We start from the raw sequence: 144,179 nt of genomic DNA, 5'->3' as shown, positions 1-144,179 counted from the left end.
TGTGTGGTTTTCATAAAATGTTAGTAGGCATGTTATATACAGTAGAAACCTGGTAGCCTAAGTTTGTGCCTTATAAGCAAAGGACAGGGTTTTGCTTTTCCTCTTAGGGAAACAGGATCTATTCTCCAAATTTTGTTATTACAAAGCAGCTTCACTCAAACATTTTATAAACATTTACAAAAACCAAATTCACTGAGGCAAAAATCAACACAATGAGAATACAAACTGAAATGTAATTCTAAACAGATCTGAGGGACCAATTTAGATATCCACTGCCTGGCCCCCCTTTTTTCCCTGGTAATATAATTTGTTAAGTACTGCAGAAACTAAGTATTTTAAGTCTGCTTGGTTAGCTGTTACCTAGGAAAATGCAAATTAATAAATTTCCTTTCACTACCACAGTTTTGAGTTTGGACTTGACATTAAAATTCAAAAACACCGCCACATAGATTTAACCAAGAACACATACTCTGACAACAGTAGGGAAACACATTTATTTCACAACTTTTGTTTTCAATCACTTATTATATCAACCACAACTGAAACAAATCAAGAAGCTTCCTAGCTACATCTCCTCTTGCCTACCTGGTATGCTTAGTGAGACTTAACTCCAAGTGTAAGAGAGGAAAGAGAAAATGTCACTTGAGGAGGTTGTAAATCACAAAGCAGTATTAAGAAAAGCCTTAACCCTTTAGGCAATATAAATGGTCATAATTTTTCAATATCAGATATATAAAAACTACCATCCAGGATGAGAACAAAGGTCATTTAACCTCCTGCTTCCCTGTCATGGTAGAACTAAGAGTGACTTTATGAAGAGTATAGACTTTGTCCTTCACATCAGCCTCAAAAGGTTCAAGATTGACTCCCACTATGTGCTTCATTCCTATATATTCCATTTGAGATCTGTAAGGTTTACCCTCATTTTCTTCTACTTCTCAGTTCCATTATGTAATATCGCTTTTCATAACACTGCTCAAAGTAGTACCTATTTATAATTTTCCTAGCTTGGCTGCTTTCAAAGATATTTTTAATCTGTTGCCATCTGAACCATACACACTTCACCATTTTATAGTTTTCAATTATATTGTCCGAAGACTTTTCTGATACCTTTTTGTCTTACAAACTTATGTCTACCTTCATGTAAACACAATGTAAACTTTAGGGAACCACTCATTAGTATTTGTGTGTGTATGTGTGTGTGTGTGCCAACACCACAGGTTTTAAAATACGCTTTTATACTACAGTAAAATAATGTTTGATTCCAGTGACTTTCCTGAGCACGTCTTTTCTAAGAGCAGGCATTGAATTATGGTCCTCAGAGAACAGTCTACAAATATTGATTCCCTAGGACACACAATAATGAAAGGCCAAAGTTCATTATCCTATACTTACAATAGAAATCATTTTCTCCCTAAATATCCAACCTATAATTTTTTCCTTTGCCACTTACTCTTCCTGCAGTTTACCTTTCTTAGTGTGTCATTTCAGCATGTTGATTAGTTCTAGTCTCAAGCACTCAAGTGCCTGCTTTATATACAGTACTGCAAAAGGCAATCTACATATAATGAGAACGGTAAGATGATGTTCCATCCCTATAGAACTTACAAAGGCAGAATCTCATATTTTCCAGTGGACACAGTGCAAGTATGTTGAACGTTAAAGAAAAAAATCTGACATAAGGTAAGATAAAGTTGTTTAAAAAATAACTGGCATGTACTAAAATAGAAACCATATTAATGGTTGTGAGAAGGAAGAGACTCAAATTAGAAAAAATGCATTTACTTCTGTAAATGTGATTTCTTTCTTCCAGTTATTTCTAAAGAAGGAAAGTAGTTCCAGTAACAGAGAATATGACTGACTACTACAAAGCCATTAAAAATAATATTGTTGAGGGCCTCCCCTGGTGGTGCAGGCATTGAGCGCAGTGCCTGTGAAGCTGTCCGCAGCCTCTGCAGTGCTGGTTCAATTCTGGCCTACCTGCGAGGATCCCACATGGCGCAGCAGACCTCTCCTGCCACACCTACTGCTCCCCTCAGCAGTGTATTTCGTCAGTCTGCCTGTTCTGTTCCCCGCTCTGTCTCTGGTGAATCCTATCATCCTCCCACACATCTAGCCTGTACCCCAGTTCTTGTATAAATAAATAAATCTTTTAAAAAATAATATTGTTGAATTCTGTTATAAAAGCAAGGGAAATAGGCCTCCCTTGGTGGCAGAGCAGTTGAGTGCTGGGCTGTAAGGCTGCCCGCAGCCTCTGCAGCGCCGGTTCATTCCCTGGCCACCAGTGAGGGTCCCACAAAAAAAAAAAAAAAGGCAAGGAAAATATTTATGATTTGCTGCTAAGTAAAAAAAGGTTCCTAGGATCAGAATATATCACTTTAAATATGTAAGCATAGTTAGCTCAAAAAAAGAGTAGTAAGAATTAAATATAATAGTAATTTCTAGGAGATGGACTTACAAGTTGTTTTATTTTATAACAGACTATATATAACAACTAATACCATCTCAGTTTCATTGAAGAGCTCTTAAAAATCAAGGAACTATTTTATCTTTGAGAATTCTCCAAGTTGAAATGCTTGACTGGGACCAGAAGACATGAGCAGCATTCAACACCACCTGACCAATTAATTTGAATTTGAAGGGCAAAATAAAAAAAAATCTCATATAAAATGTGTGTGTGTTATACCATTTTGCAATTTCATTTTCAATGAATTAAGCTCATCATTCTGTAGTCATGTTTCTTCTGATAATGGTTTCAATTCCTCTTGTGGGATGTCACCTAAATTTTGCATTCACTTGCAATTCTTTGACAAGCAAGTTTCACATGGTTTCCCTGTTGCCCATGCTATAAGCTTTCCATTGGAAAGACTAGGAAGACACTTTTCTTATATACAACTCTAAAAACATACATAGCCTAGTTTACCAGTTCTACAACAAACATTCTCTCATGTTTTAACAATTCTGGAATTGGATATTATATAATCAATGGCATCACAATTCTCAGCAGCACTTTTCTTTGATACACAAAATGATGATGTATCCAATAGTCTGTGGTGTCTTATGCCTGAGAAATTTAGTATATAAATTGCTACTTGTTTCAGTCAAAGCAATAAAGTGGGCTGGTGAATATAATGTGCAAATAATGGCAATAGAAAGAAATTCTTGAATTAACATTTTCATCACTCAATGTGGTTTAATTTTGAATAGTATTTTGTTGGTCATGCAAAACTTGCTGTAAAGGTAATGAAAACTAAAAGACTGTGAATACAAGAAAAGCTCAATGGTTAAACATCCTAAAACTGACCTTGTCCAAAGTAAACTTCATTATTCAAAGTTTATAATTCAGTGAGCTATGAAGAGAATGTGACCAGTTAATAGTTTACCTGGACCAGAAAGAACATATTCATTCCATTCATCTAATAGTTTGATTTAGTCATTAATGGAATTTTTTATGATTATTTCTTCAGAACTAACCTTAAATGCAGCTTCTAAACCATTACAGTTAAAGAAACCTTCACAAAGGATTGTCCCAAGTCTTCTGTCAAAATCCAAAATTTTGGATTTAAACACGACATAATCACTTTCAAATTCCTGCCAAATGCAAAACAAAATATTAATAGGAAAGAATCCAATAGTGAAAGTAGTAATCACAGGAGCATGATGACTCCCCCCTTCTTTGAATTAATCTATTTTTTAATAACAGGAGTCCAGAGAACCTCAGGATGGAGCTATTTCTGAGTAATAGTTCACCGTGGGGGCTTACAGGGACCATTGTATGTTTAAGTTTATCAGTTCAGACCACATATCAGTACTTTGTCAATCAGTCCTTCTTCCTCACAAACCACTTTACCAATAAAACAGCAGAGCTTTACAAAAAATTTAAAAAAACACCTACTCTCATCATAACTTTAATATATCTTCAAGCTTAGAGATTTTTAAATTTTGTGTTCATGGAGCAAAAAAATACCTATCAGGAAATACTCTTGCTTTAAGTGAAAATTAAAATCCACTGGTCTATAAGAAAGTATCATCAAAGCAACAGCAAGACAGAATTCTCCTCTTACATTTTTCAGTTTCCTATTAATGTGCAGTTAATAACCCTGGTTTCCTAATCCATAACCACCTACTCCCATAATTAAGAAGAAACTGAAAATAACTAGCATCCTAATAGCATTGTAATTCACAGTCTTCTATGAAGTCATCCCAGAAATTCAGAAATAATAATAATTTGTAGTGCACGCCTCTGGAGTGCACTACACATTTGAGTCCTATGCTACCTCCATAAACAATAATAGTAACGACAACATGTATTCAACTCTGTTTTAAATACTTCATATTATCAACTCAATTCTTATAACACATGACATAGGAAATACCTCCCCTCCCCCATTTTATAGATAACAAAACAGAAATTAAGTAGCTTGCACACTGTCATAGAGTTGGTATATGACAAGGTCAGAATTTCAAGCCAGATAATCTCACTCCAAAGCCCACATTCCAACAATGACATTTCTATGCTTTTGTAAAGGAATGAGCCTTATGCTGAATTTAACATGCACTGAAAAATATTATAACAAAGTTCTAGCACACTATGACAAATACTGCAATACTATATTTAGCATCAAGAGAAATCTCTGTTTCTCTGAAATTGGAGCCAACAGCTCTTCTTTCAAGGATCACTGACTTTTAAAAGTAAACACAACTTTCCAGCAAGTTGTAACAAGCCTAACTTACCCTTTTTCAGTATGACAACAAAGAACAGGCAACTTAAGATCCTCAAACATATTTGAACACTGACTAAATAACATTTCAGGGAAGTGAAAAAATGCTAATCTCTATCCAGGAGATCTTTCTTTTTCAACCTTTGTTTTTTTAAATCATGCATTCAAACAAATTCTGAACCACTGATGGGAACTTTCCCATAAGAAGTCCCACAAGCTTAACCAAGGAAGTAAAGGACCTGTACAATTAAAAGTATGACATTGTTGAAACTGCAGATGATATAAAGAAATGGAAGATGTTCCCTGTTCATGAATTGGAAGAATTCATATTGTTAAAATGGCCACCTTACCCAAGTGATATACAGAGTCAATGCAACCCTATCAAAGTTCCAAAGGCATTCTCCAAAGAAATAGAACAAATATTGATGAAATTCATATGGAACCACATAAAACCTCAAATAACCAAAGCTCTCCTGACTAAAAAGGAGGAGAAAGGAGTTGTCATACTCCCAGACTTCAAAACACATAATAATTAAAATAGTATAGTACTGGAACAAAAACAGACACACAGACCAATGGAATTGAATAGAAAACTCAGAAATAAAGCCACACACATATGGACAACTAATCTTTGACAAAAGAGCAAAGAATATGCAAAGGATAGTTTGTGCAACAAATGGTGCTAGGAAATGGGACTGCCACATGTAAAAGAATGAAACTAGATACTACCTCATACCATGTACAAAAAAACAACTCAAAATGGGTAAAAGAATTGCACATAAGACCTGAAACCATAAAATATATAGAAAAAATAAATAGGTAAAACACTGCATGACACACATCTCAATAACACCTTTAAAGATTCATCCCCCAAAGGGGCCTCCCTGGTGGCGCATGGGTTGAGGACAGCACTATCAGCTGTAACCAGCCACTGTGGCACAAGTTCAATCCCCAGCCAGCCAGGGAGCAGCCCACATGGTGCAGGAGACCTCTCCTATCTCACCTGCTGCTCCCCTCAGCAGTGTATTTCAGTAGATCTGCCTGTTCTGTTCCCCACTCTGTGGTGAATACTCTCACCCCCCTGTACTTGTGGTCTACACCCCAGTTCTTGTATGCATGAAATAAATATTTTTTTAAAGATTTATTTATTTATTTATTTATTTATTTATACAAGCATTGGGTACAGTCAGAAGTGCAGGAGGGTGAGAGAATTCACCAGAGCCAGAGTGGGGAGCAGAACAGGCAGACTGATGAAATACACTGCTGAGGGGAGCAGCGGGCATTGCAGGAGAGGTCTGCGCACCATGTGGGACCCTCACAGGCGGCCGGGGATCTAATTGGTGCTGCAGAGGCCGCGGGCAGCTTCGCAGCCCAGCGCTCAACTGCTGCACCATGGGGGAGGCCCAGTAAATAAATCTTTTAAAAAACAAAATACTCATCCCTAAAGCAAAGAAAGTGAAGGAAAAGATAAACAGTTGGGATTACATCAAACTAAAAAGCTTCTGTACATGTAGAATCTTCTATGGTGAAAAAAATAAAAAGCTTCAGTATAGCAAAAGAGACATTAACCAAAATAAAGAGACACTCTACTGATTGGGAGAAAGTTTTTGCACTGCATACAAATGATAATCAGGGACTGTTCACAAAGATCTACAAAGAACTCACACAACTCAACAAAAACAAAGTAAACAATTCAGTCAGAAAAATGGGCAGAAGAGCTAAAAAGATGCTTCTCCAAAGAGGAAATGCAAATGGCCAACAGGTACATGAAAAAATGTTCAACATCACTTATAATCAGTGTAATGCAAATCAAAACTACAATGAGATACCACCTTACATCAGTGAAAATGGCACATATTAAAAAACTAACAACAATGAATGTTGGCAAGGATATGGAGAAAAAGGAACTCTCCTACACTGCTGGTGGGAGTGCAAACTGATTCAAACATTATGGAGAGCTGTGTAGAAGTTCCTCAAACAGAAGTAAGCAAAAATGTGAGTTAAGGTTTGGCACAGTGCCCAGTACCTAGCACTTGCTCAGTAAATATTAATTAGCTGATAAACAGAGACTAAGTGGAACCAAGGGGTGTCCCTCAAGAGTAGCCATGCTTAGTTCCTCACCATCTGGGGAAATTTAATCAAGTAGCACCTCAGGGTGTCAGCCAAACAAAATTGCCAAGTCTACAATTAGTTGTTAAACATGAACAATTAAGGAAGCAAGTCTCTCCCTGCTATTGTCTGTATCTCAAACAGTCCCACAGGATGAAGTCAAAGAAAATACCTAAAGTGAACTCTCCATTTAATAGTAATAACTAAGAAACCCAAAAACACATCTATAAACCTGGGAGAGTCCCATGTCCAGTAAATGACCCACAGTGGCAGACCTTTGCCACACCAACAGCTCAAAGCCTAATTAATAGGTTTGAGATTGATGAAGAGAGAAAAGTAAATAGTACTCCCAAAATTACCAGTGATTATTTCTTTGATTTACTAGAAAATATTTAAATAATTTCTACACCAAGCTACAGGAAGGCTGATTATGATATACTCAACTGTTATGTTATTAGCATTAGAATATATTCAGTGGGGACTGAGGTATACAGGGGGTGTATGCAGTAGGAGGGGAAGGGTATGTGGGTGGGTGTGTGCCATGTGAATACACTTGCATGAATATACTAAATTGCTTGCTAAATTAATGTCTCAAAGATTACTGATTTCACCATATGATCAGAGTACAATGAATTCAGCTAAAGAGCACCAAAATCACAGCTTATTAAGCAAAAATATGTAATCGTTGCAATATTCTGAAGAAACACTGAAAACCAGGACACATTCATAAAAAGCAAAGGTCTTCTTCAACACAAGTATATTGATTAAATAAACTTTTAGTTAAATCACCTTTTGATTTCAAAGAATGTGCAAGTCAAGGAGTTTCTAGATGCTATTCTAAGGCAAGATAATCAGGAGGATGAAGAGGAACCTCAAGGGCAGGTTATCTATACTCTCAACCCAGACCTGGAGACCAGAGGTAAACACTGTCCATGTTATTGGCAAAATAAAATAGGGGTCTAAAACCAACATACAGGGGTCTGAATACCAAAATACAAATACTGAGCAGAAAAACATGTCAAGAACAAATGAATTTTCTATTCTTACATGTGACTGTGCAGGCTTTGTGCAGACAGGGGCATAAAAAGCAGAAACTTTGGCATTGCTGAGGTAGTCATCAGTTAAACCTGGCCAACTCTGGCTCTTTACAATACAGCCAGGTTTTGTAATTATGAAGAAATCAAGACTCTGCTGCTATTTGAATGCACCCTTGGGTCCTGAGCACACTAGGTCTCACCCTCTGCTGCTTGGCTGCTCAGGAGAGCTGAGCTGAGTCTCTCTTAAGAGTCCCATTACATCGTGAGCACGGAGTGCCTGCCAAGTGCCAGAAGCTTGCCCGGCTCTGGGGAAGCACTCAGGCTACCCATCACCACAGTGCTAGGCTCCTGCCTCTCCACAAATTAGCAGGGACACACAATGGCATTACCATTGAGTCCATTTCTCAAAAACTGACCACAGTTCAGAGGTTTAAGGCTGCCCATCACATTCTTCCAGAGCTGACATATTGCCCATAACCATTTAAAAGAACTGATTATTGGTTAAAAAAAAATACAACAGTGAATAAATTCACATTTTACAGAGAACAGTGAGGATGGAAACTAAATCATATATTTTTTTTTTGTACCCAGACTTCAACTGTTCTTGCAAACACTAAAATGAAGCTATTTTTATCCTGGAGCTGCAGGGATGCTCACAGGTTACTCCCTGGCTACTAACATGCTGGGATGCTGGGAGGGACAGAAAACAGAAGCAGTTTAAATCTGAAAGCTTCCCCCTACTCCCTGAGGCAGAAATGTGAACTTGCAAATACCTCTAGTGAATAAGAATAAATGAGACATCAGATATGTTAATAATATATGGAGTAAATGTGGTGAAACTAATTGTCCAACTAGAACCTGAAAAATTATCTAGTGACTCAGGAAAAGGTTAAAATAAAAATACTAGGTACATGGACATTGTATTATCAGATAAAAATAAGCTATGTGGAAAGTTCCCTTTCAATAGACATGAACAACAAACAAGTCCAGACCACAGTCACTAGAAACAGTTGCAAATGGAAATCTCAAAGGCCTCAGTTCTGGCCTCTGATCTACCACTAAAAGGCTGAGCTTTGAGGCAAGTCATTTAACCTCTCTTCTTCCACAGAGCCTGGACTGGATGGTACCTATTATCACTGCGACCTATCACCCTTTCCAGCTTTAAAATTATAGGACTCTATGAAATGAAAATGCAAAGATACAGTATTACCATGTTATTGCAATCAGATGGGTCATAAGTGCTCTGTTTAAAAACTTTACAGAGTTCTGTAAATTCTTCACACATCTCATGGATTTGTTCATTTAAAATTGCTCCCTTGGTACCACCAAATTCAAGTCTTTCCAGCTTTTCAAATTCCAATATGGTGACAAATATATCCTTCATAAAAACATAGTACAGTAAATCTCTTTCCACCATTTTGTGCAACAAAATAACAGTTTACATTCAAAACTGGAGAGTCAATGGACACTTACATAACACAAAATAAATATTAATGACTTGAACAAAGTTAACAAGGATGTAAAACAATGGTACATCATTAAAAAAAAATCAAAGTAACTGCTAATTTTTAAATTCAAATTCCCATTTTCACATTTGCTGATAATTATCCAACAATACAGGCACTGCCTAACTGACCATAGCTAAACATGACTCCCTAATTTTATGTCCTTCTAATCATGTCAGATTGCCAGGTAATATCCAAAACTTATTTTCAGCCTCCCACACCTTGCAATGAATCAGTTCCCTTATTGGAAGGGAGCTTAGGAAACTGTTAGAAAAGGGTAATGTGAATTGTTTGTAGTTATTCATTTAGTGCTCAGACTTTAAAAGGCATCCAGGCTGATTTTAGTGATAACGAAAATTTTCAAAACATGAGGCTCTAATTTTGAGCATAGTCAACAAATTTCATAACAAAAAAATGTCCAAGCTTAAGACAAAGAGTTACAATACTTTACAAAGAAAATAAGGCAGAACCATTACTGCAAACTTTATAAACTCTCTTAGCCAGTTGGCATGTGGATGCTAATACATGTGGGTTTCCATTCAATATTTAGTGTTAGGTATTTAAAATGATAGAGTCATGTGTTCATGCTCTATATTAATAAAGGGTTTTAATGGTTTTGTAGAATATACTAAAAGACTGCAACATTTTAGGCTATCAAATGGGTAGCATTATGGAATCCCAATAATAATCACTAAACACAGAGGAAAAAGGAGATCAGTTTATAGATTCCTGATTTACAACTGCATTCCAGGAACTTAGGTTAAGTCGAATCACTGGTTACATGGAGATTCACTTAAGCTCAGTATAATAAAAGGATCAAAGTGAATTTTTAAAAAGTCAAACTATCTTCAAAGCACTGGCTTTTTGATGGTCTCTTAAGAAGCAAAAAGAAAGGAGACCTCCCTCTTCCACCCAAATAAAATAAAATGTTCCCTGAATCATATAAACGCTAGGATTTTTGAGTCTACCTACAAAATGAATAAACTACAAATCAATAAATGAATACCTCTATTTTCATGAAACGGTCAAGAAATGTGTCAAATCTTTGAAACACCAGATGAGACTGGAAATCCCATGGTTTCAACTTCTTATTTCCAATAAAACAGCTTGGCAATCCTTTTCTATAGTTGAAAAAAGAATTTCTGAAAGTCTTTAAGATGTTAATGGCCACCTGCACCTTTTCCAGGGAGTCTTCAATTTCTCCTTTCAAAAGGTCTTCAGGAGAAAGGTAAGCTATTGCCTAGGATTTAATGAAGGGAAACAATGATCAAAAATATGTAAAATATGTTTAGTGTTTTTTGACTAAAAACACGTTTCAAAAACTATTATTTACTTTCTTTTTTAAAAAAGATTTATTTATTTTTGCATACAAGAGCTGGGGTACAGGCCAGAGGTGCGGGGTGGGGGTAGAGGGTGAGAGGATTCACCAGAGATAGAGTTGGGAGCAGAACAGGAGGACTGACTGAAATACACTGCTGAGGGGTGCAGCAGGTGAGTCAGGAGAGGTTTGCTGCGCCATGTGGATTGCTCCATGGTCGGCCCCGGGATTGAAATTGTGCTGCAGTAGTTGTGGACAGCTTCACAGTGCTGATGCTTAACCCCTTGCACCACCAGGGAGGCCCTATTATTTTTTTTAATCAATCATTTTTAAATGAAAATATATAGAACTGGGTCAGCAATGTGGTGAAACAGCACAAATTCCAGAAATTCAGGCATTTGGTTTCAATGACATATACATTAAAAAAAACCTACAGGAGACATACAATTCCTGGATTTACACATATTAGCAATGACTAAAGTTTTGCTAAGATTCACAGATATGAAGACTACCATGTCATCAGAATATGTATAGATATTTCTGCCAACATATATTTTGCACAATTTTTTTTCATATAAATTAATCCATTCAATCCATGGTTTTTTGGTCACTTTACTTAGTAGCAAGGGTCACTTGCCCAGGTGAGAAATGGACAAAATAGGTGGGCATGCCACTGATAATTCTTTTAGGTTGCAAGCTTTCTTTTAAACATCATTGTAGACCTTGAAATTTAGCTGAAATATGCCTCATGAACTAGTTTTGAACAGAGGAAAGGGAAAGGAGAGAGGATTAAGACGACCAGCAGATCCATGTAACACTGATCTAAATCTCATAGAACCATCATCAAGTTTCCTTCCAGTTCTTCACTCCCCATTTTTATCATGAACATTTAGAATTTCCCTCTCTGGAGACCTCAATTCTAAAGGCTCTTTTGCATGCCATTTTTTTCCTGATGCATTTTAACTTCATTTAAATTACAAGTCTGATCCTGTGTTTTTAATTATGTGGTTGCTTAGGAAGTTGTTAGAGATCTCAATAGAGAATGTAAAAAAGCCAAAACTGAGCATAACACAGCAGATGAAAGGATTTCTCCCCCATAGAACTATTACCCTCATTCTCCTGTTAATGGATAAGTTTTACATGCAATATATATTCGATCATAATGTATAAAGTAAAAAGGAAGCCATTTAGTGTCTAAAAACCTTCCTGATTAGAATCCTTCAAGTTCTAGGTTTAGATTGCCAGTACATGCTCTTAATTTTCACTCAGGATGGGTGGAAAATTAACTCTACATGAAGCCGCTGACATTTCCACACAGAACAGGGAAGAGAATTACCAGTAATCCCTCAGCAAATGTGAGTTTTAGAACAATTTACGCTTTGGTATGGACAGTGGATTCCACATACTGTTATCTACATATATTCTTTATAGTAAGAGCGTCCTCGTCCTTTTAAGTAACTAAAAAATCTATAGGTGTGACTCAGTTGCTTCCTGTTTCAGCAGCCCCTTGTAACCTCATTATCTACATCTAAAATAACTTCTCTTGGGTAAGTCATCTGTATACACATGACTGTTCTTCTTAGCTGACAGTCATAGCAAGTAACATCCTGCGTATACAACCCACTGTTGAAAAAAACTTCCAAAGTCAAAGGTACAGTACTATATATCCTAGAGTGGAAAATCCAGTCTATACTTTTCATTGAGCAGCACTGTATGGGAAAGAAGACTGACACAATACAATGAACTACTGAGGGGGCCACTAACTACTTTTATGACATTAGTTGTTTCAAAGGACCTCAGCTGCCTTATCTGCAAACAAATAGAGATGTATTCAGTGAACCTCAAAATCTCTTCTAGCTTTGGGCCTCCCCTGGTGGTGCAGCGGTTGAGCGCTGGGTTGTGAGGCTGCCTGCAGCCTCTGAAGCGCCAGTTCGATCCCTGGCCACCAGCGAGGATCCCACAAAAAAAAAAAAAAAAGTCTTCTAGCTTTTAAGTTCTGAATTCTTTGATTTCTACCACAGTAGCTCTTTAGAATACACCCAAACTGGGCCTCCTGGTTGTGCAGGGGTTAAAGTCACAGCACTATGAAGCTATCACCAGCCACTGCAGCTCAAGTTCAATCCCTGGCCAGGGAGATAACCCACATGGGGCAGCAGACCTCTCCTATATTGCCCCCTGCTTCCCCAGCAATGTATTTCAGTGGATCTGCCTGTTCTGCTCCCCACTCTGCTTCTGGTGAGTCCTCTCACTCCCTGTACATTTGGCCTACAACCCAGTTCTTATATGCATAAATAAAATCAATAAAAAAAAAAAGGACACCCAAACCACATCAGCTCTATTATCTCAGTGGTATCAACACAAACAGTCTCTGGATTTAGAATGATGTCCCACTTCAGAAGTGTTATGAACTAAAATACTGCTAACCAATTTATCCACAACCCAATTAATTATCAGTTAACCAATTTGTCAATAATATGTTAGTTTGACACCCGTCTCCCAGATTCCTCCTCTTTTCTTTTTTATGTGCTCTTACAGAGTCTTACTTTTGCTTCTTTACCTCTCAGTCTTGAACTCATCCTCACCTAGGTTCTCATGCATGACAACATCTACAACAGAGATACCAAGTCATGGACTAGACAGGACAGTGGGTCTAGAGTGATACTGACATACAATGACCAAGAAATACATTCAGATTATCAGAGAAAAGAAGGAATTAAAAAAGACTCCATTAGCAAAATTCAAGTATACCATCAAAGAAAGTGACCAGATGATGCCTTTTATGTGTCTGACCATGCTGATGGTCACTATTAGAAAACAAGTGAACACATGTGTTTCTAAAGGCACAAGAGGTTTCTGACTGACTGAAATGCTTATAAGGATCAGGCAGATAATAAAAATGAATGAAGCAGATAAGAACAGCAGCAAATTGTGGAGACCATGGTCACCTGGACAGCATGTGGTACAACTAAAGGGGCACTGACAGTTCTAGCAACTGACTGTGCCAGTGGGGATGGTGAAGCCAGGGTACTGTGAACTAAATTTTCAATAAAGGCTGCAATGCTGGAATTTTATTAAACAAGACCTCCTCGATTTAGGCATTGTCAACAATTATAAATTTTAAAACACTATGCAAAACAACAACCTACAGGCCAAATGCTGCTGAGAGAATGCCACTTCATAGCCTCTGATATCTAATCTAACACAGCCACGTACCTGAAAATCTTGTAAAAATAGAAGTTCACAGATTCATGAAAGTGTGCATGAAGCAACAATTATAAAAAAATACAAATCATTCAAGGTAGTAAAAGACTTCCTATATATCACTATACATTCAATAAACTGTATCAAAAATTTAAAAGATGGTAATGCTTGAAATTGGCAAGTTAAAATAAAATTATTTACACAGTGATAATAGCAATGTATTTGATAGCATCTTTTAGAAATTATAAATATTAACTAGTGCTCATGAAAAGAACATTTGATCAACATTAGCATTTACCATAAGCCAATTACACAAGTTAAAGAAAAAGGATTTTTATATAGTTTTCTGCATGTTGGTTGTACAGAGAAAGCTGTAAACAACCTAAATTTTCAAAACTAACAATTATTTTTTAAGAAGCTAGTAAAAAATTATATGTATGTGGAGGGGAACTGGTGGGGAATAAGTCAGAAGGAGAAAAATACTGGATGATTTCACTCATGGAATACAGAGAAACAAATAGAAATATGACAAGAATTGAGGCCACTGGAGGGAGAGGTGGATGGCGTGGGGACAATGGGAAAGGGACCCAATGGCCAAGAATAAAGGGCCATTGGTGCTTTGATAGTGGGGGTGGTGTGGTCACATACATCTAAGGAGGTGGAACCTATTCCCCTATCATATATAGTGTTGTAAACCAATGTTACTTCAGTAAAAACAATTATACATATAATGAAATGAGTAAATGAGAGTAAGCTCTGGGGGAAGGAAAAATAAAAAAATGAATTTTAGGGTGAAAGGACTGGAGAACTATTCCCATTGTTGTAAATTTTACATCATGAAAACATTTTACAGTTATCATTAGTATACCACATGTTATAATCAGAAATAAACTGTTATTTTAAAACATGAAGCAGAGTACAATGGGTAGGTACAATGGGTGAACGTGGGAAAGCTATTCCTCTTCTCTGATAAATGAATCTACTGATAGTACCCATGTTAGTGTTCCTGTGAGGATTACACTTGTGGGTTTTATAAAGAGTTTATAGAAGTTCCTGGCAAATAGGCACTATACAATGTTCATTAAAATATCAGCAAAAAAAACTGGTAAGGAAGAGAACAGCTCTTCAGAGGAACAACCTGCCAGGTATGAAAGTTGGTTTACTGGTGATTTTTGATTGTTAACATGTTAGGGCAGATTTACTGTAAGCCCACTGGGAGAATCAAGGAAATCAGATCAATGGACTCTTTGGATAGAAGCCAGGCAGAGTAACCAAGCAACTAGGCAAACTCTGGCTACCAACACAGATTAGGAGCCAGGGTTAATAGGTTTATAGGCTTATAGGTAAACAAGGCTTCTGAAGAACCACCTACAACCATGAGTGACTACTGCTGGGGTTTATACACTGAAGTGTTTTTTTGCAGTAGCATAGTGGAGATTCTTAAAATGAAATAAACATCTGCCAAGGTAGGGTGGGGAGAAGTGGTCATCACAGACCCGGAAGCAGGGATCCCATACAGAGCTTTCATATGCCAATCAAGTCATTAGGACCCAGCCCACGTGCTAAACAGAGCAAATCTGAGTCTGCAGAACAGAGTGACAGAAATAGAATGTAGCCGAGATGATACAATACAGCAAGCACTCAACCTGTCAGATCCTATCAATAGCTACAACTAGCTTGTAAGTTATCAGTTTGGAATTAACTTTTATTGAGCCTCAATTAAATGCCAGTCTGGCCATTTCACTTAGGTTATCCCTTTTGATCCTCACAATAGTCTATGGACTAGGTATGATTGTACTTAGATGTAGAAACTGAGGCTCAGAGAAGTAATTGCGTTTCCCGTAAGAGGTTCAATTAGATTTGACTCCAAATTGTTCTCAGTACAAATTTCTTTCCACACACACTCCACTTCTTTGGAAGAAAAAAAAGTAGTAGCCCAGAAACTCTAAATTGCAAGTCTGTATATATGCATTTCATTCTCAAATATCAGGAAAATTGAGCAATGATGTCATCATTCAAGTCTCAGTTAATTTATCTGAAAACCAGCTAGGACCGGATTGGATCAGTTTCCCAGCCCAGCCATCACACAATGTTGTTCTCTATGTTGCTCAGAACAGCAAGTTTCTGGAGACTAGGGCAATGAGAACTCCAAGCTATTTGCCTTGACTATCAGCAGACTTTCAGGGATCCAAATCCCCTCCAATTTACTTTACAGGAGGAGGAGAACATCTCTTATTCTTCACCAAGAGAAGACTCAGAAAGAAGGCAGTTGTTTGCACAGCAGGACAAGCGTTCTCACAGGCCGCCATGTTGGTGGCTTGATCTGGGTACCCATCACCAAAACTGTAAGAAAGCAATTTTGGAAAATAAAGCTACCCAATCCACAGAATTTTGTAATGGCAGTTCAAGGAAGCTAAGACACACCCCAAATGAGAACCACTGGATTATGTGCCCTTCGAGTATCATTTAGCACTCAAATTACATAATCTCTGATATTATTCTCTGACACAGAATAAATGAAAGTTCACAGGATAAAGGATAAAGCAGTCCACTTTGAACATTTTGCAAATTAAGAGAATCATAAAGACGAGGTATTTATAAAGATCAACAATGAATCAGAATTTTTGCAATGTAATTCCACTATTTTTTGAGCATTTTTTTTTTCAGAGTCTCTTAATTTACTTTGCTTTTCAAAAGTCTTCACCACCATTGCTCCTGTGGAAATCACAGAGAAGGATACAAAGAAAATACAAGCATGTCTGCCTGTTATTAGGAGATGTATTAAATCTCTCTGAAGGTTGGATATTAAACAAATTCCAATAACCACCTCTCCCTTGAATACATCAGGCTTATTTTAGAACTCCTTTCCCATTTAGTATAAAAAGTCACCTCCCATTGTTATCACAAAAGTTCTTTCTGGAAAAAAAGGAAAATGGTGTTTTGACTACATATTGGATTTATTTTTCATTGATCGAGAAAAACTTTCTGCAATGGTTTATATTCTTGCTATTTTTTAAATGCTACATACCTGGTCAATGAAGAGATTACAAAACTCTTGCAATAAAACTATAACTCGAACAGGAGTATTATAAAACTTGGAATGACTCCAGATCAGACAGACAGTATGAAATAATGGCGCGATTAATTTACGAGTCTGTGGGAATTCCATCTCCTGGAGACACTGAATGTGTTTCCTCAGTGGTCTTAGATAAAGTTCCACATCTTGGGCTTCAAGGAGAGCTGAAGGAAACCAAACCACCATGAAAGTGATGGAGTCTCTTCTTTCTAAATACATACTTTACAAGTTCAAGAGAACACTGCAAAGGACCATGGCTCCACTTAAACGCTGTCCTGTTTCTTTTTTATATCACTTCTGCCACTGGCACATTTCCTTTGGAAGTATTCCTAACACCCTTTGGGAGAGATACCCTTAGAGTCTAAAGACTAGTCAATGCATGAAAACTGTGAGAGTAAAACAATTCTGCGAGGTTGTTGTCACTTTATGGTTTGGACCATAAATTTCATCACTGGGATGTTAATTTCTCCCTGGTCCTTGTTAGCAGCACAATTTAATCTTTTATTGCCTCATTCCAGTGTCCTATGAGAGCAACTCATGCAATGACTGGGAAATTCCTACCATGTATGTAATCAAAATGTAACAAAATCATTAAGCCTGGGAGATGAAACTATATGTGGATGAAGGTTTTATGACACTGTACTAATTAATGCCCTTCCCCCATTTAGTAAGTGAATGAAATGCTGTACTTGATGTCTTCTAATGACACCTTCAACCTGATCATGTGTACTTTATTCTCCAGCTTTATGAAACTCTTCAGGTTCTATAGTAGCTACCGACCAAAGAGCCTCCAAATTGAAGTTCTAATGAGAATGTGTGTGGTCATCATTGATGTTTTGGTTAAGATCATGAGGGACATAGAAACCAAGCCAAGGAATAAGAGTCTTACCATTTTTCACAGCCATGAAAATGTCCTTTAAAGTTGGAAAATAGCTGCTTTGTTTAGTTTTCAAGAGCTTGACCATTTTGAGGACAATAGGAGCCTGAAGCTAATTGAAAATCAAAATAAATATAAGCTAGATTAATTACTATGCAAATGTATACTGTAATACTGAAATTACATTCCACTCACATATAATACACAGAGTATTAAACACTCAAAGACATAAAGCAACATTTTTCCCTAAGCATTTTATTTTGCACTTAGTTTACTTAATTTGACTTTTAAAAAAATCTGTTAATTTTCATATTACTATGTATGAAAAATATTTAAACTTCCAATAAAACATTTTCTTGCTGTTTCAGAAAATCTCTAAGGGATATGCGAATGAGTGAATGAATATCTTAGTTTTTAGAACATTAAATTGAGTAACTTATATGGGAAATACCCAGCAAAAGAACCGAGGTTAGAGCTTCCACAGCTCTAACCATAGCCTCTAATCTCTCCAAGATTCTACTCCTTCCCAAACCAATCGACTAGATTCATCAAATCTTACATGCTTCAACATTTCCCTGGGGAGTGAATTTTTCAATGCCACAAATTGTTTCCAATTTCCCCAAATGCTATCAAAATATTCTCAAAAAGGTATAATTACTTTTGGAACAACAGAGGAGACAGATAAGTAATCCAAAGAAAGCATGTTAAAACTTTAAGGCTACTGAAAATAACTGCTCTGGAGACTAATTCCACAATGGACTTTGCTAATTCAATTTACAAGCAACTTACAGGGCGAGCTACTTACTTGATCATAAATACATGACAGATTCTCTCGCCTCATTGTCCAGAAATCTAATTCAGTTTGAGGATTTGAGTGAAGACCATATAGCAGAGGCTGCACTGAATCTTTTTCTACAACTTCTTGGATTTGATGTGACCATTTAATAACCACTGACTCAATTTCATGGAGTATTGTCCTCTCATTCAGCTCTAGCCTATAAATATTGAAATGACTGGTAAGATAATTCAAGAGCAAACAATCAAGACTTGGCTTTTAATAATTTTCTAAATGATCTTCTAAAATAATTAAAATTTTCTAAACTATTTTGTACATAGAAATACTTCAAAATCAGATCCATTAGTTTTATGGCATCTATTTGAGTTGTGGCACTGTTATTGTCATTGGTGTGTCTCTAACATTAAAAAATATAGATAAGCAAAAAATTATCATATCCTTAAAATCATTTCACCAAAATCATCATCAATATTGGCATAATAGCAATTCTTACAGCTCGCTTGTCTTTTTCAAAAGTACACTTTAAAAAAATATATATATATATGGAGTTTTTCAGCATAACATTTAAAAATACAGTTATAATTCTCTAACTGCCAGCAGTTTGCTGGCAGTAGAATATTAAATGGGTATTCTGGTTCTCGATTTTAATATACTATGCTGCATATACTATATCATTACATACTTGGTCTCTGAACACCTCTGATCCAGGCCAATGTTTCCTGCAACAGTGGGAATTGGTAGAAGAGTTCTTCTCAACATTTTGCCCCTAAAAATATGCATTTTATTTTTCATGACTTCTACGTGACGTTCCATATCTTTCGAAATAAAACAGGACCAGGATTTATGGTTGTTCCTATTAGAAAGAATTGGCACTAAAATCTAGAGCAGAGAAACATTTCAAAAAATTAATTAACAGACAACATGCTCCTTCAAAGACTTTTTTTGTCATACAATATTAGCAACAAAACCATTCAATTTCATATTCTCCTATGATATAAAATCTACAGAGAGGACAAAGTCAGTGATCTATTTTCAAAGTAGAAACACTATAATTTACTTATTATCAAACATTTGTGGAGGTTCCCAATTATTCAAACACTACATTGAAATAAGCAAAATCATGTCAAGTAAACTGCTTTTTAAAATTCACTTTTTTTTAAAAAAAAAGTAATTTTGGACAGTATATGATTTCTCACCTCAGGTGTGGTCACTATAACTCTCCCACCACCAAAGTGACCATAGTTCATCACCATAGTCCCCTGTGCTCCTCCCTCACAGTTTTCACCCCACCCCTCATGGATGCCTGTTATCTATGATCAGCTTTCATGGTTTGCCTTTCACACTTCGTTTTTTCTATATTCCACATATAAGTGAAGTCATCTGACATTTATCTTTTTCCTTCTGACTTATTTTGGCTAGCATCAATCCTCTGGCTTCATCCATGTTGCACAAATGACCTGAGTATCTTTTTTGATCACTGAGTAGTATTCCATTATGTATGTATTCTACATCTTCTCGAGCCATTCATCCATTTTGAGGCATTTAGGTTGTTTTCATATCTTGGCTATTATAAACAGCGCTGTACTAAACTTTCAAATTAGTGGGGTTTTTTTTTTTGGCAGGAGGGTAGATTCTCAGGCCTGAAATAGCTGGTTAATATGGCAGATCCATTTCTAGTGTTTTGAGGAACCTCTACACAACTTTTCTTAGTGGCTAAACTAGTTCACATTCCCACCAACACTAACTACTTACATAATGCAAACTGAACACACTGTCAAATATATTAATAAAAAAAAGTTTTTGAGTTACATAGAGGTAAGAATAAAATTAATCTCAAGTCCTGGGTAGCTTCCCAGTGGGTTAAAGTTTGATAGAAAGATGTTTATTATTACATAAACCTTTTCCATTGATGTTTCAGGAATATCAATGAAATTATGTATGTGAAAACTCTCAAAAATGATTTTTTTAGTCCCGGAGTCTAGCACATGTTAATAGGAATTTGCTGAGTTAATGAAATTGTGATCTCTTCTTGCTTTCCTACTTTTTTCCAATATCTACTAATTTTAAACATTTTTCATTTCTTGTTACTCTATCCAGTTTCATCAGCATTATACAAAATTATAATTATGAAATTATAAAAATATAATTATAGATTATATAGAACAAACTTATATAATGCATATTAATTATAATTATGAACTTATAGAATTTCAATTAGCTAAAATGCTCAGAAAAATTATTCTACCTTTTTATTCTGACAATACAGTCTCCTAAATTGTTTTCTAATAGAGCTGAAACACATCTTTCCAAATTATGTTAATATTATGTTTTCCTGCTTAGCACCAACAATATATCAAGCTGAGAATACAGAGATACAAAACAGTTTCTGCCTTCAGAGAGCTCAGTGGGTTAGGATCCTTGATGTAAGAGCTGCCACACAGGAGAAACACCTGTTTCTACAAAGAAATATGAGGGAAGACTTGCCAAGAAAGTTGCTACTTGGTATAAATTTTTAAGGTGAAAGACTGGGCAGACATTCCAGAAAACTAAACAGTGATACAGAGAATCACTGAGGACTGTGGAGTACCGCACAAGTGGGACACTGCCAGTCTGGCCTAGAGAGCCAGCACCCAAGAAGGGTGCTGGGGCAGTTCATGAGGAGATTTGGAAATCAGACTGGAGAATTTTGGTTTACTGGGCTGAACATCCACTGACCCCCTGGAAACTATTAGCTAGATTAAATCCCCAATATTAATAGCTTTTTCTATAAGTCAGGTGCAAGGAAATTTCTGGTTATTCAACATTACTGATTTAACTGGGTATTGATTCAAACAGGTACTATTTCAAAACTACTATGCTTTGAGGAAGCCAACTTTAAAATTAAATGCTTGTGTCAGAAATTAGTTAAAACTTATGAAATTCTGAGTCACATTTTGCAGAGCATTTAGACACAAAGCTAAACTATATAAATAGAGCCTTTTAATTATAATAAATCTTACTATCAAAAAGTATATACAAAGTAACTCAATTTGGAGTTCAGTTTTGTATTGGGAATTTTTATCTACATTTTTTTTAAAGAAATCAGACTTCATAATTTTTATTTTAGATTTATTTATTTATACAAGCACTGGGTATAGTCAGAAGCACAGGAGGGTGAGAGAATTCACCAGAGCCAGAGCGGGGAGCAGAGCAGGCAGAAGGACCGAAGTACACTGCTGAGGGGAGCAGCGGGCAGCAGGAGAGGTCTGCGCGCCATGTGGGACCCTCCTCCGGTGGCCGGGGAGCAGCCGGGGATCGAACTGGCATTGGCAGAGGCTGCGGGCAGCTTTGCAACCCAGCGCTCAACCGCTGCGCCACTGGGGAGGCCCCTTTATCTCATTTTATAAGAAAAATATCCACGAGGTAAAATACATATAAAATAAAAAATTAAGTAGAAATAACTTACATAAATAAGAGAATATATGCTCTCTGTATAGCGAATATAAAAAAAAAAGAAAAATATACAATTATAGACAAAGGAGTTACGGTGTCTTTACTATATGGTTTTCTTACCTCTTTTAAGCTGAAAATATTTTTTATGAGGTTCTTCAATCAACAGAGATTATTACCTGGGTAATGCTCAAAACACAGGCACCTAGACCTCTCCCAGACTTCTTACATGGGATGGAAACTAGAGAGGACTATAAGAACCAACTTTTGTTTCCATTCTGGCTTAGTGAGCATTCATAATCATTGTTTCTATCAACATTTGAATCAACATAATGCATAATGAAATAAACAACTAGAGGACACATCAAATACTTTTGCTAAGTAAAATTATACACAACAATACAGTTACAAGTAACATACGGGGGTGGGGGACACAAAGCTGAGCAGCAGAAGGAAGTTAAATTTTGGGCATATTAGGTTTGAGATGTCAATTACACATTAGGTGGCCATGTCCAGAAAGAAGGTGGAAGGAATTCCTCTGGGAATTCATGAAGGAGACTGAGGCTAGAGGGAGAAATCTGGGAGGCATCAGCACATCAGTACAAATTATGAGTAATCAGTGCATAACTGAGTCAAACTCGATGACAAGTGAGTGTTTTTAGATCACTTAAATGAGGAAAAAAAAAAGCCATAAATGACTTTCTCCACCTACAGTTCAAACACTTGGTTCATCCCTTCCTTATTCTATTCCATTTAAGAACCCAAACATTGGAAAACTCCAATACTTTTAAAATCCAATCACTACCCCCCAACATATTCCCTCCTTTATTCAATTCAGTCAACAATTCACCAATATTTGCATGAAATGGCTCTCTTCTTAAGTCACCCAAAAAGGTAGAGGTTGATTAGCCTGAAATGCACGTTAGGTGTGCCCTAATATATATATTTATATTTATTTATATCACACACACAAAACTTGTTTAGGATATGCATTACCACTGCTGCCTTCTAGTAAATCAGTTAGTGCATGAATTTGGATCTTACAATGTTGCTTTGCTGGCACCTACCAATGGAAAAATTAGATGACTTTATTTTTTAATCAGCCTCACCAGCCTTATTTTTCACCATCTCCAGCTCTTATTCCCCAATTATTTACACTATTTTAAAAAACAAAACTGCATTTCATCATCTCTGTGCCTTTGCAGTGCTTCCTCTTGGCTCAAAATGCCCTTCCTTCATCTTCTACCTCTAGTTAATGCCTTAGATTTTAACATTATAATGACCGAATAATTTACCATACAAGTCTGGATAATTTTGAAAGTAAAAGAAAGCACTAAAAATTATTTGAAGATGTTAAGTGATCTGTACTGGTGGAATCTGGAACTGCCCCAGGCAAACAGACCTGTGATCATCCTATTCCAGACTCCCCACCTTCCCTGCCAACCACCTAGATGTGGTAGGGTGCCACTAAGCTCCCACAGTATGCTAAAACCCCTAGGGTGGCCCTGCTTACCATGTGGCATCACTGATGGCTTAGATGTCAGCTGCCCTAATTAGACTACTTGCTTTCTGAGGGTAGAACTGCAACCCAAATTTTTGCATTTATGTTCAGTCACTAGAACCAAGTAAGTATTTAATAAACATTAATTAAATAACTGGAGTTTATTAGCATGAAATTCCTCAAGTGTCCTTTCCAGATAAATGCCCCCCCCCCAAAAAAAAAAAATTAACATGGAGCTAGCAGAGATCCTACACCACAGGCTTCTGCCCTAAAACAGTATGTTGACACTTTAGTGTCACTTGCTGTTTTGTATCCTATCAAAACGAGGTATCAATTAACCCTTACTTAACCTTATTTACTTAACAAGTATTTACTGAGCTCCTATGTTTCAGACAATGTCTTTGGTGTGTTTCAGACCTAAGGATTTGGTGCTGGGCTTAAGGTAAGGTAGGTGAGCCATTTACCTTGGGCACCCAAAACACAGTAATAGAAATGAAATTTTTTTTAAAGATTTATTCATGCAAACAAGAAATGGGGTGTAAGCCAGAGGTGCGGGGTATGAGAGGATTCATCAGAGAGAATGGGGAGCAGTACAGGCAGATCTACTGAAATACACTGCTGAGGGGAGCAGCGGGCGAGACAGGAGAGGTCTGTTGCGCCATGTGGGTCAGCTCCCTGACCGGCCAGGGATCAAACTCTTGCTGCAGTGGTTGTGGATTGCTTCATAGTGCTGTGCTTAACTTCATGCACCACCAGGGAGGCCCCCGAGATGAATATTTTTAAAATCAAAAATTATTGCAAAAAATTTCATGATAAAACATTTTTTCAATAGACAAGATCAGTATCACTGACTTTTCCTTTTGCCTCTGGCTCCAATATTACTGGGCATGCCACTGTTAGTGATTCCAGTTTTTACTTTAAAGAGTTTTGTTGTTGTTATTTTTGATTTTATTAAAATGTTATCTGAGGGCCTCACTGGTGGTGCAAGGGGTTAAGATGCAACCTATGAAGCAATCCGCAGCCACTGCAGCATGAATTCGATCCCCAGCCAAGGAGCAACCCACATGGTACAGGAGACCTCTCCTGACTCGCTGCTCACTGCTCCCCTCACCAGTGTATTTCAGTTGATCTGCCTATTCTGTTCCCCACTCTGTGTCTGGTGGATCCTCCCACCCCCCACACCTCCAGCCTGCACCCCAGTTCTTATATGCATAAATAATCTTTAAAAAAATGTTATCCGATTACTGAGGGTCTTTTTTTTTTTTGGTCCCTCCATGTTCTAAAAGGGGTGCTACCTGCTTTACTCCAGCATTTACAAAGATCCCTGCTCTCCAGAGAGCAGATTCACTGGAAAAGTTCAAAAAAGTTTTTGAACAAAAAGATTTAAAGGATATGAAGGGATTGGCTGAGTAGATTCTAGAAACAATGAAAAAATAAGTGCAAAGGCACAGAGCATGGGTGTGCTGAGGTGACTGAGGAAGGGTAAGGCAGCACCAGTTGTTGCAAAATGAGATGTTTAGAGAGGTCATGGGGAGGTCAGAACAGAGAAATTTTGGTCCTGTGCTTTCTTCCTCTAACAAACTTTAAGAATCACCTACTTGCTGATCCTGATTCAGCAGCTCTAAATCTGGGGCAGGGCCTGAGATGCCAGTTATAACAATTCACTAGATGGTGCTAATATTGCTGATTCACAGTGAGTTGAGTGATTACACCAAGTCTGTGCCACTACAAGCACTGGAGACCCATTCAGAGTAAAGGGAGAATCAGTATAGCATGAGCACAAAGCAAAATATTCTGACTTGTTTCAAGGATCACTTCTAGCTGCTGAGCTAGGGATCTGTCATAGATTGGAGCCACAACAGGAGGAGTCCAACCAGAGGCTAGTGCAGTAACACGGGTAAGAGGTTATGGTAAACTGGACCAGGCTGGTAGCTCTGGAGGGGTGAAGGGTATTGTTCTGGTAGTAAGCTTCTCTATCAATTTGGGAAGACAGATAAAGGAGAGGCCTGGAGCCCTCAGTGGCTTTGGGGGGCTTAATGCTCTTTCTCTGCCAATTATTGTGGGGCAAGCCCAGAGGCTGGAAAGGCAGGAAGGCTAGGGGGCCAGGAAGCTGGCAGAACCCCCAGCCTCCAGCAAACCCTTTCTCTTTGGGCTTTCTGGCATTCTCATGGTCGCTTTCTCTCACAGCTGTAGCTTGTACTCTTGTAGCCATTCTGTCTTTGAGTGACACCGCCCTTACAGCCTCAGCCTCCAGGCCCAGGTGTGCACACTTATGCATGCCCACTAGACTCCAGGTGTCCACCATCAGGCGCAAGTGCCCTACACCCACGCTCCCAAGCGCCCTCTTTATTCAAGGCCATAGATGATAGCCACAGAGGCCAATGGCGTAAAAAAGTCTGACCATCTTCATTTACCCTACAGGTACTGATTCTGAAAGTGGAACTTGCAGCATTTCCTCACAGATTACATACAAAGTGTGAGACAGAAACAGGAGTAAGGGCTGACTTCTAGGTTTTCTGGCTTGAGCACGTGCAGGAGGGAGTTGGTAGCCTCCTGGCCCCCAAGCACCCCTGCCGTGTACCTGGTAAATCCCAATAAAAGCCTGAAAAGCCACCAAGGGCTCCGGGACTCTCCTCCTTTACCCCGTCTGCTCTGATCATAGAGATCCTGCTCCGTGTCCTGTCCTGCCACTACACAGTTAAAAGTACATTCAATAATAGGAGAGGGAAACCTGTCAGGTACTAAAGTTGTGGATGAGGACTTCAGCTAGCCCAGCTAGAGCAAGAAAATACCTCTCTTCAAATGAGGAAAAGAGACTCAAAGTAGAAGTGACTCAATTCCTACCTTAGGTGTTGTCTTGGACAAGACTGCACTGATTACGAGACACATTACAATCACCTGGAATCTTTAGTAAAGACTGCTGCCTGCCTGCCTCCCACTCCCATTGATTTAATTGGAACCAGGTATGAATTGGACAATGGTAGGCCAGAAAGCTCCCCCAGGTGATTCTACTTTGGCAAAGTTTGCTGATCACTGCTCTGGATCTAGGAAATCTGGTCATTTGATGTTCCTTAAAGCTGGCCAATAAACAACTTAGAAATGCAGAATCTCAGCCCACCCAAAACCTACTGAATCAGCTTGCCTTAACAAAAGGGGTCTAGTGAGCATAAAAATGCCAAGTAATGTGGGTTCACACAGCATTTCTGATTTAAAGCAAATGTTTCTAACACTTGTTCCCACTACCTATTCTCATGATCTGTGATGAGTGACACATAGATACTAACAGAACTCTGAAAATTTGGTAATTCCCTTTTCCTACATTTAAGTTTGTCCCTACTCCAAATGTAAAGTTTAGTGATGCTGCTTTAAATTTACTCTCCTTTAGAAACAAGGAAAGAAACAAGGGAAAAGAGGAGCCTAAAAGTTGCCACCTGTTGAATATTAACATCAGTATCAGCTCATTTCAGATACAACCTAAATGCTATCATTTGCCACCCACCTGGCTAATATAACAGGCTTCTACACATTCTCTTGTTTTTAAATAGCCAAAGTTGTCCTGAATAATCCCAAGTATCACAGAGATAAATGGAAGATTCAAATATTAAAGACTAGTACCTCATCTATGAAAGCAGTTATGTGTCCAAGAGATGAAGCAGGTAACTCTCCAAATAAAACCTTTTGAGAGAAATCATTTACTTCAGTGATTTCAGTAGTCTTCTTGGCAACATAAAGAAGTTTATGTTTTGTATCTCTTGGAATCTGAAACAAGAGCAAGATAATTAGTTTAAGTCCACAATGTAGCTTTCATGTTAACAAGAAGGAATTGCTGTATCTAACTTGTAGCTAAACTGTTAGAACAAACAAAACCTGGCATCTTGCCTACCTTTACAAATAAGGTTGTTCCACTGCTTTTCCCTACTCTTCAAAGTGCACAGTTTTCTTTGTTCTTTTATAATGCTAATTTCACAGCATTGTTTGTGTGGAAATATCACCTTTAAAAGCCATGTCAATTATACCAGATTACAGACCACAACATCTCATAATTAAAAACAAATAAGGAGCGTGGTAGAATGTTGCCATTTTTGCAAAAGTTATTTTTTATATTCTTTTGTTTGGAAATAAGCCAAACTGAAATAAACACCAGATACAAAAAGTTACTTTGTGTTTCTATTCAGGCAAAGGATATCTTTAATCAAAATATTCTAGCATTTCTACAACTAGTTATTTTTTCAAATATAAAGACTGTTTAACTTGGGAAATAACTACAGTTAAGTAATACTAGAATTGTTTTACCACCTTGTCTACTGACAATTTTTAGAAAAAAATCAGTTACAACGAAGAGCAGCGGAAAAAAAAAATCAAAATCACAAAACCCTAAAGCAAATAACCTAGGAATTCTATTTCCCAACTAAAGACCACATCTAGAGATGATAATGTCACTTTGCAATATTTAACTGACGCCACACGGCTTCAAGTTTGCAAATATTGCTCCAAACTCCCCACAATTGAAAACTTATATACCAATGCTCTACGTGGAGCTAATTCCTTATCCTTCAAGTGAAGGCGCAATCTAATTTTAAGAAGGAAGCTTGGTAAATACCAAGTGGGCGTAGACTGGCCCGCAACTCCTTTTTAAAACCCTCAATATTTCCCGCAAGAGGTGATGTTGTGGACAGGCCGTCAGCCTGAGTACATGGCAAATTTGGGGTCTGCTAAACACTACCTTTTTAAAGGAAGGCTATGGCTCCGGAGTAGCCCCCGAACGACTGAAAAGAAGTTGTGGCCCAGAGAACCCACCTTGCGCCTAACGCCCAGGCAGCTGAACCGAGCGCTGTTCTCCCCGCTTTGTCCGGGTGGAGCAGCTCAGAGGCGGCTCCAGAAAGCAAACTAATCAACAAGAGTCCTGACAGCCGAGTGGGCGCACGTGGGGGCTCCGCGGACTCCAGCGACTGCCGCAGGCCAAGTTTCTAAAACGCCGCAGCGCGGCCCTGGCGGGGACCCCAAGAGGCGCGACGGGCCCGTCCTCGCGCGGGAGCCCGCGATGCTGGTGGTGCGGCCGGGGCCCCTCGCCCCTTACCTCTCCGGAGACCGTGAGCCGCTTCGCCGCGGCGACGCCGATCACAAGGAACGCGGGGCTGGGGCTCTCCAGAAACCCCCCCAGGACCTGCCGGTTGTCCTCGCTCTCCAAATACTGGCTCCATTTCTCCTCCGGGAGCCCCAGCAGCTGCTCCAGGCGGCCTCCGAGGAAGCGCACCCGCGCGTCCAGGGCGAAACTCCGAGCCCTCCTGGCCGCCGCCGCCTCTTCGTCCTCCTCCTCCAGCCCCATCTCGCCCGCCGCCTCCAGGCTGGAGCCCGAGGTTAAGCAAAGGGTCGGGACTTCCCGGAAACCTAGTGCCTCTCTGGCTGCCACACGGGCTGCCATCCGCACGAGTGGACTCGGGGTGGCCGGCTCCTCTGGCACCCCACGCGGTGGTCGGCGCGGACACCCTTCGGCACGCGAGCCTGGGGAAGCGCCCACCTCCTCCCGGAATCCCCGCGCGTCCAGCAGCACGTCCCCCAGCTGTTGCTGCTCCGCCGCCAGCGCCTGCGCGCTCTGCGAGCCAGGTGGGCCACCGGGACCGACCGCGCGTCCGGTTTCCCGGGGGACGGTGGCCCCGCCCCGGCCCGGCCCGCTGGGGGCGGAGTGAGCCACCGAGCTGAGAGGCCTTGGTGCTCTGGCCCCAAAGCCGAGGGGAAGAGACTTGCCTGAAGGTGGTCGGTGCAGTGCTCTAGCTTGGCACCCTCCAGGACCCCCAAACCCTGGCTCTTGACCTGTGGCAATCCCTGTGGAGATCTCTGACACGGAGAATAATAGCCCAGAACTAATTAACAGCTGTAGTTGAAGCAGTGCTGCCTTGTGCCGAATGCTGTGCTAAATTCTTTACCTTGATTATTGCATGTAATCCCTAGAACAGCAGGGCGTCGACTGGTCAGTTTATGGGCCAGGAAAGTAAGTCACTCACGGTGACTAAGTAACCAGGAGATGGTGCGACCGGCATTCAGCTCCCTTGCTGAAAGCTATGCCCAAATATTACCAGAAAAGAGCCAAACTGCAATTCAGTTTTCCTAGTTGTGTATGTCCAAGATCTGTATTCCAAGTCCTGTGTAGTATTCGGAGTCCTGATTGAGATAGGCACTTACCACTATGCTAGTATGTTAATGTGCTGTAGGGTAAGTAAAGTATCAGGCTTTTCTGCCCTCCAGCCATTAGAATTGATGATGGAACCCTGTGGTTCTGAATGCATGCCTGATGGCTAGCACCTGGAGTAGGTTGTGGGCATGCGTAGGTGGGTACACCTGGGCTGAAAGACTGGGTTTATAAGGGCCGGGTCACTAGGATCCCAGGGAAGAGCAGAGAGCGACAGCACGGAAAAGTGAAAGACAGCAGAACAGTTACGAGAAACAGAACCAGCAGATAAGCACAGGCCAAGAGAGAAGCCGGAAAGAGTGAAGAATCGCTGGGGGATGGGAGGCCTGCCAGCCTGCTCACCCCCACACAACCCCCACCCCCGCGATGCCATGTACCTGGTAAATCCCACGAAAAGCCTGCAAAAGCCACCTAGGGCCCCAGGACTCCTCCTTCACCCGTCTGCTCTAGTCATGGATATCCTGCTCCGTCCCCTCCTGCCCCTACACACGCCCAGTAAGAGAATGCACAGCCTTTTTGTAGATTCCACAGTGTACTAAAACTACCTGGAATTTATTATTCAACCCAAGAGTGAAAGATCAAAAGTTCCACACTAAAAACAGGCTTCATGACATTGAAACGGGATTTTGGTAGGCCATATTATTGGCACTTGTGAGAGTATTAAGGAAATTCTGATTAGTAAGGTAGCCAAAATTTGGGGGAGGGGGGTGTCTTCAAACTAAAGTTTTTAGTTGGTCCCCTTTAATTTTTCATTTCAAAATAAAACTATACATCCATTTCTCCCATAAGAGCTATGAAACTGTTTTGTCCTCAATAATCCATTATAGTAACTGATATTGATAAACAGGTATTCCAGCAATATTGGGAGTTTCAATAATTTTTTCTTTACAGATGTCTCTGATCATTGTGCATAATCTTTCCTAATTGTATGATCATCATCCTGAATTAACACAGGCTCCTGGAAAGTCTTTATAATGAATGTCTGTCCTGATCGCTGTGTGGTCCCTGGAAATCACTGGGGCTCTAGGGGATAGTATCAAGTATGTAGATCACTGCATCCTATATATAAAGCATTTTTAATCTCCCTTTTCACCCCTGCATTCCAGCTTTGTTACTCTCTACCCCAAAGAAAAAGGAACCGTGTAAATAAAAGTTTAATTAATTTGAAAGGGGGACACTTTCAAATTCAGCAGGAAAAAATTCAAATAATAATGCTTTTCAGGAAGTGCCATGTGTGATTCAAATGTGGAATGAAAATATGTCAAAGACTTACTCAACTCCCTATTAAAGAAACCAACAACATGATGAATTCTAATTCTCCAAGGGGAATTAGAGAAAGAGATGCATAGGTAGCGGAGAAAGTCTGTAGGGAAAAGATTGAGAGGTTAATATAATCTTTTGGGTTTTTTTGGGGGGGGGTGTGGAGAGGGATGGGACTAATTTAATATTTCAAAAATAATTTACATCTGTAATGAACAAAAATCTATAAATAAAAATATAGCTTTGTTAGGGGGAAAAGGATGTCCCAAAGCAAATTCCATATAGGCTTTGTGGACTCCACCCCCACCCCAGGCCAAAGCCAAAGACACTGGGAACTCCAAATCCCATCACCACCAAAGGGAAGGTGGCTGGGACCTGAGGGTGGGGTTAAGCAGCCAGGTGGATACAAAAGGCAGACACGTGGGCTTTGGGGGGCTCGCTCTCCATTTTGGGCTCTCGGCCAGCTTGCAGCGTCTGGTCAGCTCTGAGAGTGACTTTGGGTTTCCAGGTCGTGGGATCGGGTAGGACGCATTAAAGACTTTATTTCCCTATTTTCTCCCTGAGTTGTACCTTTTCCTTATTTTCTTTTTCTCTTGTAAATAAACCTTTTATTAACCCTTTTGTGTGTGTCTGTAGTAGAGTATTCATAAGTCTCTTTAAAGCGCGCAGGTGAGGACCCACAGCCAGGAACCCGTTTAATATCGGGGCTGCTCTATAACAGCTTCACAGAGTTTGGGCCTGTAATCAACAGTAAATAGTCAGGAAAGGTACATTTTCCTAGGTCTTATTTTTTTTTAAGATTTTATTTATTTATTTGTTTATTTATTTATGCAAGAACCTGGGTACAGGCCAGATGCGCTGGAGGGTGAGAGAATTCACCAGAGACAGAGCAGGGAACAGAACAGGCAGACTGACGAAATACACTGCTGAGGGGAGCAGTGGGCGAGACAGGAGAGGTCTGTCGTGCCATGTGGGACCCTCGCTGGCCAGCTGGGATCAAACCAGCGCTGTAGAGACTGCAGACAGCCTCACAGTGCCGTGCTCAACCATCTGCACCACCTGGGGAGGCCCTTCCTAGGTCTTATTAAACAATCCTTTGTTGGGCCAAAGATGTTCCAATGGGACACTGAAAAGATATGCTACTTTTCTTATATTTTATTCCCATGTTTTGAGTAATTTATCTTAATAGTAATGAAACAGTGATAAAAGGCTCTCTTTTCACCCCAGCAGATAAGCATTCCCATCACTTTTATTTACCCTCTATATTTAACAACCTTTTTTGTTTTTTGTTTTTAATATTGGGAAAAGAGCGTCATAACATTGTGAATTTCTGACCACCAGGTGATGGTGAAAGCAAGCTGGCATCAACTGGTTGCGAGGATAAACATGCTGACCCTTGCGCACTCCCCCTTCTACTCCCTTGTAATTCTGGATAAGTACCCCTGCCCTCTACCAAAGAGAAGGACAGTAGTCTTTTAGACACAAGTCTACCACCCTCCTCAGTTTGTTGACAAATTAAACTACTTTCCTTCTCCTCAAACCCTGTTTCCTTTTATTGGCTAAGTGAAACTGACCAGCATTTGGTAAGAGTATTAACTAACATTTACCAAGTACCAACTAAAAGGTCCATGCAGGAAGCCAGAATGCAGGAGCCAACCAGGAAGCCCACCTGGGGGGCAGGAATGCGGATACCTGCCTGGAGGACTCAGACAATGAGCCTCCCCCCTCCCCCTATGAGTCTCATCTCAGACAAAGAAACTCTACCTGCCCTACAAACTTTTCCCCCCATAGGAGCCCAACTACCCACCTGACCTCTCCTCGCCCTATAAAACCCTGCTTCCCCCTAACAACGTGCGCGACTCCACTGACCCCCGCCTTGGGTCTGTGAGGTCCGCTCGGGGCGCAATAAACTTTCCCTCCCTTTGAGAAATGTAGCCTGGCTCTCCTTTTCTTTACTGCGCCGAACCTTTCATCTTGGTGCTGCAAACCCGGGAAGGCCGTGTCCCCTGGCGCCGGGGCCGCCTTCTCGTCCCTGGGACCTCTCCTCTCCATTGCAGACATCTCACACCCACCACCGGCCTTAATCCTTGGGGTAAGGCACTGCGTGACCCTCCTTCCTGGGAGGCCCTCACCTCTGGCTATTCGGCTCCTCTCCTGCCCCCCTACCTTGGTTGGCTGTGCCGTAAACCGTGGGCCCACGTCAGCCAACTCCCGTATACCTAGACCCTGGATCTGGGGACGCCCTTCCAGACTAGGTGCCCGAATCCTAGGCGCAACCGAGCGGTGGAGACGTCCCCCTCGTTTGTCTGCCTCTGTTCCGAAGGCCAGGACCGAATAGGGGGACGCTGCGATTCGGGGCCTGTGCTCCCGACGGCCAGTTCAGGTTCGTGGGAGGCTGCGTCCTGACTCTGTGCTCCCGTTAGTTGGGAAAGGAGCCGACTTAGTCATGGGGTCTGCAAATTCCAAGCCAAATTCTGGCCACTCCACTGGGATGCCTTCTCTCAAACCTCGGTCCGTTGGGACTAAGGCCACATAACGCCCTAAGCGTCTCGTCTTTTACTGCAACAGATAATGCCCTAAGCGTCTGGTCTTTCACTGCAACACTACGTGGCCTCAGTATCAATTGGACAATGGCTCCCACTGGCCCAAACATGGCACTTTTGACTTCTCGGTCCTTACAGACCTAAACAATTCTGTCACGGCAATGGAACATGGTCAGAGATCCTTAGGGCCAGGCTGTCTTTCTCTTGCGCTCCGCCCCTTCCCTCCCTCCTGAAAACCTGCTGTACTTTCTAAGTCTCGAGACTCCTCTCTCTCTTTGCCCTCTGCAGACCCCTCTTCTGCATTCTCTAATCCTCTAAATTCTCAGTCTTCACCTCCTCCAGCTCCCCAATCCAGCCCCTCCCCCCTTTCTTTTCACCTCCCAGCTGCCACACCCTCTCCCTGCTAATCCTCTTCTCCCTCCCCACAGGTAAGTGGGTGGGACTGAAGGAGGAGTTAGAGTCCATGTTCCTTTCTCTGTCTGATCTCTCCCAACTTGAAAAGCATCTTGGCTCTTTCACAAACTATCCCACTACCTACACCTAAATTTCATTATCTTACCTTAGCTTATGACCTTACATGTCATAATTACATGTTATCTTCTCTTCCACCCTGACCTCTGACCTGTCCCCTAGCTGGTCTCCAACCAGCAGCGCCTAAACCTATAAACTTTCATAAGTTCTGAAAAATTACCCAGTCTTCCTCAAAAAAACAAAACAAAACAAAACAAAACAAAAAAAACCCTCCTGACTTCCAAAGGCTGAGGATGGTCCTCAAACCCCTATCTAGGATCTGCTGAAAATGGCCTTTAAATTATTTAACAACCGGGAGGAACAGGACAGGGCAGAGAGGAAACTCCGCAGTCACCAGAAGGCTGAGCTTCAAGCTCAGTCCCCAGTAGCTGCCTTGAGACCGCCAGGCCCTGCTCCTCCAACGACCGCAGCACCTGCTGCCCGACAGAGGACGACAATGGGCCCCATGGGCCCCAACCAACCGACCGCCGCCGAAGCCTGCTTCAAATGTGGCCAAGAACACTGTTCCAGACAATGCCCCAACCCCCGCCCTCCACCAGGACTGTGCCTCATCTGCAACGTCCAGGGTCACTGGAAAAGTGACTGTCCCTGCACGCCTGGCTGTGGTGGGCCAGTCCTTCCAGTCCCTGCAACTCTTGCCACCGGCGGTCTTGGGTTTGGCGGCTGAGGACTGAAGAGGCCCAGACTTATCAACTCCGATAACCTTTGAGGAGCCCAGGGTAACGGTCAAGGTAGCAGGTAAGTCCATCTCCTTTCTGGTTGACACGGGGGCTACCTTCTCTGTCCTCCCCTCCTATTCCGGTCAAGTTTATCCTTCTCAGGTCTTGGTTACGGGAGTTGACGGCCTTCCTTCTCGGCTCAGGACCACTGGTCCGCTCTTTCCTAGTCATGCCTTCTTGCCCAACACCATTCCTGGGTCGCGACCTCCTGACTAAACTCAGGGCTACTCTCTCATGGTTCCAACACCCTAGTGCTGCTCTCATCCTCCCACGACTCCAAACATCTCCTAATCCTTCTCAGGACTACCCGCTGTCTCCTTCCACTGTCAACCCCATGTTCTGGAATATCTCTATCCTGATTGTTGCCACCCATCATACCCCAGTCCTCATTCGCCTTAAGGATCCCTCTTCTTTTCCCTCTCACCCCCAGTTTCCAATTTCCCTCATACACCGTCAGGGTCTCAAACCCATCAGCCAACGACTCCTGGGAAAGGGACTCCTTACTCCTATCAACTCGCCCTGTAATACTCCCATTCTCTCCATTAAAAAGCCTGATGGTTCTTACCCCTTAGTTCAAGACTTCGCCTTATTAACGAAGTGGTGGTGCCTAGCCATCCTGTAGTGCCAAACCCCTACATCCTTCTATTTCATATACCGTCTCCTACCACACACTTCTCTGTACTTCACCTCAAAGGTATTATTTTTTTACCATCCCTCTGGATCCTCAATGTTACTTACTATTCGCTTTTACTTGGGACAATCCGGACACACACCTCCCAGCAACTGGCCTGGACAGTCCTGCCTTAGGGTTCCCGGGACAGCTCTCATCTGTTTGGTCAGGCATTAGCCAGTAATCTCTCGACATGTCATACTCCACCCAGCACTCTCCTCCAGTGTGTTGCTGACCTCCTCCTCTGCCGTCCTTCTCTGCCACTGTCTCAGCAACACACTGCACAACTCCTCAGCTTCCTGTGCTCCAAAGAATACTGTCTCCCCATCCAAAGCTCAACTTTCAGTTCCCATAGTCATCTATCTGGGTCTTTGACTAACTCCTTCCTCCAAACAGCTGACAGTGGACCACAAACAGGCCATCCGGGACCTTCCCTCCTCTGAATCGACAAAACAAATCCTTTCTTTCCTAGGTTTGGTTGGATTCTTCTGACACTGTATCCCTAATTTTGCTTCCTTAGCCAAGCCACTGTATGATACAGCAAAAGCCTCCCTGAAGGACCTCTCCAATCCCCCGGAGAGTCCGCAGGGTCACACATATCCTTCTCAAGACACCTGTCCTTACCCTTCCTGATCCAGAAAAGCCTTTGCTCCTGTTCACAGCCGAACGTCGGGGTATGGCGGCAGGTGTCCTTTCCCAGCCTCTGAGCCCAGCTCTGCGTCCTGTCGCTTATCTCTCCAAGCAGATGGATTCCACTGTCAGGGGCTGGCAACCCTGCCCTAGAGCCCTGGCAGTGGCAGCCCAACTCACCCGAAAATCCCTCAAACTTACTCTAAAAAGACCCACCCAAGTACATTCCCCTCACCGCCTTCAGGACCTCCTGTCTCGCCGCTCGCTCTCCACTCTTACTCCTTCCTGCTTACAAAATTTCCATATATTCTTTATCGAAAACCCTCTAGTGAGTCTCACTCAGTCTAATTCTCTCAACCCAGCCACTCTCCTGCCTGTCTCTGGTTCCCTTTCTGCCGCCCATTTCTGTCCTGAAATCCTGGAAGATACGCAAACTCTCCTTTGTCAGATGCCTCCTGTGTTTGTAGACTGGCAGCTCTTGTGAAGATGCACGCGGTCAGCGGAGGGCCACCTAGGCCACTGTTACCATCGATCAGGTAATCGACACAGAAAAACTGCCTGGAAGAACCACCTCCCAAAAGACAAAACTCATAACACTTAACCAGGGACCTTACCCTCAGCAAACATAAGAAAGTCAACATCTATATAAATTCAAAATATGCCTTCCTTATTGCTCACAGTCATGCTGCGAATTGGCAGGAAAGGGGGTTCCTTTCCACCAAGGGGTCCCCCATCATAAACGCTAAACTTATCCTTAAGCTTTCAATAGCCTTGCAGCTTCCAACTGAAGTCGCCACTATCCACTGAAAAGACACCAACTGACAATTCTTACCGTTACCACAGGGAAAAACAAGGCGGATGCAAGGGCTTTTGCTCTCACAACTGACTGCTGCAGACCCTTCCCCTATTCTCTATCAGTCCCCTCCATCACTCTGACTTAGGAGCCTAATGAGCGCCAATTCCTGAGTCTTCTCTTCTTCCACCCCTCCTTGAGTGCAAAAGTCTGACAAATATGTTCCTGTCGTCAAACCTGTGCTTGCATGTCACCTCAAAGGGGAGTTCGCCTACCCTCTTTTGCAGCTCACCAACTGTGTGGACACCTACCCGGACAGGATTGGCCTCTCCCTACTCAGCCAATTGCTCCGGGAACACACAGACCGGTACTTACCCAGTCCTGCCTCGGATCTCGACCCCCTCAACCAACCTTCCCTACCACTACATCCAGGAGACCAAGTCCTGCTCAAATCACTTCAGCCAAAGCCACTGCAGCCTCGGTGGACCGGCCCATGCACGGTTATTCTCACCACGCCTACAGCGGTAACACTTCTGGGACACCCCTCCTGGCACCATCTATCACGGGTCAAACATGCCCCTGAAGACAAACAGTATGTATGTTATAACGTGGCTCCTACTAGAATGTACATTTCTTGTCAAAATCTCCCCTAGTTCAGTGTCCTGTGTATGGAAATTCAAAGTTATGGAGACCTTTGTCTCAGGATCCACTGAGACCACCCACTAGGTGGGTACTGCGGAGTGCCCACAGGCCAGATGCACAGCACTTATCACTCTCACCCTAACTCTTTCATCGATTACTAACCCTATAAACACCTTGTTTTGTTTCTTTACCATCAAACCTTAGATCACTGCAAAAATACCTATAGAGAATATGGGGGGGGTGCCCTTACCAGTCATGCACAGTGCACCTTCCAGACAAAGGCCAAATGTTCTCTCTGGTCCATCATAATACAGGCTTCAATATGAATCAAGTTAGCTATGCTATTTCAGATCCTTGGGACCAACGTTGGGTACAGGGAGTCCAAGCCGCAGTGTGCACTGGCTGGCATTCCTATCCAGTGGCAACACTGTCCATCTCAAGAGAATATGTCCCGACACAAAATGCCACAGTCCAAGTCTCCCAGGACATCCTCCATTCAGAACAAATCCTATAAAATTAGCTAACATCATCAGAAAAGACCGAGACACCCTCAACCTGGATTCATATAATCCAAAACGCTATAACCTTCCTAAATGATTTTTTTGAAACTAACACCTCCTCTTGTTTCCTCTGTGCTTCCCTTTGGAGGCCTCTACTGGCAGCAGGTCCAATCAATCTCAATACCACTACGACCAAGATAACGGACGCTGCTTGCCAGACTCCCCAACTCTCAGTCACCCTATGGGACTCCAATCACAGCTACCCCTGCTATCAAAATGATGCCCTTGTCAGCTTTCATTCCTGTGCTTCTAACATTTCGGTTACTTCTGTACTCCGAACAATAGCAAAGAGAAGCTTTTTCTGGTGCAAAGGCTCTCTCTCTCAGTGTATTAATTCTGCTACTCCAGGCCCACGTATCCAAGTCCTCGCGGTCCCACAGTTAGCTCTGTACAGACGGTCTGAGCTAGGTTAGTTATTCTCACCACATTGGACTAAGCGGGCAGCCTTTCTTCCAATCATGGTTCGAATCAGCCTGGCATCATCGATAGCAGCTGCAAGTACGGCAGGTGGGGCCCTGGGACACAGCCAGATTTCTGCCCAGGAATTTTATGAACAAATTGATACCTCCTTAGAAAAAACCTATGTGTCTTCAACATCATTAAAAAGACAGCTCACCTCCCTGGCACAGGTCACTCTCCAAAACCGGCGGGTTCTGGACTTGTTAACAGCTAATAAAGGGGGTACCTGCCTGTTCCTCAGGGAAGAATGTTATTACTAGTAAAACCGGGGACTCCAACTCTCCGCTGCCATGGTTTCAAAATCCTATAGTGTCATGGCTCCTCCCACTCTTGGGGCCAATACGAATGATAACCTTATTTTTTTCTTTTCGCTCCTTGCCTCCTAAAATTCATACAGGCTCGCATTCGGGAAATGTCTCCTACCACCTTTAACCAACTCCTTCTCCACCCATATTCTCACATCCCTGCAGAAGACCCTCATAACCAGGCCTGAGCCACCCCCTTGATCTTCGCCCCTTTTCAGCAGGAAGTAGCCAAAGAAAGAACCATTGCCCCTTTTCCTATCAACAAAAGGCTGGTATGAAAGGTCCATGCAGGAAGCCAGAATGCAGGAGCCAACCAGGAAGCCCACCTGGGGGGCAGGAATGTGGATACCTGCCTGGAGGACTCAGACAATGAGCCTCCCCCCTCCCCCTATGAGTCTCATCTCAGACAAAGAAACTCTACCTGCCCTACAAACTTTTCCCCCCATAGGAGCCCAACTACCCACCTGACCTCTCCTCGCCCTATAAAACCCTGCTTCCCCCTAACAACGTGCGCGACTCCACTGACCCCCGCCTTGGGTCTGTGAGGTCCGCCCGGGGTGCAATAAACTTTCCCTCCCTTTGAGAAATGTAGCCTGGCTATCCTTTTCTTTACCGCGCCAAACCTTTCACCAACCAATCAAGGACCATGTACTGTATTGAGTACATTTATTTGCTCCACAAATATATACTGAATACCAAAGCAGTGCCCTGCTCTTTTCTAGGTGCTGGGAATAAACAGGAAGTAACAGACTAAGTTCCTATTCTCATATTGCTAGACTATGCTAGATTTATATTGGCTAGACCAGACTCTACCAAGTGGCTTTGTACCACACTTGTGCCAGCTACTTACCTTCTAGGTGCTTTGGTTTCCTCATCTGAAATAAGAATAACAAAAGGGCAGACTACCTTTCAGTACATACTCCCTCTATCCCACATTCATAAGAGCACACTTTCCTGTTTCCTTGAAGTTGTGCTTGGCCATATAACTTCTTCCATCAATGGGGTGTTAGCACACATGACAAACAGAGGCTTGAAATGTTTATGCATGTCAGGGCTTGCCCTCTTGGGCCTGTCATTGTTGTGAAAATAACATCCCTACCTAACTTACTGGTGTCAAGAACCAATCTGGGGAGGGCAGAGCAACATGCCCTGTTGGAGAGGAGACGCTGCGAGGAAGATCTCCCATTAAAAAAAGTTAATAGGCAGGTCCAAGTGAGAACTGGGACACGGAAGATAAACGGACGACTCCAGCAAACTACCCGAAGAAAAAAGTGGCCATAAAAGAGGACTAGAAGGGAGGAAAGCGCAGAAACCTGCTCCCCTCCCCCGCCCACAGAGTCGGCACTCTCGGACCCAGGAGGAAAACAACAAACTAAAACGACCAACAAGAACAAACTACGCAGCAAGCAGGACTGTGAGTGGAAAGGAACTATTGCAGCCACCACACCCCGTGAACGGGAGCTGCGGAGAACCCTGCAGGATTCGCTGTGGAGGTGAGCTCCGGCGCCATTAAAGAGAGACCCCGCCCCCCAGGAGGAGGCCAGGACCAGCACACAGCCCCGGGCCACCCTGTAAGCTTGCATTGAAAAGCGGTGCGCTGGAAAAGCAAACGCGGATCGGGCTGGAAAAGCAAACGCGGATCGGGATCGGGATAGCGCGGAAAAGCAGCGCGGTTGAAAAGCAAACGCAGATTGGGATCGCGGCTGCCCAGGTCTCCGCGCCTGCGACCTAAGCTTGCAGGGAGACGCGCGCGAAGACCCTCACTGAGGTGAAAGTCCCTCACTGAGTATCCAGGAACCAGGCACCCAGGCACGGGAGCGGGGTGCAAAAGACGCCATTCTGTGGACACTGAACTGGGCTACAGCCCGCGTCCTGGACCTGAGGGTTTTGGAACTGAGATCCGGGGCACAAAATTCGGGGCGTGGGTTCTCCACGACGGTGGGGCACAAGGCAAACACAGCACCCCAAAGCCGTTGAGGTTTACCCTACCATTCCCGCTCAATTTCCTGTCCCACGGGGTAAAAAAAAAAAAAAAAAAAAACAGCTCCCCAAGGGGCTCTAGGAGAGATCTCTGGCGCCACCTAGCGACTTGAAACCAGCAGAGGCTCCTGGAGGAGCCAGTGGCCAGCTGGGAAGTTAGCCCACGCCGGGCCTCTGCTGACCAGTAGTCTGAGCCCACAGGGGGAGCGAGTACCCAAAGCCAGGGCAGACCAGGCACGCAGAAGAGTGTGCCTGAGACTGGACACGCAGGGAGTGTGTCCCGCATCGCCATTTTAGAACAGGGACATTTCTTCAGTAAAGACTGCCTGCAGAAGGCTCCCTCAGGAGCCAGAGGTGAGCCGGGGAAGTTCACCCACACTGGAACACCTCTGGCCTGCAGTCCAAGCCCAGAGCGGGAGAGGGAACCCACCGCCAGGGCAGACCAGGAGCACAGGGGAGTGTGTCCCCACATCGGCATTTTAGAACAGGGACCTTTCTTCAGGAAAGACTGCTTGAAACTGACAGATGGCTCCCGGAGGAGCCAGAGGGGAGCAGAGAAGCTCACCCAAGATGCCGGCCAGTCCCAGCAACAGAGTGTCCCAATGCATACGGCAAATTAGAAAACAGACAGTAGGGAGTAGAAGAACCACACGCAACCTAGCAACTCCTCAGGGAAGAAGCACACCACAAAAAGAAAACCAGCCCCCAGATTGCAACGACAGTAACTTGGAAAAACTTCTGAGCCTCCCAGAAAGAGAATTTAAAATTGTCATGATTAAAAAAATGACAGAACTCATAAAGGAAAACAATGATAAGGGAAAAATAATCAACGATCAGAAGAATGAAATTGAGTCCCTAAATAGGGAAGTAAAAGAAATGCAGGAGATCAAAGAATTAATGGAAGAACTAAATAATTCTGGGAAAAGCAATGAAAGCAGAATAGATGAAATGGAAGAACGAATAAGTTTTCCTGAAGACACAGAAATAAAAAGAACCAAAACAGAAAAGGAAAGAGAAGTACAAAGGAAAAAGAACGAAGAAAGACTTCGGGAACTATCTGACACCATGAGGAAAGGAAATATAAGAGTTATAGGAATACCAGAAGGAGAGGAGAGAGATGTAGGAACAGAGAAAATATTCAAAGAGATAACTGAAGAGAACTTCCCAAATGTGAAGAAGGAGCTGAAAATTGATATACAAGAAGCAAGAAGAACACCAAACTTCCATGACGAAAGGAAAAATACAGCAAGACACATAATAGTGAAGCTCCCAAGAATCCAGGACAAGGAAAAAATAATGAAGCTGACAAGAGGGAAGAAACAAATAACATTCAAAGGAAAACCAATCAGGCTGACATCAGACTTCTCTGAAGAAACACTACGGGCAAGGAGAGAGTGGAAGGACATAGTCAACAGTCTCCAAGAAAACAGATGTCAACCAAGAATTCTCTATCCCGCAAAGCTTTCCTTCCTCTATGAAGAAAGAATAAGGACCTTCCCAGAAAAACAGAAACTATGCAACTTCATGACCAATAAACCCCCATTCCAAAAAATATTACAAGGAATCCTAAAGCCAGAACCTCGGAGGGACAAATAACAACGAAAGAAGGCAAGGAAAAAAAAAAGATATTAAAAGAATAAATAAAATCAAAGGAAAGACAAACACAATGGCAAATACAGATGCTAACATATCAATATTAACCCTAAATGTAAATGGACTAAACTCTTCAATAAAAAGACACAGAGTTGCAGCCTGGATTAAGAAACAAAACCCAAACTTTTGCTGTCTCCAGGAAACACATTTAGCTACAAAAGATAAAAATAGACTCAAAGTTAAAGGATGGAAAACAATCCTACAAGCAAATGGACCAAAAAAGAAAGCAGGAACAGCTATACTTATATCAGATAAAACAGATTTCAAACTCAAAAAAATAAAAAGGGATCCCAACGGTCACTACATTATGATCAAAGGGACAATACTTCAAGAAGAAATAACACTCATTAACATATACTCACCAAACGAAGGAGCACCAAAATATATCAGACAACTGTTGTCCTCTCTGAAAACAGACATCAGAGAAAACACATATGTAGTGGGAGACTTCAATACACCACTATCAACAATGGATAGATCAACAAGACAAAAAGTAAGTAAAGAAACTAAAGCTCTAAATAAGGACCTAGAGCATTTGGGCTTAACAGACCTCTATAGAACACTAAACCCCCAAAAAAAGGAGTACACATTTTTCTCAAGTGCACACGGATCATTCTCCAGGATCGATCACATACTGGGGCACAAGACAAACATCAACAGATACACCAAGATTGAAATCATACCAACCATCTTTTCTGACCATGAAGGCATCAAGCTAGAAATAAACCATAAAAAGAAGGCAAGGAACTTTCCTACCTAAAGGGGGACTAAAAACCACACTACTGGAAGACCACTGGACTAATGAGAAGATCAAAGAGGAAATTAAAAAATTCTTTGAATTGAATGATAAGGAGGACACCAATATCCTAAATGTATGGGACGCAGCAAAAGCAGTAATAAGAGGAAAATATATAGCAATAGAAGCTCACATCAAGAAACAAGAAAGAACTCAAAGAATCAACCTAATCTCGAAGCTCAAAGATCTAGAAAAAGAACAACAAAAAACCCCAAAACAAGTAGAAGAAAAGAAATAATAAAAACCAAAGCAGAAATAAATGAAATTGAAACTAAAAAAACAATCCAAAAGATTAATGAAACCAAGAGCTGGTTCTTCGAAAAAATCAATAAAATAGACAAACCCCTAGCCAGGCTCACAAAGGAAAAAAGGGAGAAAGCACAAATAAACAGGATCAAAAATGAAAGAGGAGAAATCACAATGGACACAGAAGAAATAAAAAGAATAATCAGTAACTACTATGAAGAGTTGTATGGAAACAAGTTCAACAATCTACAGGAGATGGACAAATTCCTACAACTCTACAATCACCCAAAGCTAGATAAAGAAGAAATAGAACACCTAAACAGACCAATTACAAGCAGCGAAATTGAAATGGTAATCAAAAACCTCCCCAAAAACAAAAGCCCAGGACCTGATGGATTTACAAACGAATTCTACCAAACATTCAGAGATGAATTGGTGCCTATCCTTCACAAACTCTTCCAAAAAATTGAGAAGGAAGAGACAATACCAAACACGTTCTATGAAGCCAACATCACACTAATACCAAAACCGAATAAGGACAACACAAAAAAGTAAAACTACAGGCCAATCTCCCTAATGAACACTGATGCAAAAATCCTCAACAAAATTTTAGCTATCAGAATCCAACAATGTATCCATAAGATAATTCACCACGACCAAGTAGGATTCATTGCAGGGACACAAGGATGGTTCAACATCCGAAAATCAATCAACGTTATCCAACACATCAACAAAAAGAAATATAAAAACCATATGATAATATCAATAGATGCTGAGAAAGCTTTTGACAAAGTGCAACACCCATTCATGATAAAAGCCCTTGAAATTCTTGGGATACAAGGAACATACCTCAATATCATAAAGGCCATCTATGACAAGCCAACAGCCAGTATCATTCTCAATGGTGAAAAGCTGAAAGCAATTCCATTAAGATCTGGAACAAGACAAGGATGCCCACTCTCACCACTGCTTTTCCATATAATACTGGAAGTCCTAGCCAGAACAATAAGACAAGAGAAAGACATCCAAGGAATCCAAATAGGAAAAGAAGTCAAACTATCACTATTTGCAGATGATATGATAATATACATAGAGAACCCCAAAAACTCCACAGAAAAACTAATTCAACTCATCAATCAGTTCAGTAAAGTGGCAGGATACAAAATCAACACACAAAAGTCAGTAACCTTCCTATACACAAACAATAAATCTGAAGAAGAAGAAATAAAAAAAAACGTCCCTTTTATTGAAACAAAAAAAATCAAATATTTGGGAATAAATCTAACAAAAGAGGTAAAGGACCTATACAAAGAAAACTATAAAACACTGTTAAAAGAAATAGAAGAAGACACAAAGAAATGGAAAGACATCCCCTGCTCATGGATTGGAAGAATAAACATTATTAAAATGGCTATCCTACCAAAAGCAATATATAGATTCAATGCTATTCCAATCAAAATTTCAAGGTCATTCTTCAAAGAAATAGAACAATTATTGATGAAATTCATATGGAATCACAAAAAACCCCGAATTGCCAAAGCTCTCCTGAAAAAGAAAGAAGGGAATGAAGGCATCACACTCCCAGACTTCAAACTATACTACAAAGCCATAATCATCAAAACTGCATGGTATTGGAAGAAGAACAGACATACAGACCAATGGAATCGAATAGAAAATCCAGAAATAAACCCACAGATTTATGGTCAACTAATCTTTGACAAAGGAGCAAAGACTATGCATTGGAGCAAAGAAAGTCTGTTCAATAAATGGTGCTGGGAAAACTGGGTTGCTACATGCAAAAGAATGAAGCTTGACTATTACCTCACACCATACACAAAAATCAACTCAAAATGGATTAAAGAACTAGACATAAGACCTGAAACCATAAAATATATAGAAGGAAATATAGGCGAAACCCTACGTGATTTGCACATCAAAGACATCTTTACAGATACATCACCCAAAGCAGTGATAGTGAAGGCAAAGATAAACAGCTGGGACTACATCAAATTAAAGAGCTTCTGCACAGCAAAAGAGACAATAACAAAAACAAAGAGAAACCCCACTGACTGGGAGAACATTTTTGCACCCAACACTAATGATAAAGGACTGATCACAAAAATCTGCAAAGAGCTGATGAGACTCAACAACAACAAAGAAAATAACCCAGTCAAAAAATGGGCAGAAGAGCTAAAAAGAAACTTCTCTGAAGAGGAAATGCAAATGGCCAACAGGCATATGAAAAAAATGTTCAACATCACTTGTAATCAGGGAAATGCAAATCAAAACTACCATGAGATACCATCTTACACCAGTGAGAATGGCACATATTAAAAAAGCTAGCAACAACAAATGTTGGCGAGGTTGTGGAGAAAAAGGAACTCTCCTGCACTCTTGGTGGGAGTGCAAACTGGTCCAACCACTATGGAGAGCTGTGTGGAGATTTCTTGACCTACTAAACATAGAGCTTCCATATGATCCAGCAATTCCACTCCTAGGTATTTACCCAAAGGACACAGAAACATCAATTCCAAAGAGCACCTGCACCCCTATGTTTATAGCAGCACTGTTTACAATAGCTAAGCTTGGAAACAACCCAAATGCCCAAAAATAGATGACTGGATCAAGAAGATGTGGTACAAATATACCATGGAATATTACTCAGCATTCAAAAAAGATAAACACATGCAATTTGTAGCAACATGGATGGCACTGGAAGGGATCATGCTCAGTGAAATAAGCCAAAAAGAAAAAGAAAAATACCGGATGGTCTCACTCATAGCAGGAATCTAGAAAACTTAAATAAGGGACCAGGAAAATGAATAACTATAAGAAAGTGAAAATCAAAATCAACAAAAAACTATGAACCAGAGACACTTTTTGAGGGGTGCGGGGCGGGAGGGGAGGGATTGGGGTCAGAATGGGGGGGGGTTGCAATTGTATGGGGAATATAAAAATAAAATTTATTATTAAAAAAAAAAAAAAGAACCAATCTGGATGCTACTTGTAGCTCAAAGGCAAGTTTGGCTAAGCCTAGTCTAAATCAGTCTATCTTTAGTTAATCCACAGATGCAGGGACAAGAATAAAAGGATTACTGTAATAAGATACATAGTTGTGGGGAGGTTTGTTATGCAGCATTAACATAGTAATAGTCAATCAGAGGGTTGTTGTGTGGTAACTATTCAGTTTAAATATTTAGAGTGCACACACACTCAGTGCCTGGCACATTTACTATTAAAACATTATTAGGAAGTCGAAAACATAAGAAAATAAACAATAAAATGTGTTTATTATGTCAGATGATGATATGTTCTAAAAAGAAAAACAAAGGCGAGTAAAAAGGTGGGGAGAAGGGATATTAATCAGTATCACTGGTCAACAAAGCCTTACTTTTGTAGAAATCTAAGTGAGAGAGAAAGTCATGGCTTCTAGGAGAATATTCCAGTCAAAGGCAATAACAAGTGGACCCATAAAGAGGATGCTTGGTCTTTGGAGAACAGCAAGACCAGTGAGGGAAAGAATAGTAAAAGATAAAGGCAAAGAAGAAACATGGGGACAAATCCTGTAGGGATGTGGTCATGGCTGGGTTTTTCTTAAAACAAAAGCATGTGGCAGAAATTGCTGTTTCCTGTGTCCCATCCACCCTTCATTCCTCCATATAATAAAACACTTACCCCCCCATTCCAAGTTTCAATGGGACTCCTAGTCACCCCACTGTAAATTTCATTCCCTAGTTTCTCTTGTAAATAATGGAAAGTGAAGGAATGAGATACAACTTGTGTGTCATGTTCTTAAAAACAACCTGCCAGTACTTCTTTCCTTCTTGTCTAACTTGCTGGTTAGCATATGACCATAGTATGGTCAATCATGCTAATGGCCCTTAAGTACATGAAAAGATGCTCAACCTCACAAAAGAATAATATAAATCCAAACTATAGTACAATTTTTTACTTACTGGCTTTATGATTGACATCATGTTCATGGTATGTTGGGGAAACAGACACGCATGTAAATCATTGCTGGCAATTCAAAATGATATGACCCAAAAAGAATTTGTCAATTTCTAGAAAAATTACCTACACATTTGCCCTTTGACCAAGCAATATTTCTTTAGGAATCTATAGTCTAGGCTAGGCATTACAGCATCATTGTAAGAGCAAAATTACTAAGTTTAAGACTGGAAACAACCAAATGCCCAGCTCTAAAGACTGTTTGAATACACTAACAATATCCAAACAATGGAGTAATATAAAGCTACAAAAAAAGAAATGTTTTAGTGGAGTAATTTCCAAGGTATATTTTCAAGTGATAAAAGAGAGAGAAATAAGTGTATTTTGCTACCATTCATCTACAAAAGCAGAAGAGTGTACCCCCCACACATGTGCACACACAGAGTATTTGTTTAATTAATGTATAAATGCCACAATAAAAGAATAAGTCAAAAAATTTAAAATGTTTACACATGAGACAGCAGGAATAGAAGCTAGACTTCTGAAAATATATATCATTTTCTATAGGAAGCAGGTGCATATATAATAAATAAGCTGACAATGATGGACAACAATGTTACCCCAATAAAAAAAGAAAGAAGCTTAAACTTCTAAGAAAATTTCTGAAAATCAAAACCAAAATGAACTTACACTGAACACTGAGTCATATAGAGAGGAGCTATTTCAAGTGATTTTCAGACAGTAATGACAGCTGTCCCTAAAGAGATATAACCTAGGAACAAAACGAACTAGACAGAATTAAAAAAAAAAAATTAACACATCATTTTAAATTATTTGCAGTAGCTACACTGTGAATAATAGCATCAGTAGTATTATTGTAAGACTGTAAAGTGAGAATAAAACTGACATAGGTTGGATTCTCAGATAAGTAGTCAAGCTCTTTTGTGGGATTAGCCTGCGAGTCATTTGTTAGGGAGTTCCGTCAGGGAAAAAATATCTGAATGGGACTAAAGGAAGCAGGACAGAGCAGAGGATGAAGCTGAATTGTCAGGCAGTTGCAGGAGAAGCCATGGTTGATCCCATGGAGAGGTCTTAGGTTGTGATGGCCTCTACAGATGTCCCAGATTGACACCTGTATTGTACTATATGAACCAGTCTTTGAATGTGAATCGCACCAGGACAGGAAGTGTAACTTTGGCTAAGGCTATATCCTTTGACTGTGGATAATTCCTGGTGAAGGACTTGGTGGGAGGCATCAGCAGGTAACATTTCCAGTGGAGGAAGGAACGATTAGCTGTTTCTGAAGAGAAGACCTGGGAAGCTTGGAAAAGCAAATGAATAACACTGCTGGCATTACTGGAAACCAGGAGCACTGGCATAGGAGAAATGAGAAACAGACAAGATAGAGGAGTTTTGAATAAAACCCTTTAGTCCTGATTTTGAAATAAAAGTTTCAATATAAGTTCACAATCTATTTTGTCTTTAACAAAATAGTCATTTCTTAGTTGTGCTCACTGAAAGAGTTTGAAATCAGCTATGGAAGTTCAAGTTGGTCTTGGAACATTTTATAATGTAAGAAAGCAAAGAAGCTATTAAACACTGGTGAGAGTGTATCCAGAATTTTCAGGGGATGCAAGTTAAAGGTGCTTCAACTACCTTAAACTTGAGCTTACATAGGAATCGTTATCTATAATAACTTCAAATACTTCAAGTCCGAGTGTATAATGAAATCATGCTTCTGACTTCCGCTTATGATATAGAAATTTGAGAAGAGCTTCCCTCCCACACTTTCAACAATAACAAAATACTCAGACAGCTGTAAATTCATAAATTTACTTGAACCCATTGTTACAGGACAGGGAGAGGGGCACCCTAGACCCTGCAAACCTGCCTGCTCTAAATAGGTTCTGCCATCCCCGCATTAACACAAAACATGAGACTTTAATGGGAAGGAACTTTAATACAATTAGGAAACAATACAGGAGAGGCAAAGAATCTAGTTTCTAATCAAGCACTCAAAGTTACCCGTCCCCTCATGGGTAAAACTCCATCCAAATGGGATTGGCCCAGAACAAGGCCTCAAAGCCTGCCACAAGTCTAAAGCATCTTCCAGTGGGAACCCACAGAAAAGGGTCAGAAACAACCAGACAAGCCCAGAAGGAAAAGAGCAAAATCAAAATCAAGATAAAAGCTGCCATTGTCTCCTCTCCACGGGTCTCACCCACATCTGTGTCACCCCGTCCAAGACCAAAAGACAAGCGCAGTTTCTTCACGTGTCTCTAGGCTCCATGCGCCTCCTCCAGGTCTCCTTCTGGCTCCATCCTGCTTCCTTCCTAACTCAGTCTCCTCTGCAGCTTCTTCCCTCCCTGCTCAGCTCCACCCTCCCTTGGGTGGGGCAGGGAAGCTGGAACCTCCCCCTTTCCTGGGGACCACCGTTACACGATGAGGAAGCTGAGACCGCGGGGCAATGAACAGGTCAGACGCCTTGAAGAAATAGGACACGAGCACTTAATTAGCTGGACTAGATACCACTACACACTGCTAAGAGACATTCAGCTAAAAATTTTCACAAATTGCTATCAATACTGAAGTCTATTTAGACAATACAGAGACTGGGGGCCTCCCTGGTGGCGCAAGAGGTTAAGTCTCAGCACTATGAAGCTATTGCCAGCTACTGTAGCACCAGTTCCATTCCTAGCCAGGGAGGTGACCCAAATGGTGCAGCAGACCTCTCCTGTCTCGCCTGCTGCTCCCCTCAGCAGTGTATTTCAGTTAATCCACCTGTTTTACTTCCCACTCTGTCTCTGGTGAATCCTCTCACCTCCCCACACCTCTGGCCTGTACGCCAGTTCTTGTATGCATAAATAAATATATCTTTAAAAAAAAAGATTTAAACAATAGAGAGACTGTTGGGGCCACAGATAAAGAAGGATTTTCTCCTACAGGCTCTTCTCCATGGACATCAAAGAGTCTTAGTTTAAAAAGTTTGAGAGAGTCCTAAGAAAGTCTCCTTGGTGGTTTAGACCTGTGGAAATGGAACAAGACTCCACTTTCATCCCTTTCTCTGATCCCTCCTGTGGCAGTTTTCATCAATACTCCTCTACAAAGAGATTCATATTGCAATATATAAATGTATCAAACCAACATATTATATACCTTAAACTTAAACAATATTATATGTCAATTATACCTCAAAAAAGGTACAAATACTTTTGACCCCAAAATAAATGGAAAAAAAAAAGAAAATAAATAAATTCATCAACACTCCTTCCCTTAAAAGAAGGAGCCTAATTCCTTTCGCTTTGAAGGTAAGACTAGATTTAGTGATTCTCAGAAAGACTAGAATATAGGGCCTCCCCGGTGGCGCAGCGGTTGAGCGCTGGGTTGCGAAACTGCGCGCGGCCTCTGCGGCGCTGGTTCGATCCCCGGCTGCTCCCCGGCCACCAGAGGAGGGTCCCACATGGCGCGCAGACCTCTCCTGCCGCCCGCTGCTCCCCTCAGCAGTGTACTTCGGTCCCTCTGCCTGCTCTGCTCCCCGCTCTGGCTCTGGTGAATTCTCTCACCCTCCCGCGCTTCTGACTGTACCCAGTGCATGTATAAACAAAACAAACAAACAAACCAGCAAACAAATAAATAAAGCATGCCTCTATTAAAAAAAAAAAAAAAAAAAAGACTAGAATATAGCAGAAGTGACAATGAGTGACTAGGTCATAAAAGGCACAACAGCTTCCTGCTCTTACTTGGACCCCTCACAATAGGGTAATTTAGCTGCTATCTCATGAGAATCTTCAATAGCCTATAGAAAGGCCCTCCTTCCATTGGTCATGATCCATCCTGAAGGCAAATCCTGCAGCCCCCATCAAACTTAGTGATGACTTCATTCAGCCCCTGCCAACATCCTATAACCACCTGAACCACTTGAGCCAGAACCACCCAATTAAGGTGCTCCAAAATTAGTGACCCATGGAACTGTGAAGTCGATCATCAGTGTTTGCTGTTTTAAACCAATGGCCTTTAGAGCAATTTGTTATGTAGATTGTAGTGAAGAGCAGATGTTGTCATGGCAAATACCTAAGAGGCAGTGGGAGGAAACAGCAAAGACCTTTCGAAAAGTGTTGGCAAAATCTTAGACTTATATAAACCACTGTAGAAGACAGAAGGAGGCTGTAGGTGAAGATTTAAGGAAAGGTAAAAAATATCTTATTGGAAACTGGAAGGGAGACCCAGTTAATTGCTCAGCAGCACCAACACCTGCAGTAGTGCAGAAAGAGAATAACCTCATGTACTGAGTGACTTAGCTGAGTTGCTTTCCAGGTAGAATGTTGAAGGTACTGTTTGGTTTCTTCCCACTTAACAGTAATATGTAAAAGATGAGAAACAGACTAAAGACTGTTCAATAAAATCAAATCAGGACTTACTAGTTTTGAAAATTCAGTGCCTCTCCAGATGGCAAACAATGCTAAAAATTAAGAAATGGCAATATCAAAGGCCCTACCAGAATACAGTCTAAAGATGAAGTTGAGATTATAAGTGTAAAATCCTTTGTGAAGACCTTAGTAAGATCAAATTTAATTTTCTCAGTCAAACCAAAGGAAAGGCCCTCTAAAATGTGAAGAGTGTTGCTTAGAGTGTCTCAGTCAAATAACATCCTTCTTAAAAGTTTTCTAAGAGTATGTACTATAAAAGCCCAAGGAAGAAGTAGGTTTACCTCAATGAGTTTTTTAGACATAGCTTTTATTCAATGTATCAAGTCCTAATAAAATATACAGGCTATTCCTTCCCAAAAGCCTTAAATCACTAGTGGAGGGCAACGAATATCACTGCCCTTTAGCCTTTGGTGAAAATCAGTCGCAGCTGGGGTAAGAGAACAGAAAAGAAAATGTTCATTTCCAGGGAAGAGAATGAATACATGCTGACCCAGGCTTATGGCTGGTTACTGCACCTACCGGAGACTGAGGCCTAATTAGAACATTTTTAGTTTTATATTCTTTTTCGAGTGAAGAAAACTTTCTGAAGTCTTCCAGAAGTCTTCCCTTTACATCTACTGGCCAGAATTATATCTCCATTTCTAAATCTTTCTTTTGTCAAGGGAAATGAACTTCATTAGTTTAACAAATCAATATCCATCTCCAGTCTTGTTTTAAGGATGTGGCCACTAGGAGGAGCCTGAGCAAAATCTGCGTTGTTAGGGAAGAGAAAAAAAAATAACAACTGCACTTGATAATCAAGAAATGTATGGAGATTTTTTTACCTCACATGGTCCTAATACATATATCACCATGGAAATTATTATCTACATTAACACAATTTCCCATGAATCACAAAGACTTTGTTACTGTGTCTTTTTTGTAAGTGTGGTTAAACATGAAAGGAACTTTATTTTTAGAGAGGATCGTGATTGAGATCAATGTAAGATTTTGGAAAGAGACGGAGAAACAGTGATTTGAGGAATTTCGACATCAGGATTTTTTAGAGCTATCAAGAGATAGAAACAAGTGGGTGAAGGAAAAATAGAACAGAGTTGGTTTTCAGACATGCAATATGTGACGTGGTCAAGGGTGGTGGACAGAGAAAGGTGAATCAAAAGCCAGTCAAAAAAAGGTAAATCACAAGCAGGAATGACACTCCTAAGGTCAAAACCAATCAAATAAGATATAAAATAATAATTATACCTGCTGGTTTTAATTAAAAAAAAATACCTTTGCAGTATATAAGCATGAATTTAACAGTTAAAGGTGAAAGGATAGTAGAAAACCTGAGAAGTTTCAGGAAACTACTGAGGTATCCTGGAAATGATTTACAGAAAGCAAACAAACACAAAAAAGAACCACAAGGCTCTTAGAAATCCTTACCCAGTGTACTTACTATCATGTCTTCCCATACCCAGTATAAAATTCATCTGCTTTGCATTCTAGTTTATTTTTGTAGCTTCTTATATTTCCTTATTAATAGCTAAACCCATTCTAGGCAGGCATTATCATTTATTTACTTTTTAGTTGCTGTAGCATCTAGCATAGATCCTCTAGCAATTCTATATTCAAATATTTTTATAGATTTTTATTTATTTATGCATACAAGAACTGGTTGGCGATAGCTTGATAGAGCTGAGACTTTAACCCTGTGCCATCAGGGAGGCCCTTCCAATATTTTTTGAATTGAAACAAGTCATTCAAAAAATGCCAGCACAGGAAGGACTTCTGTGACCCAAGAAATTTTAGTCAGGGAAGGAGAACATTGTAAGGAAAGAGGGAAAATAAATTTGCAAAAAGTTTAATTAAATTATAGGTGATCAGGACAGGAAAATAGTTTTATTTTCAGAATGTTACTTCTAGAGAAGAAGCTTTACAGAGTAAATAAAGTCATCAAAAGAATATGAACGGGAGTTAAGTTGTAGGAGGTAAAAGCACAATTATTACTGAATATCTCCTAAATTGTATTAAATATTATTTCTATTCCTGTTTGCTAAACCTTTCCTTGAAATTAGAAATAAGGAGAAAGCCCAGAGAAAGCACTTGAGCTGGCACAGGTGGGAATTAAGTGAGGATTAGTTATCCTTCCCAGCATGGAGGCAAAACACATATGTAATTAAGCCTTACATTTGTCTAGTGCTCAAGAGTTTACCAGGCTCTTTTGTGTGTGATATCTTTTTTAGTGAAGAGAGATTTAAAGAGAAGAATAGTGTAGTTAGGTCAAGTAAATCTCTCCTTTTCTTCTGTACTTACAAAAGAAAAGCGTACCCTTGTAAGATTTCTCTCTAGACCAATGAGCATTGTTTGCATTTCTGCTTTTCTCCCTAAATATACATGCTTATATTCCTAATATGCTGGTAGAGAATTGTTCCATGGTATAGAATATCACATATAACTGGAATATTCCCAAATCTCCAAGGATTAGCATCCCGTCTTTAATATCCAAATTCTGTCTGCACCAAGAAACCCCCACCACTTTCCCAGCAATCCCAGTCCCTTACAGAGAGGGTACTTTTCCTTATGACACAAAGAGAGGCTTGCTTGGGCTGGGAAAGGTTACTAAAGCACTCTTTGAGTTCACTCCAACAGTTCTTCCCTAGTCACACAAGCCCCTTTACTCCATATAAAACAGAGGATGCAAAGAGAGTAATCCTCTACTAAACTCCGTAATCTTGTCCTGAAGTGGTCAAGTGATCAATGTCTTGGAGGAGGTTGATGAAAGCAGACAGAAATAATAAACATAGTTTAAAGCGTGTTCCATTTATTCTATTATGCATATTTTAACATCTCTGCAATGGGGGTGTGTCTTACATTATTGTCTGCCTAGAAGCATGTCTGCTATAGTTATTGCTGTACATGCATCTACGGCAAAATCTGCAAATGGAATATTACCGGTATAGAAATTGCTGGGATAATAGTGAAGCATTCTTTTAAGAAATGCTGTATCTTCAAGGCTCTTAATAGCATAGATGATGATATTGGTTGAAATTATGACTTAAGTCCTCTACTGGATCATACCACATAACTCCCACAATATCACATTTTGAAACAACAAATCTAGTAACTCACAGCTTCTGTTGATCAAGAATCTGAGAGGGGCTGTGCAGGGTGTCTGGCCAAGCATCTCTGGTGAGGTTGTAGTCCAGACCACAGTTGGTGCTGCAATACTGGAACACTTTACTGAGCTGGAAGATCCACTTCAGTACAGTAGCAACTGTCCACAGGTCTCAGTTCCTTATTTATTCCTTAATAGAAAGGGAGAAGCAGCAACTACAAAACTAGTGATTTATAGGTTTAATTCTGATTTATAAACTCTAATTTCAAAAGTATATAAATCTTCATCATACACACTCATGTACACATACACATTTTATATAGGCATATATGAATTTGACAAGAATAAGCTAACAAAAGCAGCTTCAAATACATGAAGTTGTAACCATTTACAGTATTCCTGAATTGAGTTGGGATGAATTTTTCAGTGAGTTTGTTAGCCTTTATTTCTCTCAACATTGTTTTCAAGCTTGTTAGGGAGAGTAAACACTTGGCAATGTCCTTCACACAGCATCATGAACTATTGATGTATTTAATTCCATCATAAAATTATGCAAGCTTGGAATGTTACCTTAAGAAAATATACTTTATTATGGCTTTCACGCCTCAAAAATAATACAATCAATAAAATACTTATTAAACCAATTTCATAGCAGGATAACAATTTCAACCATGCCAGCCATCTAGACTGGCATGATTCAAAGACAAATTGGTGTTTGAGACAACTGCTCAAGTAAAACTTCCCATTTCCTGTAGATTGCTCTTTTTGATCTTAGCTCCCAACTCTGACTTCTTCGCCCTCTAACTTGAAACCTGTTCATCTAAACTTGGGCCTCCCTGTAGATGCTGGCTTATTGCACTGCAGTCTCTGCAAGTGCTGGTCAGCCCATCTTAGGAATCAGTGAAAGGAGCTCAAGGTTTTCCAGAAATCTAGCAGCAGTCAGGATGCAAGGTAAGTGCAAAAAAGAGAGGATCCCCTGTAACTGAAACCTAGCTGACAAATAAAAAGGTGCTTGATAAATGTAACTGACCAATAGAAAAAAGCATCTCGAAAGAAAGTGAGCTTGGGAACAAAGGGGGCATGTCAGAATCAAAAGTGGGACCTTAAATCAAGGTTACATAATTAACTGGACAAGAAGACTGTAAACAGAGAATAGGATCTAGCCAGGTGCCTCTGAGCCTTCAGGGCATTGTCAGTTTGAATAATTTTTTTGTTTATATCCTAACTCCACAAAAAGTATAAAAATCTAAGTCAAAGTAGCTTTGAGTTCATACATATATAAAGGATCCTATTCTTTTCTGAACCAAATCTGAAAGGAAGCTGTTTGGATTAAAAAAAAAAAAAACTTTGGACAGCAAGTTGCACACTTTTTGTATGGCTGCAATTTCATAAGGTGCTGAAAACACAGGAGTACATTTGCTCTGAAATATCTCATTCATTTCATTCATCTAATAAACATCTCTCTAAACATAAGGAATAATTTTAAATATAGAAAATTGCCCACAAACATATCCATAAAAAAGTTATTGAACAGCACATGAGCAGCTGTTTCTCAATAACTGATTTCTTTGTGTTCACTTGTTGGGAGGCAAGCATAGTCTGCTATTACTATAAGTTAGAAAAAAACTAAGATTTGAAACTTTAATTTTGCTTAAAGAATTGGAAAAGATGACCATCGTGTAATTCTGAGGTAAAACATCCGAAACTAGCTCATTGGCAGGCAGTTTGAGGAAAACAGATGCTTGAATCAGAATTCCTATGGAACTATCTCCCTCTTTTTCTTAAATGGAGTAAACCTTTCACTCTGTTGCACATGTTCAAAGTATTTGAGCATTGACCTCAATGCTGTCCATACATCTATGGCAAAACTTGCAAATGGAATATTACTGGTACAGAAATTGCTGGGATAATAGTGAAGCATTCTTTTAAGAAATGCTATAGTTGGGAAATATTCAATTACACCACCAACACCTTTTGGATTAATTTATAATTAATATATTATTATATTAAGGACTTGATATTTATCTTATTTGATTCTCTCAAGAGACCTATGGCCTTATTTTGCCCAAAAAAAAAAAAAAAAAAGGCAGAGAAAAGTTAGATCATTTGCCCAAAGTTGTGTGGCTGAACCAGGAATCAAGTTCAAGTTCACACCCCTCTGCCTCCCAGTTGGTGATCTCAACTGCCACAGAGCTTTGCTATTACCAGGGAGGTCAACATACCCCATTATAAGTAGTCCTTTACATATCAGTGGCAAAAATCACAGACTGTACAGGATAATAGTCTCACCTCTTTCTCGCTGTCCTTTCTAGTCCTTCTAGGTGGCTGTGCTTACACTGTGTGCGTCACTGGATCCCTCTTCCTGCAACTTCCTTCAGATATAATGTGCAAGGCTTACTTCCTTGCTTCAGGTTTTGCTGACATCACTTCAGGGACGCTTCCTGTCTACCTTAATTACTACTGCAGCTCCAGCTCTCCTTATTACTTGTCCTATTGTCCTCTCTTGCCCTTACCACTTTTTAATATGGGTAAACTCTATGAAGACTGGGATAGTGCTTTTTGTCTTATTCTTGATCTCTCCGACACCTGGAATAGTACCTTGAACAAGCAGACACTCAATATTTGTTCAATACTCAAAATACAAACCTATTACTCATTACTAAGTTCTATAGCAAAGTAATGTCCGGAAATAGGGCTAGATAAGTGGCAGACTGTGTGAGGGGTGTGAGAACCAAGGGGTTAGGGGGCCCAATGGACTATGGCAGATTACTGGAGCTTTGGCAATGGGCGTGATGTGGTAACATACATTTATAGAGGTGTGAACCTATACACCTAAATAAATGTTTTAACTCAATGTTACTTCAACAAAAAGAAATAGCACTAGGTAAAAATGTAGTTATGGAAATTATTGGTACAAATCTTTATATGGAATTTATTAAAGGCCATATGTATACAATCACGCCTATGTGCAACTGTGTTTTTTCCTTCTTCTAGTGGCTTTAAAAACTAGATTTATTTTGAAGTCTGAACTTCCTTATCCAACACAAATGTATTGATATATATCTAAAATGTTAAACATACCATATATATTCATTAATTACATAAGCACAACTTTATTAAAAGGAACAAAAGCCTAGTGGATTGCTTCCAGGGAGCACAATTTTTTTTAATGGTACCAGTTGTGCAGAGATCATTAACTGCTTTCTTGAATAAAAAATTTAATATGGTAATATATTTTGTTTTTATGGGACTTTTTAAATATAAGCTCATTTGGAATTTTTGCTCAAGCATCACCCAGTTTTCCTGGTTGACTTTACTAGAAAATGCACCCTGTACTTAAGGAATGAGTATCCTATCGATCTGTGGGCAGAATACACGATTTAACATGAAAATACTATTCCTGTTAAAGAGAATATATTTTAGGTCAGTACTGCCTCATACCATTAAGCATCACTGATCCAAATCATTACTGTAAGGAGTTGCTATATATGTATGTGCATATATAAATTACTTTTCTGGGTCAAGGTATTACAAATAGCATATTGATTTTCTTTTTATACATGAAAACATGAGTATAATTAGAATTCTGTAATCTAGTAACTTTTTTATAATCAGAACATATTTTTTTCCAGGAGAAATTATCCTTGCATTTGCCAAACTATTATCTTAGACAAAAATAAAGGTTTACAAGATTTATTCTCCTTACTCCTAACTGCCTCCTTCCTTCCTTTTTTCTTAAATGATCTGCACTTGAGGTTACTCTCAGATATCCAATAATTTCATTGCCACCTGCTACTAAGAGGAACACAGCCTAAAGCCTTGGCTAATTAGTAAATCTTAAAAGAATAGTAATAAAGTCCTTAAAAATCCAGCAACACAATTACAAGTTGGTTGTGTGTATATCTAACAGAGTTACTGCTGGGGCAGTAAATATGATAATGTATGATTCAGAGGTATTGAGGGATAAAATATTTCACCTTCCCTGCATCTACTTTGCACCCTTTTTACTAAGCATCTGAACTTTCAAATAAAAATTAACATGATTTATCTTTTACCCCTCATTTCTTATCATTAGGAAAAACAATGTAAACCATACCACATAATACAGGGTAGTTCTTAGCACTGCTTCAAATTTCCTAACTTATTACAACAATAAGCTTTATGTCAACAGTCTATGAAAAAAGTAAAAAACATTACTTTGACGGTATTTTCTTTGATTCAGTCTTGTTCATGGCTAGGTAGCTGAAGTTCTAGAAGTCCAAGAATCAAACTAGCACTACCACACTAAAAATTAAAAAACACAAAATTTTAATTTTCTAGTTACATCATCCCCCCCTTTAATGCAATATACCCAACTGCGATTTTCCAAGCAACTGACATTTTTGACACACACCTTTTCAAAATTGTATTCCTTGTCTTGTTTGCCAAGTAGCATAAATTCAACTATGATTCAATCATTGTATAAACACATATTATCACCACAGCGTTTTAACATAACCAGGTCTTTACCTTCCAGCTTTGCTGAAGATCTATCCATCCAAACACTACATAGTTACCCTCTACCCACTACTACAGATTTCAAAAGACTCTCAGTGGGTCAGTGTACTTCCCCCGGTGCTTAACATTCCCCACCTGCCCCAACCCCTTGTTATATCTAATCTTGCCTGCAGAAATCTTATAACCGAAGTTGTTACAATAATGTATTTGTTATGTCTTCATGAGATTTGCATGGCTCTCCCAGGAACTATACATTGCTTAAGCGTTTCTGAAAGCCTAAATAGTATTTATAATGTTTTCATCTTTAGCCTTCCCTATAATTTTCTAACATCTATTGCTCAAAAATATTTAAGTAAAGTCTCTAAATTTTAATTTCCATAAGTGTCTAAAGCAATGGCTACAAATTAACATGAAATTTGAATTGGTGTTCTTTGGAAGTATATTCACAGAAAATGGTGACCAGATCTTAATACCAGGAATTACAAAGAGTTGCCAATACATTTTCTAGTGAGAAACATTTACTTTCCAGTGTTTGTGATAAGAAGGTTGAAGGTTCAAACAATTTATTGCTGCTTTATAGTATACATAATTAAATGAAGAAACATGTTAAACTCAAGGGAATTTTTAATAGGTTACTTGCAATTGTTATTGCAGGCAACAACTTGTACATGATTTTATTTCCAAATCCACAAAAAACAAATTTTATACAAATCAGCACTGTAAAAATGTCAATTACAGCCCCAGAGGCTTTGCTGGCAGAATAATTGTCTAAACTCTAGGATGTGGGAAACAGGTTTTTTTCTGGATTCATCTTTTTTTTTTTTTCATTTTCTTAGTTTTTTTTTTTTTACAAAAGAATTTACAAGTGAAATGTTACTACAAAACTTTTTATAAGGAATTTCTGCAAAACATTTACATTTTACCATCAACTATTTCTGTTTTAAAATCATTATGTAGATTTAATACCCTATGCTGCACATCAATTTATGTGGGATGACAACTTAGTGACATGCATAAAAAAACACCACAAGGCATTAAAATGAAGACTTAAATACAAATATTGTTGCAATAAAACAGTTATAAAATTGAAAAATAGGACCTAAACATCATGCTTATCTAAGTTTGACAAATTAACTTTTTCTCCTAGATTACACACTTTTATTACTGCTCTCATGAGAGTGTGATAAATAATGACTTAACATCAAGTTCTAATGTAATCAGCAACACATACACAAACCTAACCAAAGAAAGTATACTGTAAGAAAAAACTATTCTAACACTGGAGTTCTACCATGATAAATACATAGCTTTGCACTGATAATTACAATAAAGAAAAGTTCCATAATGGTGGCAAAGGGAATGAACAGTGAAATGCCATTAAACAAGACTCTACTGCACATCTGTGCCCTATTACTTATAACAGCTATCTCCCACTGAGTCAAATAAAGGACATTGAAATTTACGATTCTTGTAAGACGGAAAAGTGGATTCAGAATGGTATGCAGAACAGACTGTCAAAATATTTCTATTTTGTGGTGAAATGTGCACCTGCTAACACAAATAATATATTTTTATATCCTATAAAGCTATCCAGATTCAGTTTGTTAAATTTATAATAGGCCTCATTGTTGATTTAAAAAATATCTTCCATTTCTGATTAACATACATATAGGTATGCATGAAAACTGGTTCATGGTTATTTAAATTCCACAAATGAGTGAAACCAACCAGTAACTGGTTCATGGAATAAAGGTGCAGAGAGCTCATACTTGGTGTTAACAACAACAGAAAGTGTCAGTCTGAGGAAACATGATTCAAACATTAGGAAAAATTCTTTGCATAAAAAAATTTATAGCACTGATTGTGTAGCATAATGATAGATAAAATATATATTTGATGTTTCAGTTCCTATATAATAAAATTATAATTAACACTACCAAATGCTCCTCTGTACCAAACAAAACAACAAACTGAGTCTGATGTTTTAAAGCCAGATACATCAGTTGTTAAGAGTACATTAAATAAAATATACAAAACAATTTACAAAATCCAACTAAAATTTAAAGACTTTGTTACAAGTCTACAAAAGCTTTAAGAAACTTGAAATTTATAACCACAGTGTAAAAATTTTTTCCTTTAATCTCAAAGCTTTTTTATACAAACTGAAAGCACAAAAGACCTTCAGTTTTATATAACGCTACAAAGGGCTGGCCTAAAGTGTACATAGTGTAAACAGTGATCATTACAGTATTTCTCCTTCATCAAAAATACAAGAAACATCACAATTTTGGAAGAGAATTCACATGAGTGGTATTTTTTCCTGAAATAATAGAGAATGCACAAGAAAACATGTATCTATATTCAAACAGTCCCCAAACTAATGATGTTAATAATAAACTGAGCAGTTAAAAACCTTAAGTTTTCAAATGGTCAATTCCATTATGATTCTCTATAAATGCCTTTTTAAAACATGAACTATCTAATATTTAAGCTATTGGTATAAATAATCCAATTTTTTCATATGAAACTTTTAGCCATCTTTCCCTATAAGACCCTTGCATACACAATGCAGTATATTCTTTCTTTAGTTACTTGACTGAAAATTATTCTGATTTTTAAAAATAACTTTTGTTTCATAATATCAATCTATTATATATTTGTTAGAATGTCTTTTTAGGGAAAATTCAGTACTGACATAACAAAGACATTACTGCTTTATAAATTCTTAATCAGTCCTCTAACACAGTATTAAAATGGGGTTGGCTAATTTTTAGTAGAGAGAAAAATGTAAATTATAATGTAGTTAAAAGATCATTTTCTGCTGGCCTTAAATAAAAGTGTGATAATTCTTTGGCTACCAAGTCAAAGCATAAAGAATTCTGCATATTGTCAACATAACTCATATTTACAGAATATGAAACTACAGAGTGATTTATACTCTATGCAAATATTTCCAATATAAATATTTGAAATGAATTTTGTGGTTCAACCTAGGGTTAGGAATACAATCAATCCTACCTTTAAAACCTTACATATTAAGTTGCCTCATTTAATTTTTCTGAAGCTATTAGGAATTTTGTTTTAACCATTTTTTCCCCCAAGCACTTTCCTAAGGTTTCCATCTAAATTTTAATCTAAGGTTTAGTTCTAAGTTCCTCTTGTGGTCTCCAAATGGAGAAAGTAATTGGACTTCACTGATTGTCTGCATACACACTACTATAATGTAGTGGTAATAAAGATCTGAGATGTATCTCAGAGTATTTTTTTGGAACTTACCTAATTCAACTGTTGAAGAATTTCTAACATTTCAAAAAAGACGGCCAAAACTATTTTCAGTTGATTTTCCAAAACTCAAGCTAACGTACCTCTATCTTTAGTTAACTGTTTTCTGTGCTATAGGGAAAAAAAAAATTCACGTAAGTTAGTACTGACTGAGTTTATAACAAAGTACTTTCAAAGAAAATAAGTCCTTAAGGTCCAGCCTGCCAACTACTGAAATCTGTCTTTTTAAAAATGTTTATACATGATGTTAAGAGAGGGGAAGATTCAGTTTAAGATTATGTGATATATTTCCAAGTAACTACAACTTATATTAGGGAGGAAATACTTTTCTGTTTCCAGTACATCAGTTTACTTTTTGTGTATTTAAAATTTCAACCTTTGACTTGTTGACTCAAAGCCTTGGAATAATTAAAGATGTCAAGAATGAAAACATGATTTCCTACTCTGTGATCCACCTGACCAGCCCATTTCCAGATTTTCAAAGGTGTGTAAACTTAAGTGCAGCACTAGAGGTCTCTGTTATAAATAACTTTTCAGAATTCTTCCATATTGGTTGAAACATTAGGAGTTGCTGGATTTGAATCTTGAGAAATGGCTGCAACTGTGACAATTCTTGGGGAGCCAAGCACCTCTGTAACAGATGAGTCCAGTTCTCCCGAGGTAACAATGGCAAGAGCTGTCCCACCACCTTTCTTATTCTGGTGCGTTTTGACATGTTTGGAGAGATGATCACTCCGCATAAACCTTTTAGAACATTCTGGGCATTCAAATCTCTTTTCACCTAAACAGAAAAATAGTAAATAAAGTTATACACATTTTATTTAAATGAAAATGTAATTTTAAATAACACCCCTTCTGGTCATATCACATTTTTCACTTTTGACTAATGGCAAAATAGTCCTGTTTTCAGTTTTAGTGCTATCAAACAAGAACTGCAGAAGAGGAAAAGGAGCAATGTGACTGGGACTAAAAGTCCTGAGTTAAAGTTCTGCTTCTGCTACAAACTGGGAATAAAAGCTGTAATAGGTAAAATAACCACTCTTGGTTTCAGTTTTCCCACCTATGAAATAAGAGAGTTTCTAACAGATGATCAGAAAAATCTCTTGCAGGTATACAATATACAACCTATGTTCAAGGTTCATGTCTACTCTCCCTTACTACCTGAGTTTTGGTTATGTTTATTTATTTATTTATTTATTTTAAAGAGGCATGTATTTTATTCATTCATTCATTTGTTTGTTTATACAAGCACTGGGTACAGTCAGAAGCGCGGGAGGGTGAGAGAATTCACCAGAGCCAGAGCGGGGAGCAGAGCAGGCAGAAGGACCGAAGTACACTGCTGAGGGGAGCAGCGGGCAGTAGGAGAGGTCTGCGCGCCATGTGGGACCCTCCTCTTTTGGCCGGGGAGCAGCCGGGGATCAGCCAGGGATCAGCCAGGGATCAAACTGGTGCCGCAGAGGCCGCGGGCAGCTTTGCAACCCAGCGCTCAACCGCTGCGCCACCAGGGAGGCCCAGTTTTGGTTATGTTTAGAGGCATGAAATATCTTAGAACTGTTTCTAATAAAGTAAGTTAATAAATCTGATAGAGCATTAAGCTTCTTCGCAAAGCAAGAGTCAGGCAAATATTGGGGTGGGGGGGAAAGAATCAGACAAACACTACATTTCATATTTGGATAGAGTTTTTTTAGTCCTCACCAAGTAAGACTTAAGTATTTCAATACATCCTTTAACCTTACAATGGGCCTATTAGAATGAAGTATTTCTATGCTTTAGAATAAAAACTAACTGATAATTAAGAAGAAAAAAGCCATTTTATTTCTGTATGTAATGTATGGGCAACATGGAAGTTTAGTTAATTGGTGCAGCATGATACTCATAATGAATCAACTATCAGCTTCAGTTCTTCCCTCCACAATTGTTACTTAAGGGAATGAAATGATGTTTCCCAGGCTAGTAGTAAAACTTGGAAATAAGAATTTAATTCAGCTGACTTCCTCACTGGGCCCTGCTTTTGACTTATCAATAGAAAATCTATAGGCTCAAGTTTGTCCATGTCAGATATTTTCCCCTCTTCTTTATGTGTTTGCTTTAATATTTATAAAAAATTGCATTTGCAGTATCTCATTGAACTTTTCTTTCTCTTTCAGTCTTGAAAAATTAAATGAAATGATAAATGGTTTAGATAAAACTCTCAAAGACATTAAAAATACAGGCAATTAAGTTTTAAGGTAAAATGACTTGAATTTTATGAATGCTGACACCTAGACAAGGATGAAAAAAGATTTACATTTTTAATCAATTTTATAATAAATACCTTTATGTTTCAAGTTTCCCATGTTACCTCAAAATAAAAATTTACAGTTTTACAAATGTTAAAGCTGGAAAAAAATCTTGAAATTTTACATTTTTGTTTTATAGATAGGTAAGCTGAGTTCAGAAACTATGTGCTTCAGAGTAATACAACTTGATATCAAAGCAGAACTCAAGGCACCCAATTTCTAGTTTGAGCTTTTTTATGTTACATAACTAGATGCAACTGGAAACCTCAGTTATTTTACAGCAACAATAGTCAAGAATAATCAAAAAGACATCAGGGGACATGGCCTGAGTACAAGATCATTCAGTAAATACCAAATCAACCAGATGATCAACCTGTTCACACACAGTGGCTATTTAATAAAGTAAATACTTGATAACTGTGATGCTCATGAACTCAATACTTTTCAGCAAATATTTGTAAAATACATACAAATATCTACTGGTAATACAAAACTGAACAAGAGACTCTGACTTTAAGAAGTGTCCATTCCTTTATTTTTTTTTTTAAAGATTTATTTATTTATTTATTTATACAAGGTTGATTGATTGATTGATTTATACAAGCACTGGGTACAGTCAGAAGTGCGGGAGGGTGAGAGAATTCACCAGAGCCTGAGCGGGGAGCAGAGCAGGCAGAAGGACCGAAGTACACTGCTGAGGGGAGCAGCGGGCGGCAGGAGAGGTCTGCGCGCCATGTGGGACCCTCCTCTGGTGGCCAGGGAGCAGCCGGGGATCGAACCGGCGCTGCAGAGGCAGCGGGCAGCTTCACAACCCAGTGCTCAACCGCTGCGCCACCGGGGTGGCCCATTCCTTTAGATAGTTATTTGCAACCACGTGAAGCTATCAGTACCAATTATGAAGGAAATTCTAGTCTTTGGTTATTCACTGACAAACTAAGATACAGGAAAATGTTGGTGGCTTGGTTTTAATGGGCTTTCTAGTCTGTTCACTCCTAAATGGTATGGGTGGCCAATTACTCTCAAGCAATGAAAATTGACTAGAATGTCAAAATAAGTATACTTTGATGTACAATTATAAACTATCATTAGGTGAACAGCATTTCCTTTTATTGTTCCTTTTTTCTATTTTCTGTGGTGTCCAACAATTTCTGAATTCCTAATCCTTAGTAAACATTAGCATTTTACTTTATTTCAGGCGGTAGAGAGCCTGGACTCTTTTTTACATTTTAATTTTTTACATTTTAATCTTTTTTACAACTTTTTATTGTATTTATTCTAGGTAGGTTAACTAAAATTAATACAACTAACCAAAATTGTTGATATTTACTATGTATGGTATGCAGAATGATCCTCCAAAGACGTCCATGCCCTAATATTTGGAACAAATGAATATATCTTATTACATAGCCAAAGGAAATCTACGGGTTTTACTAAGGTCACAGAAGTTAATATAGGGAGATTATTTTGAATTATCTGGGTGGACTCAATTTAATCATACACACTCTTAAAAGAAGAGTTAGCTGCAGTTGGCTAGATGCAGTAGAAGGAGCAAACAGAGAGACCAGAAGTCTGAGAAGGACTTGACCTTTCTCCTCCTGTGAATGCAGGGAGCTACAAAGAATATGGGTAATTCCAGCAACAAACACCAACCTCCAGCTCACAGCCAGCAAGGAAACAGTATGTCCTACAATAGCAAAATCTGAATTTGGTTGCTAATGTGTATGAGTTTGTAAACAAATTTTTCTCCAGAATCTTCAGTAAGAAACTAGCCCAGCTGACACCTTGATTTTGACTTTGTGAGACTATAAGCAGAGGACCCAGGACAAGTCCAGTTATATTTTTGACTTAAAGAAACCCTGACAGTATGTTGTTTTAAGCTCCTAATTTGTGGTAGTCTGTTATGGCAGCAATAGAAAACTAAAGGATAATCTTGAAAAAATTAAAGCCTAATCGGAAGAAGATAGTATAGCTTATTGTATGGTTCAAGATCTGTGAAATGTCTTTATTATAGGTATGTAAATAATGCCAAGGACAAATTCCAAATTTTATTTCTCTAAAAAAATAAAATCTCAAGAATGTAATCCTGACACCTTTGGCTTGGTAAACTGAGCAAAGACAAAGGTCTCTTCTTTGGTCTAGTTATCTAAGAGAATGACATGCTATAATACATGATTACTAAAAGGATTTAAATATAAGATTCATATTTAGAAACTATTATTAGTCTACTTGTTAGCTTCAATTTTCTTAAAATTAATTTCTTTCAAAAAATTGCTGAGATTTTCAGATGGACTCACAGATTTCAAAGGCTGGACATAATAAATCAGATCATGTAAGTTTTGTTTATCTTAAGTACCATCAAGAGCCAGTTATTGGGCCTCCCTGGTGACGCAGCGGTTGAGCACTGGGTTGCAAAGCTGCCTGCAGCCTCTGCAGCACCAGTTCGATCCCCGGCCACTGGGTGATTGTCCCACATGGCGCGCAGACCTCTCCTGCCACCCACTGCTCCCCTCAGCAGTGTACTTCATCAGTCTGCCTGCTCTGCTCTCTGCTCTGACTCTGGTGAATTCTCTCACCCTCCCGTGCTTCTGACTGTACCCAGTGCTTGTATAAATAAATAAATAAATCTTAAAAAAAAAAAAAAAAAAAGAGCCAGTTATCTAGTTGTCATTCTGTATTACATTCTGGTTTTCAAAATTTACCCTCGCACTTCAGTTATCACAATATACAAAACATAGGTTAGTATGAACTAAGGGACTGTTTTAGTTTCCTAGGGCTCCTGTAAGAAAATACCACAAACTGGGTAACTTAAACAATAAATAGGACTCCCCCGATGGCACAAGGGGTTAAGTCTCAGCACTATCAACAGCCACTGCAGTACAAGTTCGATTCCCAGCCAGGGAGCTGAGACCCAGATGGTGTAGCAGACCTCTCTCTTGTCTTACTGGCTGCTCCCCTCAGCAGGTATTTCAGTCAATCTGCATCTTCTCTCCCTAATACGTCTCTAGTGAATTCTCTCACCTGCCCTCACCTCTGGCCTACACTCCAGCTCTTGTATGCCTTAATAAATAAATCTTTAAAAAAACAAAAAACAAATTCCCAAATAATTATTCTCTCACAGTTCCAAAGGCTAAACATCCAAAATAAAGATGCTAGTATAGCAATGCTTCCACTAAACACTGTAAACAAGTATTCTTTCTTGCCTCACCCTCACTTCTGGTGACTGTTGGCAATCCTTGATTTGTAGCGTCATCTCTCCAACCTCTGCCTCTGCCTTTGCATAGCATTTTCCCACTTGTGTCTTCTCCCCTACTTACGAGGACATCAGTCATTGGCTGTAGGGCCCAGTAGGTTCTAAATCGTAGGCAGTAAGTAACACTGGTACAACCTCATCCTACTTATGATTCATCTGCAAAGAAACTATTTCTGAAGAAAGTCACATGCAGGAATATCAGGAATTAGCACTTGACCATTTTATCCTTCTGGGAGAAGATTTAACTCACTCCAAAAAAAATTTTTTTAGAGTCCGGCCATTTGTTATAGCTCAGTAAAAAACACACCCTTTGCTCAATGAATAACTTCCACCAATGTTCCACAATGGACATTAAACATACATATAAAACCTCACATTATAGAAATCAATTTTTGATTTGTTCTAAGATCCTAAGTTATTAAAACTGAGACACTAGTTCCTGGATCACTCCAGCCCTTCCCTACAACATTGTCAACCTATCATTACCTCCTGGACATTCTTTCTTACCTACCCAGACTAGAATATCTAAACTAATCTTTACATGAGTATCACCAATTCTACTCTATCATTACTTGTAGACAAAAGTAAATTATAAAAGGAAAAGGGATGGTAACTTTAAAGAAGTCATGTGCTTAAGTTTTCTTGAAGTAGATGACTGGGAGTAAGAAGCTGAGTGGGAGTGAAAATGTACTCAGAACACTTAAAAAAGTTTAGGTAGTTATTAAGGTACTGAGGAACCTGACAACAAAAAACAGAATTGATAGGCTGTTCTGAGAAGCTGGATGAGATTAGAGACCATGAATTTACAGGGACATCAATCTGTATAAAATGTAGTTTTTCATTTTCTCCTTTAGCAATAATCTACTTAAATATAGAAGCTCTTTGGTCATTTCATTACACATGCTTTTTTGTTAGGCAATCTTATCTACTCTAACTGTTTGAATTATCATCCATTTATAGCATGCTTTGTGGTGTTTTTACTTTGTCTAGTTCCACTCCCCAGGAGCCTGGAAGCCATCATTGGGAGCAGAACAAAGTGGGAGTTCTTCAAAATCTAATCCCCATTAATTATTATTTGTTCTGTCTAGTGGTTCCTTGGAAGACCCCACTTAAAAGACTGTTGTATTTAATCTGACTCATAGGTAAACCAAAGGGAAAATCTTATCATGGGGGAAGAGAAGGGTGTATGTTTAGCTAAAACAATTACAGGCTGAATGTTTTAATTTCATGGATACCTGATACAATGGATAATACTTGAAATAAACAATAAGTAAACTAAGCCGAAAGCTTCCATAGAGGCTTTGAAAAACTCTGACACACTATTTGGAATCTAAAAGGTCACACAAATGCTTTGGGGTGTGCGTTACTTAGGAAAGACCTGAAAATGCCCAACTCTCATTTGTGCCTAACCCTTGAGGCTCTGCACAAACAGTAAGTGAAAGTTAAGGCTAAAGTTGTCAACTATGTAGCTCAGTGCTAGGGTGTATAAACACCCTCCGGTATGCACAAACTCCTGATCCCAGGTGTTTAGAGAAAGTATATTTTGAGAAATAATGGCTGAAATTTCCTAAATTTGATGAAAACCTTCCTATAGACCCAAGAAATATGATAAACCCCAAGTGGCAAAATATAAAGAGATTTAGTGAGACACATTCTCAAAAACAGAGAATCTACAAAGTAGTAAAAGTGACTCATAACCTACAAGAGATCATTAATAACAATAATAGCTGATTTTTTTCATCAGAGATCACAAAAGCCAGAAAGCAGTGGGATGACATCCTTAAAGAGATAGAAAAAAAAGTTCATTCTTTCTCTTCAATGAGAACACTGAGGAGGGGTCAGGAGTAGTGACCTTATGGCAGACAAAGAACTACAAATCTTTGTAAAGACCATCACCCTCAAGGTCAAGTACAAAATCCAAGTCAGGCATCCTGTCTGACTAGCAACATCTTATTTTTGTGGGCAAATGCAGTTGGAGGAAGGCGACACTCTCTCGTTACAATATTCAACAAGAGTGCCCACCTTGCACTTGGTGCTTTGCCTACAGGGTGGCACTGCAGAGGTATCCTTCTACCATCTTGCTCAGAAATACAACCCCAACAAGATGATCTGCTGCAAGGGTTATTTATGCTCACCTGCACCTCTGTGCTGACAACTGCTACAAGCTGTACAGCCACATCGAGAATCTGTGCCCCAAGGAGGAGAACAACAGACTACTAGCTCATCCTCTACCCATGCCACATGGCCCTGACAGCATAATGAAGCTTCATTTTCACTGACTAGGGAAGAAGAAACTCGCAATCAAAAACTTTACTGGGTAAAATTGTCTTTCAAATATAAGGATAAAGATGGTATAAATCTTCTATACAAAAGAAAGACTAATAATTGAACAGGTAATGAAGGAATTAGAAAATAAACTTTAGAACACCACAATAATAATTGTTACAGGCAAAAGACAATGAAGTGAATTTTTTTCTTTAAAAAGAAACAGATTACTTGCATAGACTTAACTAATCTCCCTACAAATGTTTAATAACTGCTATAGTTGTTTTAAATTATGCCCTTGATATTCCAACCTTTAGGTGGTAATTTGAGTTGAGTGTGGATCAGACTTAGTGACTTGTTTCTAAAAAACAGTATGAAAAGAAAAAAATAACTTCACAGTGGTAATGCCAGACACATATCTTAACAAATTCATCAAGGCTAATATCCCCAATAATAAAACATAATGGCATCATTTACTTCCTGATATAAGAAAGAGAATAACATCTGTGATAGTCTCCTCAATAACAATTCATTAACCTTAGTCAAATCACAAGAAAATATGAGACAAATTCAAACCTTCCAAAGTAAAACCACGATTTCACTTACAAGTAGACAATAAAGAGACAATGCAAATGAACAAAGCTAAACAAAAATAAATGCTTAGATATAAAGAACAGACAGGTGGTGAGCAGAGGGGAAGAGAGTTGAGAGAGGTAGATGAAAAAGAGGGTCAACTTTTGTGGATATGTAGTGTATACTGATGCCAGATCATAATGCTATTATATAATGTTATAAACCAATGTTGCCTTAACAAACCTTTTTTTTTTTTAGATTTATTTATTTATTTATTTATACAAGCATTGGGTACAGTCAGAAGCGCGGGAGGGTGAGAGAATTCACCAGAGCCAGAGTGGGGAACAGAAGAGGCAGACTGATGAAATACACTGCTGAGGGGAGCAGCAGGCGCAGCAGGAGAGGTCTGCGTGCCATGTGGGACCCTTGCCGGCGACCGGGGATCGAACCGGTACTGCAGAGGCTGCAGGCAGTTTCGCAGCCTAGCGCTCTACGGCTGCGCCACCAGGGGAGGCCCAACAAACATTTATTTTTTAAAAAATGAAGAAACTCCAAAGATAGCAGGAGACTGAAGACCATGGCAAAAAAATACAATTTATATTGTGGACTGAGTGTTAGAACAGAAAAAATACATTTGTGGAAAAGTTTACAGTTTATTTAGTAGTACTGCACCCATATTAATGTCCTAAGTTTTCATAAACTATTGTGGTTATGGGTGAGGCTAGCATTACAGGAAACTGGTGAAAGGTAATATGCAACATTCGGGTAAATGTTAAGTTTGTTTCAAAGTAAAAAGTTATAAATAAATAGGCTCTTACAGGTTGAAGGGGAAAAATTAGGTCACCTATTTAAAAAAAAAAAATCAAAAAAAGAACAATGGATTTATTAGAAAACCAGATGCAAGACAGAGAGCAGTGCCATTAATGCTTTGAGTGAATACAATTTTCAACCTACAATTATGGATTACACAAACCCATTATGTGGAAAAGCAAAAGAGACATTTTCAGACAAGTTTATTTCCCTATGCTTCTTTATAGGAAATAGCTCAGAATATCGTCCAGCAACCAAAGGAAAAAACTTAGAAAAATAAAGACATAAGGCTTTCAGAACACTTTCAGAATACATCATGGAAGAAATGTCTTGAGATTAGAGTTGTACAGTAGACCAAAAGATAAATTAGTCTGTATTTGATCAGAAACCTGGAACCCTCCAAAACAAGAAACAAGTGGATGGAATTGATAATATTCTCAAGAAGAAAAAACAGCCAACTGAGGTTAAAGTTAGCCCATACAAAAGAAAAAAGGTGATTAGAAACTTTAAGAAGAAACAAAAAACACACAGGAAGGATTATGCGGGCATAGACATTACACAGTCATAATATAATTATATACTAATTTTCAACTTTAAGACCTAAACTATATTTAAAAAGGAGACAGTATTAATTGAAGAAAATATAAACATTATAGCATTGAGAGAAAGTAAGATATAAAAGATGGGAAAAAATATGCAGTGAAAGGGATGGAAAATAAAGGAGAGGCATGGTAATATCCTTATCACAGAATGGTGAATCAAGATATAATATCTCAATTATGTACAGTATAAAGAACTGGAATGTTGTCAGATGGTGCAAAGTGAAGTAAATTCTAAATGCTGAATGCAAGAACAGTCTAATAATAATAATAATAATAATAATAATATAAGCATATTATTTAGATATATAGCAGACATCACAGGAAGAAAAAAATGTAAAAGTAGTTAAAAGAATAAATGTAGTTTTCTCTAGGGAGAAAATATGGTTTACTCTGGGGTGGGGTAAAGTATGTAAAGTATGTCCTTTAAAGTATGTAAAGTATGTCCTTAACATTATAAATTCTTCTATATAATGTAAAAATTTTTCACAAAGCAAAAACAAAAAACCCGACTACAGGGCCTCCCTGGTAGCGCAAGGGGTTAAGACACAACCTCTGTCCACAGCCTCTGCAGTACAGAGTTAGATCCCTGGCCTGCCAGGGAGCAACCCACATGGCGCACGCAGCAAACCTCTCCTGACTCACCCGCTGCTCCCCTCAGCAGTGTACTTTGGCCAATCTGCCTCTTCTGTTCCCCACTCTGTCTCTGGTGAATCCCTCAACCCCCACACCTCTGGCCTGTACCCCAGCTCTTGCATGCATGCATAAATAAATATTTTTTTAAAAACCCCACTAGAGTCAGCAGTAAATAATTTTTTTAAAGATTTATTTTTATTTATTTATGCATACAAGAACTGGGGTGTGGGCCAGAGGTGAAGGAGTGAGAGGATTCACCAGAGTGGGGAGCAGAATAGGCAGATCTAATCTTCTCAGGGGAGCAGCGGGCAAGACAGGAGAAAGGAGAAGTCTGCTGCACCATATGTAGGTTATCTTCCTGGCCAGGGATTGAACTCATGACGCAGTGGCTGGCTGGCAATAGCTTGATAGCACTGTGTCTTTAACCCCTGAGCCACCAGGGAGGCCCCATAAATAAAAATTACTTATTTATTCATAGTAAGGTACTGAGTTTATACTTAGTGTAGTGATTGGGCATTAAATAAAACATGTTTCTTGCCATGAATGTTTAAGGCTTTCAATTTAAGCATATTTAAACTTAGTAATTAATATCTATTTCAAAATATTTCGTTTTTTAAACAATTACAATAAACACTTAGAAGTTACTATATCAAATCTTGAAAAGTAACATAAGTATACTGATATTAAGCTTAAAATATTTCTGTGTAACATATTTAATTGAACAATTTTGCAGATGACATAGTCAAGATATTTGAAACACAAAGTAAATGCACAGTAATTTGATCCTCAATTATTCAAATCAGTAAAAGATCATAATGGTGCAGAGCTATAAAAACAGTAAAAGAAAACATGTCTTCCAACAATTAATATTGTTTTTAAAGGATACATGCATATAAATTCCTGGATAAATTTGTTTATCTATATGATTGTGAATGTGTGATAGAGATGTACATTAGAAACTGATCATTTCTCAAAGAAATAAAACCACAACACAAGGTTCCAAATCAAAGAAAGTGGCAATTTCTCTTGACTTCCTAACCTGTCCCAATGCTAATCTGGTTTGCAACATTGCATCCTCTCATACTAACATAAATAGCAAAGTATTTTTCTAAAGCATTGTTATGAATTGATTTTTCTAAAGCATTGTTATGAAATTGATTTATCTCATATTATTTGCCAGTATGAATGGTAAGGTAGCATTAGAAAGCTCCAGTGCAATTCCATATAAAAAGCATTTAAATCTTTATTAAAATTCTTAGTTTTAGCATAATGTTAACTCAAGAACTGAGCCAGCATACCAACACTCATCTGTGTTACTAATTTATGTGCATATCAAACTGGCAAACTATCACATTTAATGAGTTTAACAAGTATTTTCTCTTGAAACTATTTCCTTATCTGTTGTTAAATGAAGTTAATTTCTATCTCACAGTGTTGATGTTAGAAGCAAATAATATATTAGAAATATGTGATATGTAGCAGCTGACCAATAAATGTCAGCTATTCCCTCTTTTGAAATGTACACATGGAACAAGTGGGACATGTACATTGGTACAAGAGTTAAAGTCAAATTCAAACATTCACCTAAATTTATTAATTTATCCATCAATTAAATATTGAGTATCAAATATGTATCAGAGACATGTTCTAAACAGAGAGGGCCAGTGACATGAGCAAAAATGAAAATTGCCCTACCAGATATCAGATTTACTATAACCTTGGGATTATTAAAACAGTGTAGTATTGGTATAGGAACTGACAAAGAGATAAAAGCTTAAAAATAGAGGGACCAGAAATTGAGCTACTTTAAAGGATACAGTAGTATATGAGAAGTTTTACTACCAATCAATGGAAAAAGAATGGGCTATTCAAAAAATGGCTTTCCACATGGAAGAAAAATAAAATTACAACCCCATTTCATTTATCATCAAAAAAAAAAAATACTAGACTGATAAAAGACAAACTTAAATATATTTTTTTTATGTCATTAGAAGAATGTTTCCTAAAAATTTATGATCTTCAGTAGGAGAGAACTTCATTAAAAAAAAAAAAGACAAAAGACTTATATTTGGCTAAATAAAAATGAAAACTTCCATATGACAAAAGATAGCACAAAGATAAAAGACTAGCAATACAGATGGTCCAAAAAAACTTAAAGGTTTTTTGACTTTAAAATGGTGCAAAAATATGTGTTCAGTAGAAACTGTATTGCAATTTTTGAATAGTGACCTTTCCCCAGGCAAATGGTATGCAGTCTTGTGCTGCTAGGCAGCAGCAGTGAGCCACAGCTCTCAGCCACACCATCACAAAGGTAATAACCGGTACTCTATAATGTCTTTCTACCAGTTCCTTTCAAGCCTCAGGAGAGAAAGTGATGACCTGGCTGCTATAGCATCTCCATCATTCAATAATTGATTTAATTAATTAATAAGTAATTTTAGGTTAATGCTTCATTCTTCAAGTCAGGTATGCTTTTAGCTGTGTACACCAATGGTGAGAACCCGTAAAACCATTCTGTTTTTCCATTTTCGGTACAGTATTCAATAAAATACATGAGACATTTAATATTTTATCATAAAATAACTGTGTTGGTTAGATGATTTTGTCCAACTGTAGGCTAAGTGTTCTGAGCATGTTAAAGACAGAAAAGGCTAATCTATGATGTTCGGTAGGTTAGGTGTATTAACTTCATTTTTGATTTATAATATTTTAATTCATGATGGTTTTATCAGTATGCAATCCCACATTGAGATGAGGAAGATCTGTATGTGAAGGAATTGCAATATTTAAATCAGTAAGAAAAAGGAAAACAATCAAGAAAGATGAACAAAGGAACTAATCAAGCATACAAGAAACAGACATGACCAATAAACATATGAAAAGATGCTTAATCTCACTGATAACCAGAAAAACACCAACTAAAAAACTGAAAAACCATTTCAGGATTACAAAAATTTTCAAAGCCTGATATTACTGAATATTGGTGAACACACTGCAAAGAAGAAACTCTCAATCACACTAGTGAATTAGAGATGGTAACGTCACTGCAGAGATCCATTAGCTGTTAATTTAGCAAAATCAAACATAAGCATTTCTCTTTGACCCAATAATTCTATTTCTTATACATGTTTACTGTATGCTCACAGAAGTAAACACAATGATAGTAAAAAACTTACTCATAATCTAAACAGTATAGGGAATATATTAATACTAGTGTAGTACAAATATGAGAAACTGTACACCTGAAATCAAGGCTGTTATAAATTGTTATTTCAATTTAAGAAGAGAGGAAAAATTACTGTGACTGAGTCATGTGATAAAATACTATATAGAGTAGTTAAAAAATACACACATGCATAAAAATATACATTAACTTAAATTCAAAACATAAATGAAAGTATGATTCTTTATGATATCATTTATGCAAAATTTCTTATTATACTATTATACATATACTATATATAGTATATATACTATTATATATATGCATATACATATGCATGAATAGTACATATAAGAATATTAAGACTGTACTAAAAAGTTATATTCTAAATTCATGGTAGTTGATTTTGAGAAGAAGATAATTTGTTATTAAAAAATAACAAAATATAGGAGGCCTCCCTGATGGTGCAAAGGGCTAAGTCTCAGCACTGTGACACTATTGCCAGCCACTGCAGCAAGAGTTCAACCCCTGCCAGGGAGCTGACCTACATGGCGCAGCAGACCTCTTGCCTCACCTACTGCTTCCCTCAGCAGTGGATTTCAGTCTGCCTCTTCTGCTTTCCACTGTCTCTGGTGAATCCTCTTACCCCTCCACCCCCCACCCCCGCACCTCTGAGCGACAGACAGGGATTTGTTATATAATTCTTGATACTTTAATCAATTTTGGGGATTATAAAATTAAAAAATAAAGATCATCAATAACATAATTCAACTTTTTTTCATTTGCTTAAATACTAACAAAAAAAAAAAGTGACAGGTAAAGGATATAAGTTAAGAATTTGAACTGGAACACCTTTCAGTTATAATCACTCATGTGAATTCTAAGTGTTGTATTTCCAATCTGATAGCTAAACTATTACTCAAATTTTTATCTAAACACTAAAAAATAAAAAGAACAAGTCCTAAAATAAATCAGCTAACCTGTATGAGTTCTTCTATGTCTCTGTAGTTCATCACTCCTTGTGAATCTTTTGCCACAAAACATCCAGTTGCATACAAAAGGTCTTTCTCCAGTATGCCAGCGAAGATGTGCTCGAAGGTGAGATGTTTTGCCATAAACTTTTCCACATCCTTCAATATGACAGATATGCTGTTTCTTTTTTCCTGGTTCATTACTGCCTCTAACGAGAAAAAAACAAAACAAAACATTATTACAATATCAAATACCACGCTTAAATTATGGAAAAATAAACGGGAGTCAAGATGAATGATGCCTTTCTCAATGCTTTTAATCACGATGCCACTACTGCAGTTACAAATCAAATAATCAAAATGAAAGACTGTACGAAATTCAAAACTGTTATGAAAACATGTTAGTATCAGAGTGGTTATGTTCTACCACAGATTTCATGTTCCACCCCTAGTATGCTCTTCACTTGAGAATAAATCTGTTCAAACCTTTCAAGACACTTAAACATTATTCTGTAAAACAGCAAAAGGATGGTAATCCCCATTTAAAAGTCTGAGGTTCATTTTCAGCAGGACAGTAGGTGTTCCTTGGATGTGCTCCTGAGCAAAAACTGGTAAAAATTTTAACAAACAGCATTTATATTCTCTGGAAATTACCCTATAAGCATACCACAAGCAAAGAAACATTTACTCAAGAAAATCAATAGAATTGGGTAAGAACAGTAAGAGTCTGTGGCATTTGAATCAAGACTCATTTCCTCTCTCCCTCCTCCTTCCCAAGAAATACTTTAGAATGGTGAAGCAAAGAACAGGGTTCCTGCTCCTCCCACCTTCCTGTTAGAGGCTTATCTCCCTAGGGGGCAGGATGTCAGCATTTCTCATTCTACCTCCAACTTCTGTTGCTAAGGCTAAGTTCCAATAGAGTGACAGGTAGGGACTCCCTTCTTCTACTTCAACTGCAAAAGCAAAGGCTCTACTTTGGATATGGCTCAACAAAGATACTGGAATCCAGGATGCCTTTGACCCAGTTCATTTATAGCTTATAAATTAGAGGTTCCAAGGCAGGAGACACACGCTGAGAAGGCCTAAGGCTATCACTGCCCCCTGCTAGACAATGCTCAGCATCTAAGGCAGGGATGCACTGAGAGAGAAACAAGCCCTTAGTTCACCCGTTACAACACAGATATTTTGGCTAGAAGGAGAGCATACCACAAAACTGAAAGATCCAGATCTCTTCTCAAAGGAGCTAACTTCATTTTCAAGAAAGATGGATAAGTTTTGGTCTAAGGGTACTATCAAAAACAGCAGTTGTTGGGCCTCCCCTGGTGGCGCAGCGGTTGAGCGCTGGCTGGGCTGCGAAGCTGCCCGCAGCCTCTGCAGCGCCGGTTGGATCCCCGGCTGCTCCCCAGCCACGGAGGAGGAGGGTGCCACATGGCGCACAGACCTCTCCTGCTGCCCGCTGCTCCCCTCAGCAGTGTACTTTGGTCCTTCTGCCTGCTCTGCTCCCCGCTCTGGTGAATTCTGTCACCCTCCCGCGCTTCTGACTATACCCAGTACTTGTATAAATAAATAATTTAAAAAAAAATAGCAGTTGTTGTAAAAGGCATTTGGGGAATAACTAATAGATTAACTGAAGAAACAGGGTGAACTGTAGGCTGGTTAGGCTGCCAAAGAGAACCAAAGAAAGGGGCAGGCGGAGGTGTTCTTCAAGGTCAGAATAAATCTCAAACACAGATCTTCTTTAAAAGGAATTATTTAAAAGGAATTTGATTGGATCAGTCTGTGCAGTAATATATTCATTAGAGCACTGATGAAAACAACAATAAGCTAGAATTTGCTGGATGCAGTCAGGAAGAGACAGTAAGAAAGATGCTTGCCATGACATTGTCATACAAGGGACACTGCCAGCACCATACCCCAATTTGTACATGCTTCATAATAATGGAGGACAAGAATACAAAACTGGAAAGGAGGTGTCCCAAGACCAGAACCTGACTCACAAGGAGGTGGAGGTTGAGGGGAGTAATATGAACATTAACCCAGCTGTAGAGGTCGTGAACCTTAGGCACCAGGCATGAGACCCAAGCAGGATCAGATGCTATAGGGAGTGGAGCACAGACCTGAGGGTAAAGATATGGAGATTGGGCCCTGGAATGTCTGGTCCCTTTCTAGTTTCGCCTGTTACCCAACATCAGCAACAAGCAGGCCACTCCACGGAGAAGAGAAAAGGACTGTATCAGTGTAGTCTCTGCACAGGCTGGGGGCAGCAATCCCACTGCCCACCTATGACTATGCAGGTGCCTCTTTCTACCAACTCTCTCCCTCTGTAGGGCAGCAGCTTCCTGCCTGCCCCTGACCTGTCAAGGTCACCTGCCTGCAACAATGCAGGGCTCTCTTAGCAAAACCTGTCCCTTTTTACCTTTCCTAATAGACCTGCTCTTTAAATCTAACTACCATCTCTGTCTCGTGGAGAAACTCACCGCATGCCTCCGAAACGGGAGCTCTAGCGAAACCTTTCCCAGAGTGAACCCAAGGACCCTGCACTAACTCTGCAAAACTACGTGAAGATATCACTAAAATGACCCAGAGGATCATTAAACAAACAACAGGCCAGACTGGGGGCAGGAGGTATAGGAGTGTTCTTCAAGTTACTACTACAATACATAACTGATCAGTTTCCAACAAAAAATTAAAAGACAGACAAAATCCCAAAACAAACTGCAAAATAGTCAACTATGACCCATAATTGAGGGGAAAAGAAGACAAGAGAAACTGGGAAAGAAACCAGATTTAACAAAACTTCAAAGTAACTGTTACAAATATGTTCAAAGAAGTAAAGGAGGGCCTCCCCGGTGGCACATTGGTTGAGCGCTGGGTTGCAAAGCTGCCTGCAGCCTCTGCAGCGCCTGTTCAATCCCCGGCCTCCAGGTGAGGGCCCTACATGGTACACAGACCTCTCCTGCTGCCTGCTGCTCCCCTCAGCAGTGTACTTCATCTGTCTGCCTGCTCTGCTCTCTCTGCCTGCTCTGCTCTCCACTCTGGCTCTGGTGAATTCTCTCACCCTCCCGCGCTTCTGACTGGGCCCAGTGCTTGTATAAATAAATAAATAAATAAATATTTTAAAAAAAAAAAAGGATACAATGATTAAAGAAAGGATAACAATGACACATCAAATAGGCAGTATCAATGAAGATACTGAAATGATTAAAAAGGAAAAAAAGAACCAATTAGAAATTCTGGAGATGAAAAGTATAGATGAATGAAAGATTCACTAGAGAAATTAGAGAGAAGAAATACTGTGTCTAAATACAGATCAATAGAGCTTATCCAAACACCAGGACAAAGGGCATGAAAAAGAAAAATGAATAATGACAGAGAAATGTAGAATCCAGCACATAAATTGTCAACAGGAATGCTAAAAGGAGGGGGAGAGAAAGAGAATGAAGCAGAAAGAAAGACAAAGAAATGATGGCTGAAAACTTCCCAGATTTATTGAAAGTCACTTATCTAAGTCATGCAGGAAGCTCAACAAATCCCAAATAAGATAAATGCAGGAATCCACAAATAAACACTTTATACAAAAAGTCCTCAAAAATTAAGACAAGAACACAATTTTGAAAGCAGCCAGCGAAAAACGGTTCATGAATTACATGGAACCCCACAAAGTTGAGCAGTTAACTTCTCAATAGAAACAATGGTGGTCAGAGTGCAGTGAGAAAATACAAAATGCTCAAAGTAAACTATGAAATAAGAAGCATATATCCAGCAGACTTTTTAAAATAAAAGTGAAATAAAGTTATACCCAGATAAACAAAAACACAGAATTTGTTGCTAGTGAACCTGTTTGTGAAGAAATATCAAAGGAAGGGCCTTCTTGGTGGTACAAGGGGTTAAGTCTCAGCATTAACAAGCTATAGGCAGCCACTGCAGCACAAGTTAGATCCCTAACCAGGGAGCTAACCCACATGGCGCAGGAGACCTCTCCTGTCATGCCCACAATGCTCCCCTCAGCAGTGTATTTCAGTAGATATGCCTGTTCTGCTTCCCACTCTGTCTCTGGTGAATCCTCTCACTCCCACACCTTTGGCCTACACCCCAGTTCTTGTATGCATAAATAAATAAAATAGATCTTTTATGGGCCTCCCTGGTGGCGCAAGGGGATAAGCACCACACCATGAAGCAGTCTGCAGCCTCTGCAGCAAGAGTTCAATCCCCAGCCTGACAGGGAGCAACCCACATGGCGAGGCAGACCTCGCCTGTCTCGCCCACTGCTCCCCTCAGCAGTGTATTTCAGTCCTTCTGCCTATTCTGTTCCCCGCTCTGTCTCTGGTGAATCCTCTCACCCCCACTCCGCATCTGTGGCCTGTACCCAAGCTCTTTATGCATAAATAAAAAAAATCTTTTTTTAAAAAAAGAAAAACCAAAGGAAGTTCCTTAGGCTGAAAGTAAATGAACTTAGAGAGTAATTAAAATGTAAAGAAAAAACAAATGATTACCTGGCAAAGGTAATTATGAAAGATAGTTCTTCTCTTAACTGATTTAAAAAGCAACTTTATAAAACAATATGTATAAAATGTATTGTCAAGCCTACGACATATAGAAATATGATATATGCGATGTATTTGCCAATAATCACAAAAAGGAGGTGGGTGAGAGCAAAGCTGTGTACTGGGCTAAGGAAATGACCCCAGATGATAACACAAATCCACAGGAATAAATTAGCTAGAAATGACAGAGTTAACAAAAGCTATAAATATATACAGGAGATCTTTGAATAGCATCAATGTTGACTTATGAGAAAAAACAATCTTGGTCCATGTTGAATGAAATAAAATAAATATTATCCTATTCAAAGATTTGCTCTTATACAGTTTTACTTAAAGTCACAGTTTCCAAGAACCTACTGATGAGGTTAAGTGAGGACTTACTGGACTCACTCCACTTCTTTGCTTCTCTAAAAGGCACACAATTACATAAAATGATAATTATGAAAACTTATTCTTGGACTTGTAACATTTATAGATAAAATGTGTATAACAATAATAAAGAGGCAAAAGGAATTATATAGGAGGAATGTTTCTATAATTCACTAAAATTAATAAAATTTGAATCTGATTGTAAGATGCATATAGTAATATACAGAGCAACAACTAAAGAAATAACTTAAAATGATAGTGAATAAATTATTAATACAATTAAACTGCTACATTACAATTTTAAAATGTTTTATTACATTCACTTAATGCAAAAAGAGAAAGCAGTAGAGAAGGAAGAGAGGAACAAAAGAGACATGAGACACAGAAAACAAAAGTAACATGGCAGACAATCCAACTACATTAATAACACCGAGTATTAATGGATTATATTATCCAATCGAAAGGCAGATTTTTGTCAGGCTCAATTTAAAGATGAAAAAAAATCAAGATCCTGGCCTCCCCTGGTGGTGCAGCAGCTGAGTGCTGGACTGCGAAGCTGCCCGCAGCCTCTGCAGTGCCGGTTTGATACTCAGCTGCCGGGGAGGGTCTCACATGGCACAACAGACCTCTCCTGCTGTGCCCGCTGCTCCCCTCAGCAGTGTATTCGTCAATCTGCCTGTTCTGTTCCCTGCTCTGGCTCTGGTGAATTCTCTCACCCTCCCGTGCTCCTGACTATACCCAGTGCTTGTATAAATAAATAAATAAATCTTTAAAAAAAAAATTCAAGATCCAATTATATGCTGCCTAAGGATAACAAACTTTACACTCAAAGATACAGAGACTGAAAGTAAAAAAGATATCATGTAAACAACAGAGTACTGAAGTAATTATATTAACACTCGAGATAAAATAAACTTTAAAGCAAAAAAACAAACAAACAAAACCCTGTTATTAAAGAGGGAGATTTTATAAGGAAAAATGGGTCAATCCGTCAGGAAGGCATACCAATTATACACACATACATACACAGACTTAAATAAAAGAGTAACAAGAGTTCACCAAGATGAAATAAAAACCGACAGAGGGAAAACAGACATTAACAATTGTAGAGATTTCAACACTTTATTTTCAATGATGTTTCAACTAGGCAGAAAATCAATAAGGAGAAGAAAATTGAAAAACACCACAAATGAACTAGATCTTACAGACATCCACAGAACACTCAAGCATCAGTTACTCTTCCCAATAGTGTAGAGAATATTCTTATGATAGGCCATGAAATAAACAATAAATTTTAAAAAGACAGAAATAACACAAAGTATGTTTCTTAACTACAATAGAATGAAGTCATAAAAATCACAGGAGGAAACAGAATAATTTACAATGATCTAGAAGTTAAAGTATATATCCTAGGTAACGACTAATCAAAGAAAGAAGTAAAAGGGATATTGGAAAATACTTTGAGATGAATGAAAATGAAGACATAATAGCAAAAGTTAGGAAACCCATGTAAAGCAATGCTTAGGAGGAAATTTACAGCTATAGTTGCTCCATTAAAAAAGATCTCAATCAATAATTTAAATCTTCCACCTTAAGATAATGGAAAAAGAGAAAACTAAGTCTAAAATAAAGCAGAAGGAATGGAAAGCAGAATGTAGGAAATAGTAAAGACTACAGCAGAAATTAGTACAGTAGTAAATCAATGAAACCAAAAGCTGATTCTTTGAAAAGTTCAACAAAATTAACAAGTCTTTGAACAGACTGATCAAGGGGAAAAAAAAAAAAAAAAAGACAAGACTCAACATACTGGACTCAGAAATGAAAGAGGGGACATCACTACCAGCACCATCTTCACAGATGCTTTTAAAAAATAACACTGGAACGAACACTTCCTAACTCATTTTATGAGTCTAGTATTACCTGTACCAAAAGCAGACAAGGAGGTTACAAGAAAAGACAAATACAGAACAATGTATCTCATGAACAACAAAAATACTAGCAAACTGAATCCAGCAACATATAAAAACAATGACATACCATTAACAAACTGAATTTATATCACAAACACAAAGGCATGCTAACATCTGACAATGTAATACAGCATACTGACAGAATTAAAAATAAAAACTACATGATTATCTCAACAGATGCACAAAAACACTGGATATAATCCAACATCCTTTCATGAAAAAACACTCAACAAAATACGAATAGAAAGGAGCTTCCTCAACTTAATCAAGAGCATGCATATATGAGAAACCCACAACTAATACATACATAGTGATAAGAGGCTGGATCTTTTACCTAAGATGTAAACATTTTTACTACTTTTAGTCAGTATTATTTTTTCCCCTGTACTGTAAGTTTTGAACTAAGCAACTAGGCAATAAAGAGAAATAAGTCATCCACAGTGGGAAGGAAAAAGAAAATGCATTTCGACTTGCAGATGACAGCCTCTTACATACCGAAAATCCTAAGGAATCCACTAAAAAAAACCTACTAAAATACAAGAGTTCAGCACAGTTGCAAGATTGCAAGATACAAGACCAATACACAAAAACTAACTGTTCTTGGATCAGAAAACTTAATATTGTTAAATAGGTGAAATTCCCTAAATTGATATATCGATTGAATGCATCCCCACAAGAATCCCATTTGCAGCCTTTGTAGAAATTGACAAGCTGAACTGTAAATATTTCTGAATAGTCAAAATAATATTGAGAAAGAACAATCAAGATGGAAAACTCACATTTACAATTTCAAAAGTTAATACAAAGCCAAAGTAATGAGGCCAAAGATAATGCCAGAGATAGACAAGCCTTTAGTCAATTGGTTTTTGACAAGAGTACCAACACCATTCAGTGACTGAGAAATGGGTATCTTCTCAACAAAGGGTCCCAAATAGATCCTTACCTCACACCCCATACAAAAATTAACCCCTTATTGATAAAAACTTAAAGGTAAAAGCAAAAACTATAAAAACTCTCAAAAGAAAACAAGGATCCTTCATGACCTTGTATTTGGCAATGAATTCTTAGACCCAAGAAAAGACTGGATTTTATAAAACATAAAAACTTTTGTGCTTCAAAGGACAATATGAAGAAAGTGGAAAGAATATATTACAGAATGTAGGAAATATTTGCAAATCATATCTACATTCATTATATCTATAATATATAGAGAACTATTATAATTCAATAATAAAGACAGCTAATCTACTTTTAAAATGGCAAAAGATCTGACCAGGCATTTCTCCAAAGTTGTACAAATGACTAATAAGCACATGAAAATGTGCTCAACATCATTAGTCATCAAAGAAATATAAATCAAAATCACATTGAAATACCTTTTCACAGCCACTAGATCAGTTATAATTAAAAAGATTATAATGCATGTTGGCAATATCAGAACGCTCAGACACTAATAGGAATGCACAATGATAATGATTAAGCCACTTTGGAAAACAGATAGTCCCTCAAATGGCTCAATCTACTGTGAACCAGCAATTCTAGTCCTATGTAAATACCTAAGAGAAATGAAAACATACGGCCAAGTGAAAACTCATAAAAGAATGTTGAAGGTACCCTAACAGCCAACAATGAAAAGAATCCAAATGTCCATCAACTGATATATGGCTAAACAAAACACTGTATAGCCATAAAATGGAATTATTTGTTCACTGAAAATGAAATACTGATACATGTTATAACATAAACTTAAAAACATTATGCTAAGTAAATGAAGTGAGTTTGCAAATAACCACATATCGTATGATTCCATATGTACAGAGTCCAGAATAGACAGAAAACCATAAAAAACATATAAGGTACAAGATGGAAGACTACTGATCCCCATCCCTAGCATAGTTTAACTTAATCCCCTTTATAACAATATTTTACTTCAACTTCTGGGCTGCAAAGCCAGTAATATTTTAGTGATCAAAATACAGAGTCAATAGATTGTTTTTAACTATTGCATGTCTTCCAGAGAGAGAATGAATTGGTAACATAACATTTACCTTCCTTCTCCTTCCCTACAATTAGGACAGGAGCAGGCAACTCTTCGAAGTCTCTTGCCAGGCTGTACCTCTTGGTCAGAAGCTTGCTGGCCTTGCTGCAAATGCACTTGTGTGAGTTGGTCAGGACTAACAGCACCTATCGTTGCATTAGCAATTCCTCCAACTGCTACAGTTACAGGAGCTATTGTAGCCTGTTGGACTTTTACTCCATCTTGTCCTTGCTGCTGACCTAAAAGGGAGAAATAAAAGAGTATTATAATGTCTATTTCTAGAGAAACAATAAAGAAGCAAATGCCATGTGGACATTTTAAAGTTACCACATTTGTTCCAATAGATTATATGTGAAAAGTGCAAAAAGCAAAGGGGCCAATAACCTTTATTAAGCCAACTCTCCTAAAACATAATATTCTTATTTTAGTAGTTCAGGCTGCATCTATATCTGGTAGGTGGGACTAGTCATGCATCATGTAACCCTCCATGGCTTGATTTCTCCACTTGTATAAGATAATTGCATTAGCTATCTACCTACTTTACTAAAGTGCTGTGAGGATTCAGGAAACATTTGAAAAAGCAGCTCTGAAATCCTCATATGAAAGATTATATATAAATACTAAGTGCAATTATTACAATTTCCACATTAAGTAATATATCTCATTCACTCCAAGAAAATGCAGGAATTAAAAGTAACAAAGGATTAGATTTCATGGATATTTCTAATTCTTAAATACATTTAAGCAAAAATTTCTTTACTGATGAGTTTTTTTTTAAGTTACAACAATGACTTAGCTTAAAAATTTTTAAATTCAAAACCATCCATACTGTCACAATACTCATGAAACAGACATTTAGAATATTATTACTTTATTCACTCGGATTAGTTAAGACTTTACCTCTTTAGTCGGTATGTATACTAGTTTTACTTCTTTGCTTAGGGGAAAATTATTATAGAACATAGTATGAAGAAAAAAATCTACTCACATGTCTTAAATTGATCCTGACATATGTGTGGGTATGCCTTTTGATTATCCTTTCTTTAAACATAGCTCTACTTTTCCCCACCCGGTATAGGAATAACAAATAAGTGAAAGGACAAGAAAGAAAACACCAATTTATGAAGGAATGTGCCCACCTAAGAGAGCTAATATAAGGACTAATGTTAATTTTTACAAATGCTTCACCACAGTCCCTGGCACAGAATTGTTCATTACATGCCAGCTATTATTACTACCAGTCTCCACAGAGTTGGGTGGCAATGCAAGAATCACCTATGGTAGCAGACACAAAACATTTTGACTACAGGACAGAAAATAAATGAACTTATTTTAAAGCTGCATATATAGTATTTTAAACATATGGAGTAGCCAGGAAGAGACAATAAAAACAAGCAAGTGAGAAAAATCTCTTCTGCATATTTACAGCATTCTGAAACCTATGGTAGCACACACAACCATAATACAAATAAAAAAAAGTGCTTTACCACTGTTTTTCTAAGGCTACATACTTTAATTCTATTACTAACCTTTACAATTTTGTTCACCTGTGAATTAACATGACGTGATAGGTAAACAATGCAAGTAAAGTCTGAAGTTGTGAATTCATGTCCCATCTGTTGAATGCACTTGGAGATACTCAGTTTCTGCACCTAATAATACTGACCTACTAAATCCCTGACCTCTACCTTAAAGAGTTGTTTTAAAAGATCAAGTTTATTTCCTAAGGGTAAAGCCTTTGTAAATTGTAAAACATTACCTAAATGTAAAGTGTATTATGCCTCCATAAATACTATGTATCTTTTGAGCACATACAAATTTTACAGTCAGTAAAATATGATTTCTTAATGATGACCCTGATTAAGCAACTATTCAAATTATTAGTATCTAGAAACACAATGATATACATATACTTCCCCTGTTTACTACAAAAAACACACTTCTGGAAATGGGAGTTTTATCTGAACCAGCACTATATAGTCTTCATACAAGTCCCTGTAGAGATGCAGGTATTTTAAGTTAACAAGTACTCTTTTTCTCTTCTTCGTTCCTCCCCGATCCCCACCCCCCCATCCCCCACTCCGATTTTCACTACTCCCGAACTTCCCCCCTTTCCCTCCCTTTCTGGATGTCTCATATCTGTGGTTAGCTTTCAAGGTTTGTCTTTGTCTGACTATAAGTTGGCAAATACTCACTGTATCTCCTAAAGTCATGAGATATTTCCGGCCATAATTTTTCCAGCTACTGTTTATACAACAGTTGGTCATTCCTGTCAGGTTGCAGTGGTATTTAAGGTGCTCTTCATTATGCCAAAGAACCACTAGGGATCTCTAATGACTCAGTGGCTAATTATTTTCCTCCAGATCCCTTGACCATTTCCTTGATAAATTCCTCAAGCCTCCAAATTGTGGGCATTATGTCTTCAGTACCTAACAACTTGGCAAGTTATTCAATGAATACTAAGCAGACATACTTGAATTTATATATTTAAGTATGACACTTCTCTCGACTTCCTCACCTAGAATTTCGAGACAGTTCAAGTTCAACATAACTCAATACCACTTTCCTTTCATTTCCACTGCTACCAATGAAGTGCAGCCATCAAACTTTTTACACGAAGGCCTCATTTTAGCTTAATTCCATGGCCTCTCAGACCTCATCTTGTATTAGTCTCTCCCTTGCTCACTCTGCTCCTGACAGAGCCTTTTATCCTGGATCTTAAATCAGGTTCATTCCCTTCTTAAGGGCCATTGCCATAAGAACACCCTAATGACCAGCAGGGACAGTGGTGCTGAATACCTCTCCCAACACCTTCTGAGATCAGATCAATTTATTAGAGACATCTAGGATGTCTCTGTATTGATCTTTGCATAGAGAGCTATGGTAATACTCTGGTCCCAATAAAAATCTTTCCTCTTTAGAAATACCACTCCTGACCACATCATCTAAAATGGTTTCCTTTAACCTATCTCTGTATTGTCACTAAGTCACTGTCCTGACCCTTATTTATTTCTCTTTTTTTGGCCTCACTTTTGAGTTTCAACTGCTTTTAGCATAAAGCATAATTACCTGTTAGACTTACTGCGCCATGCCCAGCATTTGAACCAGCATCCAACACAGTAGTCACTCAATAACAAAAGCATCATAAATACAATTTTAAAAATTTCAACTCTTGTTTCTATTAATTTCTCCCTTTTAGTAAATATGCTACTACCAATCTCCTTGTTACCCATACTCAGAACCTTAAAAAAATACAAAAACTAACTTTAGGCTACTTCTCCTTTACCCATTATATTTAGTAATTGCCAAGTTATAACTGCACCTAGGCGCATAGCTCTTGCATTCACTTCTTTCAGTTGCCAGCACCACCACCCTGGTCTAGGTCCATGTATCTTCCTTTACCAACTTAAAGGGACCTTTGTCTCCTATCTTATCCTTTAAACTGCTATCAGTAAAAATAAAATGATATTCTGATATCACTTCCATGCTAATTCATTTTCAATTGGTCTCCCTTGACCAAAGCCTAGCATTCAAAACATCCCAACGTAAGGACTTAGTTCCTGGCTCACAGACTTCCTCCTAATAGCCAAATCAAATCCAACATGCATTTATTTTCTAAGTAAGCATTATTATAGGATTGCTTTGCTGCATTTCACACCACTGACCACTTTGTCCTTGAAACTTTACTGAGCTCTCTGCATCATCAGAAACACCTTCCTTTGCTGTTAACTTTCTAAACAGTTTTTAAATCTAAACTAAAGTTGCATCCTTATGTGTTTTATCTACATTGGTTGCCTTTATTCATCTCCCATTCTCTCTTCAAACTACAGAAATTAAATGCCCATTTCATCCATTCCTCCGCTAAATCATGACAGGGCTTTAATTGTTGGTAAATTAAAAATATTCTTCTTTTGGATCTTACTTCACCTCTCTGAAGCACATGGAAGCTTCCAATTTCACTCTTTAAACTCTCTCCTTCTTGTGCTTCATTCATAGTACTTACTGTTGGTGTTCCAGCATTTCTCTAACCACTCCCACTTGATACCCTTTTCTCAGCCTCTCTCACTTTGCTCTGCCTAGGCTACTCTCCAGGTCTTTGACTTTTCATTCTAACTCTCTCCTTGGGTAATGTCATCCACTTCCACAGCTTTTACTACTGTGTAAAAGCTGATTATCTTCCAAATCTGTATCTTCTGCTCAAGTGTCTCTGAGTATCAAACTCTTATTGTCAATTGCCAGGGAACATTTCCACTCAGATATCTCACAAGCAATGTGTTTAGGAATCAGACAGTTTACCTAACTCTCCTAAATGAGGTCTTACTGTCCAAATAATAACAACTGGAAGTCATTCTTGATACTCCTCCATTTCCTTCATCCCTCACATTAACAGTATGTATCATTTACTTACTATGTGAAAAAGTACTTTAGAGGATCCTTCACATATATTGTTTACTGCTATACCTATGGGTGTGGTATTGCTGTCTCAATTTTAAGTTGAGGGAACTGAAGTCCTAGAGGGATATTAAACATCTAAAGTCTAAATAGCTAAGTGACAGCATTTGGGATCTGAGCCAGTTCCAGCTAGGTCCAAAGGCTATTTATTCTCTGCCATATATATACTTACATTGACCAGTAACGGCTCATTATTCTACCTCTTCAAAATATCTCATTTTCCCATTCTCAGTGCCTGTAAATTAGTGCAGGTCCTTATCACCATTGTATCAGTTTTGTCCTTTCCATTGTATCAAATTTGGTTCCCCAGAAAACCAATGGACCCTCAGTGCATTCACAATAAGGTCACTATTTCTTTGAATAGTAGTGCATAAAACTCTGCACAATCTAGCTCTCACTAATGTTCACAGCTTCCTCTCTTGGCACTCCTCCTCCATTCCCTCTCTCAAAACCAAGCAACACTGAACTGTTTTCTCTAATGTCTAACGCTTGTCTCTGAGTCTTCAAGTAACATACAGCTGGAATCCAACACAGTCTCTTATCCCAAAAGCCCATCTCCCTTGTTTTGACAAAAGCTAATCCATGTCATAAAACTCAGTTCATGTGGCATCCCTTTGGAAAGTCTTCCTAATAAAGTTCTTCTGTCTGATAGAGGCACTGATAAAGTACCCCAGTGTAGATCAGACATTTCTTCCCTTTCTTCCCATAATATCTGGTGCATGACTTTATTTTATTAATAGACAAACTATACAGCTAGTGTATACAGTAAATACTTGTTTGCCTTTCCAATTAGATCATAAATTATTGTCTTTGAGGAGCCTTACTGTCCATTCCTAAAAATGTACTACCTGGGTTACTAGACTCATGAACAAATGATTAGCCCACATACTAACGGATGTTGTCACTGAGTTAAAATTAAGAGTACAGGAATTTTTCCTAACATTTTTATATAGAATGATGTGGATATAGCGTAACTTATTAACTAGAGAATGCAGTTGCATGAAGAGAGAATTATTAATTATGAGTCAGTCAGGAAACAATAAGGCTGTAATTTTTAAATGAACATAGAAAAGTATGGTCAAGGGCCTCCCTGATAGCACAAGGGATTAAGTCTTAGCACCAGGAAGCAATCAGCAGCCACTGCAGCATGAGTTCGATCCCCTGCCAGAGAGCTGACCCACATGGCATAGCAGACCTCTCCTGTCTCACCCACTGCTCCCCTCAGCAGTGTATTTCAATCAGTGCGCCTGTTCTGCTCCCCGCTCTGTCTCTGGTGAATCCTCTCACCCCTACCCCCTACCTATGACCTACACCCCTATATGTATAAATAAATCTTTAAAAAAAAAAAGTATGGTCAAATTTAAGCAAAATGGCTAGTTTGCCAGAATGATCCTGGGTTCCATTTGCCAAGTAAACACTGGTTGATAAAGACATTAAATATAAGTTTTCCCAGTTTCTTTTATCAGATATCATCTCATTCTATCACAATATTAATCACAGATTATTTCTAATAAAAGCTGCTCAAGACAAAGGATTTCTTTGCAGTTTTATGTCACTTTTCCTTTGACAATTCCAAGTTCTTGACATAATGAAAGTACTTAATGAATGCTTCTTAATTAAAGAGAATGGTAATCTAAATCCATGTAAACATAACAGCAATAGATCACAGAGCTAATACTAATAATAACTTACAACAGATATGCAATATGCATGAGCAAGATATAAGAAATAAAATAAATTGATATTTACCACAATTCTATCCTGCTTCATTAATCTAGAATTCAGATCATCTAGGAAAACATCCCAGACTGTAAATCACAACCTGTCACTAAAAGCATCGTGTTTTTCTCTTAGATATCAGATTTATCCTATAAAATTTGTTACCCATATTCAGCAAAATCTTTTTTGAAGCGCATTCTACAGTATACTTAAAAATGTAAAAAGGGCCTCCCTAGTGGTGCAAGGGGTTAGGCACCACACTGTGGAGCGGTCCACGGCTTCTGCAGTGCGAGTTCGATCCCCGGCCGGCCAGGGAGCAACCCACATGGCGCAGCAGACCTCTCCTGTCTCACCTGCTGCTTCCCTCAGCAGTATATTTCGGTCAGTCTGTCTGTTCTGCTCCCCACTCTGTCTCTGGTGGGTCCTCTCACCCTCCCATGTCTCTGGCCTGTACCCAGCTTTTGTATGCATAAATAAATAAAAATTTAAAAAAATACATTTACAGAATGGACAAAACTCAATTTAAAAAAAAATAAGAAAACAAAACAGTAAATTAACAAATACACACACACAACCTTGCCATTTAATAAAGGGGTAAGCTAAGATTATCTATTTTCTAACTAGTATCAGGAAGGTTAAGATAGTTTACTATTACAGGTATATAAGTAAGTTTTTAATCCTTCTGCTTTTAACAACAATGCATGCTTGCCATAGAAAAGTATGAAGGAGGAAGTAAAATCATACATGTATCAATCCATAGATTACTACCACTATCATTTTGGTCTATTCATTTCTAACTTTATTTTGTGAATTTTGATAATGATGCAATTCTACTACATAAACAATTCTGTGTTCTGTTCTTTTATATTTACTTAATACAGGAGTTATAAAGTTAGTACGAATTCCTTTAATATAATGGTTGTACAATATTCTGTCATATATAACTACAATGTATTCAAAAAATTACCATAATTTACAAAATCATTACCCTAATATTAGACACTTTGGTTATTTGAAACAGTCATTACAAGTAACATATAAGTAACACAAATAATGAACAAGTTGAACAAAAACATTTTTCATTATTTCTAAGGGATAGTCCTAAAAGTGAGGGATTACTGTATCAAAGGCTATAAAACATAAAACTTTGCAGATTACAATATCATCTATATATAAAATTATATAAGTACATAGAAAGAGCTCTATTCAGTATATGTATATGAGAGTACTCTTGCAGAAGAAAATTCAGTAAGATTTAAAAACAACACTTAATAGACAAAAAATTGGTATCTCCTATGGTGGGTTACTAATAGTGATTTCTATTCTCATCTCTAATATTCTCTATATATCTTGAAGGTATATGCCAATGCACCAATGTAGTAAGATAAAGAAATAGACCTACATAGTAAAAATAGTCTAGTACATCAAATTATTAGAATAAGGTATTTCAACAGGATGACCAAATACAAGATCAACATTGAAAAAAAAAAATCAACAGCGTCCCTCTACAACTCCACAACACTCAGTTCAAAAAATGAAAATGTGGGCCTCCCTGGTGGCGCAAGGGGTTAAGACGCAACCTATGAAGCTCTCTGCAACCACTGCAGCATGAGTTCGATCCCCGGCCAGGAAACAACCCATATGGCACAGCAGACCTCTCCTGACTCGCCTGCTGCTCCCCTCAGCAGTGCACTTCAGTCAATTGCCCTCTTCTGTTCCCCACTCTGTCTCTAGTGAATCCTTTCACCCTCTACACCTCTGGCCTGTACCCCAGTTATTGTATACATAAATATTTTTTTAAAATAATAAATAAAAATGTATTCCATTCACATCAGGAACAGCAATAATAAATACCTGAGAATCGATCTAAATAGAAAGGTGCACAGCCTTGAGGAAGATTTAATAAAGACATGAGTAGAGAGAAACACAAGTTCTTGAATGATTATATGGAAATAATCATCATATCAATATATTAATTATACATTATATAAATGTATAATCATTATATACATGCATTAATATTTTGTAAATATTTCCTATAAAGTAAATGAATCAGAAAATTAATGAATGCCCATAAAACTCTACTAGCTGATTCAACATGTGAAACATAAGCCAAGACAATTTTGAAAAGGGAGAACAGCAGAAAATAATGATGTTACAAAGCTATAGTAATTGCAACAATGTGGTAGTGGCTTAGGAATGAGTAACAGAACTGATTCCAGAGAAGAAAACAGATGTATGTATACATGAGAACCTCGTATATGATAAAAATGATATCTCTTATCAAAGGGAAAAAGAAATAAGTGTATTGACTTGGGACTGTGAATTAGCCAGTAATATAAATTTGGAAATAAGCTTTAACAGGTGTGAATAGATAAATTCTATTGTACTATGGTAGTTAAAAGAATAATATCCTGAGTTTGGAAATTATGCTTATTACAAAGAATTTTTTTTTACAAGTTTTGTCATACAACTCTTTTTTTTTTTTTTTTTAAGATTTATCCATTTATTTATACAAGCACTGGGCACAGTCAGAAGCACAGGAGGGTGAGAGAATTCACCAGAGCCAGAGCGGGCAACAGAACAGGCAGACTGATGAAATACACTGTTGAGGGGAGCAGCGGGAGAGGCAGGAGTGGTCTGTCGCGCCATGTGGGACCCTCACAGGCGGCCAGGGATCAAACTGGTGCTACAGAGGCTGCTTCACAGCCCAGCGCTCAATGGCTGTGCCACCAGTGGAGACCCCAAAGAATTTCTTGAAGTTACTCAAGAGTGTAACTACTTACTTTTCCACAGATCAACATAACCTGAGAATATTAAGAAATAAGCACTCTCAGCACTTATTAAATGAAGGTGAACCATATTAGCCAAGACTTCCAGGAGTATTTACATACGATAGGCCACACACAACTTGTAAACCAAAATTAAGTTATTGAGTAGGCAGAAGAGATGGTTTAACAAAACCTACAGATTAAAGAGCTTTGGGGTCAGACAGATCTGTCTTTAAGTTCTAATTCTCTGCAGTTTCTTTCTGTTAGAACCTAGGAGTGGCAGGAATCAACTGAGATAATATGTGTGTAACCCACTTAGCACAATGTTTGGAATAAGAGAAACATGCAAGAGAAATGTTAACGCCAATACACTTAACACTCTTTATGTTACTAAATACAAACACTTAATAACAGCCAGTCATATGTCTATAAATCTTAGACGTTTAGATGAAAACCTAGTATACAAGTGAGACAATCATTCAATAAACATTTCCCAAGTACCTGCTATATGCTGAACACAACTAGGAAAATGAATAAAATGTAACTTGAAACTCTCACATATAGGACAGACAAGCTCAACAACAAAAACATGCATAGATATTTGAGCAGTACAGAAGAAATAACTTTACTGTAAAGAAGAAACAATGATGGTTTCAAAGGAGATGAAAGAGCTTGCAGTGTGAAAAGGAAAGCAAAGAGGAAGGCAATGGGAAGGATATATTTAAAGGCTGAACTCTGACAGCATATTCCTGGAGACAGAAGTGGGGCTAAAGATAGGGCTGGAGGGATTGTTCAGCAATTTAAGAAATTATTCAATTTCTTAAAGAAGTGATTTTTCTAGGGTAAGGTCAGGGGATGGTCCTTATTAAGACATGCTCATTGTCCCATTTTCGATTCAGAGAATAGCTGCCATATAATAATCATTTATGTTTACTAAATTTCCCAAATGCCCAGAACTGAACTCAAGTACTTTACATTTATACTGTGTCATCCACTGCTCTCTCCTCAGGCTCTGAGAGGTTATATAAATTTCCCAAGGTCACAGAGCCGCTATTAACTAACAAACCCAGATAAAAACTTAAGTCAGCCTGAATCTGTACTCTATTACAGTTGGCTATACTATTTCCCTGGGAACCAGGGATATTATTGGGTTTTTGGAGCCTATAAAGAATTATAAACAATCTTAAGTAGGGCAATTAATTAATTCTAATTTACATTTTAGATATAACAATGCCATCACTTCAAATGGAATTAAATGTGGAAGTTCTAGCCATAATTTTTTTAGTAAGACCCGGAGAAGATCTATCATATCCTCCGAATTACAGTATGGGCATCAATAAGTCAGTGTTCTATTATGGTTTTTACTCAGATTTGATAGAAAAGTTGCCTTGACAAAAACTATGCATAAATTTAACATTTGTGTTTCCACTGCCTTTGTACTAAAAAAAAAAAAAAAAAAAAAAAACACCAACAAAGCCAACATTGATTTACAGGCCAAATAGCTCTTCAAATGGATCAGAAATTCAACAATGCTTAAGAGACATTAGAATGTATTTCTAATGCAGATATCTCAGAAAAACCCCCCTCTTAATTTTGATGTTTGAAGATGGCTTGTCTTTTGAACCTCTCTGAACTAGGAAGGAAAGGCAACTCTAGTCACTTAGAATCTACTGTTAATGAACTATGGCAGGTGGCAATGAAATTTATTTATTTCCTATTTCAAGTCCCAGGGAATTCACCATTATTCATGAATAACAAATAAGGGAATGAAGCACAGATATGGGTATTTTTAAAAATGTACCCTAAACCTCACAAATGATCAGATATGTACCAAATTCAAGAAAGTCTGAGGAAGAACTCCATTTCTACAGAATGAACATTTAAGCAGGGGCATCTAAGCAGAATTAAGAAGGAGAAAACGTTGCTTATAAGAAGACAAACACCATCTCCAAGCTTTCTGTACTATATAACCCTATTAGTAAAAAAAATCTTGATTTCAGAATCTAATATATTTATAACTTACATGTATATGATAAATGTATACATTATAAATAAACACAAGCAGACATTTTAAATTATTTGGTTAGAAAATAAAATAATATTTTCTTGGTGCCTTCTGTTTTGGAGACTAATGCCTTTCAAAATAGCACAAGATGTAAGACATAAACAGACAGAAGACCTGTAAGACATAACCATGAAAATTAAAAAACAAACAAACAAAAAAAAAAAAAAAACCCAACCTAGACACATTGGCAAAAGTTTGTCTATGGAAATTGCTAAAAGCTCAATAAGTTTGCTCAAAAACCATTGTTACTTATATAGTTTGAAACAGCTATTTGATTTGGAGATCCATCTAAAATGTTTTGATAAAAACAGAAACAAAAAGCAGTGCAGTCATCACTGTGGACTCTACAATTCCCAAAAGTGTCACACCAAGATTGAGGACACTATAAAAATCCATCAGTATGTAAAAGCGTTTCTGACAAGAAGGAACACTAAATAGATTAAAATAGTCATTGCAAAAAATAACTTTTCCTATAGAATTTTATATGTAGTATTGGATTGAAGTTTAATTCAGATGGCATTTTTATTTTTTTTTTAAAGATTTATTTATGCATATAAGAGCTGTGGTACAGGCCAGAGATGCAGGCGGTGAGAGGATTCACCAGAGACAGAGTGGGGTACAGAACAGGCAGACTGACTGAAACACACTGCTGAGGGGAGCAGCGGGAGAGTCAGGAGAGGTCTGCGCCTCGCCATGTGGGTTGCTCCCTGGCCGGCCCAGAATCGAACTCGTGCTGCAGAAGGTGCAGATTGCTTCATAGTGCAGTGCTTAACCCCTTGTGCCACCGGGGAGGCAGCCCTCAGAGGGCTTTTTTTTTTTTTTTAAAGATTTATTTATACAAGAACTGGGGAACAGTCCAGACACGCAGGAGGGTGAAAGAATTCACCAGAGACAGAGCAGGGAGCAGACAGGCAGAAGGACCGAGGACCGAAGACCAGGGACCAAGGACACTGCTGAGGGGAGCAGCAGACTGAGGACTAAAGACATGGCCTCGCCATGTAGGATTCTCCCCAGCTGGCAGGCCGGGAATCAAACTGGCACTGCAGAGGCTGCGGACAGTTTCACAGCACTGGGCTCAACCTGCTGGGCCACCAGGGAGGCCCCCCAGATGGCATTTTTAATGCTCAGTATTGAATATGGGAAAAAGTGAAGAGTGAGAATTTATTATTCTTTATCTAGAATTACTAAATTTAAAAACAAACATTAATGAAGGTATCATTTTTCTAGGTGTGAGAAAAGGAAACCCTGTAGCAGTGAGTACAGTTTCAATCCTGAGGAAAATCATAACAGTTTCATGTCAGGCACTGTGTTAGGCCCCTTCACATACTTCACACACAACTTGCTGAACACAGGTTATTATTACTCCTGAAGACCACCTACCTCCCACTGCTCTCATTTCATGTTCACCAGTTAACTTTTTTAATAATTTAGTTTCCTAGGTACTGTGACCCCAAAATATTGGGTTGTTGGAAAAGTCGTGACATATTTTTTCTGATTTTTTAAGTAAAAAGGCATAATGATTTTTCCAACAACCCAACAGAAGGTTAAGAGCATTCTAATATTTAGCTAAGATTTACCTCAACTTCTATCTAAAAGGAAAAATAAGGCATTCTAGTTTCTAAATCAGCCTCTTATGAATTATGATTTTATAATTTGATTTCTCTGAAAATCCCCAGAATTTCAAAGCTAGAGACTAAATCAGATCTATTTTGACTCAAAGAATCACATTAGGAAGCTCTTCTCTGAAATAGGAAAACTACTTAACCATTTTAAGATAATCAATTACAAGCATTTCAATACTGCAATAATAATTTAAATGCAGGCTGACAACTTTCAGTGTTCATATGAGCTAAAATAAATAGCTTGCAACTTACACAAAAACATACAAAATACACCTTGAGTCACCAAGCTCAAATGTGCCTAAATAAGAACTCTTAGAAACAGTGGCATAGACCCCCCACTATAGACTGGCAATACCTAAGTGTCATGAGAGTTAACAGACCTCCATAAATGCCTAGTTTAAGAATTATGACCCTGGTGAATGTGAACACACTCATTTTCTAGAGTTGATGCTCCACAGAAAAATCCTGCTTGTCCTCTACACTTGACTTGTAGCAGTATTACTCCTACAATCTATCACGAATAATGATTTTTTTCTTTTTCTTCTTTACGTGAAATTCTTTGGTGTTAGTTTGTAATAAAATTTCACACATTCCTCTAAAATTATTTGGTTACAGATTATTAGAAGGCAGTTCTTAGAGTTAGAAATTAACAAGACACACACAGGAACTCAATTTAAATGTATCTTTCCTCATATAGGAGAACCAAACAAGGGATCAGGGGGAAAACAAAAGCAAAATTTATAGTCAAACTATAAATTAGAGACATTCAGCAGGGGAGGAGGTGGGAGAGGGATCCAAGCAGAGGAGGGAAGAGCACAAGAGACAATGGTGACTGTGCAAGTGTAACTTGCTGGAGGGAACTTTATGGGGATTATACTGAGAGGAGAAATCAAACATAGCAAAAAAATGAACAATGATGTAAAATATATATATATAATTATCTATCCTCATTATTTACAAATAATTCAATGTGTAAAGCAGCTCCAGTTCATGCATTCAATTCAACTTATGGAAATATGCATTTATTGTGTGTCCCCCATGTGTCAGGAATACACAGATGATTAAGGTAGGATATGGGCAGAAAAGCTCAATCAAAACTAGAATATATATACACTAATCTCTGACTCCTTGTTATTTCTATTTATTCTTGCTTTTATCCTGATTATCTTTCAACCGTAAACTTACCCCAGTTAGACAACCAGTTATCACAAAAGATTTATACAATTCCTTTAGATAGAACTGTAATTATTTTTTAAATTTTATTTAAATAAAAAAAAGATTTTTCTTCATTTCATTCAATCTTTATTAAATCATTTATCTAAGAGGGCAGTGAAAAAATTAAAGGAAAACTTGACTCTCTATAGAATTCAAAGCATGTTCCAGTTCTTTAGAGGGAAATTAAGTCACCATAGGTGTCCTCAACCGGTATGACCTCTATCACATAGCCTGTCCTACTTTAGGCTCCCTCACCTCTTGAAAATGAAATGCATTAAAGTTTAATAACTTGAAAAATCTGCAAATAGAGATCTATGAAGGTTTTCAGGAAAAGAGAAGGAGTACATTCTTTTTTTTTTTTTTAAAGATTTACTTATTTATTTATACAAGCACTGGGTACAGCCAGAAGTCCGGAGGGTGAGAGAATTCACCAAAGCCAGAGCGGAGAGCAGAATAGGCAGAGAGATGAAGTACACTGCTGAGGGGAGCAGCAGGCAGCAGGAGAGGTCTGCGCGCCATGTGGGACCCTCGCCCGGTGACCGGGGATCGAACCAGCGCTGCAGAGGCTGCGGGCAGCCCTGCAACCCAAGAGGAGTACATTCTTAAACCTGGGTTTGTTAAGCATGTGATAAAGATGTGAAAAGTCAAGAGGCAGAGAAGCCAATTAAGAAGCAGCTCTTTTACCTTTTGGATGATGAGGCCCTGAAAAAGAACACTGATGAGAGAAGGAAGAACTAAATACAGGACTAATTATTATAAAAAACAACTGCTAGCACTTGGAGAAAACTATTCTGTGCTCTAAGCACTATGCAAAGCACTTCACACCATTAAAGAAAAACATGATCATTACTATTTTACAGGTGAGGACACTAGGATATACAGAAACACTTGATCAAATGATTAAACCAAGACTGAATCAAGATCTGCTTTATTCCAAAGTTCAGTCAACAAACGATAAATTTTAGTTAAAATTTCTGTTATGGAGGTGGTCAAATCAGCCTATAAGAATTTTAGTTTGGCTTGAGAAGGAGTAGGCTGAGCCCATTACCCAAAAAAGAAAAACAGAGCTGGGTGGGGCCTCCTTCGTGGTACAAGGGGTTAAGACACAGCACTATGAAGCTACATGTAGCCACTGCAGCATGAGTTCAATCCCCAGCCAGGAAGCTGACCCATATGGTGCAGCAGACCTCTCCTGCCTGCTGCTCCCCTCAGCAGTGTATTTCAGTCAATCTGCCTGTTCTGTTCCCCACTCTGTCTCTAGTGAATCCTCTCACACACACACACCCCCACCTCTGGCCTGTACCCTAGTTCTTGTATGCATAAGTAAATAAATAACTCTTAAAAAAGAAAAGAAAAAGAAAAATAAGAGAAGGGTAAGCATATTTGGAAAGGAAAATCAGTTCTGAATTCAAGATGGTCCTTATAAGCAGAACCACAACTAAAATTCTGTCATCAATTAAAACTGCTCCACCTGTAATTCAGGCCTAACACTGCCCTCTTCTCCGACCCATTTCATCTCCTGCTGCTTTTCTTACTCCCCACACTTTTGAATTTCATCTTCATCCTTGTGTTGCTCTCTATAGTGATTTGACGAGACACTCCTTTGCTAATCCCTTGCCTCTCTGAACTTCTGCCATATCTGGTGGTAACTCTACTACCACCACCTCGGGAAATGATGATTTTACCTCCGATTACTGCCATATTCAGTTTTTCCTTAGTCCTCACTCTCTAATCCTTCCCACTCCATTAGTTCTAAGTTCCTACTAAGTTATCTTCTTAAAATTAGATTATCCTCTCCTCTCATTATCGTCCATATTATACAATCTAAAATGCATATCTGACCATGCTATTTACTCCCTTAAAGGCACCCCATAACTTTCAGGATATAGTTTTAAATTCCTTATCATGACAAGGGAAGTCTCCATGACGTGGTCCTGGCTACCAAGGCTGTAATAGCAAATGAACTCTTGGTAAGAACACATGACTCTTACCTTTGCCTGCAATGTCCTTTGTCAACTTCTAATCATCCTACTTGATTATCTCCTCAAGAAAACCTTCCTCAAAAATCCCCTCATTTGAACTTTTACAGAAGAGGGGCCCTTTCAAAGCAATTTACACTGTATCATAACTAATTTTATTTCTAAACACCCACCCCCATCGTGCCTTCTTCAGCATCAATACCTAGTACAGTACCTGGCAAATAATAAGCCCCCCCAAACATATACTAAATAAATTAACATGATCAATCATATTGATTGATCTGTATCAGCCTCCACAATATCATCCTCTCCTGTTTTCAAACTTTTCCAAAGTGTGTCCTATACTTGCTTAGTCAATATTTTCACCACTTTTGTCACTTAAATGCTTTTAGTCTTGCTATAGCATTCTCTATGGTTTATGAAGTAGTGCTGCCCTTTAAAACTTTCTGCAATAATAAAAAATACTCTATACCAGGACAGTCCAATATGGAAACCATGAGCTCTCAAAATATCATTAGTGTAACTCAGGAAATAATTTTCTAATTTTAGTTAATATTACCTTAAATAGTCACATATGGACAAGTGGCATTCATCTGAACAGCACAGTTCTCATTTTACCAAAGTGATTCAAATGCAAAATCCAATGAACTTTTCTCAACACCTCTCCAAATCATCTTTACAACATTCAACACTTTCTGAGATTCGTCTCAGCTGTTGACATATCATTCTATTCTTTCCCACCTCTCTGCCTGCTCTCACTTTTCTTGACTCAACGCTCTCCTTTCGGAAAAGTATAATTCTAAGTCTAGTTCTTATATTTCTGCACTTCAAACTCAAAAACTATCTCCCTCATTCATTTTACATACTGCCAAAATTTCAACCACCATCTCTATGTAGAAGACTTTCAAATCCAAAATATGAATTCTGATCACTCTTCTGAGATCCAATCCTTCTTTACTGTTTTTTATTTAGATGGTACAATACCTCTCATGTGCATCTAGCCTCAAACCTTTAAGAGCTACTCTTAAGTTAGTCTTCCTCTCATATTTATGCATCAAATCCCATCTATTAGATTTTCTTAAAGTCTTCTGAGTCACACCCTTGACACCCAAGAAGTGAATTTCCTGCTACTCCTATGTCTACTGCAAACTAAAACACCATTTTACAAATGGTACTTCCTTTTCCTTAGTCCTTCAAAAATGCATACATTCAGGGCCTCCCTGGTGGCGCAAGGGGTTAAGACGCAACCTATGAAGCTGTTCGCAGCCACTGCGGGACAAGTTCAATCCCTCGGCCAGCCAGGGAGCTACCTGCGTGGTGCAGCAGACCTCTCCTGACTCACCCGCTGCTCCCCTCAGCAGTTACTTCAGTCACTCTGCCTGTTCTGTTCCCCACTCTGTCTCTGGTGAATCCTCTCACGCCCCGCATCTCTGTCCTGTACCCCAGCTCTTGTATGCATAAATAATCTTTTTAAAAAAGATTTTTTTAAAATCTTTAGTCGTTAGTGTCTCTGGTTGCTGATTTTCCTTTTCTTATTACTTGCTACTTTTCAATTACGTGTACTTGAAAAGTACATTCACAAAGTCCTAGATCTGACAATGTTACTCTACAACCAGACCTGATAAACCTTGTCAACTTCATTGTCTATCATTCCCCTCAGACGGTGTGCCAATATTTAATATATATACATAATATATTCCAGTTTCCTCTCATTTGCACTTGTTTTTCTTGCCCATAATGCCTTCCTTCTTTATTCACTCCTTTCTCTCAAAAATCAGTTTAAACCCTCTAGGCTTCATGAAGCCTTTGTTTCCAACCTGGCACTCAATTGCTTTTTCCTCTTTTTAATTTCAATATCACTACTATTTACCAATCAATTTGCTTATATATGTCATTGTGATTTATTTCTATATACTGCATTTTATTTTAACATATATTTTGTCTCCTTGCCTGAATCAGAAGCTTTTATAAGACAAAGACTGTGTCTTATACCATATTTGTTCCTTGAAATCTAGCCCTCTGCCTACACTTAGTAGGAATTTAAGAAATAATCATGAAAAAAGTACATGTAATTGAAAAGTAGCAAGTAATAAGAAAAGGAAAATCAGCAACCAGAGACACTAACAACTAAATGGGTAGAATAGGAAATAAGAGGGGGAAAAACAATCAAATGTGAGAGCAAAGAATATGGGCAAGGTGATAACAAAATCAGGCATTAATGCGCTAACATTCAAAAATTTAGGACCACAATGATCATCAAATGACTTGGGATTTTTCTGCCTTACAAACAGTTCATCCAAACAAGCAATGTCTAAAATAAATAGGTAAAAAACATAATTTGTGTTTTAATTACATTTCATCCCTTATAATGGTATTTATTTTAATGAAATCTGATCTAGCTTATGCTGATCATGTTCCCACAACATCAGAATAGTAGCCTTAGAGAGTTTATACCTTATCTGTCTAGCCATGGAAATACAGAACTAGCACTCAGTGCTATGAGAGAACAATATGCCTTGCAGGTTCTTAGGGTCACAGCTTAAAATAGTTGCATAGTTCAGGGCCAAGGGATGCTGGGCCAACACTGTTAGGCTGTCATGATCAGTCTAAACCCATAGATGACTATTTTAAGCAACAAATAGAGCAACCAGGAAATACTAGCTTTCTATCTTCAAGAGCAGATGAACCAGCCACAGATTTTCTCTAAAAACTTAAAACCATGAAAGAACCATCCTACATCCTCCACCATGCAATCTAGGCTCATGTTCAGTTGTAGGAAATTTAGCTCTAGTCATTCTTTGACTTCCAGTTAAGATGAGAAGACTATGGACCATCTTTGTGAGGGTGGAGGAAGAGGATTTTTTTAATAATATTGACTTGCTTGTACACAACATTTGACATATTTGGGGGATAAAGAGATCTAAACATAGGCAAAGAAGGGTTTTATTCAATGAACAAATTGCTTCAATGAATGAATTTAAAATGTGATTTTTAAAAACTCATTTATAGAAATAAACTGACAGAACTGTTTGTACATTTAAGAGATCAATTTAAGTAATTTAAAAATGTATGCAGACAAGGAATGAACTTTATTGTAAAATTATAACTAAAATCTAATTCTCTTAAGGGCTCTTTACATTTCCTCTTCAAAAAGAGTTGTAAGAATTCTTAAGTTTAATTATTTTGTCCTTTAATTTCTTCATCATCATAAAGCCCTGAAATGTTATGAATTTAAAATACCTATACTATTTCAAAAACTATTTATTTCATTAATTGCACACAGCTAACATATCACAAGATTATTTCCACATACGTATATTTAATCAAAACATATGGCAAAAGATGGGAAATGTAAACGAATGTAAAAGAACTAATAAAAAACCAAAATATTGGACCATAGTCATATGCCTTTTCTTTTTGTCATATTAGGAAGTTTAATTATTATTTCACATTTCTACTTTGTTGCTCCTTGGAAAAGTTCAGTGTGCTTTTTTATCAGCTGCAAAGATCTAGTGATTATCGAAGACTATTCTTTTCTGCTTACCCTTGATAATATTAAAAAGGAAACGAGCATGCGAGTATTCCATTTCTACACCTAGTAAATACTATAAATTTAGAGAATGGTTTAGAAAAACAAACACACTTATGTATCTATCTTAGAAAGTGTAAAAAGTTACTAAGTTCTTCCAAAGGATGCCACTAGATTTGTATCACATAAAAGTTTGTTTTAATTAGTAAACGATTTTTAAAACCTAAATAAAAAAATAAAATTTGGTCAGATTTATAGTATCAGAAAATGGCTGCCCATGTTTCAGTATGAAATGGAACTAAAATGCCAAAAGAAATAACTTAATTGCTTAATGTGACTTTTACTAGCCATTACAAACTACAAACTCAATATAAAACAGATACATATCAGTTAAAAATAATTTTGCATTACTATAGAATACTGAGGTTTTCTTGCTACTGGAGAATAAAATAGATATCTGATTTTACTCAATTAACAAAAAACCAAATCATTCCAAAAGATGAAATCTAAAGTTTCTATATGCATACTACAGCTGAAATATTAGTTCTTGAAATAAATGAAGTCTTGAAAAATACATTAAGAAAAATGAAAAAATATAAAATAAATTTTGTCAATAGTGTTGCATATTCTCCATAAACTATTTATTAAACACCAACTATATGCAAGGTACTGTATCTTTGCACACTGAAAGAAGCCATGATGATAAGGCTGTTAGAAGTAGTACAATGGACCATTTTTAGTTCCCATTTATAGCTGTTTATTTTCCATTACAATAGCTAAAAGCTGTGGCAATAAGAGCATTTCAGAGCCTCTAGGTATAACAGTTGGCAAGAAAAGGGTAGCTGGGAAATCTGGCAGAGACTGGAATTTTTTTTCATAATGCTTGAGTTCCCAAATGAACCAGATTATTTTACATTGTTCTTTCATGATTTAAGATTGTACTATAAAATGAAGTTGCTAAGTGCTTTATTCAATATGATTAAAAATATATAATTTCTCTTACTTAGAAGTTATGCCCTTACTCAGTAAGTTATGCCCTGAGTTATTACTTCAGTTATTAAGAGTGTATTTCTTTAATCTGACCTATTTTTTTTCTACTAATGTAATTTTATTTTGTTCAAGCTTTTTGAAGAAATTGAAAACTATCAGTAGTATTTGTATAGAGGGCCAATTTTAAGAAACATCTCAAGCTTTCTTTCTCTTTCTTCACATGTGTAGAACCAAACCTGAGCCAACATAGAGATCCAGTAATACAGAAGCAGAAGTGATGATGCAGAAATTGGTATTCTCTATGCTTCAGCACTTCTAGAAGAAAATTCTAAACCTCCAGTAAAAGAAAATGTTCTCACGATACCTCTTAGAATACAGAATAAGAAATACAAAAGTAAAACTAAGTTATTTCACAGCAAATCTTGTACATTTACATTTCAATATTATTTCTACAGGAAAAAAAAAACCAACTACCCAAAAATCCACTAAGGAAAACCCATTAAAAATCCTCATTTCTTGACTCACTATAATTCATTCTTTTTTTCGAATCAACAATTTCTCATTACCTTGGTTCACAATAAGATTATTAGACCCAGTCAAATTTAATATAAGAGTACGAATACTGAAAAGTGCTTATAATAAAATATTTAGCATAACGGCGGCAATGTTTCTAAGACTGTAACTCTAACACTGGAAACAAAAGTTAAGGGGGTAAAAAAAAAAAAAGAAAACAGAAAAAAAGCTAGATTAGTTTTACAAGCTGGAAAAACTATATCAATTGGAACAATTACTTAGCAACCAAACCACTGCCACTTGGGACAGGAGAAAACAAAATTAACTTTAAGACCTTATTCCCTAGAGATAAGGAAAGAAACATGAAAAACTTGCCTGTAATTTTCTGCCTACTAAAACAGCTTATGACACCTGAATGCCTGTTTAAGCCTCAAGGTGCAGACCTGGGTTATCCTGAGTTTGTCAACAACTAAGGATGTGATTTGGGGTTAACAACACATTCACTTTGACCTTTAGTTGCTTCACCAACAAACAAAAGAACTAAATAAAGGATGATCTTGTATAGGTAGCTAGGTATCAGAATTATGTCATCTTCCAATGAGGTTAAAAAGAATTTTATGCACACACACACACGTGTATATACAAACATATGTATGCATATAAATATGTATTTCAATACCATTCTGAAATCTCTGTTCAAGTTACTTCTAAAGAAAACTTCAAACTTTAACAACATTTAATACTATTTCTTGATGATAAAATATTTTGCCATAAAGATTATTGAAGAATTCAGTAGCCTACTGTTTGAAATAAAGTAACAGAAAATTTGAGGTACATTAAGTCCACAGATAAGATCATCAGTGAATATTTGTTGTACATGTTTTCCAAGAGAAGTGGGGGCAGGGAATGCCATGCCACATGGAGCCATACCAGGAAGCACCAGAGGTCTAGGAGGCAGGAGAGGGAAGGGAAGAAGCTGTGGGTGCAAGTCTTCATTATGGTTCCCACAGGAAGGAAAAAAAGCAAGGCAGGAGAAACAGAGGCAGTGAAAACAGGCTCAGGACTGGCAAATTTGAATAATCTCCAAGGACTAAGGGGCACAGGGTCAGTCCCTAGTAGTCAGTATATACCTGACCCTGGAGTGCTTGGGACAGGTGGATGGGGGCCTGAAATGTGAGGTCCAATAAAGGAGGTGGTTGGGGAGTAGACTCCAGATTATCCGGTTTGCAATTGAAAAGCACTTAAAGAGCCGTTGTTTACTATTCCTAAGAACTGGTTAGTTCTCCTGGAAAGGACAAATCCCTCCAGGGTCAGTAAGGTCCCAGATACAAAACATCAAAATACAGAAAATAAAACCCACAGTTAACATATCCATTAAGTTAGAACTAACAGGGAAATCTTATTTCTACCAAGTATTTATTGAGTACTCATGATATATAAGCAAGCTAAGAATATAAAAATAATCATACAATAGAAAATAAGACTGCAAAATGCTAAGTACAAACACTAATTTAGAAGAAAAGACTATAGGTAAATTTATAACAATTATAATTTACATCTATTTGGTACTTTGACATTTACAAAACATTTTTCACACATTATTCCATTTAATCCTTAGAAAAACCCTGCATAGTAGAGAGAGTTTAACCTCATTTTTACAGGTGGTATGACTAAGGCTTAAGAAAGCCAAAGTGTTACAGGGCAGGGAGAGGGGCAGCCCAAACCCCGCAAACCTGCCTATTCTAAATGGGTTCTGTCATCCGCCGCATCAACACAAAACATATGAGACTTTAATGGGAAGGAACTTTAATTAGGAAACAATACAGGAAAGGCAAAGAATCTAGTTTCTAAATCAAGCACCCAAAGTTACCCATTCCCTCGTGGGTAAAAGTCCATCCATATGGGATCGGCCCAGAACAAGGCCCCAAAGCCTGCCACAAGTCTAAAGCATCTTCCAGTGGGGACCCACAGAAAAGGGTCAGAAACAACCAGACAAGCCCAGAAGGAAAAGAGCAAAATCAACATCAAGATAAAAGCTGCCATTGTCACCTCCCCATGGGTCTCACCCACATCTGTGTCACCCAGTCCATGACCAAAAGACAAGCTGTTTCTTCACGTGTCTCTAGGCTCCATGCGCCTCTTCCAGGTCTCCCGGCTCCATCCTGCTCCTTCCTTCCTCAGTCTCTTCTGCAGCTTCTTCTCTCCCTGCTCAGCTCCACCCTCCCTTGGGAGGGGCAGGGAACCTCTCCCTTTCCTGGGGACCACCCTGTTACAATAGGACAACCCCACAGCAAAGTCAGGGAATTTGCTGGCAGGTCAGGGAATTGAACCCAGCCTTGAGTTTTGTGCATTGCTAATTTCAACAACACCATGTTGTTGCTTCCATTTTAAGTTAAATCTATAGCATTATTACGGAGTGACAAATACTAGCTATTCCTAACCATTAAGAACTGACTGATTGTTTCACAGCATCTACCCTAGCAAGACTAGGTTAACATATTGAAAAAACATATAGGACTCTTAGCAACTGATAAAAACAAATTCTTTACAGAGTTACTTGTGAGTTACATTTGAAGGTACAATTTTCTTCCTTTTCTTTAAATTTCTGTATAATAAGCCTGTTAGACCTCATAAAACCTCTCTAAGACATGATTTCCAAACAGCTATTTCTCAGTAATCGTAAGTAATTAAATATACACTTTTAAACGGTGTTTTTATAATTTAACTTCCAAAATGAAATTCAAGGAAATTGCATTTAAATTTCTTTTAAAATTCCTGTTTAAAAAAAATTCCTGTTGTATCATTATTTACTTCAGTAATTCTTTTTTCACTGAAGTTATTATATAAATGAATCTTTTGACACTGGGGAAATCCAGTATTTAAAGACACATGTTCTGGGGCCTCCCCTGGTGGCGCACCGGTTGAGTGCTGGGTTGCGAAGCTGCCTGCAGCCTCTGCAGCGCCGGTTTGATCCCCGGCTGCTCCCCGGCCACCGGAGGAGGGTCCCACATGGCGCGCAGACCTCTCCTGCCGCCCGCTGCTCCCCTCAGCAGTGTACTTCGGTTCTTCTGCCTGCTCTGCTCCCCGCTCTGGCTCTGGTGAATTCTCTCACCCTCCCATGCTTCTGACTGTACCCAGTGCATGTATAAACAAAACAAACAAACAAACAAAACATGCCTCTATAAAAAAAAAATAATAATAAATAAATAAATAAAGACACATGTTCTTCCCAAGGCAACAGGTAGAATCTGATAAACTCCATGTATGCCAGTAATGGTGAAAAATGGTGTTCTTTTTGGTTTAATGTCTCCAGCAGAAGATTCCAAACTTCTGGCAAAGACACTACTGCTCTTATAATACCACTTACACTGCAAATCAGCTATCATATTCTTCACATTCTTCACCTTCTTCAATAAGAAGTAGAAAGTTTTCTCCTTCTAAATTTCTACATCTTACACTATTGTCCCTGGGACAGGATAAGTGAAAGTGCAAGTCATAAGGTGCTTAGGTAATAAATTGGTTAAGTTGGGATATTTAACTATAACGTTGGAGAGCAAAGGCTATAGTAAAACCTTTGTTGCGAAAATCAGGAACTAGCTTTTGGAAAAGTTAGGAGGTAATACTGGATAAGACAGCTCTCCACCAAGTTACTATGGCAGTATGTGTTCTCATAAGGCTCTCCATGCTGCTTGTTTGCAGAGAAGCTCAGACCTAAACAAGCACACTCCTTGACTTAAAGGGCAGCTGGTCTCCAACCAGGCATCTTCAAGGTCTATATCCACTGGCAAGGGCATTTTAAATAGTCAGATGAGGTCCCAGATGGCAATCTGAATGCCCAAGGGTTTAGGGACCTGGCCCACATCTTCCGCATGGCTGAAAGCTGGGCATGTGCCTAGTTCAAAGAATGGTGGTAGAAAATCATTTTTAAAAAAGATTCTGTGAATTCTTAATAATGACTCAAACTTAGATAAATGATCTTCTTTAAGGGACAACAGCATTAGATTCAAATTATATTTGGCTTTAAAGATTCACCAAAACCAAACCAAACCTTGTATTTTCAGAAATACTGACATGTCTCATTTATACTTTTACTACAAAAAAAAAATCATTTTGATTAAAAAAATGTTTTAACATTGTTAAATAATATTTTCCCTTTGGCTCACTGAAATAAATTTAAACTCAATTTGGTTTCCACATATTTATGCTTACAATTATGGAATTTTAATGCCAGATGAAAATGTCTCAAATATTTCATTTTATAATACACAAATATTTCATTGTAACAAAAAAAACCCCAACACTTCCATTTCCAAAGGTCACACAACTATTTAAACGCAAAGACAGCTTGCTATACAGCAGAGTTCTTTTCTTAAATATGTCAGTTACCCCCACTAGTCAGTCACAAATTGCTTATGGAATGAGATATGTTTTCCTTCCAGTTTGAAGACTATAGTTATCACTACCAATTCAGATAGCTGCCAAAGAACCCTTTTAAAAGCACTGAAAAGTGGGCCTCCCTGGTGGTGCAAGTGGTTAAGGCACAGCCTATGAGACTGTCCGCAGCCACTGCAGCATGAGTTCGATGCCCGGCCAGGGAGCAGCCCACATGGCACAGCAGACCTCTCCTGACTCACCCGCTGCTCCGCTCAGCAGTGTATTTTGGTTGGTCTGCCTGTTCTGTTCACCACTCTGTCTCTGGTGGATCCTCCCAGCCCCCCACCCACGCCTCTTGCCTGTACCCCTGTTCTTGTGTGCACAAATAAATAACTCTTAAAAAAAAGAAAAAAGGAAAAAAAAAAAGCACTGAAAATTGTCTGAATGCTATTTGATTTCAACGAAGTTTTCTTTGTGACAGTGGGGGTGAGGGTAGGGTGTGAGGAAGGGTGCTAATTTTTTTAAATTACCCCAAAACAGGTTAGTATTCTTAATTATCTGGTAGGTAGAACAAAGAAGTGATGAATTGGTCCAGATACAGAATATAATCAATTCCCTTAAGTTCTTATACAATATGTTTATAATGATTAAATGTATATATGTGAAGGGACACACATACAGACAAAATGAACTCAAACATATCTTTTGAAAATATCGACTAAAATAAATGTATCTCCTCGTATATTCTAAATTGTTCTTAAGTTTTCCTGGTAGTTTGTTACTAAAATAAATGAGAAAAAGAACTTTTAAAACTTTTCATGGAAGCTAATTTACTTGACACCAAGGATTTATAATGAAACAACTGTAAGAGTTTTGAAGCCATATGGAATATGGGTTCTTTTCCCAATTTCCCCTTATATTATTTTGTAACACTGGGCGAATTGTTAAACCTTTCTGAACACTTTTTCTCATCTATTAAAAATAGTAGTACCTAAGATGAGATAAAACCAAACTCCCATAGAACAAAGTACAGGAGAGCATATGCTTGTTTCCCCAGTACCTAGAACAATGTCTAATATACAGTGGTACTCAAATATCTTAATATTTATTCACTAAGCAACAATAAAGTTGAGCACCATCCTTGTCAATTGTGCCAATGCTACATAAAAATTATATGCTGGATTATCTGAAAAACTCAAATTCCATGCATGCAATTCTTTGGATTTTCTTAAAATCATTCAATATTTTCTTCAGAAAAAGAACATAAATTCAATTCTGCTGACATGTCACATCCTAATCAAGAAGCAAGTCATGAAATACATGTCTCATAAAGTATACTATTCATCACTTCATAATTCTATTAATTTTTATTAAGAATATGAATTCATGACATACAATATAAATACTGATTATTACTATGCTAATCATAATTATTACTACTTAATATGAATGTCAGTAAACAATCATTTTATTATTTTTCACAAATAGTAATAAAAATAGAATATGGGACTCCAGTCAAATTTGGTTTGTGGCACACATATAATTAGTAAGGGAAATCATCTTACTGGCCTCAAACTTCTAATCAACACAGAATACTACAAAGCAATACTTCTTAAATTTTACTTGTCTTTGTGGCATATATGGCCCTTGCTCCAAAAGGGAAACAAAGAGTACTCAGTGTGAGATGAAAGACTCAGTTCTTTATTGACTAGACTGCAGTTTTTATAATAACATACTTAAAATAGTATTGCTTAACAGTAAAGGCAGGTGATGGTCCTATTCCGCTAGACCAGTCTTATGAGGTATTTTCACTTACTAGCTGCCTAACAGACTGGTTATTACTTTGGCCTAGATGTAATTTTACCTCTGACAGCTTTAATTTCCTGTCCTATAAACTGAGGTCACCATTATTACCTTCCTATAGGACTGCAAAAAATTAAATGAGTTAATATATATAAAGTGCTTAAGAGACAAACTGAATTTTACAAATAATTACAGGAGAGACACACTGTAATACATAGGAAGTACACAGCAAGAGAAAGTGGTAATGGCTTAGGTATGAGGTCCCAGATCCAGAATACATATGGATTATGCTCTATAACTTACTATGTAGCCTTATGCAAGTTACTTAATGATTGGACACCTTAAATTCTGCACATGACAATAAGCAGGTAACTTTATAGTGTGTTCTAAAGTCTAAATGAGTTATATCAAGTTGCTGCACACAGTATCTGGCATTCTATAAACATGCAGTAAAGGTGGGCCAAAATATAAAACAAATATAACAGTTAATGAAGATCCCTTTATGTCTTGCTTCATTCATAAAAGTGAAGTGAATGATTTATTTCTCTATTAGAACACAATGGAAATGGGAACTGATACCATGTTATTCAACCTTACAAGGAGCACATCAAGCTTCACAATACAGATGCTGAGTACCTCTTTGCTGACTGAATTTATGGATTCTGTTTGCCAGCAGGGAGTCCAAGAAATGGATGAAAATCTATCAAGAGGTTACTGAAACCACTAACCAGCCCTATCATTAAAATCAATATAGGTACTGACATTCTACCAATGAGGACGAAAGGTTAGGGAAATTCACGAAATAAAAATAAATAGCCCTTAACTTTATTATTAGTAAAGTCACAAGTACTCAACTGCTGTTTCAACAAGCATATCATCATTGACTGCAGTACTCATGACAAATACCTGTCTAACGGCATATGAAATACCAATCTCAAATCAGTTCCTATGCAGATTCAAATATATGGAAAAACTAGCAGGATTTAAAAACCACTTTAAGTATAATTATTTCTCCTATGTAAGTTAGTTACAAAACAGTTTGTAATCACCATCATAGCATCTAATCTCTTCCTCTTACCTCTTCTGCCTCAACTCCCTAGACACCCTCACCTAGAATGAAAAAGGATTCTCCACTCCCTCCCCCAATCCCACAACAGGCACAGGTACCCACTTACCACAGCACAGATCACTATCTGGTTCCTATACTCCTGTGCAAAAGCAGCTCCGCTTCTGTGAACAAAAAGCTATGGTAACTTGACTCATTATTTACAGAACTATATGAAACCCTTCTCTGAGAGGCCACATTATGAGGTGACTACATTAAAAACTTCGGAGAGAGAGGAACAAGCAGAAAATTTTAAGTATGTTCAATTTCTCCTCAAAACTCCCCGCACTGCTAAGATTCCCACCTGCAACTATCAAAATATTAAACGATCAGATTAAGTTCCCACTATTTCATTTTACCAATCACTCTTCCTATTATAATCATAAATTCTCTCATTTGTTTTCAAATTGTGCATCTTTGATCTAGTCCAAGGATCTATCCAACCCAATCTCCTATGAAATCAAAGTTCTCCACCTATTTCTTTTCTCTAAGTTCAGTAACTCCCAGTTCGATATCAGGATTATATCAATATACACTGAGCAATGCTCATCAAGGTGTGAGGATTTTTTAAGTGACACTGCCCCTGCCTACAGAATATTTACAACTTTAATGTAAGCAAACACTCCTTGATTCAAGCCACAATACTGCAATACTTATGGAACAATCCTTAATTGTATTTCTAAACTGCAGGTAAAAATCCAATATAACTAACTTCTTCCTCATCTTTTAGTCATCCTTGAAGGCCCAGCTCTCATGAAAACATCCAGAGACCCTATAAACAGAACTAGTTTTTCTTTCCTCTGGTCTTCTGTAACACCTCATTCATAGCCTTTATAAATTAACCAAATGCCATATTGTAATTTAATTCACCATATATCATATTCCACTAAGACCAAGATGCAAATGATCATAAGAAAAAATAAATTTATATGCTTCTGATTTGTAAGGTACATTTCAATGTCAAAGATGTTAAAATGTCCAAAAAGGAAAAAGCCTTAATAGCAAAGAAATATAGCATATTTCCCACAACAGATAATATATTCTGTGAGTGCAGCAAACATGTCTCACCCATCTTTAGTTCCACAACATCTATTACTGTGCTTGACAGGTAGCGTAGCGGAAAAGAGTAAGTAACATTGATTGTTTTTGCCCAATTCCTTACCGTTTCTTTCATGTTGCCATTCTGTATGCTAAAGAGAAATTCAACAACCTGTTTTGTGTATTAACTTCACTTCTATGGCCTTTCCAGAGACCACTGTGAATTCATGACTAAATAACTATAAGAACAACACCCTTTTTACTGAACTCCTTAAATTTCTAACTTTTCCATTTTTACCTATAAACACTCTATCATTTGCATCACAAATATTTCTATTCAATCCTTTCCATACACTAGATTCATGTTTTTCAAACTTACTTTTTTCATTATTTTGGCAGAATCTCTTCTTCAAACAAAATGTTAGGAAACAGCCCAATGAACACAACTTCTCTGGCTGAAACAGGGGTGGCAGTCTGTTCACTTGGCACACACTGAGCTACTCAGGGAGAGCGCGGTACCGCCACAGAGTAGAGACAAGAGCACACACACCATTCCCTGTGTTCGCTGCAAACTTCCATGTGAGGGCTTCATGCTTTTCCAACCCCTGGTCTCTGTTAAACTCATTCCAAGCTTAGCTGCTGAGGTCAAAACATTCTTTCTCTTCACTATTCTACTCTCAAAGTCGCCAATATCCATGTTCAGGACTGTGTCAAGCCATCTCTACCATAGAAAGTCTTCCTGTTTACTCCAGTCCACTGATCTCACTTGTCTCTGAGCTCTCATACTCATTTTCCAGACTTACAAAGCCAGTACTTAGTACTTAAAGTAAAAACTCTCATATGCAATTGCAACTGCCATATAATTGTTTCATGTATGTATTTTCCCAACATAAGTATTCCCTTAAAGACAGGTGAGAAATGGGCCTCCCCGGTGGCGCAGCGGTTGAGCGCTGGGTTGCGAAGCTGCCCGCAACCTCTGCTGCGCCAGTTCGATCCCCAGCTGCTTCCCGGCCACCAGAGGAGGTCCCACATGGCGCGCAGACCTCTCCTGCCGCCCGCTGCTCCCCTCAGCAGTGTACTTCGGTCCTTCTGCCTGCTCTGCTCCCCGCTCTGGCTCTGGTGAATTCTCTCACCCTCCCGCGCTTCTGACTGTACCCAGTGCTTGTATGTATGTATGTATAAATCAATCAATCAATCAATCAATAAATCTTTAAAAAAAAAAAAAGACAGGTGAGAATACTTTCAGAGACTGAACACAAAGCAGACGTTTCTTACTGCACTGAAATGCAACGCTTCCTTTCCACCTGTAGATATACTTCTCATAGCCTTGGCTGCACATCACCATAGCTTTCTACTATTATTTTTATACAGATTTCTCTTGTTTACTAAAATATTTAACTTAAGCTAATATTCGTATCTAACACTACTCATTTCTCCTACTCTACTTCACATTCTTCTCATGGGTGTCTATAGCATTTAAAGTCTTTTTCTATGTATCTCATCTGACCTTTGCAACTCTAGGAGCTAAAGAGGTAAGGAATTAAGACCACTATCTGACAACTTAAAAAAGGAATGAAGCTCCAATTACATGTTTACTCCAGGTGGAAAAGCTAATGGGAAGCATCGCCTGAGCAAAAATACTGAGTTCTAATTGTCAGTCCTGTTGTAGTACAATTTTAAAATGTTATTTTCTCACACCGCCATCAACTTCACCACAAGCAGGCTGTGAGCACCCCACCCAGGCAATCAGATGCACCAACTGTGATGTCACGGGTGGCTCCTATCAGGTGTTTCCCACCCTGCTGTCCCCTGACTATGACCCATTAACATTTAAACACAGTACTAAAATCCCCTCTCGCCTTCCCCTGTGTACCCCAGCCTGACCCCCATAAAGGCAATTGGTCCATGGGTATTTACCTTTCTGCTCCCCAATTTTATGGATGAGCCCACTCCCTTGGTGCTCTCTCAAATGTGACACTCTCAGATGTGCAGTGACTGTCTCTCTAGGACTAGTGACTATAATAAACTTTTTTCTTCCTGTGCTTTTCCTTTGTCTGTTGTGGCTGCACATGATTAATGATCACCTAAAAGACACAAAATACCAGTGCTCTAGGAAGTCTCTCAGTACATAGGTCTGTAGTAATAAAAAACTTATTACTACTTGAACTACACCTCTGATCAAGTATAGATAATTTCTATCCCTAACTTTATTACCATACTCAAGGAAAATGATCTTCATATATGTGAATTATCACTTTCTCCATTCAAAATAGTTTAAGATTTCAATTTTAAAAAAGAAACACCTATGTTCTAGAGATGCAGTCAAAAAGAAAGACATACTGGTGTGCTAACCACAGAAGGTAACTTAAAAAATTTGAACCTGTGTTTCCCAAAACTATACTCCATTAATTTTCCAGTTGCTGTCCAATTCCATTCAAGAAAAACAAATTATTGCTCATACTAAAGTAAAAGTATCAGAAATATGACTGTGGTTAAAGAGCTACTGAGATAAACTATCTCAACTACAATCAATGCTGGGCACTGACGTGTCTGTCTAAAATACTAAAGCCCAGATGACACACAGGAATAGCATCTAAGAACACAGCAAATCTAATAAGGAAGACTAGAAATCTATTCATTTATGAATTAACGTGTTAAAAGAATTGTTTAATAGAATTGTTTAATAGAATTCACCTAATTTTACTGCTTCTGTATTTTAAAAAGAGGACAATTATTACTTTCAAGCCCCCTCTCCACAGTCAATCATCTAAGTTTAAGATGTATAGTAACTCCCAATATGTCTGAAGGAAGTACCTAGAATAAGACCATGTGCTCAAATACTGCTTACAATGTAATATACTCAAATACTGACACAATGTCATGTACTCAAATACTGATAACAATGTAAAAATTCAGAATTAGAGAAGGCTCTCAAACTTTCTATACAACAGAAAAAATGTTGCCATTCTTCATTTCTGATTGATGGACATCCAGCCTGTAATGATGGGAAGATCACTACCTTATGAAACAAATCATCTCATTATTTATAGCTCTAGCCCAAGTGTACACACAAAATACATAATCCATTCCTTCCCACCCCACCTAGGTCAAACAAAACTATTTCAATTAAAAAAAAGCCATTCATATAGCTGAAGATAACACAGTTTTACCTTCTTTAACAATAAAAATCCACACTCTTCAATTACTGCTAGAATGAAATGTTTTCCTCATTTCTGATCTTGGGAATCCTTCTTGATATGCTTGCCAGTGTGTCAATGTCCCATTTAAAATGTGTCACCTAGTACTGCACACAATATTGCAGAAATGGTCTGACGAGCATAAAGTACAAGGAAAGCTTTACTTATTTCTTATTAAGTCAATAAACCCCAAATCATATCCACATGTATACTGCTGTCAAGTCAGATCTTTCATCTTGTTGTAACACAGTCCCCCTTTAAATAGAGCATCTGACCTATTGTATTCATCTTGCTAATTCTGGCTCAGCTTGCCAGCCTACTAAGGTCACAGAGAATCTCAATTCTGTCCCCTATCACAGTGTTAGCAACAAAGCTTTCCACCAACTTTATCTCATCTTTGAAGTCAGTAAACATGCCATCATTCAGTCTGGCATTTCAAAAAAAATCTCCAACAGAACTATATCAACGATTAAGATAATCAACATTTTTCCGTATAATTGAGCAACCAGGTATGAGTCGTTAAAGAAATCGTGACTATCAAACCTGAAATCAAGATACATTGTTCTGAGAATGTTATTTCCTTTGTATATTCATCTGGAAACACAAAAAAGAAAGAACTTAGCGTCTTAGTGAACCCACACTGCCACCCAATGATCCTGCATTATTTCTTTAAATGCTCAAAGGTCAATCACCAAATAATTTATTCAAGGACTTTGTTAAGGATGGTTATCAAGCTCATTTGTAGTTTAGGAAATTTTGAAAAAGTGAAAAATTCTTGTGCATGCTCCATGTTGCATACTTTTTACATTACTGATAAGTGGTCTACAACTAAATCGGCAAGTTTCTACTGATCCTAGGAGAGCATCCATGCGGATCATCCTGGCTTCCAAAAGGCAAGGAAAGGTCCTTTATCTCCTTGAACAAATATCTCAAAATGAGTCACGGCTCTAGTCATTTCGGCTAGAATTGCATTTTCCTTGCTAGTTAGAAGGAGGATAGAGAAGGAGGTGCCTTTCCTCTGTTCTCTTTGCACTAAACCATCTCTCTTTTTATCTGTTCTATTTACATCATACCTTGGGCAAGTAAGTGTCTTCTTGCCTTGATTTAAAGCTTTACAGTTGTTTAAAATAATTTTAAAAGCCTACATTTATTATGAGTTTCTGCTTTCCCGACTTAATCCTTAAAACATCATGCTACCTTTTGCTTTCATTTTTGCTTTCATTTTTAATTCTGCGCTCCTTCTATCTTCCACAAACAGTTGTTTAAAATCTGGTACAGATGTCTCCAAGCAGTCATAATACTTTCTACTCACTTTTCTTATTTTTGGTAATAATTGTCTGCAAATACCTCAGATGTTAGTACTAGAAGAAATCTTAACCAAATAGTCAATAGTTCAATTTTCAAAATCACCTTTATTGGTAGATTGATTCTTTTACCTTGTGTCACATGAACAAGTCTTGGAATCAAAAGTGACTTTAAAACATGGCTCTGCCACTTACTGGAGGGCAGGTTTTCTTTTAAGAAATTAAAACTCAATGAGGTTATCTGTAAAACTGACAATCATAATGTCAACCTTACAAGGATATCATGGATTTTAGATAGTGTGGATTTGAGATAATGTAAATACCAAGCGCATCACCTAATATACAATAGGTAAACAATAAATGTTTGTTTTCTTTCTTCACAAGTATCATTTTTAAAATACCATTTCTAACTATAGTTTAGGAAAAGAGACAATATTTCAACAGCACTAAACACAGAATTTACTCATCTCTTTAGTCTTGAATTTGCTCTTTCAAGAAAGGACAAAATAGTATCACTGAAGTTCCACCATTATCTTCAAAAACATGGAGGCCTTTTCACTAATACTGTATTATTACTGAGGCTGAATATCCAGTGAAAACAGGCACAGTTTATCTAGCAGAGGACAAAGTCAACCTGGATATTCTCCTTGTCTGGTTCCTACACCATTGCTACATCGGCATATTTGCTAGTAAAAGATAACAAAGCTAGAAATACAGTAGACACACAACTGGAGCAAAAGTCAAAATACTAACCCTCATCCTTTACCATAAAGCACAAGAAAATCATTCAACCTTTCTGTGCTCTAGTTTCTTCATTTCTAAAATACCACTCAAGAATGAGAAAGAGATGCTCAATTATCCTGAAGTTACCTTAGTTAACTACAATTTCATTAAAGACTTTATCTCACCACATACTTACATAAGCAATTTGTGGTTCGATAGGTTTCCTTTGCCACAATGTGCTCTCTCACCAGGCAGCAAAATGACAAGTATTATGAACATCCAATCTTATCGCACACCTAGATCAAGAGTATAGAAGAGCATGCACACCTGTACAGTCTGATACCAGGCCAGGTTCCCCTTTCACAGTCGATTCTTACTATGTCGTTCCCAAGTACTTAATGTGTATCACAGCAGAACCTCTGAGCTATATATTTTGGCTTTTACTTATAACAGTTAAAACACAAAAATTCTTTATTAATAGACTTCAGGAGCAATTCCAAAAGGTCACAACTAGTGAGCAATAATCTGGAAGGTACTTTCAAAATGAAAATTCTATCATTTTGTAAATCTGTTATTTCTACAAAATCTATACATAGCACCTTTCCTCTCTTCCCTCCTTTTCTTTTTTCTCTTCAACTTGCTTTCATGCCTGCTCCAAAATTCCTCGAGTATTACTCAGATTTGCAATGCAGATGACTAAAATTCTATTTTCTCTTGCTCCTCTTCTCCATTCTGAAATTGTTCTCCAAAAATGCCCCTTTTAAAAAGTGATGTGGTCTTTACATTGAGTACATTCTCATCTTCCATGAAAAACTTAAAAATAGGCAATATTGTTAAGTCATCACCAACAGATCTTAAAGGCCATACTATATTATCATCTAATGGGTAAAACCAATTTGGTAGTTCAGAGGCTAAATAAATTATTCGCATGGGGCCTAAGCTTTAAGGACTTCATAATGAATTCCAATCTAAAACAGTAATAGATGACTTTGGAGAAACAAAATTACATGATTAAGCTTAACTGCTCCGAAAAAAGAAAAAACTACACACAGGAGCACATGTACATGCGCTGTACATAAACATGTATACAGGTGACATATATATGTATGACATGTTATTATAAGGTGCCTAATAGGAGAATACAAATTAACAGAAGACACATGGCAAAGGGAAACATGTTTGTATTGAACTTCATCAGTTTTCTTCTTATAGAAGTTCTGGGGAAAAGTCTGGTATAAGAGAACAATTCCAGTGGATTAAGTTAGGTTTTAAAATTAATGTAAATAGGCCGCCCTAGTGACACAGGAGTTAAAGCCACCCATATGAAGCTATCAGCAACCACTGCAACATGAGTTTGATCTCCAGACAGGGAGCTGACCCACATGGTGCAGCAGACCTCTCTTGTCTCATCTGCTGCTCCCCTCAACAGTGTATTTCAGTTAATCTGCCTGTTCTGCTCCCCACTCTGTCTCCGGTGAATCCTCTCACCCCTACACCTCTGACCTACACCCTAGTTCTTGTATGTATAAATAAATCTTAAAAAAATATTAAATGTAAATGTCAATTATTTTGTTGGGTCCCCATTTTCAACAACATGGTGACAAGAGCAGGGCCAAAACCAAATCAAATAGCTGGCCACTGTAAGTTAATTATAGATTTAGGTATCAATGGTTCTTACAGTAAGTTCTAAATTCTTTAAGGAGAGAGATTTTAACCCCTGAAGAGTCCTTTATCTAGGGCTCTTTAGCTATCAGAGTACAACATGGGGAAAAAAGTAGTTCTTTTTCAGGAAATCATCTTCCATGTTCCTCATCTTTGTTTCCAAAACATCTTTCACTTAGTAAAACAAAAGAGGTGAGGAAAAAAACAAAAAGATAGCATTTTTTAAAATGATAGATGAAAAAACAAAGTAAGACAAAGGATGTTCTTAAACCAGCAGTACAATTACATAGTTGCTCTCAACTTAAAATAGGATTTATTCTTTTCCTTCAGTCAAAGTCAAACTCTGAATCCCAAAAAAGGAAACAAAATGTATGTAGGTGATACATGTATTTAGATTCTACTACAATTTCAAGAAATTAAATGCTAGTTACTCAGGATTCTGAGACCAAAGCACAGAACCATATCACACTGAATATACTGCCAAGGAACGAGGTCCCCGCTACATTGTCACTAACACTGTCATTTCAAATAAAATCAAGTATGAAGAATACCAGGTTCAAAAATTGGTTTCATTTCATTTACCTTGTATGGTTTTTTTTTCTTGTTTTTTTTTTTTTTTAACCACATCATCAGATCCTTCCCCTACAGCCTAAAGAGTAAACAGAGGATGGACTGCGAAGAACTTTTAACCACACACCCAACCCATGTTCTTCAGCTAGCCATTATTTTCTATCAAAGCTGACTAGCAATTTTTTTTCAAACCCTGGTAATATAGCTGTCATGATGTTTAGAGCAAAGCTTGTCCCATAAATTCAAAAATACCACTCTCTTGGGGAGGGAGGAACCAATATAAAATAAGCAAAAAAGTACTGAACAGTAAATGAAGACACAAAGTAAATGATCTGAAATTCCAGAGTTCATTTACAAAAGAGACATACAGGTCCTTATTCCTCATTGTTTCCCTTCCAGAGGATACCAGAGACCTGGTATCATACTCTTAAATGTCTTAAAAGCAAAACGCCAGAAATTAATGAAAACAGATTTATTTCATTTGCCTCTTAAAACTACTCTTGGGGCATTGTCCCCAATTCCAAATTATTATTTTCTACATTACCTTCTACAATTTAATTTAGAAAACTTCTGTCAAGAACCTACCACGCTAGACACCAGGGTAAACGCTACAAACAACTGGGCCCAGATTAACTGTGCTTATTGGCAGAAATTGGTGTATTTCTGGTCTTTGTAACATGGTTATCTTAAAATTACTGAGCGTACCTAATGAGAAAATAAACTCTTAAACATCAACACAATTTAAGATCTTCATTTTCAGGGAAGAAAAATCAACTGTAAAGTTAAAATTTCCTCAATTAAGTGCCCCCAGATCACGTGAACTCCTTAAGAAAAAAACCTATCCCTGAAAATGGACTAAAGATTCCTATTGGGCTCAACAGGTATAGCTGGACAGTACCGGTGAAATAAAAGTTTAAGTAGTATTTACCACTGAATCCATTCTCTAATGCACACCTGACACCCATCTTTTTCACCTTTGCCTCCAGGATCACTGCTGAAAACTAGACTCTTGGTTCTGAAATTTCCATATTTAGGATCACCTAATTTGTTTGACAGGCAAATATCTTGACCACACCCCCCAAAAACTACTGTTCCAGAAGTTAGAGCTTACACATTTGTAATAGCCACCATTCATGTGAATCTGCGTTAAGTTCTCAAAAGATCAAACTCTTGGTAACAATGGCTTCCCCTCAAAGAGGGCAAGGAAAAAACCCTGGATTGTAATGGACATCAATTAGAGAACAAAATTGACTATTTTGAACCTAAATTATAGGTTAATTTTCTTACTCATAATTCACTTATGTTTAATAGGCAAGACAAAATATAAGTAAAAGAACTTTCGCTTGCACAGTGCAAACATTCCACGCATCAAAAACAGACACGTTTCTGAAATACTCAAGTTATTGGTCAACATTTAGGAAAGAAGCAAGCTAAGGAATGTAATCTTGACAAACACAAATTGTGCTGCAACAGCTTTAGAGGGGAAAAAAAAAACCCACACTTAGAATATTCTCTGACTAGGTTACTACTGTGTTGTCGACCCAGGACCCACTGGTCCCATGTGGCTATTTAAATTAAATCAAAATCAGGGAAGGGATTAAAAATAATAAATTAAAATCAAATCAAATTAAAAATTCGTGCCTCAGTTGCACTAGCCACATTTTAAGTGTTCAACTGTCCCAAGTGGCTAGTGGTTAACATACTGGATAAAATGGATGCAGGGTATTTCCATCATCACAGGAGATTCTATTGGACAGCACTGGTTTGGAGGTAATGCTTACCTGAGTAAAAAATGTAATCTCTGTTCTGAATCAGAAGACTCTACTTGGCATTTCCAATTTTAAGTCTATACATCTATTTTAGGTATTAAATGTAAAACAAGAACACTACCATAATTTTTCTAAACGCTTTTTCAAGAAAGGTCATTTTTAATGACACGCTTATTCATTGCAGACTGTCAAAATAAAAATATTTATCCAAAGAGGTCTGAAAGTATCAAAGACACTAAAACCAGCACTAGATTTTCATCAATCAGAACCAATGAAAACTAATCAAAGTACTAGAAGAAAAACGGTATTAAGACAGGTGCAGAAAGGTTAAAATACTTTATAGGACTAGTTTTTCAAATACTTCAGAGCCACAGAACCATCCATTTATCTGCATATTATAACAACAACTTTTAATTGGTTTTAAAATGACCTTGATGCAATTAAGTAAAATGAGTGACATTTTACTAACTTCATTTTTAATTGCTTTCACCACCTTGACATTAAAAAAACACCAGATTTACTTAATTTTATAAAGCACTATTAAGTCAAAATCCTGTCAAGTCAAAATCCTGAGCAATCCTTGTGTTACAGCAACTTAAGATGTAAAAATTGATCAAGTGATTATTCGCAACTTAAAATGTTAAGTTTTCACTTTATCAATATCTAGCTTAAAACAACCCAATGCAATAAAACATAAAAGCATAGGCAACAAGAAGCTGAAGTAATGAGAAGTAACTCTGAATTTAAGAAAAAGCTAGCCTTATTACACAGAAGGAAAAAACCTTCAAATAACTTGCAATTCTACACTTAGTAAGCTTTAAACCTACTGTCCCTTAAAAATACAAACATCGTTTTATAGTTTTAAAGAGTTCAAGAGTATTCAAACATGGCCTCTAAATTACAAGACAATTATGATTCTAATCAGGAATTTTGCTCATGAAAGAACAACTTTATATATAAAACTGTCTTAACAAATTTAAACCATAAAACTCAATACTGAAACACGCAAACATGAAGGGTTCACCCTGACCATTCCAGAGTTACGGTACTTAGCATACTATTCCCGTATAAACTCCTAATGATCATGTTTGCTTTTGAGGTCTAGGTTAAACCTAGTAAGAATCAGCAAAGCAAAACAATAATCAATCATTATTCAAAACTATTTCAAAGGTTCTTAGAGGAAAGATTGTAGGAACTTACCTGCAACACTAGTGATTGTAACTGGAACTCCTTGCACTTGAACACCTGCAGCACCCAGGTTGGCAACACTCACTGTCTGAAGGTTAGGCACTGATGCAAGCTGGGCAGTATTCAAAGTTATTGGGGCACCAGCAACAGCCACAGGAGCAATCTGAGCAAGAGTTGTGCCACCACTTGAAGACACTGGGGTGATGGTTAACTGTTGGGATAACCCAGCATTCTGAACTTGCAAATTTGAAAGACTCTGAATATTCTGAACCTGTACAGTCTGCCAACTGATTTGCCCTGAAGGTGTTAAAGTTGGAGCCCTAATAAGCACCTGAGTCGGATTTACTGCTTGAAGTTGAACATTCTGCAAAGGCTGCTGCTGGATGGCCTGAATTGTCTGCCCTGACTGGAGTTGAAATGACTGTGGTGGAAGTGCCTGAATAATCTGTTGCTGAGGCTGTTGGATCTGGATCTGTTGCAAGATAGGCTGGCCTACAATTTGCACCTGCTGAAGAGAATTTGATTGCTCCTGTGCATTCTGTATTCCATTGGGCTGAAGCTGACTAGAACTCTGGGCTTCAGACTCAGTAGCAGCAGGTGTTTGCGATTCTTCAATAGTTCTTTCAGAACTACTGGTTGAAGTGCTTGCATACTGGCCCGTGTCTGCTGAGCTCACTAACGTGTCACTGCTCGTCAGAGATGTTGAAGCAGTGGTTGTGCACGTAGTGGAGGATGAGGGAGATTCCGGCATAGTACTGGCAGAAGCAGTGGTGGTGGTGGGTGTAGAAACTAACTGACTCCCATTGGAAGTCCCACTATCAGTAGTTGTTGTAGGCTGGCCAGCCTGTCCAGTCCCTCCTCCAGCAGCCACGTTGTTTATCACTGGCAAAGCTAAAGTCACTCCTCCAATGTTAATAGGTAGAGTTGTTACAACTTGAGCCTGAGTACCAGGAAGGGTCTGTAATTGCAGTGGTATTGAAACACCAGGTCTAATTTGGACTGGAACTGTCTGATTTGCCAGGTTTTGAGCAAGAATATTACCAGAAGCTGTCCTGTTAGCAGCAGTGAGTATAGCTTGATTATTACCTGCAGAAATGAGTTGAATTTGACCCTGCAAATCCTGTAGAGATGAACTACTAGTTGGATTGATTTGAATTTGCTGGCCTTCCACTGTCTGAAGCTGTGGAATCACTTGGTACTGTACACTACCACTTGGATTTTGTACTTGTATGACTTGAAATTGACCAGGGGTGGAAGAATTACCTGATTTAGTTTTTGTAGGAGATGCACTCCCGTTATTACTGTTGGAAGAACTAGACGAACTAGAAGCTGGCTGAGAAACGTTACTTTCTTTTGAAGCAGGAGGAGTGGAGGCAACAAGTTGCCAAGCGTTTCCAGCAAGTTGTGTTGTTACCAGTTCTAGCTGTTGTGGTTGATTTTGAAGTTGCACCAATCCTTGGCTTGGATCTATAATAATTTGTTGTTGTCCAGTTGCTTGATTTTCACCAGGAGTCCCTATTTTGCTGCAAGTAGCTGCCAGTAAAGCCAGAGGAGAGGGCTGAGAGTCCTACCCAAAATGGGTGGGTAAAGGAGAGGAGGGAAAAAAAAGTGGGCGGATTTAGTGGAGGCCAGTAGTTGAGAGGGGGTTATTTATTTATTTTGACAGCTCTACATTTCAGAACTTACTCAGGATGTGCAGAAATCAAAAGGAAATATGAACAAAAGTAGTAAGACATAAGAGTAAGGAAGCAGACCCTGTAACACAAAGTTTAAATAAAAGGAAATTTCTAACCAACTTTCTTAAAAGTGTTATTTTCCTGAACCCAAAATGTCCTTGGGAAAATACACACCATTGTTGTTATTATTATTTTTTTTAATCGTCTGAGCGCCTGATGTAATTTTAAGCAACGGTATCCCTCACACACGTGAGATCTTTTTGCATTTACAATTTAAGTTCCTCACTCTCAGAAAGATGCTTTCGAGTGGATAAACGTTTTTATTCTGGCCGTCACTTTGGGGCATTTAAAGGGCACACTCCCTCTCTCTCCCCTCACGTCTCGTGACGGATTTTTTTCCTGTTTGTTTTTACCTGGGAGCCTGAGGTTTTGGGTTTTTTATTGTTATTCTCGGGCTCAGAGGGTTTCCCTCCTTCTGCAGCCATCGCCGCCGCCGCCGCCTCCTCCTCCTCCTCCTTCTTCTGATCTGCAACAAGCCCCCCGCGCCCGTCCCCGACAACAGGTTATTAGGATTATTAGCATTCGTCTGCCCCCTCCCCGCGCCCCCTCCCCCCGAACATCCATCTCCATAAACCCGAGCTCCACGCACGCCGGCAGGGGTGGGGGAGAGGGAGGGCGGGGAGGAGGGGGATCGCACAAAACGTGGTTTGAAACCCGACCCATCGGCTCCAGAGCAACACCCAGAAGGAGGTTGTTCTCGCTCAGACATTAAGACAAAACACAGCCCTCCTTCCCTCCCTCGATTCCCTCCCTCCTCCTCCTCCTCCCCTTAAAGCATCTCGGCGGCCCCGGGGGAGGGGGAGAACCGAGCGGGGTCCGGGCGGGCGGCGGGCGGGAGGCGGCGGAGGAGACCGAGGGGGGTGGAGAATACGTACCGCTCATCCCGCATTAACAGGACAAACCCTCAGACGGAGACACTGGGATAGAGGTGGGTGGGGGTGGGGGCGAGGCGGGAGGAGAGGCCGGTCCCGCCCGCCCGCGGTGGCTCGGAGGAGGCAGTAGCTGGCACAGGCTCTGCCTCTTTTTCCGCGAATGGCCGCCGCTGGGCTGTGGCGTAGCAGCTCCTCTCTCCGCCCGAGCCCGGCTGACTCGCCCTTGATTGACAGCGGCGGCGCGCGGCGCGGGCGGCGGCGCGGGCCGGGGGCGGGGCCAGGGCGGCGCGAGCCCGGCCGACTCCCCACCCCCCTCGGCCTCTCTCCTCCGGAGCCGCCGACTCTCCACCCCTTCCCCCAGCGGATTGGCCGCCGACCTGCCGGGGGCCGGGGCGCTGGGGCCGCCTCCTCTCCACCCCCTTTCTCGGGTTATTCCTTTCGCTGCTTTTCTTCTCCTTCCTCGGCTCCTCTGCGCGCTTTCTCGCGGCGTCCTAGCTCAGCGCGCGGCCGGCAGGCCCTCCATACAGCCAAACTTGTTGTCTCAGGATATCCCGCCCCCTACTCATTTCCCGGCGCCCTCCCCTCAAAGACCCCCCGCAGCAGCCCTCGCAACGACCACGCAACACATGAGTAGGGCCGTCTCTCCAGGGAAGAGAGAGGGGCGAGGGCGAGGGCGCGCGGAGCGCCCGACGACCCGCAGCGCCCGGCGAACGGCCCGCTGCCCCCGCGCAGGGAGCATGGCTTTCCTGAGGCGCATCCGGACCCGGGCGCCCTTTTTCCCTGGCTCGGTTCCCATTGGCTGAGCCCTCGGTGACGCGCGCTGAGTGGTGGGAGAAAGGGGGCGGGACGCTGCCGCAAAGGATGGCGGCCCTCGTAGTTTCTGGCGGCCGCGGCGGCCCTCGCGAAGCACCGCCTTTCTTCCCGCCCCCGACCGAGGCCCGGCTGCCGAGCGGAAAGCTGCCCGAGGGGGCGGCGGCAGCAGGGCGTGGCCGGGGCCGAGTGGGAGTTGAACTGAGCGGGAGGGAGGGAGAATGGGTGTTGTTTGCCTGGGCCTATCCGCCGCTCGGGGCTGCCCAAACCACCGCTGCCACCGCCTCCTCGGTTCCAAGCCGCTCCCCGCGGGGCGAGCTCACACCCGGAGCGCGCGGCGATTGAGCGGGCGGCGGCGTGGGGAGGCGGGGTTTGCTGTCCTCAGGGTTTGAATGAACCGGGCGACTTGGGGCAGCCCCTCGCTTTGCTTTTCTTTGCTCGCCTCCTCGCTCAGGCCCCTCGCTTCAAATCCAAGGCCTGTTTTCCCACGGAGGAGCTTCCATTTTATCTGTTGTTTCTGGCTGATTTTGCTCTTTTTCTCCCAGACTTGTCTGGCTGTTTATGACCCTTTTCTCTGGGTTCCCTGCTGGAACGTGCTTTAGACTTGTGGCAGGCTTTGGGGCCTTGCTCTGGGCCAATCCTGTCGATGGAGAACACTAGATGCTTGATTTAGAAACTATATTCTTTGTCTTTTCTGTATTGCACACTAATTGTATTAAAGTTCCTTTCCATGAAAGGTCTTACATGTTTTGTCCTGATGCGGTGGATGGCAGAACCTCTTTAGAGCAGATAGGTTTGGGGGTTCTGGAGTGCCCCTCACTGCCTTGTAACATAATGATCACTCGGCTGGTACACTGCCAGCATACTCCCTATCATAACTTAAGGAAGAGCTTTAGTTTATCTACAGATAGTACACCCTCCCCTCCCCTTCCCCTTAAAGGATTTTAGTTACAATCCTTTGTTTCAAAACCAGTACCCTATGGACTATTTTCCTTCCTCCCATCTCTGGAGTGGAAATTTCATATATATATTTTTAAAAGATATATTTATACATGACAGAGCTGGGGTACAGGCCAGAGGTGTGGGGGGTGAGAGGATTCACCAGAGACAGAGTGGGGAACAGAACAGGCAGACTGACAGAAGTACACTGCTGAGGGGAGCAGCAGGCGAGTCAGGAGAGGTCTGCTGCGCCATGTGGGTTGCTCCCTGGACAGCTGGGGGTATCGAACTCGAGCTGCAGAGGCTACAGACTGCTTCATGGTGCAGTACTTAACCCCTTGTGCCACCAGGAAGGCCCGGAAAGTTCCTATTTTTTAGTTGTGCAGAGCAAATGTAATACTCATGTAGCTTTCCCATGCACTGCTCTGTACACCTAAATCAATTCTTAGCCTACATTTGGATAAATGATGCTGGGACTTTTCACAGGTCTTTTTTAGATATAAAATTTCTGCTGGTCACCACGACTTTCTAGGAAGGACCTAGCATTTCTCAACTATTAATTCAGTCAACAAGTCTTGAATGCTACATATAATTATACTAAAATCACGACTCCTCCCCTCCCCCCAGTTGAAGTCCTTTGAGAGCAAAGGTCAGGGCATTAATACCCCTATAGTGCATTTAGTTACATTTAGTAATACTTTAGTACATAAGCATTTGGATGAATGTAAAAGAAGTAGCTCCAAAGGAAACTTTATAATACAGCTGAGGAAACTGAAGCCTGGACATGTCAGATGATTTAAATGACTAAAAGAAACTGTTTTTGAGCATCATCAGGGAGCAACTTGCTGAAATGTGTTAAACTGCTTCCCTTTTGTCTTTGGGAAGCACAAGGTAAAAAGGTATTGTGAGGCTACAAGCCAGAGAAAGGTCAAAATGCAACATCCACCTCTGCTCCACAGTGAATTAACTGAGAGTGTAATTAGGAATTATATACAAGCTCAGTGAGCATATTTTGATAGAACAACAAGCTTCATTTTTTTCCCTAAAGATTTATTTATTTATGCATATAAGAACTGGGGTACAGGCCAGAGGTGTGGGGATTCACCAGAGACAGAGTGGGGAGCAGATCAGGCAGAATGACTGAAATACACTGCTGAGGGGAGTGGCAGGCAAGACAGGAGAGGTCTGCTTAACCATGTGGGTTTCTTCCTGGAGGGCCAGGGATAGAACTTGGGTGCTGCAGTGGCTGCAGATAGCTTCATAAATTGCGTCTTAACCCCTTGCGCCACCAGGAAGGCCCAACTAGCTTCATTATTACATCTGGACACCATGTATAGCCTGTATTGTAATAAAACCCTAGTAGTATACAAAATTACATTAAAAAATAAGTTCCTTCAGTGACAACAGTAATTTTTTCAGGACATAGAGAAAGTTTTAGAAACTTAAGTAATGTAATTGGGACCTGAATATAGAACACTCACATGGAAATAGTAAGAGAGATGACCTCTTAATAGTTATAAATAAATAAAATATAAATATAAATAAATAATATTTATAAATGACCTTCTCAAATAGAGAATAAAAACAGAGCCTGAGACTGTCTGCATTTCTCCAGCAATGGTGGTACCATCACTATTCCTTGGCCCTTTCATGGATTGTTCATGTACAAATTGGCCCTTTCATGGATTGTTCATGTACAAATTCAGAACATTTGATTCATAATTTTAACTGAGCAAAGCTTATGACTTTAACGCAGTTACAATTATTGTTAATTACTAGAACACAATTAGTAGTCATTGATAGTTAATAGAACATCAAACATCACATAAACATTTATTCAATGTTTTATATCAATTTATATGTGCAAAGGAATATAATGAGGCTCTTTGTTGCCGCAAGAGATTTAGTCAATATGGCAATTAGATATAAATTAATTTTCTTAAGATTATATAAAATTGATGATTAAACACCATGATAATATAAATGTTGATTGTATTTGCAATTTTAACTTTCCAAAGCACTGAAATCAAACTAGTTGATTTAAATTCTGGCCTGCCTATTACTAAATGTATAGCTTTGGGCAAGTCACTTTAAATCCTCTGAGTCTCATTTTCATCTATAAAATGTTGATGATGATAATATTGCCACTTCATGAATTTGTTTCAAGAATCTAATGAGATTAAAAACTCCTCGGATTGGGGGGCCTCCCTGGTGACACAAGGGGTTAAGCACTGCACCATGAAGCAGTCCACAGCCTCTGCAGCACAGAGTTCCATCCGCAGCCGGCCAGAGAGCAACCCACATGGGGCAGCAGAACTCTCCTGTCTCCCCTGCTGCTCCCTTCAGCAGTGTATTTCAGCAGTATATTTCAGTCAGTCTGCCTGTTCTGTTCCCCACTCTGTCTCTGGTGAATCCTCTCACCCCCCACATCTCTGGCCTATACCCCAGCTCTTGTATGCATAAATAAATAAATCTTTAAAAAAAAAATTCCTTGCATAATCTCTGTTACAATGTGGTTAATGCTCATTAAATGTTACCTGTATCTTTTGCGTTACTATTAATATCACTAAGCTGTACTAGTTGAAACAAGTGAAACACAGAGGTTTATAAGTAGAAATCTTTATTTTCCATCCACCTTGATTCCAAACATTAAGTTCACTGGTGTTAACTGACAAATTTCTTCTCACTTTTGACTTACACAAAATGTGTGTGTGTGTGTGTGTGTGATTTTTCAATGCTCATACACTTGTACATAGAGACTTACTATTCCATAGTATGAATGTATTTTTTTTTAATAAAAATATCCCTATTGATAGCCAGTCAACCTGTTTGTGTTTTTACTCTCCTGAAAATAATTTGCAATTGAATTTAGTTGTATTGGTACTTGCGAAGATATTCTTTTATGTTGGTATTTTTATTTTAGTAGAAAGATTTCCAACAGTAGAATTACTGTCAGAAAATGTACACAGATCTAAAACTTTAAAGTTTACATTAAGGTTATTGTACAAAGTTACTTTATTTTGCATACTCACCTGCTAAGTATGAGAGTACTCATTTCTTTATAATTTCACCAGTACTAATCATTCCCAGCATTGCAAATTATTGCAAATCCTTTGAGGGAAGACTATTTACCTGGCTGTTAGACTGAACATCTTTGCATTTGTTTAGGGACCACATACATTTCCATTGCCTATTCATATCTGTCTTCTTAATTTCCTGTAATATTAATTGTCTTATCAACTAGGAATTGAATGTATATGACAATATTAAATCTTTGCTTATCATTTCTGAAAGGTTCGGCGCGGTAAAGAAAAGGAGAGCCAGGCTACATTTCTCAAAGGGAGGGAAAGTTTATTGCGCCCCGGGCGGACCTCACGCACCCAAGGTGGGGGTCAGTGAAGCCACCCACGTTGTTAGGGGGAAGCAGGGTTTTATAGGGTGAGGAGAGGTCAGGTGGGTAGTTGGGCTCGTATGGCGGGAAAAGTTTGTGGGGCAGGTAGAGGTTTTTTGTCTGAGAAGAGACTCGCAGGGGGAGGGGGGAGGCTCATTGTCCTCCAGGCAGGTATCCGCATTCCTGCCCCCCAGGTGGGCTTCCTGGTTGGCTCCTGCATTCCGGCCCCCTGCATGGACCTTTCAATTTCTTTTTTTAAAGATGTATTTATTTATGCATACAAAAGCTGGGGTGTAGTCCAGAAGTGGAGAGTGGGTGAGAGGATTCACCAGAGACACAGTAGGGAGCAGGACAGGAAGATTTACTGAAATACACTAAGCAGCTATTCTTATAATAGCAACACACATTGGTTTTTTAATGATGGTTATCATTAATAAATCTCTCAACTATTCCAAGGGCAAATAGTTATAATAATATTGCTAAATTCAGATTCTAATTCCATATTTATTTTCATTGATAATAATTTTCTTTTCACAATGAACTCAGTCATACATAATAAAATAGTAAAATATGAGTTGAAATAGAAAACCAGTTACAATGAAAAAAAGAAAAATGTGACCACCAGAAGTATTGACATGTCTGTTTTATCTGAACTATAAGTTTAACTCAAAACTTCCTAGTAGAGCAAATAAAGAAACATGATTGGTTGTGTAGTTCTCATTATTAGAAAGGAGAAAAATGCCACTTTCTCAAGGAAAGCAAAACTCAGCCTAGCTCCAAAGATGTATAGCAAATTTGTAAATGCCATTTGCATGATAGGGCTGTGAGTCTGCCATTTTGGGCATTTAAAATGCTTGGAAGATTCAATTATATTAAATTTAAGAATGTGGTTTGAAATAGTTAATAAGTTTAGTTCCTATATGAGATTATTTAGAAAATATTATGTTTATTTTGAGACTAGTAGAGCATTACTCAAATTAAAGGGTAAAGGTAAATTTTAAATTTTATTTAAATACTTCTAGACTTGACCTAGAAGATTTGAAAATTGGACTTAAAGGCTTGAGAAAATACATTGTGACTTTAGTAAGGTGAATGTTAATATAAAACTCAAGAATCTATAAACTTGTTGTTCTAAACTGTCTAAAAGTTTCCCTTGAACATTTAAAAAATTCACAGTAAATGAATCAACTCAAAACTAGATATTTAAGAATTTCCACTAAAGCTAATGGTTTTTGTTTAGGTTTTAGACTCAATCCTTCTCTCTAATATCAGGAACAATTCTCTGCTGAGGCTACTGCATTTTGTGATAATACCAAATCTTTAGTCTATGCATGTTAGCCAAACAGGACTCAGGGGAATAAATAGCCAGTTCATCTAAGAGCAAATTCAGTTCAAAGATATGAAATACTACTCTTCCTGCCTACCCAGATTCTTGAGGGGTTATGAAAATGCAGGGTTTTTTTAAAGGTTTATTTATTTATGCGTACATAACTGGGGTGGAGGCCAGAGGTGCAGGGGGTGAGAGGATTCACCAGAGACAGAGTGGGGAGCAGAACAGGCAGATCCAATGAAATCCACTGCTGAGGGGAGCAGCAGGAGTCAGGAGAGGTCTGCTGTACCATGTGGGTAGCTCCCTGGCCAGGGTATGGAGCTCATGCTGCAGTGGCTGCGGACAGCTTCACAGTGCTGTGCTTAACCCCTTGAGCCACCAGGGAGGCCCAAAAATGCAGGTATATTAAGGGCATCCATAATGAAATTCATGCAGCTTGGCTTCTGGCCATTCTAGAAAGAGTGAGGTAAAGTCCAATGAACATAAGCTGCTCCCAGGCAAGAAGGGCTCCCTTCTCAGTTACCAGGCAGATTACTTATCTGCTCCATGTTTCCTCATCTATATGTAAAATCTTAATAATTTCTGCCATATATGTTATTAGGAAGATTACCTGAGGTAATCTTTGGGGCAGGCATTTAGTAGTTAATTTGGATTTCTTCTCTTTCTGGTTCATAGTGTTTTTATTATCTTTTAAGAAAATTGCTTTAATTTTGTTATTTTCCTATCTAAAACTTAGCAGTCTGAGTTAAAGTGCTTTCTATGTGCAAATAGCTTCTGAGGTTATTGGGGGCTTTTTTGATTCTCAAGATCTATCTGTATTTAATTTTTTAAAGCAATTTACTATAAAGCTTACACAAAGCAACTTCATTAAAATTTAATGGGGAAAAGATTTCTCCTTTTATCTCCCAAAGAATTTAAACTCTGAAGTTTATTAATTTCTCTACCTAAAAGACCTAATTGTTCAACAACAACAAAAAAGGCATGAAGGTAACATGAGGGACTCTTCAGTGTATGCAAGGCAAGATGAAAGAAAGGGTGGAGGTCAAGGACTGAGATGTAGGAGAACAAAGGTGAAACCTGTAAAGAATATTATTTGGCTTCCCTCTAACAGAACTTAATACCTTAGTGTGATAGATATACTTGCTAGTGTAGAAGATGCATGGGCTTGGGGGATTTCTCTTCCCTATATCACCACAGATTAATTAATTAATCTGGGGCCTCCCTGGTGGCCTAGGGGTTAAGTCTCAGTGTTATCCCCGCTAGGACTTGAGTTCAATCCCTGGCCAGGGAGCTAACCTACACATGACACAGCAGACCTCTCTTGTCTCACCTGCTGCTCCCCTCAGTGGTGTATTTCAGTAGATCTGCCTGTTCTGCTCCCAACTCTGTCTCTGGTGACTCCTCTCACCCGCCCACACCCCAGTTCTACGCGTAAATAAATAAAATAAATCTTAAAAAAAAAAAAAAGAGACGATGAGTCTCCAGATAAGACAAAGGGGAAACTATAAACAATAAAGCAGAAAGCAAAAGGGTTGAGACAAATTTACACAGAAAAGTACATGAATGGCAAATGTAACCCTTCAATATCATAATTATCCCATTTGATGAGCTTTTCCTATAGAGATTTGTTTTCCAAATGTCATAAGTAGCTTGAGAAAATCAAGATTAAGAATGTGATCACTCAGGGGTGGGGAAGAACACCTGCCAAGGCGTAAAGTCCTGGTCGTATTATATGCAAGGACAGCTGTGGAGCTGTGAGTTTGCTGTCTTCCCAGAATGTGTCAGGAATGTGCCAGGAAGCCTTGCTAAATCCTGCCAACTCCTTGACCTTTACCAACTCCTAACGGATCATATAATATGAATGACATCACAAGAAAAGTAGGAAGCTACTCACAGAACTATGAAGTCTGAGGTAGGAAACCAAAGTAGGGTACAACACGATTCGACAATCTACAGAAATGAGTCAAATACAACGGCATTGCTCAATATCCACAGTGAAAAATGCAAAGTCGTCAACAGACAAATACAGCAAAGGGGTTGTTTTGTTCTCTGTCAACCATGCCAAACCTGGAATGCTTTTTAAGAAGGACATCCACAACTGGAAGAGACGTTGGGCCAGATGGCAAGAGATGAGGAGTGGTTATAAGTATTGAGGATGGTTTGGGAAAGGAAACAATAACACCCTGGAAATACTTTCAGATCTATCAGATGGAGTGGGATAAGGTTTACTTTCTGGAGTATCAGAGGGCTTGAATTTCAATCAATAGGTGGATGTTGATTTTGGCATGGTATAAAAAGAAGTTCTGAGGAATTAGAACTATGTGAAATGAGACAAACTCTCTGTGAGGTTATGAGCTGCTGTAAATTGGAGGTACTCAAGTACAAGCTGAACTACTACTTACTAAAAGTGTTGTAAGAGAGGGTTTATGTATTTGGGAGCAAGAGAAGGCAGGTTCAGATTTTGTGCAACCCAACATTTTAAAATTTGGGGAGCCTTTTTAAGAACAAGAATGCAAAATTATGAATAAAAATTAAAGAGCCTTGGAAGGCACCTTTATAATGGAGGAGTTCTGGAAATGTAGGCCTCATTAGCTTTATGATAAATTCATATCAAGGGAGTCAGTTGATATCAAATAAAGTGAGATTTGAATTTGTTTTAAAATAATGAATAAGTCTTCTGAATTTTAATAAGTAGTCTGTTATCTACAGGATGGCATGTAGGTAATAAAAGGAGAGGAGTAAAATTAAACTCACCTGGGTTGCCAGCCTGCATCTGTGTTTTCATAGCTGGGTAACCTTGGGAAAATTACTTAACCTCTCTTAGCCGCAGTTCCTTCATATATAAATTGGAGATAATGATCTCTATCTTAAAATATTGTTTGGGAAGAATTAAATAAAATTACCTATGTAAAACACTGGCATGTAGATGTGTCAATGATGACAGCTAAATTGAAGGACTAATATGATTTAGGTAGTCATAAGGAAAAGATTTTTAAAAGTGCCATTTGGAGTTATCTGTCACCCTGATGGGAATAAATGACATTGTTCCGCAGCCCCCAATTTAAGACATAAGCCAAGAGTTCATAAAATGTCACCAAGTTGTAATAGGCACATTAGGCTTACTGCAACCAACCCTGAGAAGAGACTGGAAAAATCACTCACGGAACTGGTTGGCCAAGATAAACACATTTGTCCTCCTTGTCTCCCTTCACTTGTTCAAAAGTTTGGGGTCAAGATTAAGGATTAGATAATTTCTGTTCTCTCCATACCCAAGATACAGACTGGCTAAGTTCAAGTGTTCACAATTGGGCAATATCACAAGGCATTTTGGGCATCACACAACTCCAGGTTACCAAAACTCTTGCTACTCTTAAGTGAGGGCCTCAGACATCAGCAATGAAATTACCTGTAGACTTGTTAACAATGCAGGATTTGAGGCTACCTTTGCACTTTAACAAGAGCGCCATGTCATGTGATGCTGGTCTAGACTACCATGTGCTGGTCTAGGCTACAGTGTTCTCGGGTCCCATTCTTTGGGCTCTTGCAATGCATTTTCTTTTATGAGGTTGGAAAGGTGAAAAGGAGTGAGGGGCCACCTGCTGTTCCTTGGGCGAAGGCCCAGTCCCCCTGCTATGTGTTGACCTTTCTTTCTTCAGATTGTCTATCTTTCATGCAACTCATGAGATGGAACACTTCCCATCTTCAGGGAGTAAGTTATACTTGGCAGAAAACCCAGTCATCTCTCTCTGGTTACCACCTTTCTTTCTCAGAGGTAGAAGTGAAAAGATGGGGCCAGGAGTTGGCTCCCACTTCAGAGGGATGCCCAGTTTTCCCCTATCTCCCACTTCCTTATCCTTCTGTTCCTTTTGCTTTCCCCTCCTCCTCCCTCTTCTCCATTAGCTAGGCAAAATAAGCCAGGAAGAAAAATATTTGGGAATGACTCCTCTTGTTCTGGGAGGAACAACCAGATGGGCGCTCAGATCTAGGTTCGAGGAACAACCAGATGGTGGCTCGGATCTACCTGATTGGTGTGTTCTAGATCCACCTTTCCTGAACTTGGCTGTGACCTTACAACAAATGGGAAAGAGAAGGAGAAAACTACTAGGCCATATTACTTAAACCTCCAGCCTACACAGAATGAGTGTTCCCTCTGTCATGTCATAGCTTCCTGGAGAGCATTAGCTTTTGGGAAGGTTCATTTAATGCTGAAGGAAATGCCTTTCCTGGCCTGAACACCGTGCATATATTAATAGCAAAAACTTCGGGTATACTCACATAAATCACATATATCAACTCATATCCTAGTAACCCTAGAAGGTAGATAACTGTAGTTCCAGTTTTATGGATGTGGGAATAGTCACTCAGTTTTAATAATTTGCAAGGTTGCCCTGAAATGAAGTGGAAGAGCTGGGATTTGAACCCACATGACCCCCACCAGAGACCTTGCTCTAACCTGCCTCTGATAATATTTTTCTCAGGAATCCTGTAGGAAGGCTTGGGTGTTCTTACTTGCCCCAAGTCAGTTACTTACCATCCTAATCGCATTACCATTCCCTACAGAGCTCCTTTGTCACTGCTCAGCAACAGATTTTAAACCACAAAGATGCATATTATTTTGGTGAATGTGGTGGTTTGTTTAGTAGATCAACCAGATTTAAAATGAGAAAAGGAAGCATGTCATGGGCTCAGAAAGATTTTCCCTAGCACTAAGAGTTTTTTTGTTTTGTTTTGTTTATAATGAAGGCAACAGAAGATAATCAGGATAATCTAATCAAAGTGAGACAAAGAGTCTCTCTTTTCCTGTAGTGAATTTTCTAAGGGTAAGATTTTCAAAACAGAGGCAATTAAATTTGTTTCTGTTCTCAACCACAGTTCCTTGCTTTCGGTAAAGCAAACACTCTGTTTACAAATGCTTTCACAGATGTTTACTCTCTGATCTTTATAGCACCCCAAAGATGTTGAGTGTCTTGCCTAAAATAACGAAGTGGCAGTTTAGACTGCAGCCTGTTCCCCTGAGGTAGAGACCAGAGCATTCTAGCTTCCCGGCCTGCTCTCTGCTCCTTACTAGTAACAGTCAGGAGGAAAGAGGTATGAGAACCTTGTACTTTATGCTTGAGTTGCCCAGTATTTTTAGTCACCCAAAAATACAGCTAACAAGTATTGAAAGCTTTATGATGCACCAAATGCCAACCTAAAGTATGTCAGAAACATGATATCATAACCGCCATTTTTCAGATGAAGAAGCTGACGCCTGAAAAAGTTAAATCATTTGCTCAAACTCGCACTTCTAGCAAGCAGCAGGATATCTGAGTCCAGAAGCTCTTATCCATTGAGCTCTCCTCTCTCTGTGGAAAAATTAAGTTCAAATGTTCTGACAGAGAGCCCAACAGCATCAGTCCTCTGAAGTATCTGTACAGGAGGGTAAGGGAGTTCTAGACAGAGAAAAATGCAAGCATAGGTGTGGAGGCAAGAAATGCCTGGAAGTGTGCATCTGAGGTGGGGACAGTAAACAAAGTCTGACAGGACCTAAATTATTCTCGTGTCAATCCCTCACCTTCAGGGTTGTTGCTGTGGAGAATTCTTGGTAAGGTGTCCTGGTACTAAACAATCTCTAAATATCCATCTGTTCCCTAACTTGCCAGGGAATCCTTGATAACATATCATCAATTGGATGGGTAACTCTTTCCAGCAAATCTGTGTTCCTCTCACACCCCAGTGGCTGCTGTTCTCTCATGTGGATTCCTTCAGGAGTGCAATCAATCCAGAGAAGGGCTGATGGTTCTAAGTCTGTTGGAAACTAAATCAGCAAATGTCATTACATCCTCATCCTTGGAGAATTCCTAAAAAGTTCCTCTGATCATCCATCATCACTGTCTTTGTGTCCCCATATTGCTTTGGGCTTCCTAAAAATGACCTCTGCCCACTGGTCTACTTCTCAGGGTTCCCACTGGATTCCATTACACGGCAACAACTTCCCTTCCTATATATATCCAAGCATTTCTCTCACATGCTTCACATTGTTAGGGTTAAGGTACTTTTATAGTGTACTGCCATTGCCTTCATTCAAGAAGACATTTATGCCTTCTATGGGATATAATGCAGAATTACAAAAAATCTTGCCTTTGCATACTTCCAGTCTTCAGAGTGGGTGCTGGCAGGTTACAGGGGAGGGTAAGGAGAAGTAAGTGTATATAAAGTTGGTTATGACTCCTGTGTAGAAAAATGAAGCAGGAATGTAGAATAAGGATTACCTGCAGGAGTGGGCAAAGGGGGAAATCAGAAATGCCTTGTGAAGCAGATGAGAGTTGAGCAGAGATCTGAAGGAGGTGAGGAAGTGGGCCACTTGGAGAAGAGTTTTCCAAGCATAGTAAAGAGCAGTGCAGGGGCCTCCCCGGTGGCGCAGTGGTTGAACGCTGGGTTGCGAAGCTGCCCGCAGCCTCTGCAGCACTGGTTCAATCCCCGGCTGCTCTCTGGCCACCAGAGGAGGGTCCCACATGGCGCGCAGACCTCTCCTGCCGCCCGCTGCTCCCCTCAGCAGTGTACTTCGGTCCTTCTGCCTGCTCTTCTTCCTGCTCTGGCTCTGGTGAATTCTCTCACCCTCCCGCGCTTCTGACTGTACCCAGTATGTGTATAAATAAATAAATAAATCTTAAAAAAAAAAAAAGAGTAGTGCAAGGTGAGGACACTTTTTTTCATGCTTGGGGATAACAAGGAAGTCAGTGTGGCTGGGCTAGGATAGGCAAAGATTAAAGTGCTAAATGAAGAAGTCAGAGAGGAAAGATAGGCAAGCCAGATAGTGAGATCATGGTGAAGATATTGGAAGTAGAAAGCATTAGCAGGTTTTGAGTAGAATAATAACATAAGAAATATATACCAAAAAAAACCCCAAAACAAAACAAACCAAAAAACCAAACTGCTGCTGTGTGGAGAATAAACAATAGAAGCAGCAAGATAGGTTCCACATCATTCTTCCATTCTTTTGTTGGAATTCTATCTTTGAGGTCATGTCATCCTCTTCCCTTGACCATCACCATTGTATCTCTTCTCTCCCTGTCATTCACCAGAGATGTTAACTCTTAGTCTTTTCCCTAAGACTTGCCATCCAACAGGCAAAGTTAATACACACATGGATGATCTATTCGACTCATTGGCTTTTCAGTTTATTTTTTTTAAAGATTTTTATGTATTTTTTCAATTTATACAAGAGCTGGGGTACAGGCCAGATGCGTGGGAGGGTGAGAGGATTCACCAGAGACAGAGCGGGGAACAGAACAGGCAGACTGATGAAATACACTGCTGAGGGGAGCAGCGGGCGAGACAGGAGAGATCTACTTGCCATGTGGGTTGCTCCAAGGCTGGCGGGAATTGAACCGGCACTGCAGAGGCTGCGGACAGCTTCACAGAGCTGCGCTCAACCGCCTGTGCCACCGGGGAGGCCTTTTTCAGTTTATTGACTTCTTACTTCTAATTATCATCACATCTTTTTCCCAATTAGCCACCTGGCCCCATTGCCAGGCCAAGATCTTATCATCACCTGGGACTGATATACTTCTGAAATTGTACAATAACACATCCATTCTCAAATTGCAAATTCCTGTCTTTGCAATTTTCTTACTTATTTACTCCTAATTTAGCTGAGCCCCAAATTCATGAGAAACACCAGTTCATTTGCTATCATAACTCAATCAGTTTATAGTCATTAAAACTATTTTAAACAATCCTCATACTCTACCCTATTTTTCTCTTGCTAACTTAGAAAATGAAATCTATAAAATTCCTGTCACCCTATCCACCACACTCATCCTTGCTTCTTCCTTCTAATTCTACAGAATGAAGTTAAAACCTTCATCTTGCTCAACTTCTCAGTCTCTCCCATATTGGGCACCTTGCTCCACCACTGTTCCACAAACTCCCTCTTAATTCTGGCTTCTTCCCTTCATCATTTAAATTTCTCATATCCTTCTTATCTTAGAAATACACAGAGAAACACTCCCCCAAAACATACACACCCATCTGTCTCTTGCCTTATCTTTTCTCCTTCACAGCTAAGCTTATTGGAAAAATGTTCTATCCCTTTTTGCATTCACTTTTTCACTCCCTACTCAATATGGCTCCTACTTTACTCACTGAAACTTCTCTGTCTTACATTCACCAGATTCTCTCTCTAAACCTCATATCTCTGCACTTGTCCTTCCTGACACCCACCTTACTGAGGGGATTCATAGAAAAGCCAAGCTCATGCTGGGACATCCTCTCCTCTAACTTCTGTTGATCTTGTTTCAGGAGCTCTTCTGGTTTCAAAAATTGTTTCTACCAAATTTCCCTCCTCACTCGCCCCCTCTCCTCCCACTTACTGGGTAAAATAACCTATTGTGCTGGCATAGAGGTTTATGCTTAAATCTTTATTTACATTTGTTGCATTGTATGAAAATTTCTTGTTTACTTCTGAGCTTCCCTTGCTAGACCATAAGTTAATTGACATCAATGTCTATATCACAATTCTTCATCTATGCATGGATTATTTTTGTCAGTATATGCTGTATTAAATTTGTGGTGAAAACCAGATTTAAGTAACAGCATATAGAGTTAGGGTTATCTCTGCACATGAAAGAATAACTAAAAGCTGTCAACCAAAGGAACAAGTTGATCAAAGGAGTAATTTATCCTATCCTCTCTCACTTCCCTGTTCTGTTTGTGTCTGTAAACGTTTTCATTTTCTTGTGCCCTATGAAATCCTTATTGCATTGTGTGCAAAACTGCTCTAACTCTCAAAGTCTTTCGGTTTTCCAAAAAAGGGTGTACAGGACAATAAAATGGATGAGGAAGGAGTGATGTTGGGCATTTGAGTTTGGGACACATGAGGGGCAATAGATGGAAAAGTCTGGTGGGCAGATGAATAACTGGGGTTGATGGTCAGGAAAAGTCTAAGCTGGGAATATATATATATATATATATATATATATATATATATATATATATATGCACTCAGAAGACCATACCTGGCAATTGCAACCTGGAAGAATGTGTGCTTACCAAGGGAGAGCACGTAAAGAAGAGTAGAAGCTGCCGCGTGGAGCCTTTAAGGAGATGGGCATTTGATGGATGAACAATGAAAGAAGGAAGGTGAGAGAAAGAAGACTATAGAAATGGTCAGAGAAGAAAGAACTGCAGAGAGGACAGATGGTGACCATGTCTGCCTTCTAATCTTTAGCCACTTTGTGCCCATTCACCTCCCTACTCTGCAGACT

General features: G+C 38.8%; 2 protein-coding genes across 3 annotated transcripts in view; both read right to left on the bottom strand.

The window, feature by feature from the left end:
- DNAH11 (dynein axonemal heavy chain 11) overlaps nt 1–28,992 on the bottom strand; it is a gene marked incomplete at its 5' end in the record, with an annotated part of 290,362 nt that extends 261,370 nt beyond the window's left edge. The window contains 9 exons of the mRNA XM_084230443.1: nt 3,475–3,591; nt 9,078–9,245; nt 10,379–10,612; nt 16,920–17,131; nt 17,857–17,956; nt 18,650–18,839; nt 19,323–19,519; nt 27,186–27,329; nt 28,648–28,992. Coding sequence (XP_084086569.1) covers nt 3,475–3,591; nt 9,078–9,245; nt 10,379–10,612; nt 16,920–17,131; nt 17,857–17,956; nt 18,650–18,839; nt 19,323–19,519; nt 27,186–27,329; nt 28,648–28,992 — 1,707 coding nt within the window. The remainder of the gene's footprint in view (nt 1–3,474; nt 3,592–9,077; nt 9,246–10,378; nt 10,613–16,919; nt 17,132–17,856; nt 17,957–18,649; nt 18,840–19,322; nt 19,520–27,185; nt 27,330–28,647) is intronic.
- A 34,339-nt stretch (nt 28,993–63,331) lies between these two features.
- Nucleotides 63,332–128,056, bottom strand: SP4 (Sp4 transcription factor; the record flags this gene model as incomplete). Of its 2 annotated transcripts, none has more annotated exons than XM_084230257.1 (5): nt 127,943–128,056; nt 125,866–127,420; nt 86,276–86,504; nt 77,354–77,553; nt 63,332–63,579 (listed from the first exon to the last, which is right to left on the bottom strand). In XM_084230257.1, the coding sequence occupies exons 1-5, from the start codon at nt 128,012–128,014 to the stop codon at nt 63,332–63,334; spliced, it is 2,304 nt and encodes a 767-aa protein (XP_084086383.1). In that variant the 5' UTR covers nt 128,015–128,056. The 2 variants fall into 2 exon arrangements, with proteins under 2 accessions (XP_084086383.1, XP_084086384.1); XM_084230258.1 differs by having other exon boundaries at nt 77,354–77,547; nt 127,943–128,050.
- Nucleotides 128,057–144,179: the final 16,123 nt, after the last annotated feature.

This window comes from Talpa europaea, assembly GCF_964194135.1.
Source record: "Talpa europaea genome assembly, chromosome: 3".
Taxonomy (NCBI): Eukaryota; Metazoa; Chordata; class Mammalia; order Eulipotyphla; family Talpidae; genus Talpa; species Talpa europaea.
Note: the sequence above shows the minus strand (reverse complement) of the source record. Positions and strands in the feature narration are given on the sequence as shown.